Raw genomic sequence first — 144,179 nt, forward strand, 5'->3', positions numbered from 1 at the left:
AAGAGAGAGAGGGGGAAGTAGAGAGAGAGAGAGGGAAGAGGAGAGAGAGAAGGAGAGGGAGAGAGGGAAGAGGAGAAGGAGAGAGAGAGAGAGAGGAAGAGGAGAGGAGAGAGAGAGAGGGAAATTGTTTGAGCTTCAGGCCTGCCTGCAGCGGGCGGAGAGCACCCACGAGTCCCCCCTGCGCAAGGGTGAGGAGGAGGGGGGGGGACGGCGGCAGTTAGGGGATCACTTAATTTCCTACTGTTGCTAAACACAATTTAAAACTCAAATAAATTGTTATTTAATTCCCTAACACATAATTCAAATATTTACTTCAGTTCCCTACACACAGAAAGTATGGGAAAAAATTGTGAAAAATCTAGATGGTTCAGAACGATAAGGCCGCCCACACACGCACCGATTGGTCGACCGTCAGGTCACCGAAGCGTAGGATTGGTCAATCGTCCCGTCACTCGACCGTAGGTAGGCCCGGCCGCATGCACCAGGAACCCGCCGTACGATTGGTCGACCTCGATGTCACTCTATCGCTACGATAATGAGATGCTAATGAGCGGAATGTTGAACGTTTTTGGATACCGCGGGCGCGATTTTTGTCCGGCCGAAACGTAAATACACTTAAGACCATTTTGGAAAGGTAAGCTTTCTTTTGACGTAACGCACGCGTAGGTACGCCCTGTAACTTTCGAGCGCATAGCCGGACAGACGCACACCCGAGGACAGACAGAAGGACAGACAGAAGGACAGACAGAAGGACAGACAGACAGAAAGAAGCATCCGTTTATATATATAGATAAAATATTTCGACAGGGTCCACTGCTGATACTTCCTCCGCAGTAGGCAGTGGCAGGCATGATAGCCCACAGCGTTTCCATGCTGTTTCGTGCCCTTATACTCTATTTCATATTGGTTCGCCCCTAGAAAAAGGGACCATCTTTGCAGCCGTTGCGCAGTCATCACCGGAACGCCCTTCTTTGGATTAAAGATGGAGACAAGTGGTTGGTGGTCAGTCAGCAAGGTGAACTTCTGCCCGTGCAGATAGTTGTTTAACTTTTTCACTCCCCACACTAGGCTGAGGGCCTCCCTGTCAATCTGGGTGTAGTTGCGCTCGGCTGAGGTTAGTGACCGGGACGCAAAGGCTACTGGCCTCTCCAAACCGTCCGGGAATTTGCGCAACAGCACCTCTCCAATACCATAGGGTGATGCATCACACGCCAACCAAATTTGTAGTGCTGGGTTGAAATGAGCCAACACCTCTTTTGATGTGATCAATTCTTTGCACTTCTGGAAAGCTCGTTTACATTCGTCATTCCACTTCCATGGTACCCCCGTTTGCAGTAGGGTGTTCAGTGGGTGTAATACTGTAGTCAAATTTGGCAAGAACTTATGGTAGTAGTTTACCAGCCCGAGGAACGACCTCAATTGTGACACATTTTCCGGTGCTGGAGCCTTGACTGCAGCCTCAATTTTTTCAGGGGACTTATGTGACCCCTCTTCATCAATAACGCGGCCACAATACAAGATCTGCTTCTGGAAAAACTCGCATTTGTGGCGATTAACTCGGAGCCCATATTCCTTCAATCTAGTGAGCACCTGCTCCAGGTTGGCGAGGTGATCACTGTCATTTTCGCCCGTGACCAGGATTTCGTCCAAATAACACTGGGTCCCTGGAATCCCGTGCAGAACTTGATCCATTGCCCTTTGCCAAATAGCCGGAGCTGATGCTACCCCCGAACACCAGCCGGTTGTATTGGTAGAGACCTTTTTGAGTGTTGATCATGAGGTATTGTTTCGAGGCTTCTTCTACCTCCATTTGCAGGTACGCCTGGGCCAGATCAATCTTAGTGAAGCGTCTTCCTCCAGATAGCGAGGCGAAAATATCTTCAATCGCGGAAGCGGATATTGTACTGTGTGAAGGACTGGGTTCACTTTTACCTTAAAGTCCCCACAGATGCGAACCTTCTTTGGATCCCCAGGCGTATTACTCAACGACCTCTTCATTACAGGAACGATGGGTGTAGCCCACTCGCTCCAGTCCACTTTGGACAGTACTCCTGAACATTCCAAACCTTCCAGCTCTGCTTCGAACGGCTGGGCGGATCGCATAAGGCACCGGTCTGGCCTTAAAAAACTTTGGGCTTGCATTTTCCTCCTATTTTGATCATTGCTGTTATGCCTTTTAGTGTTCCGAGTCCCTCCTGGAACACTTCTTGTGCGTCAGTTAGCATTTTTGACAGTCGTCCAGGTGTGACATCATCATCCTTTTTGGCCTCTACCGTCAGTGCTTGTATGGAATGCCAATCTAACTGTATCTTCCGGATCCATTCACGTCCTAGCAGTGGTGGTCCTCCATCTGGCAATACATATAGGTCCATTTTTGGTGTTTCCTTGCCGTTGTATATCACGTTCACCCTTATTTTTCCTTTGGGGTAGACTTTTTGCCCCGTGTACGTCTTCAAGACAATCTCTGTATCTCTCAAGGTTATATGTGAGAATAGCCGCTTGTAGTCCCTTCGGTTTATGACTGTTAGGGCTGATCCTGTGTCCAATTCCATTTTCACTTGGACTCCGGCTATCTTGAGCATGACCCAGATAGTTTGGTGATCCTCCATTTTGATCACATTATGTAGTTTCAGACAACCCAGCTCCTTGCTTCCGGAGTCTGTATCACTTTTCTGTTCGTCTGAACTACTCTCCGTCACCTTATGTACCTTTTTGTACTTCTCCTGTGGAGATTTCTTGCTGCTGGTTTTCTTTCCCGACCTGCAGACTCTTGCTATGTGTCCTGCTTTTCCACACTGTCTGCACACTTGGTCCTTGAACCAACAATCCTTCTGGTCGTGTTTTGTTCTGCCGCAGCGATAACACTTCACTGCTCCATATGACATTTCATTGGTGCCATATTCTTGCGGTCTTCGCTGTACCTCTGCAGTGCCCTGTGCGGCTGCTTCGTGTGATACTGCCATGCTGAAAGCCTTGTCCAGCGTTAGATCCTTTTCTGATAGAAGCCATTTCTGGGTTCCTTCACTTTGAAGCCCACACACAAACTTGTCCCTTAACGTATCTGCTAGTCCCATTCCAAACTGGCAGTGTTTCGATAGCTTGCGCAGTTCCGTTAAATACTCAGCATTACTTTCGTCTTTATGCTGGTTCCTTTTGTGAAACTTAAATCTTTCTGCTATCAGCAGCGGTGTGGGGTTTAAGTGGTCCTGTTGGATTGCCACTATGCTTTCAAAAGCCTTATCCACTGGCTTCTCTGGAGTTACTAGGTTTCGCAGTAAGACATACGTTTTTGCACCCATGGAATTCAACAATACCAGTGCTTTCCTGGCATCTGGCACTTCATTCGCTTTGCAGTACACTTCAATGCGTTCTACATATGTCGCCCAATCTTCGACTTCATTGTCGAACGCTGTGACACTGCCACTCTTCGGCATCCCTGGGTGTGGTTAGACTGGCTAAAAATGGCGTCTCCCGCGCTCTCCCTTCTTCGCCACTGGCTCAAAATGGTGTCTCCCGCGCTTCCCTTTCATCCCGCGCTCGCCCTTCTTCTCCGCTGTGGCTTCAAAAATGGCATCTCCCGCGCTCTCCCATCTTCTCTGCTGTGGCTCAAATGGCGTCTCCCCCGCTTCCTTTCTTCCCCGCAGACGCTGCTCCCGTTGAGCACTGGCTGCGCTCTGCACGTTTTCCTGCGCGCCTCTCTCGTTGACGCCGCTCGGTCTTGAACCCCAGCTGTGCTTTACCCTCTCTCTCTTTTTGTTTTCCATCGACGCCGCTCGGTCTTCAACCCCCGGCTGTGCCCTGTGCGCTTTACCCTCTCTCTTACCCCGTCGATGCTGCTCGGCCTTTTCTGTGCCGTCGGTCGACTCCAGCCGCCACTGTCCGGGAAGGGTCTGCGCCGTACCTGTTGCCAGCCTGTTGTGCTGGATCGTCGTGACTGGAGAACCAAGCCCAGCTCTCAACAGCCTCCCCTGCGATGCTCAATCTCTGCTGGATGGCTGGGCGGTTGCTCGTGGTCGACGCCCGTGCTTCTGGCCTCGACTTTCTTCCACTGTCACAGAATCACAGAATCACAGAAACCCCACAGTGCAGATAGAGGCCATTTCAGCCCATCGAGCCTGCACCGACACATATCCCACCCAATCCCCGTAACCCCTACACCAACACATATCCCACCCTATCCCTGTAACCCCACGTATTTAATCCCCCTAACACTAAGGGTCAATTTATCATAGCCAATCAACCTAACCCACACATCTTTGGACTGTGGGAGGAAACCGGAGCACCCGGAGAAAACCCACGCAAACACGAGGAGAATGTGCAAACTCCACACAGACAGTCGCCCGAGGCCGGATTCGAACCCGGGTCTCTGGTGCTGTGAGGCAACAGTGCTAACCACTATGCCACCAGCGAAACCCTGGGAGGAAATGCAGAGTTGCAGGTAGGTTTGAATCTGCTTCGTCGCCACTGTTAAATCCGTGAATCTTGAGGTATGGTGTTCTTCAATAAATAGACGGAGACTGCAGATGAACAATCAACAGGTGTTTACTGGATGAGGGTATTCTAAAACTAACAGTACAGATCCCTACTCAGGGTTTATATACAGGTGTGGTCACTGCCGGTACTACAGCATACAGGAGCTGTAAAAGTAGTTCTCCTTTTAAAGGTACATACACTACAGAGGCCACAAGAGATGGCAAGGTTAAGGGATTGGCCGTGAATACGGATTGGGGAGTTCACATGGAGGGAGAGATTAAGGGAGGATAGGAGGGTAGTGAACTCAGAGGAGAGAGAGCATGATGAATTGAGATAGAGTTTGAAATCACCAAGGATGAGAAGTCGGTCAGTGCAGACGCTGAGGGAGGAAAGCAGTGAAGATATCTTGGTGATAAAATTTTTATCGTACAAGCCCATGGTTACCCTTGTTGAGATTTAGCCAATTTGTTGATATTAGCTTATCTCTGGTCTTTCAGATAATTAGGATCGACTGCAAACCAATATGGTGGGAATATTGTGTTTAATCAGAGTTTAAGACGGAATATAACACACTAGTTATACAGCAAAAACATATGACTGTGACAAGCAGCTGGTACCGGACCCGATCGGACAGGCGGCTGGCGTGCACGAACAGTTCTCTGGCTTATGGCCTTTCTCCCTCTCATCTAGAACCTCCAAGAATGGGTTGAGTCCACTCCCAGAAGAGTGTTAGAGCAGCCCCACTCTTGTATGGCTCTCCCCTCCACCATCTTTGCTAAGGGCTTTTCTTATACCCTTTTTTAGGGGTGGGCCTGATGTAAAATATGTACAGGACCATTTAACCTGTAAGGGCTCTTTCTAAACCAAGGAGCCCAATGGCACGTCGAGTTCTTTGCCTCAACTTCGAGATGAAGATCCTCCCTCCAGGAGGGGTCTTCACAATCATTACACATGCTTTATCGTTTATACGTTTTGAAGGCCTACCCATCGGAATTTCTCTTAACTCCCTTGTCCCTATCCTCCCTAGTTTGGAGTCAGACATGCCATTCTCGGTCACCAGATGTTTGTAACTGCTTGTTATCACTTATTTATGTTCATGTTGTTAATGCAGCTTTAGCTATGCAAAACTAACTACTTCATTGTCAGACTATTGTACCATGGAATGAATTATTAAATTCCCAAAGATATCTTCTAATCTATTCTCATACACTGGTTAACTTAAGCAATTTAAAGCAGTTTTGGAAAACAAAGTCAAAATCCTAACTTAGCATCATAATATGGTTATTAGCAGTAAGGGAAGGAACATAAGCGTTGGGCCTTGGTTGGTCAAATTAAAGATACATAAAACAACCTTCCTAGCACACAAACAGCAAACAGCTAGCCTGGAAACAGGGTCACATGTGACCATCACAGTGCAAAATGTTATAACATCGACACGGAACCAAAACATAAGCAAATTCTAAGCATTTATCTAGTTATTCTAATATACTAGTCTGAAGAGACTTCTTGTCTCAAGTTCTAATACAGTCGTGTAAACACAGTCTTATTCGCGTCACAGTTTCATTCGCATAACCCCGTATATTTTGGATACCCTAATTTCTAGCACCCTCTGTGCTTCTCTCAACATTTTCCAGCTGGCGCATCAAGACATCTGTTGCACTGTTAAGAGCACTAAACCCAACTGCCTCAACCTCTTCTCTCATCAACCTCTTTGCCTAACGTGTCTCCTAGGGGCTGCCATCACCACCCTTCTTCCTGTTCTGCTCATTCTACTCACCATTGCTCCACCACACACTGCCAGCCGATCTATAATCACCAGCCATTTCTGCATTTCATTACACAATGTGAGAAAGGCCCTTGCCATCCAGAACCTTATTGTGGATGATTGTATTGACATCCTGGCTTTGACTGAAACTTGGCTCACAGGTGGAAACACCTTGTCCCAGACAGAAGTCTCTCTGCCTAGTTATACTTTCCACCACTTGATCTGTCCATTGTGGTGGTGTGACACTTATTAGCAAGTCACAGGTTGGCATCTTCCCTCCTCCTCTTGCATCTGCTCTTATTTCAAGGACCTCACCCTATTCCACCACTCTTGCCTTTCTTTTGGAATTCTCATTATCTACTGTCCTCCCAAGTCCAACACTGAGTTTCTCCTTGATTCTCCTTCATTACCTCCCTGAGTTCCTGCACTGAGCGACTCCTCATCCTTAAGTCCAAGGTTCACAAACTTGAACGTATCTGGTGCGCAACTGGCTTAGTCACCCATTGCCAGATCTGAATGGATCACAACAAGCTCTATTAGGTCTTGGTCTCCTTCTTGTCCAGCACCCCATGTCCTCCCTGACTTACATTGGCTCCCAGTCCTCCAACATTAACATCTAAAATTCTCATTCATATTTTTAAATCCTCACCTCCCCCTTCCTACCTCTGTGTCCTCCTCCAGCCCTATAAGTGCCTTGCTCCACTCTCCGTCAAACTTGTTCCTCTCATTCCGGCCTCTTGTGCATCCCTCCTCCCTTCACGCCATACCTTCAGTCACCTAGGCCCTATACTCTGGAATTCCCTCTGAAGCCGCTCCACCTCCCACACCTCCTTTAAGACCATTCTTATAATCAACCTCTTTGACCAAGTTTTTGTTCAGTTCCTCTAATCTTTAGCTCGCCATCCATTTTTCTTTAAGTCTCTGTAAAGCCATTGGGGTGTTTTACTCTACATTAAAGATGCCATATAAATGCGAGTTGTTGTTCTTGTTTTAGTTATTTAAAATGCTTTAAATAGCTACGACCCAGCTCCCAGCTCAGTTATGGGCAAGCTGTTCCTGGAAACTCACCCCATGAATAAAGTTTAATCGCTGCATTCTGCAATAAGTGCTTTAAGGAATTTAATGGCAGGTCCAGTGGTCATAGAATCATAGAATGGTTACAGCACAGAAGGAGGTCATTCGGCCCATCGAACCCATGCTGGCTCTCTGCAAAAGCACCTCAGGTAGTAGCCCCGCAAATTTCTTTCCTTCAGGTACTTATCCAATTCACTTTTGAAAGCCACAATTCAGTCTGCCTCCACCATCCTTTCAGGCAGTCCATTCCAGATCCTAACCACTCGCTGCATAAAAAAGTTTTTCCTCATGTCACCTTTGGTTCCTTTGCCAATCACTTAAACATGTGTCCTCTGGTTCTCGACCTTTCCGCCAATGGGAACAGTTTCTTTCTCTCTACTCTGTCTAGACCCCTCATGATTTTGAACACCTCCATCAAATCTCCTCTCTAGTCCTTCTATAGTCTAGCCACGTAACTGAAGTCCTTCATCCCTGGAATCAGTCGCGTAAATCTTTTCTGCACCCTCTCTAAGGCATTCATATCCTTTTTAAAGTGCGGTGCCCAGCATTGGACACAATACTCCAGTTGAGGCCGAACCAGTGTTTTATAAAAGGTTCATCATAACTTCCTTGCTTTTGTACTCTATGCCTCTATTTATGAAGCCCAGTATCCCATATGCTTTTTTAACCGCTTTCTCAACCTGCCCTGCCACCTTCAACGATTTGTGCACATATACCCCCAGGTCTCCCTGTTCATGCAGCCCCTTTAGGATTGTACCCTTTAGTTTATATTGCCTCTCCTCATTCTTCCGACCAAAATGTATCACTTAAACTTCATCTGTCACGCGTCCGCCCATTTCACCAGCCTGTCTATGTCCGTTTGAATTCTATCACTATCCTCCTCACTGTTCACTATACTTCCAAGTTTTGTGTCATCTGCAAATTTTGAAATTGTGCCCTGTACACCCAAGTCCAAGTCATTAACATATATCAAGAAAAGCAGTGGTCCTAGTACCGACCCCTGGGGAACACCACTGTATACCTTCCTCCAGTCCAATAAACAACCGTTCACCACTACTCTCTGTTTCCTGTCACTTAGCCAATTTCATATCCATGCTGCCACTGTCCCTTTTATTACATGGGCTTCAACTTTGCTGGCAAGCCTATTACGTGGCACTTTATCAAATGCCATTTGGAAGTCCATGTACACCATATCAACCGCATTGCCCTCATCAACCCTCTCTGTTACCTCATTAAAAAACTTGATCAAGTTAGCTAAACATGATTGCCTTTAACAAATCTGTGTTGGCTTCCCTTAATTAATCCATACTTGTTCAAGTGACTGTTAACTCTGTCCCTGATTATCATCTCTAAAAGCTTCCCCACTACTGAAGTTAAACAGACTGGTCTGTAGTTGTTGGGATTATCCTTACACCCTTTTTTGAACAAGGATGTAACATTTGCAATTCTCCAGTCCTCTGGCACCACCGCCGTATGTAAGGAGGATTCGAAGATTATGACCAGTACCTCCGCAATTTCCTTCTTAACTTCCCTCAGCATCCCATCCGGTCCTGGTGACTTATCAACTTTAAGAGCAGACAGCCTTTCTAGCTTCTTTTTATCAATTTTGATCTCATCCGGTATCTCCACTACCTCCTCTATCACTATGACTTTGGCAGCATCTTCTTCCTTGGTGAAGACAGATGCAGAATGCTCATTTAGTACGTCAGCCATGCCCTCTGTGTCCATGCGTAGGTCTCCTTTTTGATCTCTAATCGGCCTCACCCCTCCTCTTACTACCCGTTTACTATTTATATGCCAATAGAAGTCTTTTGAATTCCCTTTTATTTTAGCTGCCAATCTATTCTCATACTCTCTCTTTGCCCTTCTTATCTTCTTTTTCACTTCCCCTCTGAACTTTTTATATTCAGCCTGATTCTCACTTGTATTCTCAACCTGACATCTGACATACATGTTCTTTTTCTGCTTCATCTTACTCTCTATCTCTTTTGTCATGTGGCTTTTGTTGCCCTACCTTTCCCCCTCATGGGAATGTACCTCGACTGTACTCGAATCATCTCCTCTTTAAAGGCAGCCTATTGTTCGATTACAGTTTTGCCTGCCAATCTTCAATTCCAATTTACCCGGGCCAGATCCATTCTCAACCCACTGAAATTGGCCTTCCTCCAATTAAGTATTTTTACTCTAGATTGCTCCCTGTCCTTTTCCATAGCTAATCTAAGCCTTATGATACTGTGATCACTGTTTCCTAAATTTTCCCCTATTGCTCCACTTGACCCACCTCATTCCCCAGAACCAGATCCAGCAATGCCTCCTTCCTCGTTGGGTCAGAAACGTACTGATCAAGAAAGTTCTCCTGAACACACTTCAGAAATTCTTCCCCCTCTCTGCTCTTTACACTATTACAATCCATGATGGTCAAGAATGTAGCAATTAGGCTTTACTTGTGGGAGAGAGAGGAAAGGGGTGGCTGCTCAGGACATCGGGACAAAGTGATGAGGCAGCAGATGGGAGTAGGGAGTGGTGAGCATGGAAGAGGAATGTCTTTCGGCACGGTGGTGGGAATGTGGTTCGGGAGTAGGAGGGAGAGTTGGATAAGAGACTAGGACCGTGAAATTCGGCTCCATTGCGTCTGGTTTTTCGGTGCTACATGTGCCGTTTTGAGTCAAAATGGCATCCGGGCTGCGTGCCAAACACCATTTTGGTGAGGTCGTTAGCACAGGCACTAGGAGCTTACGCCCAAAGTATGCAGAGTGGGCAGATCATGACATCAGTCAGCGTGTAATGCTGATTCGATGCCAGCGCTCCATTTTTAACCTCAATGTTCCAGCTAATGCTCTCTCTTAAACACGCACATTTGAACATGCATTCAGCAGCAGGAAGGACCCCCCACCAGCGCTATTTAAAGGGATCATCAACTGCTTTCATGTTAGCTGCTGATTGATGTTTACTGGCTCTTGGTGAGTTTGTAGAAGTGTTTGGTGGTTAGGTGTATTATTTGAAGTTGCTGAAGTCTCAAGGGAGTGGTGTGGCAGGTTATTGCCCCCTTGGCCTGCAGCATGACAGGGAGAATGAGCAGAGGCGACACAGAGGAGGACAAGCTGCTCAAAGAGGAGGAGGAGGAGGGGGAGAAGGGCTCTCAGCACGAGGTCATATCCACATAGGGACTTCAGGGAGCAATTCTCCTCCCTCAGCCTCTGTGAGGAACAGTGTAAGCGATGACTCTGCTTCACTAAGGAGGCGCTCACTGAAGCCTGCCACCTGTTGCACGCAGAACTGCAGCCTTAGAGCAGGATACCGAGCATTGACCTACATGATGCGCTGAGTATGGTCGCACACCCTCTGGACATTGAGGGAGAGGACGGCATTGCCAGTGGCTGTAAAGGTAAGCAGGCCATGAATTTTTATGAACCGGGCTCCTCCCAGGCTGGAGCAGTTTTTGTTCAGTGGAGCAGGCGATATTTCCAACACTCGCAGTTTTCTCTGCACTGTTGCATAAGGGAGGTCACTGAGGCGCTATATGCAAAGAGAGGTGAATACATTTCATTCTCTCTTGCCAGAGAGAAGCAGTTGGAGCGAGCTCACAGCTTCACCAGGGTAGTAGGCTTCCCCATGGTGCAGGTTGCCATTGACTGCACATACGTCGCTTTGTGGGCATCGTATGCAAATTCGGAAATGTACCACAACCGGAAGGGATTCCACTCCCTCAACGTGCAGTTGGTGTGCGACCATACTTAATGCATCTTGTAGGTCAATGCTCGGTATCCTGGTTTCATTCTGCGGCAGTCCCCTGTACTATCTGCATTTGAGCCACTGCGACAAATCAGAGGGTAGCTACGGGGCAACAATGGCCATTTTCTAGCCGCCTGGCTCATGACTGGCACAACCCAAGCACATGTGGGCAGCATGCATATAACAAAAGCCATGCTGCCACATGGAATGTGATCTAGCTGACCATTGGGGTGCTTAAACAATGCTTCCACTGCCTGGACCACTCTGGAGGAGCCCTGCAGTACTCGCCAGAGTGTGTCTCAAGATTCGTCATGGTCTGCTGCATGCTGCACAACCTTGCCATCATGAGGGCACAGCCCTTGTCACCAGATATATGGTGAAGAGCTAAGGAAGAGGAGGAGGATGAAGAGGAGGTGGGAGGAAGAGGAGGAGGCAGAAGGGAGGAGTCAACCAACACAGTCCCTTTCTGGCCGGGCTGTCCGTGATCGACTCATCAGATTACAGAACCAGTGAATGCAACCAATGTCCCCGCTAAGGTCCACACGTGCATGGATGCACAGTAATCTGAAAGATCCCGCACAGGCCGCTCACTGGCTTTCACATATTAAATACCGGGCAAGTGCAGAAATTTAAAGGGATCGCTCAGTAAAAGAAACAATCCACGCAGAACAAAGCACAACTTATAGGGAATATTGAACACAACGCCAATTCCACATTCACCAAGAGTCCCATACCTTACCTTCTCTCTGTTACTGACCATCACTCTCCTCTTGACCACAATGCTGCTATAAATCCACCACAAAACAACATTCCAAACCAAATTTATTCAACAAACCATCCAATATTACATACCAAAGTCAACTAATCACCCTTATGCATTCCCTTAGTGCTTGTCATCCGTGTGCCTTTGTCTCTCCCAGTGCTCCTATACAGTGCTACCCCAGTGGCTGCAGCATGGCTGGTGGAAGGTGACTGACTTTCAGTGGAAGAGACTGCAGATGTCTTGCAGGACGATCTCGGGCACCTCTGGGCCCAGCTGCGGACTGCACCATCTTGGCATGGGCGGCAGCAGTCCAGGCTGGCTGGCTGACAGGCAACGGCAAGGGCACTGGTGGAGTGGCGGTGGTGGGAGGACGAATGCTGTCATCCTGAGAGAGGGCAGCAGGTTCGTGCTCCACGGAGCCACTGCCACTCCTCTGGGGTGGTGCCTCAGCAATCCTAGTAATTTGTTGGAGGATAGATTGCTGGACTGCTGTGAGACCCTGCAAGCCCCTTTCAATACTTGTAACCGCAGCCACGATGGCAGAAGTCTAAGCTTCCACTGCAGCACTTCCTCTTACAGTTTTTGCTCCTCCACCAGTGCCTGGCCATGTTGCAGATCTTGGCTATCTGAAAAGAGAAAGGCACAAGGGTAGGGTTGCGGTGAGGGGAGGGAAGGAAAGAAAGAGGTTCAGCTTACACCATTTGCAGCTTGTCAATCTGAAGAGATTGTGGGGTGAGGGGGATGTGAGAAGAAGGATTAGGTATGATGATACTGTCATCTTGGATTGTTTCAGTCCCGCCGCTAGCCACGGGCTCAGCAGATGGCCGCTCCAATAGTCTCCAGCACTGTCTCCTCCATGGGGATTAGATCATGCATGCACACCTGTCTCCTCCAAGTAGCCTCTAGGCATGAGCTACCTTGTCCTGCAAGAGACTGGGAAGTGTGTCAGTGAGTGTGGTTCAATGTATTTGGGTGATGTGCCTGTCATGGTTGAATAGCTGGAAGTGTGTGCAAAGTTTGAGATGTGGGTGTGAGTCTTGCAGCAGTGGTAAGTGTGTGAGGGTGAGGTGAAGCTATGAATGTGAGATATGAGTCGTGATTGATGGAGATTTTTGGTAGGTGAGTGAAGGGGGAGGTGGTGAATTGAGCGGTGTCTGAGTCTAGAGGTTCAGTTGTAAAGATATGGCATTTGAAGATGAATTCACTGACCTTGACCACTCGTATGAGGTCATTAAACTTCTTACGGCACAGCATCCAGGTCCTTGGGGCTATACTGCTAGCATTGACTACGATGACTATCTGCTCCCATTGCCTTTTCAGAGTTTGCCTGGAGGGCCCCTGGCTGCCTGTGGATACCGGGCCTCTCTCCTCCTGTCCATCTCCTACACCAAGGCCCCCAGTGCTGTGTCAGAGAACCATGGACCACACTCTCTGTCCTGTTGCACCATTACTCAGTGTTGTTCCTGCTCAGAATATCTTCCCCAGCCACTTTCAGCACCTACTGTAGCCAAAATACACCTCCCCTTTAAGAGGTGCAGGCTGCCTTTACGTAGGGCAGGCTAGTTTTAAGTAGTGCTAGCCTCACATGAATTTGGACCCTCTGCTAAGGTGCTCAGCCACTCAGAAGTGCCTTCAGTGCTGAGCTGCACGCTACTATTATTTAAATTAGCAGGGAGCACAAAATTTGCGAGCTGCCTGTATCGGAAGGAACGGGCGTGGGTTAATCGCGCATCACAACCTCTGCGCCCATTTTCAGGCCTTGTCCAATAGGGCATAGGTATTTACAAGCCTTAGGCAGGTGACACTTAGTAGAACAGCTCCACCTAACTTGAAAGCTGGAGGATGCAATCAGAGGTAATTATAACAAAGAGTTAAGCTTAAGTGTGACAGACAGGTGATGTAGATAGATGTGGCCGACAGGTTACGGTGGAAATAATGTGACTGAAAATATCTGACAGGAAGTTACTACAGGAAGTAAGTGTTACATTTACAGGAAGTGAGTGCTATACACAAGGGGGGAAAAATTCAGTTGCTTTGTGCCTCCCGTTAAGAGGGCACAAACGGGGCGCAAACAAACTAGTGCCCGGGCGCGGCGCCGCCAACGCCTCCCACGAAATTCAGCAGGAGGTTAGTGGTGGCGCTAACCGTTAGTGCCCTGTGGCGCTGTGCTGCCGGCGATGACATCATCGCCGTGCACAGCGCCCTGTTCGCGCCCCAGCCACGATTTTTGGTAGCACCCCCTGACTTACCGCCGGACGCTATGTCCGACGGGGTCAGGGTGGCCTACCTGCGGCCGGGGCAGCGCTATTTAAAAGCGAGGTGCCAGGCGGCCATTTTTGTTGCTGGCTGCCTGCCAGCACCGGCCACCGCTGCCGTCCCCGGCCTCTTGAGTGCCGGGCTCTTTTGCTGGCATTCCGATCCCCGGTGGCCCAGCTGAGCCCCGGGTTGCGCTGCACAAGGCCCCTCCCCTTTAAGAAGGGGAGGAAGGCCTGCAATACCGCAGCACGTAGCGCCGCGATATTCTCTTGCAGCACCCCAAGAGGGAGCCGGGGCACTAAAAGTAGCACCCCGGCGAAGTTAACACCCAAAAGGGGCGCGACTCAATTTTTCCCCCAAGGCTTTTAATATATGATAGTTAGCTAGATAGCTAGAAGGATAGATGTGAAGTGTTTTGTACTCTGAGCTGCCTCTCCCCCTTTATCTGATGTACTGTAAATGAGCCAGATTCCCCTTCCTTTGCTTAAAGCAAGCTATTGTAAATTTGCTGCAGAAGCTGTGTTGTTAATCTGTGGGGCTTGACTGTGAAATTTGCAGTTTGTTGCACAGAAGATTTTCCCATAATCTGAAACAACCCTGCTTCGTCTTATTGGTTACAATGTAGAGTTTTGCTGTGTTTTGTACTTGCACACGTGTCTTCTGATAGAAATCTTCTGATTCATTTTGACAAAGGCTGGCTTGACCAAATATGATCTATAACACCCTCAGTAAGTGCAAGGCAGCGACTGGACTGTTTTGCTCATGGCAGTTTCAAATTATTGCATCACCAAATTAATAGTTCATCGCTAAATCTAACTAATACAAACCAAGGTCACAGCATTCTGTTAGTCCATGATGCAAACAAGTGTTGAGAAAAAATGAAAACAGTAGACAATTTCTCATGCTATTGTTTAAAAAAGACAACTAGCACAATGTAATACTTTCTCTAACATCCTTGTAACCCCAGTGATGTTCCCTCTGAGGCTGCACCAGTGGTATAATTTGTTAGTAATAAGCAGTTGTTTTGTTGCAGTGGTTTGGTTATTCCTACATGCCAATTCTACAGACACCGAACCACACTGTTACAGATGCACTGGGATGGAATGAAAGAGAAAACTACAGATCACTCCTTCCCTTTAAGAAAATTCCAACCTCTCCAATTTCCTCTCTTCCTCTCTTCAAGACATAGATCCATGTCAGGATATAACCACCCTTTGTCATCTCACCTAAGTGGCATTCTTCATGTGTGAATCTGAACAGATTGTCTGCTGGTCAATCAGTCATGGGTTGCATCACAGCTAAAGCCGATCCTGTCCTCACCTAATGTCCACACATACACTTTCCAACATGTATCACTGAATACTGTTGAGGATCGGGAACTCTAGCTGAATTTCTCCCTCCCTTACTCTGGGATACTAAATCCAATTGTGGTACCCCTATTACCACCCCTAGCTGATCACAGAGCGGGTATCGACCCAGGAACCTTCCTGTTCTGCACTTTAAGTTCCACACTGGGTAGTGTATGTACCAACTGAACTATCATTTGGTTGTCATCTTCCAAAATTGGTTGTCATCTTCCAAAATTGGTTGTCATCTTCCAAAATTCTATAGATTATGGAACAGTTCCTGCAGATTGGAGGGTGGTAAATGTAACCCCACTATTTAAAAAAGGAGAGAGAGAGAAAATAGGGAACTACAGACCGGTTAGCCTAACATCAATAGCAGGGAAAATGCTAGAGTCTCTTATAAAGGATGCGATAACAGGACACTTAGAAAATATCAACAGGATTAGACAAAGTCAACATGGATTTATGAAAGGGAAACTGTGTTTGACAAACCTAATGGAGTTTTTTGAGGATGTAACTGGTAGAATAGATAAGGGAGAACCAGTGGATGTGGTGTATTTGGATTTGAAAAAGTCCCACATAAGAGGTTAATGTGCAAAATTAAAGCACATGGGATTGGGGGAAATATACTGGCATGGATTGAAAATTAGTTAACAGACAGGAAACAGAGAGTAGGAATAAATGGTTCTTTTTCAGGGTGGCAGGTGGTGACTGGTGGGTTACCACAGGGATCAGTGCTTGGGCCCCAGCTATTCACAATATATTAGTTAGGAAGGCAAATGCTATGTTGGCCTTCATTGCAAGAGGATTTGAGTACAGGAACAAGAATGTCTTACTACAGTTATACAGGGCCTTGGTGAGACCACACCTGGAGTACTGTGTGCAGTTTTGGTCTCCTTACCTAAGAAAGGATATACTTGCCATAGAGGGAGTGCAGCGAAGGTTCACCAGACTGATTCCAGGGATGGCAGGACTGTTGTATGAGGAGAGATTGGGTCGACTAGGCCTGTATTCACTAGAGTTTAGAGGAATGAGAGGGGATCTCATTGAAACGTATAAAATCTGACAGGGCTAGACAGACTGGATGCAGGGAGGATGTTTCCCCTGGCTGGGGGGCCTAGAACGAGGGGTCACAGTCTCAGGATACGGGGTAGGACATTTAGGACTGAGATGAGGAGAAATTTCTTCACTCAGAGGGTGGTGAACCTATGGAATTCTCTACCACAGAAGGCTGTGGACGCCAAGTCACTGAATATATTTAAGAAGGAGATAGATAGATTTCTAGACACAAAAGGCATCAAGGGGTATGGGGAGAAAGCAGGAATATGGTATTGAGATAGAGGATCAGCCATGATCATATTGAATGGTGGAGCAGGCTCGAAGGGCCAAATCGCCTACACCTGCTCCTATTTTTCTATGTTTCTATGTTCTATCATAGGAATGTGGCTTTGTTGTTCAATTAAAACATAGAGGAGTAGAAATTAGTTTGGGCAACTTTCTGGGCCCAGACTCGCCCGAACAAAGTGGCCCAAAGATCAATAGAAATTGGTCTCAGGGTAAGCTGCTGGCAAGGGTCGTGCCACCACTGACAGCTTGTCCTATGAGAATAAACAATTTAGAGTTGCCTGCCTCGCCAGAAAGCTTCTTGTTAAGCATGACTCAGTATTACGCCGGGTGATACTTCAACACTCAACTGGGGAGGTGTTTTTATTTATAGATGTTTTCTCTCTTTTTGGGAGATTCTAAAGTTCTATTCCAAAGTTAACCTGATAAAAAGTATGGGGAGCAATCAGGATGACGTTTCTCTGTGTCAGGTAGGGAATTCCAGAATTTTGACTCAGCAGTTCGGAATAGAATGGCTTCTGCTCGGCACAATGAGGCTATTTTTGCCGAATATTTTCTAGAAAACACAATTACAGCCTGCAGCCAAATTCCACTGATCAATCTGTGTTAAAAGGCCTGTAACCTTAGAACCCATTTGCAGATTGAAAGCAATATGCCGTGTGAGTTTACAGTGACCCCCCATTTTGAAAACTGCAACTGCTGGGAACCTAACTTGCTGAGCACAGCAAACGTTCTGGGCTCAGGGGAAGTTCCCTCATTTCCATCCCAATGACAGGTACCCATACCACGAGGGGCACATCTGTGGCACTCGCTCACCTAAGGAGGCCGCAAACTATGGTGCTGATTGCTGGTTCCAGGGGGATGCCGGGTTTGCTGGAGGTACAGCGGGGTTGCGCGGAGGAGTTCACACTTAATTTGAGATTTGGGGTTGAATTTTAACCCACAAGGATGGGTGGGAAGGTAAAACATTTTAAATTCTCAAACCACTTTCGGTTTTAACGGAGGCGGGTTGAGGGGCGGACAAGTAATCTGCTCTCAGGAGGTGGGTCAGTCACTAAAATCTTTTAACGAGGCTGCGTGCCTCCATTTTAACTGCACTTTTTTTTTTAACTCACGGAGGCTGGGATTCCTGGGCCTCGGGAAACCCCCACCCCACTGCATAACTTGGCTCTATTTTGTATTTTAATCAGCTCTGTCCTCTTTTCCAGCATTGAACACACCAGGACATTAATTGTTAGGGCAGTAATGCATTATTACCCATGATTGTGGATATCTAGGATGTGGGATTATGTCCACAATTCGGCATATGCCAAGTTCTGATTTTAGTCTTGCTGTCAGAGGGTAAACAAAGGAGAAATCGAGCACTTTACCACAGAGAAAAATGGCAAAAGAAAGAATTAGAGGGTGATACACCCTACAGCCATTCTGGAGGACATTCTAGCACCTGGTGTAGTTAGAGCAAAGGCCTGAGACCTGAGAGACAACAATCCTCTGCAGTCTCTGGGGAGGTTCCCAGCAGTTGCATCCCAACACCCATGTCGGGTTGCGGCTGCTATGCAAACCTTTGGCTCCCTAGTCCCTCTCTCACTCTGCTGGTTAGGATATAGTGAATAACATTGTGAGACTCAAAGAGGGAGAGGAAATAAAATTTATATCAGATGGGGAGGATTAAAAAAAATACTGAATGGAGAAATCAGGTAAACGTTTTGAACCTTCCAAACACTTTTCAAAACATCCTTTTTATGGTAGACACTGTAGTTACCTCTAACTGAGGTCTATTGAAGCATTTATATTTGTGTGACTCACAGCAGGAAACACGCTGAGGCTTGTTATCACACTCTGAGGTTTGGCTTTCCAATATAATGTAAAACTGACATGCTCAGAAAATCCTATTTGTTTAAGTGGATGCACATTCACAACATCAAAGCATCTCAAAGGCAAACCACTGATCACATTTCCTCCTCAGGTTGATAAAGCTTTTATTGTTTCTTTAAATCACATTATCTTTTAGGGCAAGTAATAGTATCATTACTAAAAGAGTTTCTGCTAAGTCCTGCTACACTTGACATCTCTTCTGCCCTTCTCAACCTTGGTAATGGCTCTTGACTTAATTTCTTAATAAAGAAAATACCTGGTGGAAGATTTCATTGTCACAGACATTACACCAGGTAAACAGGTAGACAGTCTGAAAGTTGTTGAAATGCAGATAGATGGTTGTGGCAGGCAGATTGAAATGACAGGTAAAGCTGCAGAAATCTGATTGTGAACTGAACACTGCTATCATTAGGCACCATGGGCAACCAGCTTGGGATTGTTCTGCACAGAACGCATTGCCATCTGTTACTTTGTGTTCAGTTCAAATCTCTACAGAAAACTAAACACGTTCTAATCACAAGGTTACATATTTTCCTGTTCAATAGTCCAGCTTCATCCCAGATCTCTTTTTTAAACTTAACAATTAGAGAAATGTTCCTTAATTATTAACCGATAGTGATAATAAATGACAATTTTGAACTCAATGAAGTCGATTTTAACTTGCCTAAGTTAGCGTTAATAGGGAGGTAACAGCCTCAAAATGGGGCCGGTAGACTTTCCACCCCATTAACGCCAATGCTCTGCCCACTGCCACTTTTACAGGGGCCTAACACTGGGTGGCCAAAGCGCATGCCTGTTTCAGGTGATAAGCCTCTTTTACAATGCAAATCTGGGTCCGATGACACACAGTTTAGGACAGAACTAGTCAGAACATGGATCACACATTCTCCAGCCAGATCTACTAGTGATACAGCCTGCAACCCCAAAAATGTATGCTTTAAATTATTTTTCTGGGAGTACTCCTCCGAGCCCCACAAAAATAATCTGGGCCACTGCTGCCCAAGGCTCCACCTCCTCCTTGTGACCGTCTCCAGACTTAATTTGGTGGCAAGATGGCCTCCTAACCAGGATGCCCATTTGGGGTGGGCTGTTCACCGATTATATTTAAATGAGGCCCAGAACAGATTAGGTTGTGAAGGAATAAGCAATATACCTATTCAGAAAAATACACCATTCTATAAAGGAATTCTGACTTTATTAAAACATGACATACTGGGCTTGAAAATCTAAAAGCCTTAACAATGGAGAAGCTGTAAACAGTATACAGGCTATTGAGATAAGTTGTTGACACTGAATCAATAGCCTTATTGAAACAGGAGGTTGGAGGTTCCTGAAAGTCTGAAGCCTTGGAAAGAACACAATGGTATACCCTGTTAAGGTGTTATAATTACACTTTGGAAAGAAACACATAAAAATTAAGAAACATATGCCTTCATGGGAATGGCATCAAGTGGGGGAGGCACCAGCTGTCACATTGTTTTTGTGTTGAACTTGGAGCACCTAGGAGACACAATTCTGGGTTGCAACCAGCTGAGGTGACTTAAGGATTGCATAGAAGACCTTGGTAAGAATGACATCAAATAAATGCACCTGCTGTTACATTCAAACACCTAAAGGAGAGACACGAGTCTGCATTGCTACCAGCTGAACTGACTGTAAAAATAGCAGGGGTCAGCAGAAAAATGACTAGAGATAATTAGCTTACATCAGCAGAAAACTTCAATGGAAATACAACTGAGAAAGGGTATAAATATTGAACTTTCAAATGGGATGATAGATTTGCTGTAAAGGGGCAAAGTGATTCTGGGCTTCAGAGGCAAGCTCTGTCTACAACTCTTTGAATCTCAGGGATCAACGGTATTGTATTTGATTTTGGTGGATATCCAGGAATAAACTAAGAACTGTAAAACTAGAGAAGTTAAGATTTGAGAATAAGGATCCCTGCTAATAGAATTGTAAGATTCCTATTTTTGGAACTGTTAATGTTGTGAATGAATCACCAACTGTAAATTAGATGTCGGTTCTTTAATAAATCTATATATTTTTAGAATTGGCTCACATAGTACTTCTGCATCAAACTGACAAACTCAATCTCTGTACACTCTTTGGTGAGGAGTTGCAGAATTCTGGGGGGCTTTTGCGGACCCTCATAATATCCAGAATGTTACAGTCTAGCTAAACTGATTAAAAGTGCTATCTGGAGGGCAGTAACATCTTCAGGTTGTTCCTTTCCTTTAGGGAGAGATAGTCTGGACCTTTAGACCCAATTAAGCGTCTTTAGGATTCGGCTACCTCTAACTTTAGTTGAAAGTGAACGTCTGGGGAATACGCCTGATCCGGGGTAGCCCTAAAGGGGCTAGGACTAGTAATTATCCCTTCCAGGTGTCGGTGCACTCCGCTGGTCAGCTGCTCAGTAAATGCCCCAAGCATTAGTGATTGTGGTCAGTTTGTTCCTGCCAAACCTACCCTCCTGTGTTGCCTCTTCTTTCTTTCCAGGAGCCTCAGAGCCATGCATTATTGATGCCCTTAATGAGCCCGTATTGTTGCTCTTTAGAGGCAGTTGGTTCCATTCATATAATGGCAAAGGGGCTAAGGCTCTTTTAAATGAAAACCCCCACCCCCACACACACAAACACATGCAAAGATATGATGATATTCATGTACATTAGATAACTATTGTTTGCATGAAAACCAACTTACTCAACATTTTGTGATATGATCCCTTAAACAGTGGAAAATGCCACCCTATTAATGTATTCCACAGCTTCTGCCAAGTATTAGTATCTATACTCAGCTTAGATAAGCTGATACACAATTTAAAAACTGAATGTGTAATGCATATATATATTTTGACATGTATGATGTATAATCCTTTTATTATTTGTCAGTTAAGCAAAGGGAACAATAAGAATTTCTATAGTATGTCTACCCATCAAAACTTCTTAATGGTAACTTGATGCTTTACACCTTGTTGTGCTTAAAAGGTTGGGCTTCGAAAATTCTGTATTTCTGTTAGTCATATGCAATGTATCATCTTTATCCTGTGTGTGACTAATGGTACTCATTAAAGTCAGAACAACAGTAGTACAGTTACATCTCACAGAGGCCTAATGTACTATACAACAAAGCCATTTATTCTTTCTCCCTTGAGCAATCTCTTGGTAGTTATATAAATATGTGAATTATGTTTCACTGCAGTGCTGAAAGGTAGACCGCCTTATCTTAAAAAAAAATCTTTTAAAGTGGCAAATGGCAAACTTCACAACAAATCAGACAGGACAAAACCTTGCCTGAAGCTTCTGTGAAAGGGCTTCAGACATCAGACATATCAAATAACTTCAGAATTATTTTAAGTTTGCAAATCGCGTGGAATCTTCTGTTTCAAATCACTTATGCTGGGGTCCTTTTCATCTGTAGTGACTTTACCCCATTGGAAAGCTTTAGCTTTAGTGGTGGGAGTGACAATCCATCATTAAAGCCAGCAGGGAAAACGGCCCACCATGGCTCAGAATCTCATCCATGCTTTGCTGGTTCGTGACCTAATATACTGCAGACACTAATTACACTTGTGACCTGAAAGTGCTTTATATAAGTTTAACCACTCCTTTAAAATGAACATCCCTGTGATGGGCATCCAACCTTGAGAGATCAAAGTGTTCAACCCCTCCACCTGAGAGCACAGCAAATGAACTCAATGAACATGGTGCATTGTTTCATTTAAAAAAAGATTACTGACTGCACCAGGTCAGTTTGCACAAGGTAATAACTTGACCTGAGTTGGGATATTTTACTTTGTTTTCTTTTTTTGATACTTTATGGCACAAATTTCCAAAAATACGGTTTGCATTTAATAAACAGGATTCTGAGAATTGGATCTGCAAATGGTAGGGAATTGGAAGGACATGGGTTTAGGCTCGATGGAAAAAAATATGGAAAATTATCTGATTGGGATCTGGAAACAGGTTCTAGATGAAGTAAAGAACTGGGCCAAATGAATAGTCTTTTCACCTCCTGTTATGATTAACTGAGCAGAATGTCCTGCGATACAGCAGTTCTCTATAATGCAGCTACAAAAAGGGAATGAAAACACTCAGTGATTTAGTTCTTTGGAATCTACATTCCAAGAATACAATATATAGATTTGAAGGTTATAGGATTAAAAAGATAGTTTTTCACTCATTTTTATTTTAAAACTTACAAAGAAAGAAAAAAGAATGTGGATGATTATGTGTTCCCCCGTTCCCCAGGAGAGCTGATATCTGGGTGCTGCATGCTCATTTAAATAAATTGCCAGAGTTCTCAGCACATGAAGCAATGCAAGAACGCAGGGGACAGAGAATGGTTTCAAGAGCTGCTGTTTTCCTGAAAGGTATTCTCCTATTGAAAAGGGCGAGACATAGCTGTAGCCAGGGCACACAGCTACTGGTTTTGGGTGGCAAAAATATTCTCTTGTATTCCTCATTACAGCCTATAGGGGGAGAAATTCGGTATCGCCCCATTTGGGGCGCGATTATCAGCCGGGCGCAAAGTTCAGCGCCTGGCGCTAATCATCGCCTCCGACTGCAAACTTGGCTTTTATCGCCCCTGGAGGCGATTGGAGTGCTAAATCAGGTGCTGCACAACTGTCTTAAGGCGCAAAGGCCGAGGAACGAGGCGCTAACTCAGAGCGTGGGCGCAGCGCAGGTGATGTCAGTTAGCCATTGAACACAGACACACTGGCGCTGGACAGTTCTTAAAGGGGAGGGTCGATCTTGCTCTCCAGCCACACCCTGCTCATTGGAGCCTAGAATCTCGGCCTGGAGAGACCTGGGACTACATTTTCCAGCCAAGGACTATGGAGAGGGTGAGAAACCGAGCTCAGCGCTTCAGCGAGTGGGCCTTGGAGGCTCTGGTTGGCACGGTGGAGTGCAGAAGATCTATACTCTACCCTGAGAGTGGCAGGAGGCTTTGCCGTGCGAGTACAGAAGAGTGTGGAGGGACGTGGCTCAGCATGTCTCCTCCAGGAGCATGGTGACCAGGACCCATATACAATGTCCCAAAAAGTTCAACGACCTCACTTGGGTCAACAGGGTGAGTGGCTTTTTTTCAATACCTCTCCATCCCTCCATCTCAATCTCACTCTATGGCCAGAGGGTCTTAAAACCCCAATGCCCAACACTCATCCAACACCTATGGCCCTCTCATGAAACACAGACACACATTCCACACTTTGCATACAGTGAGGGCTATTCAACTATGGGAGGCACAGGCAAGACCATGGCTGCTTACATTAAGGGCTATTCAACTATGGGAGGCACATCAGGCAAGACCACGGCTGCTTACATTAAGGGCTATTCAACTATGGGAGGCACATCATGTTGTGTCCGTGTATAATAAGACACAGACTGCAGGAGAACGGTACAACAGGTGTTTACTCAACGTGGCTCACACGGGAACTGATCTGTACAGATTACTACTCAGTGCTATGTACAGGTGTGGTCACTGCCGGTACTGCAGTATACATGAGCTGTAAAAGATAGTTCCCCCCTTATAAAGGTATATACATTACAATTCCTCCCCTTTTAGATTAACAGTACCATAACACTCATTTAACAATTAACTATCAAACTAATTACAATTAACACTTTTATCATGCAACATTAGCTGAAAATAGTCTATTTATATATTCAGTCTTTGGGGAGGCTTCCTGATCCTTTCTGGATAGCGCCTTTCCTGAGTGTTTTGCTCTTGGTGCGGAGGTGATTCTGGCCCCCTGTCGTTGGTTGGTTCATCAGCTTCCGATGCTACTGTTTCTGGGGTAGATGCGACCTGTACGTCGGGTTCATCACCAGGTATGTATGGGCGAGGTATGGGGTTGACTTGTTCCCGTGACTCTAGGATCTGGTCAGCATGGCGTCTCACGATGCCCCAATGTCCACTGTGTACATTAGTGGGCCCTGCCGTGTGCATATCATTCCTGGCTGCCATTTTTCTGTTTGGTAGTCGCGGGCCAAGACTGGTTGCCCTACATTGAAGCTTCTTGTTGGCTTCTCATGGATGTGCTGGAATTGCTTACTCTCAACATCTCTTCGTACGTTTAGTCTGAGCAAATCCAGGCGAGATCTTAAACTTCGGTTAAAGAACATCATGGCTGGGGCCTGGTTGGTGACTGCATGTGTCGCATTCCGGTAGGCGAACAGGAAATTGTCCACCTTGTGCTGCAGCGGAATGTTGTCATTGTACATAGCCTTTATTGCCTTCTTAAAGGTTTGTACGAACCTCTCAGCCAATCCATTTGTGGCTGGATGATAAGGGGCAGATGTGTAATGCCTTACCCCATTCTTTTTCAAGAACCTCCGGAACTCTTCGGACACAAACTGTGGTCCGTTGTCGGAGCAAATCTGTTCTGGCAAGCCATTCCTGGCAAAAATGGTCCGTAGGACTGCAATAGTTTTCTCCGTGGTGGTGGAGGACATTTTGATGACCTCAGACCATTTCGAGTGCGCATCCACGGCTATTAAAAACATTGAGTCCATGAATGGACCAGCAAAATCAATATGCACCCGTTGCCATGGAGATGAGGGCCACTTCCATGGGTGTAGAGGGGCCTGTGGTGGTGCATTTTGGACTTTCTGGCATCCTGAGCAGCTCTTGGTCAGGTCCTCGATTTGTTTATCGATTCCCGGCCACCACACATAAGCCCTGGCTAGGCTTTTCATTTTTACCCCTCCCAGATGACCCTCATGAAGCTCATTGAGCACTCTATCCCTTAACTTGGGTGCAATTACCACTCGGGATCCACACATCAAGGTCCCCCGGCACTGTTCTCTCCTTGTCGAGAATTCTGGCAACAGTGAGTCGCCATGTGCTGACCATCCCTTCACCATCAAATCATATACCCGAGACAGTGTCGGGTCATTTTGGGTTTCCTTTTCGATACAAGCATTAGTTACCGGTAGGTATTCAACTATAGTCGAATGGAATATTTCGACAGGATCCACTGCTGGTGCTTCCTCCGCAGTAGGCAGTGGCAGGTGTGATAGCCCATCAGCATTTCCATGCTGTTTCGTGCCCTTATATTCAATCTCATAGTGGTGCGCCCCTAGAAAAAGTGACCATCTTTGTAGTCGTTGCGCAGTCATCACCGGAGCGCCCTTCTTCGGATTAAAAATGGAGACAAGAGGCTGGTGATCAGTCAGCAAGGTGAATTTCTGCCCGTGCAGATAGTGATTGAACTTTTTCACTCCCCACACTAGGCTGAGGGCCTCCCTGTCAATCTGGGTGTAGTTATGCTCGGCTGAGGTTAGTGATCGTGACGCAAAGGCTATTGGCCTCTCTGAGCCGCCCGAGAATTTGTGCGACAGCACCGCTCCAATGCCGTAGGGTGACACATCACATGCCAACCGAATTGGTAATGCTGGGTTGTAATGGGCCAATACCTCTTTCGATGTGATTAGTGTTTTGCTCTTCTGGAAAGCTCGTCTACATTCGTCACTCCACTTCCATGGCACCCCAGTTTGCAGTAGGGTGTTCAGTGGGTGTAGTATTGTAGACAAATTTGGCAAGAACTTATGGTAGTAGTTTACCAGCCCGAGGAACGACCTCAGTTGTGACACATTTTCCGGTGCTGGAGCCTTGACTACTGCCTCAATCTTCTCTGGGGACTTATGTAACCCCTCTTTATCGATAACGTGGCCACAATACGAGATCTGTTTTCTAAAAAACTTGCATTTGGGCGCTTAGCTCGGAGCCCATATTCCTGCAATCTAGTGAGCACCTGCTCCAGGTTGGCAAGGTGATCACTATCATTTTCGCCCATGACCAGGATGTCGTCCAAATAACACTGGGTCCCTGGGATCCCTTGCAGGACTTGTTCCATTGCCCTCTGCCAAATAGCCGGAGCTGATGCTACCCCGAATACCAGCCAGTTGTATTGGTAGAGATCTTTATGGGTGTTGATTGTGAGGTATATTTTTGATGCTTCTTCTACCTCCATTTGCAGATACGCCTGGGCCAGATCAATCTTAGTGAAGCGTTTCCCTCCAGATAGCGAGGCGAAAATATCTTCAATCCGCGGAAGTGGATATTGTACGGTGTGAAGGACCGGGTTCACTGTTACCTTAAAGTCCCCACAGATGCGAACCTTCCTTGGTTCCCCAGGCGTGCTGCTCAACGACTTTTTCATCACAGGGATGATGGGTGTAGCCCACTCGCTCCAGTCTACCTTGGACAGTACACCTGAACATTCCAGACTCTCCAGCTCTGCTTCGACAGCTGGGCGGATCGCATCTGGCCTTAAAAAATTTGGGGCTTGCGTTTTCTTCAATTTTAATCGTCGCTGTCATGCCTTTTAGTGTTCCGAGTCCTTGCTGGAACACTTCTTTCGCATCAGTTAGGATCTTTGACAGTCGCCCAGGTGTGACGTCGTCATCCTTTGTGTCAGCCACAGTCAGTGCCTGTATGTAATGCCAATCCAGTTGTATTTTCCGGATCCATTCACGTCCCAGTAATGGTGGTCCTCCATCTTGCAATACATACAGGTCTAGTTTTGGTGTTTCCATACCGTTATATATAACGGTCACCCTTATTTTTCCTTTGGGGTAGACTTTCTGCCCCGTGTACGTCTTCAAAATAATTTTTGTGTCTCTCAAAGATATGTGTGAGAATAGCCACTCGTAGTCCCATCAGATTATAACTGTTAGGGCTGATCCTGTGTCCAATTCCATCTTTACCTGGACTCCTGCTATCTTGAGAGTGACCCAAATGGTTCGGTGATCCTCCGTTGTGATCACATTATGTAGTTTCAGACAACTCAGTTCCCTGCTTTCGGAGTCGTTATCACTCTTTTGTTCATCTGAACTATTCTCCGTCATCTTATGTACCTTCTTGTACTTTCCTTTGGTAGGTTTCTTATTGCTGGTTTTCTTTTCCAACCTGCAGACTCGTGCTATGTGTCCTACTTTTCCACACTGTCTGCCCACTTTGTCTTTGAACCAGCAATCATTCTGGTCGTGTGTTGTTCTGCCACAGCGATAGCACTTCTCTGTTCCATATGACATTTCGTTTGTGCCATATTCTTGCGGTCTCTGTTGTAGCTCTGCAGCGCCCCGTGCTGCTGCTTCATATGATACCGCAATGCTGAAAGCCTTTTCCAGCGTAAGGTCCTTTTCAGATAAAAGCCGTTTCTGGGTTCCTTCACTTTGAAGCCCACACACAAACTTGTCCCTTAAGGTATCTGCCAGTCCCGCTCCAAACTGGCAGTGTTTCGATAGTTTGTGCAGTTCTGTTAAATAATCAGCATTGCTTTCATCGTTATGCTGGTTCCGTTTCTGAAACTTGAATCTTTCTGCTATCAGCAGCGGTGTGGGGTTTAAATGTTCCTGTAGTATCGTTACTATGTCTTCAAAGCTCTTTTCCATTGGCTTCCTTGGGGTTACTAGATTTTGTAATAAACCATACATCTTTGCACCCATTAAATTTAACAATACCGACGCTTTCTTGTCATCCGACACCTAATTTGCCTTGCAGTATACCTCTATTCGTTCGACATATGCAGTCCAATCTTCGACTTCATTGTCAAATGCGGTGATGCTGCCACTCTTTGGCATTTTGGGTGTGGTTTAAAATGGCATCTCCCAATGGCTTAAAATGGCGTCTCCCGCGCTTTCCTTCCTCCCCCGCTGCTGCCAACGCTGCTCCCGGCGGTTCTCGTGGCAATGGGTCGGCCTGTAGGTTTCGCGCGCTTCTCCTGCGCTGCTGCCAACGCCGTTCTCAGCGGTCCTCGTGGCAATGGCGGCGCCTCACGGGTTTCTGTGCGTCTCTCCCTCTCTTCGACGCTGCTCGGCCCCTGAACACTGGCTGCACCCTGTGTGCTCTGCCCTCTCTCTCTCTCCCCCGTCGATGCTGCTCGGCCCTTTGCTGTGCCGCTCGGTCGGGCTCTAGCCCGCCGCTGTCCGGGAAGGGTCTGCGCACTACCTTTTGCCAGCCCGTTTCGCTGGACCACCTCGACTGGAAAGCCAAGCCTGGCTCTCGACAGCCTCCCCCGCAATTCTCGAGTCTCTGCTGGATGACTGGGCGGTTGCCCGTGGTCGACGCCCGAGTCTCTGGCCTTGACCTCCAATCCACTGATCTCCAGGAACGAATCCCCGGGAGGTGATGCAGAGTTGCAGGTAGGTTCGAACTTGCCTTGTCGCCAATGTTGTGTCCGTGCATAATAAGACACAGACTGCAGGAGAACGGTACAACAGGTGTTTACTCAACCTGGCTCACACGGGAACTGATCTGTACAGATTACTACTCAGTGTTATATACAGGTGTGGTCACTGCCGGTACTGCAGTATACATGAGCTGTAAAAGATAGTTCCCCCCTTAAAGGTATATACATTACACATCAGGCAAGACCATGGCTGCTTACATTAAGGGCTATTCAACTATGGGGGCGTACATCAGGCAAGACCATGGCTGCTTACATTAAGGGCTATTCAATTATGGGAGGCACATCAGGCAAGACCATGGCTGCTTACATTAAGGGCTATTCAACTATGAGAGGCACATCAGGCAAGACCATGGCTGCTTACATTAAGTACTATTCAATTATGGGAGGCACATCAGGCAAGACCATGGCTGTATATCTACTCAGGCGCCGTCCTTTTTCTTGCAGGCGAATCTATCTCATAATAGGAGACAGCAGCAATGGATGGAGGGAGGGCGGCCTCAGTTGCAACCCCTCAGCGATATTGAGGCACGCGTCCACAGGATTGTGGCAAGCCAGGTGATCAGTCCCGTCGCCCCTGGAAAGGCCGACCCCATTCTGGACAGCAATGGAAAGGTCATCACTTTTTCTCCTCTCTCATTCCACTTGTCCCTCACAACACCAGCCTTTGACACTTTCAATCCAACTTACTAAATAACTGTACTCCTTCCTCCTTTACTGCCTCCCTGTCCTCACGCTAAAGCCACGCTTGTACCTCCCTGCTTTCAGATGGTGATTCACCAGCTGAGGAGACGGGCCCTCAAGCTGCCAGTGGGAGTGAAGCTGCAGGCGAGGAGGAACAGGAGGCCGGAGCATCAGCGCCACCCTCTCCCGAGGAAGCCCATGCCCACACTGGGAACACGTCTTCCCTGGAGGGGAGCAGCGGGGAAGGGTCTGCTGAGGGTGAAGCTCCAGGACCCAGTGGGCTGCAGCAATGCGATGTGGCTAGGGAAGCTCGGGGGCCGTCTGCCCAGAGGGAGAGTCGGCCAGCGAGTCCTGCTGCACTGGATGCAGAGGAGGAGCGGCTCATCACTGAAATGAACACCCAGGTGGTGCATATGCATACTCAGCTCATGGGTGCAGTGAGAAGGGTGCCCGAATGAATTGAAGCACTGGCAAGGAGTGTGGAGCACTTCGCTGTGGCACAGGCGGATGCCACGCTGAAGCTTAGTGCTGCAATTCAGTCACTGGCTGCCGTGATCCTATCTCAGACTGCTCTCATGCAGACTCAGATTGAGGCCACGCAAGCACTGACTGCTGCCATTCTCGCTGGTTCAGACCTCCAATAGATTGCTCCGGATGTTGAAGTGCTGCCCCGTGGGAGTGCCAGTGTGTCGGTCAAGCAGGGAGTTGCTGTCCTCTCTCAAGATGACAGCATTCCTGCTGCCACCACTGTCACTTCACCATTGCACTTGCCACCGCCTGTAGCCCAGACTGCTGCCGCCCATGCAGAGTTGGTGCAGTCTGCAGTCAGGCCCTCCAGGCCCAGAGCTGGTCGAGGCCGTCCTTCAAGGGCATCTGTAGTCTCAGGTTCTGACAATCAACAGCATTCCACCAGCCTTGCTGCAGCCACTGGGGCCCCATTACAGAGGAGCAGTAGGGTGGGAAGGGGGGAAGTGCACAAGGGAAGATGATCACCCTCAAAGGGCAAAAAGTAGGAGGTGTGATGAAAAGTTGGTCAATTTTTTATTAAAGGCCGAGGTTCGCATTCAAACTTTTGTTTAGTGTTTTGGACGTTATCTCCAGGTTGTGAGAACCAGTTATGTTAATGAATGATTTTTTGTGTTTGTTTCTATTAGTTTGCCATGAAGAAATGACACACACAGAGTTTGTAAAATAAATAAGTTTTTGTATTCAAAATGTACATGTTTGGTCTTTGGAATCATTGCTGCATTGGCCGGCTTAGGGGTTGCAGGTTGATTCCATTCATGTTGTTCTCCATGGCAGAAGCCATTTCCTCAGCAGGGGCCTATAAGCGGCTTGCTATCAGCTGTTGACAGACGGCCCTTGCAGTTTCAACATTGTGGACGGCCCTCCCGCCTTGGTGCTGCTGATGATCATCCTCCTCCTCTTCCTCCTCCTCCTCCGGTGGTGCTCCAAGGCCTGGTGGCATTGGCTGGGTCCTGAGGATTGCCAGGTTATGCAGCATGCAGCACACAACTATGAAGAGGGAGACTCGCTCAGGCGAGTACTGCAGGGCTCCTCCTGAGTGGTTCAGACAGCGGAACCATTGCTTGAGCACGCCGATCGTCTGCTCAACCATGTTCCTGGTGGTGAGATGGCTCTCATTGTACCATAGCTCAGCAGGGGTGTTGGGGTTACGGAGCGGTGTCATCAGCCAGGTGCAGAGGATAACCCTTGTCCCCGAGGAGCCAACCAATTGGCTGATGTGGTGCCTGGAAAAGTTCGGGCACAGCAGTCTGGTGCAGGATGAATGCATCGTGGCTGCTGCCAGGATGGCGGGCGTTGACAGCGAGTATTGTAGTGTCCGCGTATCAATAATACACGGACTGCAGGAGAACAATAATAACAGGTAATTACTGAACAGAGGGTAAGCTTAAACTGAAAGTACAGAAGCCTGCTATGGCTTTATATACAGGTGTGATCACTGCCGGTACTACAGTATAAATTCAGTTCTCTCTTAAAGGTACATACACAACAATCCCTCCCCTTTTAGATAAACAGTACATAACATTCATTTAACAATTAAATAATAACTAATTACAATTACAATTTTCTCTGTACTGTATACATCAACTGAAATAATCATTTATAAGTTCAGTCTTTGAGGAGGCTTCCTGATCCTGACTGGATAGCGCCTTTCTCGAGTATCCTGTTCTTGCGGCGGAGTCGATTCTGGCTCATTCTCATTGGTTGGTTCGTCAGCTTCCAATACCACTGATTCTGAGGTAGATGCAATCTGTACTTTGGGTTCATTACAAGGTGCACATGCTCGTGGTATGGGTTTGGCTTGTTCCTGTGACTCTAGAATCTGGTCAGCATGGCATCTCACGATGCTCTCTCCAACGTCCACTGTGTACATTAGTGGTCCCTGCTGTGTGCATATCGTTCCTGGCTGCCATTTTTCTGTTCGGTAGTCGCGGGCCAAGACTGGTTGCCCTATCTTGAAGCTCCTGGTTGGCTTCTCATTTATGTGCTGGAATTGCTTATCCTCAACATCTCGTCTTATGTTTGGTTTGAGCAAATCCAGGTGACATCTTAGCCTTCGGTTGAAGAACATTATGGCTGGAGCTTGGTTGGTGACTGCATGTGTCGCATTCCGGTAAGCAAACAAGAAATTATCCACCTTGAGTTGTAGTGGTATGTCGTCGTTATACATCGCTTTTATTGCCTTTTTAAAGGTCTGAACAAACCTCTCAGCCAATCCATTTGTGGCTGGATGATATGGGGCAGATGTGTAATGTTTCAGCCCATTATTCCTCAGAAACCTCCGGAAATCCTCTGACACAAACTGTGGTCCATTGTCGGAGCAAATCTGTTCTGGCAAGCCATTCCTGGTGAAGATGGTCTGTAGGACTGCAATAGTTTTCTCCATGGTGGTGGATGACATTTTGATGACCTCTGGCTATTTCGAATGGGCATCCACGGTGATTAGAAACATTGAGTCCATAAATGGACCAGCAAAATCAATGTGTACCCGTTGCCATGGAGATGAGGGCCACTCCCATGGGTGTAGCGGGGCCTGTGGTGGAGCGTTTTGGACCTTCTGGCATCCTGTGCATCTCTTGGTCATATCCTCGATTTCTTTATCGATTCCCGGTCACCACACAAACGCCCTGGCTAGGCTCTTCATTTTTACCCCTCCCAGATGACCCTCATGAAGCTCATTGAGCACTCTATCTCTCAACTTGGGTGGAATTACCACTCGGGATCCACACATCAATGTCCCCCGGCACACTGACAGCTGTTCTCTCCTTGGCGAGAATGCTGGCAACAGTGAGTCGCCATGTGCTGGCCATCCCTTCACCGTCAAATCATAGACCCGAGAGAGTGTCGGGTCATTTCGGGTTTCCTTCTCTATACTTGAGTTTGTAACAGGTAGACATTCGATTATGGTCGAATGGAATATCTCAACAGGGTCCACTGCAGGTGCTTCCTCCACCGTAGGCAATGGTAGGCGCGACAGCCCATCAGCGTTTCCATGCTGTTTCGTACCCTTGTACTCTATGTCGTACTGATGTGCCCCTAGAAAAAGTGACCATCTTTGCAGCCGTTGCACCATCATCACCGGAACGCCCTTCTTTGGGTTAAAAATGGAGACCAGAGGCTGATGATCAGTCAGTAGGGTGAATTTCTGCCTGTGCAGATAGTGATTAAACTTCTTCACCCCCCACACCCGGCGGAGGGCCTCCCTGTCAATCTGGGCATAGTTACGCTCGGCTGAGGTTAACGAGCGCGACGCAAAGGCTATTGGCCTCTCTGAACTGTCAAGGAATTGGTGTGACAGCACCGCTCCAATGCCGTAGGGAGACGCATCACATGCCAACCAAATCGGTAGTGTTGGATTGTAGTGGGCCAATACTTCTTTTGAAGTGATTAGGCATTTACATTTCTGAAAGGCACGCTTACACTCATCACTCCATTTCCATGTTACTCCAGTTTGCAGCAGGGTGTTCAGTGGGTGCAGAATTGTAGATAAATTCGGCAAGAACTTATGGTAGTAGTTCACCAACCCGAGGAACAACCTCAGTTGCGACACATTTTCCGGTGCTGGAGCCTTGACTACTGCCTCAATCTTGTCTGGGGACTTATGCAACCCTTCCTCATCAATCATGTGGCCACAATACGAGATTTGTCTCCTGAAGAACTCGCATTTGGGGTGGTTGGCACGTAGCCCATATTCTTTTAATCTAGTGAGCACCTGCTCCAGGTTGGCAAGGTGTTCACTGTCATTTTCGCCCGTAACCAGGATGTCGTCCAAATAACACTGGGTCCCCGGGATCCCTTGCAGGACTTGTTCCATCGCCCTCTGCCAAATAGCCGGGCTGATGCTACCCCGAATACCAGTCGGTTGTACTGGTAAAGACCTTTGTGAGTGTTTATCGTGAGGTATTTCCTAGATGCTTCTTCCACCTCCATTTGTAGATACGCTTGGGCCAGATCAATCTTCGTAAAGCGTTTCCCTCCAGATAGTGAGGTGAAAATATCTTCTATCCGTGGAAGTGGATATTGTACTGTGTGCAGGACTGGGTTCACAGTTACCTTGAAGTCCCCACAGATGCGAACCTTCTTCGGCTCCCCAGGCGTGCTGCTCAATGATTTCTTCATTACAGGAACAATGGGTGTGGCCCACTCGCTCCAGTCCACCTTGGACAGCACACCCGAACACTCCAGACTCTCCAGCTCTGCTTCAACGGCTGGGCGGATCGCATACGGTACCGGTCAGGCCTTAAAAAATTTTGGGTTTGCGTTATATTCGATTTTTATCGTTGCCATTACTCCTTTTAGAGTCCCAAGTCCTTGTTGGAACACCTCTTTCGCGTCAGTTAGAATTTTTGACAGTCGTCCAGGTATGACGTCGTCATCCTTTTTGTCAGTCACAGTTAGCGCCTGAATGGAATGCCAATCCAATTGTATTTTTCGGATCCATTCACATCCCAATAATGGTGGTCCTCCATCTTGTAGTATATATAGATACAGTTTCTGTGTTTCCTTGCCGTTGTATTTAACTGGCACCCTTATTTTTCCTCTGGGGTAGACTTTTTGCCCCGTGTATGTCTTCAATACAATGGACGTGTCCTTCAAGGGTATGTGTGAGAATAGCCGCTCATAGTCTCGTCGATTCATGACAGTTAGGGCTGATCCTGTGTCCAATTCCATCTTTACTTGGGACCCTGCTATCATGACGGTGACCCAAATGGTTCGGTGATCCTCCTTTGCAATCACGTTGTGTAACTTTAGACAACTTAGTCTCCTGCTCCCGGAGTCATTATCACTCTCCTGATATTCTGAACTACCGTCTGTCATTTTTTTTACTTTCTTGTACTTTTCCTTAGTAGTTCTTTTAGTGTTGGTTTTCTTTCCCGACCTGCAGACTCTTGCTATGTGTCCCATTTTCCCACATTGCCTGCATACTTTGTCCTTAAACCAGCAGTCCTTCTGATCATGGGTTGTTCTGCCGCAGCGATAGCACTTTTCTGCTCCATATGCCATTTCATTAGCGCTGTATTTTTGTGGTTTCTTTTGTATTTCCGCAGTCCCCCCGTGCTGCTGCTTTGTAGGATACTGCCACGCTGAAAGCCTGTTCTAGCGTCAGGTCCTTTTCCGAAAGTAGTCGTTTCTGGGTTCCTTCACTCTGGAGCCCGCAGACAAACTTATCCCTTAAGGTGTCTGCCAGTCCTGCTTTGAACTGGCAGTGCTTCGATAACTTGCGTAGTTCCGTCAGATAGTCAGCATTGCTCTCATCTTTGTGCTGGTTTCTTTTATGGAACTTGACTCTTTCTGCTATCAGCAGCGGTGTAGGGTTTAGGTGTTCCTGTAAGATATTAACAATCTTTTCAAAACTTTTCTCCATTGGTTTAGCTGGGGTAATTAAATTCTGCAATAGGCCGTACGTTCTCGCGCCCATCAAATCCATCGGCCACCTCATTTGCCTTGCAGTACACTTCAATTCTTTCCACATACGTGGTCCAGTCTTCTACCTCGTTGTCAAAAGCAGTGATACTGCCACTCTTCGGCATCTTGGGTGGTTTAAAATGGCGCCTCCCGCGCTTTTTCTTCTTCCCCCAATGGATTAAAATGGTGCCTCCCGCGCTTTTCCTTCTTCCCCAATGGAATAAAATGGCGCTTCCCGCACTTTTCCTTCTTCCCCTTGCTGCCAACACTGCTCCTAGTGTTCTACAGGGTAATGGCGGCGACCCGCGGCTTCGGCGCGTCTCACTTTTCCTTCCCCTCGTTTTATTTTCTCTACGCTGCCCGGTTCTTGAGCACCGACCGCGCCCTGTGCACTCCACCCTCTCTCTCTCTCTTTTCCTCCCGACGACGCTGCACGGCTCCTTTTGCAGAGCCGCTCGATCGAGCTGAAGCCCGCCACAGTCCGGAAGGGTCAGCGCACCACCTGCTACCAGCACGATTTGCTGGAACACCTTGACTGGGGAGCCAAGCCCAGCTCTCCACAGCCTCCCCTGCAATTCTCCGAACTCCGATGGATCACTGGGTGGTTGCCCGCGGTCGACGCCCATTGCTCTGACTTCGACCTCCAAGAAGCTTCTTTTCAGGGAAAGATCCCCGTGAGGTGATGCAGTCCTGCAGGTGAGTTCGAACCTGCTCGTCACCAGTGTAGTGTCCGCGTATCAATAATACACGGACTGCAGGAGAACAATAATAACAGGTATTTACTGAACAGAGGGTAAGTTTAAACTGAAAGTACAGAAGCCTGCTATGACTTTATATACAGGTGTGGTCACTGCCAGTACTACAGTATAAAATCAGTTCTCTCTTAAAGGTACATACACAACAAGTATCAGCTGTCTGTGGTCACAGACCAACTGGACGTTTAAGGAGTGGAACCCCTTGTGGTTGCGGAAATCCTCTGCATTCTCATGCAGTGCACGCAATGCCACATGCATGCAGTCAATGGCGCCCTGCACCATGGGGAAGCCCGCTATCCTCGCAAAGCCCAATGCGCGTTCATGCTGTTTGGCCCGGGTCATCAGGAAAGAGATGTACTGGCGTCTCCTTTTATAGAGGGCATTAGTCACCTCCCAGATGCAGCAATGGACCGTGAACTAGGAGATATTGGTGATGTCCCCAGTAGCTGCTTGAAAGGAGCCGGTGGCATAAAAGTTCAGAGTCACTGTGACCTTCACTGCCACCAACAGAGACATCCTGGTCCTCAGTAAAGGCTGCAGATCTGGCTGCAGCAGGTGGCAGGGTTCAGTGACCACCTCCTTGCTGAAGCGCAACCTGCGCAAACATTGCTCCTCAGACAAATTAATGTATGAGAATTGTTGGCGAAATCTTCCGTCTGGCCATGATTGCCACCCTCTCTCTGCGTCTATGTTGCTTCCAAATCTGCAGGCGCAGGAAGACGCCCCGAATCAGTGCAGCCCCCATAGTCTCTTGGTAATCAAAGTAATGAATGCCATAATCCAAAAGTACCTGCAAAGTGATGCTCAGTAGCCAAAACTACTCCACACAGCGTTGACTCTATGCAGAAGTCTCTCCTCTCTCTCAGAATCTCTCTCTCTGTCAGAATGAGTGGTGCAAAAATGTCTACCACAGAAAAAGCCAGGAAGAGGCCACCTTTAAATAGCACCCCACCCCCAGCCCCACACTGACTGGGAAATGTTCCAGTCTACCTGTTGTTTTTTGTGCCAGGCAGAAAGGAGTGGGGCCCCACTCAATATCCGGTCAGGGATGCCACAAGGGCGTTGCATGCTCGACTGACGTCAAGGTCTGCAGGCGCGGGAGATCGGGGCGGTATTGTTTATTGCAGTGGCGGAGGGTTTAAACTAAAATGGCAGGGGGTTGGCAACCTATGCAGGGAGACAGAGGAAAGGGAAACAAGGGTAGAAGCAAAAGACAGGAAGGAGAAAAGCAAAAGTGGCATTCAGAGTAATCAAGGGTTTAAATCTAACATGGCCACAGTAAATAATAATTCTAAAAGGTCTAAGAGTGTTAATAAAACAAGCCTGAAGGCTTTGTGTCTTAATGCGAGGAGCGTTCGTAATAAGGTGGATGAATTAGCTGCGCAAATAGATGTAAACGGATATGATATGATTGGAATTACGGAAACATGGCTCCAGGGTGACCAGGGCTGGGAACTCAACATCCAGGGGTATTCAATATTCAGGAAAGACAGGCAAAAAGGAAAATGAAGTGGGGTAGCATTGCTGGTTAAAGAGGAGATTAACACAATTGTAAGGAAGGATATTAGCTCTGATGATATACAATCTGTATGGGTAGAGCTGAGAAATACCAAAGGACAGAAAACTTTAGTGGGAGTTGAATACAGACCCCCAAACAGTAATGCGGAGGTTGGGGATGGCATTAAATGGGAAATTAGAGATTCATAGAAACATAGAAGATAGGAGCAGGAGTAGGCCATTCGGCCCCTTGAGCCTGCTCCGCCATTCAATGCGATCATGGCTGATTATCATGCAAAATTAAGGCTCATGGGATTGGGGGCAAAGCATTAACGTGGATAGAGAACTGGCTGGCGGATAGAAAACAGAGAGTTGGAATAAACGGCTCGTTTTCGGAGTGGCAGGCAGTGACCAGCGGGGTGCCGCAAGGATCTGTCCTGGGACCCCAGCTGTTCACAATATATATAAATGATCTGGATCAGGGAATTGGATGCAATATTTCCAAATTCGCTGACGACACTAAACTAGGAGGAGGGGTGGGCTCTGATGAGGATGTCAGGAGGCTACAGTGTGATTTGGACAGGTTGGGGGAATGGGCGGATACGTGGCAGATGCACTATAATGTGGATAAATGCGAGGTTATCCACTTTGGGGGTAAAAACAGGAGGGTAGATTATTATCTAAATGGCAATAGATTGGGAGATGGGGAAGTGCAGAGGGACCTGGGTGTTCTTGTGCACCAGTCACTGAAGGAGAGCATGCAGGTGCAACAGGCGATTAAGAAGGCAAATGGTATGTTGGCCTTCATATCAAGGGGGTTCGAGTATAGGAATAGGGATACCTTACTACAGCTGTACAAGGTGCTGGTGAGACCGCATCTGGAGTATTGTGTACAGTTTTGGTCGCCCCATCTGCGGAAGGATGTTCTTGCCATGGAAAGAGTGCAACGACGATTCACCAGGCTGATACCTGGAATGGCGGGAATGACCTACGAAGAGAGATTAAATAGTTTGGGCTTGTACTCACTGGAGTTTAGAAGATTGAGAGGGGATCTCATCGAAACATATAAAATTATGGCAGGCCTGGACAGGCTGAATTCAGAGAGAATGTTTCCAATGGCCGGGGAGCACAGAACCAGGGGCCACAGTCTAAAAATAGCGGGCAAATCATTTAAAACAGAGATGAGGAAGAATTTCTTCACTCAAAGAGTGGTGAGCCTGTGGAATTCCCTGCCACAGAGGGCTGTGAAGGCTAATTCAATAAATATTTTCAAGAGAGAATTGGATATATTTCTGAAGGCTAAGGGGATTAAGGGTTACGGAGAAAAGGTGGGGACGGGGTACTGAACTGGTAAGATCAGCTATGATCTCAGACGAAGATCAGCCATGATCTCATTGAATGGCGGAGCAGGCTCGAAGGGCCGAATGGCCTACTCCTGTTCCTATCTCTATGTATCTATGTATCCAAATTCAGTACTGTGTCCCTGCTTTCTCCCCATATCCCTTGATCCCTTTAGCCTAAAGAAATATATCCAACTCCTTCTTGAATATATTTAATGTATTGGCCTCTACTGCCTTCTGTGGTAGAGAATTCCACAGGTTCACCACTCTCTGGGTGAAGAAATTCCTGCTCATTTCTTTCCAAAATGGCCTACCCCTTATCCTTAGACTGTGACCCCTGGTTCTGGACTCCCCGACCATCGGGAACATCGTTCCTGCATCTAGTCTGTCCAGTCCTGTCAGAATTTTATAAGTTTCAATGAGATCCCCTCTCATTCTTCTAAACTCCAGTGAGTACAAGCCCAATCGACCCAATCTCTCCTCATACGTCATTCCTGCCATCCCAGGTATCAGCCTGGTGAATCTTCGCTGAACTCCTTCCATGGCAAGAACATCCTTCCTCAGATAAGGTGACCAAAACTGCACACAATACTGAAGATGTGGTCTCACCAAGGCCCTGTAAAACTGCAGCAAGACGTCCTTGTTCCTGTACTCAAACCCTCTCGCTAGGAAGGCCAACATACCATTTGCCTTCTTAACCGCCTGCTGCACCTGCATGCTTACCTTCAGCGACTGGTGCACAAGGACACCCAGGTCTCGTTGCACTTCCCCTTCTCCCAATCTATTGCCATTCAGGTAATAATCTGTCTTCCTGTTTTTGCCACCAAAGTGGATAACCTCACATTTATCCACGTTATATTGCATCTGCCATGCTTCTGCCCAATCACCCAACCTGTCCAAATCATCCTGTAGTTTCTCGGCATCCTCCTCAAAGCACAGACGCCCACCCAGCTTTGTGTCATCTGCAAATTTGGAGATATCACATCTAGTTCCCTTGTCGAGATCATTAATATATATTGTGAATAGCTGGGGTCCAAGGACCGACCCCTGCGGTACCCCACTAGTCACTGCCTGCCACTCGGAAAAAGACCCGTTTATTCCAACTCTTTGCTTTCTGTCTGCCAATCAGTTCTCTATCCAAGTCAATACCTTACCCCCAATCCCATGTGCCTTAACTTTACATGCTAATCTCTTATGTGGGACCTTATCGAACGCCTTCTGAAAGCCCAAATACACCACATCCACTGGTTCTCCCTCATCTATTTTACCAGTTACAACCTCAAAAAATTCCAGTAGATTAGTCAAGCATGATTTACCTTTTGTAAATCCATGTTGACTTTGTCCGATCCTGTCACTGTTTTCCAAGTGCTCTGCTATTACATCTTTTATAATGAACTCTAGCATTTTCCCCACTACCGATGTCAGGCTTACCAGTCTATGATTCCCCATTTTCTCTCTACTACCTTTTTTGAATAGTGGGGTAAAATTAGCTACCGTCCAATCCATGGGTACTCTTCCGGATTCCATTGAATATTGGAAGATGATCAGCAATGCATCTACTATTTCTAGGGCCAGTTCCTTAAGTACCCTAGGCTGTAGATTATCAGGCCCTGGGGATTTATCGGCCTTCAATCCCATCAATTTCCCTAACACCATTTCCCTACAAATACTGATTTCTTTCAGTTCCTCCCTTTCATCAGACCCTATGTTCCCCGACATCTCTGGGAGGTTATTTGTGTCCTCCTTTGTGAAGACAGAACCAAAATATGTATTTAATTGGTATGCCATTTCTTTGTTCCCCATTATAAATTCCCCTGATTCTGACTGCAAGGGACCTACGCTTGACTTCACCAATCTTTTTCTCTTCACATATCTATAAAAGCTTTTACAGTCAGTTTTTATGTTCCGTGCAAGCTTACTCTCATAATCTATTTTCCCTTTCTTAATAAATCCCTTTGTCCTCCTTTGTTGAATCCTAAACTGCTCCCAATCCTCAGGTTTACTGCTTTTTCTGGCCAATGTATATGCCCTCTCCTTGGATCTTATGCTATCCCTAATTTCCCTTGTTGGCCACGGTTGAGTCACCTTTTTTGTCTTATTTTTATGCCAAACTGGGATGAACAAATTCTGTAGTTCATCCATGCTGTCTTTGAATGTTTGCCATTGCCTATCCACCGTCAACCCTTTGAGTGACATTCCCCAATCAATCCTACCCAACTCGCACCTCAGACCATTGTAGTTTCTTTTATTTAAATTCAGGACCCTAGTCTCTGAGACAACTACTTCATTCTCCATCTTAATGAAGAATTTGATTATATTATGATCGCTCCGACCCAAGGGGCCTCGAACAACCAGATTGCTAATTAATCCTTCCTTGTTACATAATACCCAGTCTAAGATGGCCTGATCTCTAGTTGGTTCCTCGACATATTGGTCCAGGAAACCATCCCTTAAAGACGCCAGGAATTCCTCCTCCACAGTATTATTACTAATTTAGTGAGCCCAATCTATATGTAGATTAAAGTCACCCGTGATGACTGCAGTGCCCTTATTGCACAAGGTAAATTAAAAAATAGGACCTCAAAGGTAGTAATCTCAGGATTGCTACCAGTGCCACGTGCTAGTCAGAGTAGAAATAGAAGAATATTTTATGGTTGGCAGACAGGAAGCAAAGAGTTGGAAAAAACGGGTCTTTTTCCGAGTGGCAGGCAGTGACTAGTGGGGTACCGCAGGGATTGGTCCTAGGACCCCAGCTATTCACAATATATATTAATGATCTAGATGAGGGAACTAGATGTAATATCTCAAAGTTTGCAGATGACACAAAGTTGGCTGGGCATGTGTGCTGTGAGGAGGATGCCGAGAAACTCCAGTATGATTTGGACAGGTTGGGTGATTGGGCAGATACATGACAGATGCAGTATAATGTGGATAAATGCAAGGTTGTCCACTTTGGTGGCAAAAACAGGAAGGCAGATTATTATCTGAACGGCAATAGATTGGGAGAAGGGGAAGTGCAACGAGACCTGGGTGTCCTTGTGCACCAGTCGCTGAAGTTAAGCATGCAGGTGCAGCAGGCGGTTAAGAAGGCAAATGGTATGTTGGCCTTTGTAGCGAGAGGGTTTGAGTACAGGAACAAGGATGTCTTACTGCAGTTGTACAGGGCCTTGGTGAGATCACATCTTGAGCATTGTTTGCAGTTTTGGTCACCTTATCTGAGGAAGGATGTTCTTGCCATGGAGGGAGTGCAGCGAAGATTCGCCAGACTGATACCTGGGATGGCAGGGATGACGTATGAGGAGAGATTGGGTCGATTGGGCTTATATTCGCTGGCTTTTAGAAGAATGAGAGGGGATCTCATTGAAACTTATAAAATTCTAACAGAACAAGACAGACTAAATGCAGGAAGGATGTTCCCAATGGCAGGGGAGTCCAGAACCAGGGGTATCAATCTAAGGATAAGGGGTAAGCCATTTAGGACAGAGATGAGGAGGAATTTCTTCACCCAGAGAGTGGTGAACCTGTGGAATTCTCTACCACAGAAGGCAGTTGAGGCCAGTTCATTAAATATATTCAAGAAGGAGTTAGATATATTTCTTAAGGCTAAAAGGATCAAGTGATATGGGGAGAAGGCAGGGACAGGGTACTGAATTTGAATGATCTGCCATGATCTCATTGAATGGCGGAGCATGCTCGAGGGGCCGAATGGCCTACTTCTGCTCCTATCTTCTATGTTTCTATGTTTCTATGTTAGCGCCGCCACAAAATGTCTGATCAATTTCGCAAGCAGCACAGACATCGTCGCGCCAGGGCTCTCGTTGCTTTGCATGCCATTAGCGCCCTCTTAAGGTACTAACGGTAGGCGCAAACCAACCAAATTTTTCCCCCATATGCTTTTTCTACCTGCTTACAGTACATTACGAGTGTCAGGAAATGCAGAGGTCAGCTAAGCTGTGACCCTTTATTCCTTATGAGGAGAGGCCTGGGAGATTCTGGGTTCAGAACCGGTACCATCTTTTGTTTGTTATTTTTTCTCCATCTATTCACTCACTCATTTGCTCATGCATTCATTATTTGAAGCAAGCATAAGAAAGACCACAGAACCATAATGCACAGTACCTTGCCATACAAGTTGTGTTTTTCTTATTTATTCTTGGGTTGTGGGCAAGGCTGGCAAGGCTGCATTCATTGCCCATTCCAAGTTGCCCTACGATAGTAATGGTGGGCCTTCTCTTTAAACCACTGAAGCTCTTGTTGTGATGGTGCTCCATGGCGGTGTTAGTTAGGGAACTCCAGGGAGGAAAAATTCAGTTGGTTTGCGCCTTCCGTTAGCGCCTTAAGAGGGCGCTAATGGGATGCAAAGCAACTAGCGCCTGTGCACGGCGATGTTTGCGCTGCTCCCGAAATTAACTAGACATTTTGCGGCGGCACTAAACACTACCACCATGATCTCCTGTACCAGCAGATCATGACGTCAGTCGAGTGTGCAACACCCCGGTAGCACCCCGGACCAGATATTGAGTGGCGCCCCCTGCCGCACCGCCTGCCGCTAGCAACGACAGGTTGCGGCGAGCGTTTTGCAGTCAGGAAGGGACTGGGGGAGCGCTATTTAAAGGCGACCGCTTCCTGCCTTTTTTTGTTGGTGACATTTTTGCACCACGCATTCTGAGAGAGAGAGAGAGAGACTTCTGGAGAGATTCAACGCTGTGTGAAGGAGTTTTTGGGTACTGAGCAGCAGATTTAGAAGAGACTGTGGGGGCTGCACTCTGAGCTCTTTCCCTGGGCCTCTCCATTTTTCTTTCCAGCAGATTTGATGTACAGGTCTCTCCAGGCCAAGATTCAAGGCTGCAATGAGCAGGATGTGGATGGAGAGCAAGATCAACTCTCCCCTTTAAGAACTGGTTGGCGCCATTGTGCCTGTGTTCCATTGCTGACTGACATCACATGAGCTTCGCCAGCACTCTGAGGTAGCGCCTCGCTCCTCGGCCTTTGCGCCTTAAGACAGGTGTGAAGGGCCTGATTTAGTGCTCCAATCACCTCCAGGGGCGATAAAAGCCAAGTTTGCAGTTGGAGGCAATAATTAGCGCCAGGCGCTAATCTTTGCGCCTGGCTGATATTGCGCCCCAAATGGGGCAATACTGAATTTCTCCCCCCAGGTCTTTGACCCAGCGATGATAAAAGAAAAATGGTATATTGTGGCGGAGCCGCCAAAGGACTCAGAGCGGTTGTACATAATTCCTTTAACAGCAATGTAGTTACTGTCTGTGCCTGTACCTTTAATTACACTGTTTGACTGTACAATGTCTAGTTACCTTTACAGCGCGGTTTCAACGTGATGACGTCATGCCGTTAGTCACGTGATGCCCCAATGGCGGGAAGAACATGATGACGTCATGACGTCAGTCTTCTGACCAGAGGATCAGTCCTCGTGGAGCCCTCAAGGGGAGTAGACCTGTTATTGATGTGTTCTAGCAGTTTCCAGTTTAAACCCGTTTCCTTTCATTAAAGTTCATTGTTTTAATTGCCTGAGTCGAACTCAGTCTTTTTGATAGGAACCTCCGTTCCTACATTGGTGACCCCGACTTCTACGAACGATTTTCGTGTAAGATTCGACATGGACACGAACGCCGTCACGCTGAAACTGCCACAGTTCTGGGAGCAACAACCAGACGCCTGGTTCATCCAGGCTGAAGCCCAGTTCGCCATTTGGAACATCATCGCAGATCAGACCCATTATTATTACGTGGTCTCCGCCCTCGACAGCGCAACTGCATCACGGATCATCAGCCTCCTCGGTAGTCGTCCTACTGACAGCAAGTATGATGCAATTAAGGCAAGGTTGCTTCAGGTTTTCGGGCTATCAAAGTCGGAGTGTGCTCGCCGGCTCATCACGCTGCCCGGCCTCGGGGATTCCAAACCGTCCGAGCTCATGAGCCAAATGCTCACGCTCATGGGTGCTGAACCGGAATGTTTCCTCTTCCGGGAGCTTTTCCTCTATCAACTGCCTGAACAGGTTCAGGCTGCCCTAGCCAGATCCGACATTACAGACTGCGCCAAGCTTGCGGCCGAAGCTGTTAAGATTTTCAGGGTTACCCAGCAGTGCTGCGCGGCCACGAGGTGCCCACCCCTCACAGACGCGGTTCCGGCTTCTCCTACAGTGGGCTGGTGCTCCTACCACACCCGTTTTGTCGCAAAAGCACGATGCTGCCGTTCCCCCTGCAGTTTTTCGCCCCCCAAAAAAACAAGAAAGCGCAGGCGGCGTCCCTGGTGACGGATGACCAAGTCCAACGGGCGTTCCGCGGTGGCGATGGCCATCGGTTCTACGGGGAAACTCCTCTACATCACCGATTCCCTCTTGGGTCACCGTTTTCTTTGTGACACCGGGGCACAGTGTAGCATTCTACCTGCGTCGAAGCTCGACATGCAGACTGGGAACCTCGGTTTTTCCCTCGTAGCGGCTAATGGCGCAGCTATTCAAACGTTCTGAAAGCAGCGGGTCGAAGTCTGTTTCGGCGGTCAGCGCTTCTTTTGGGAATTCGTCACGGCCACAGTCTCACAGGCTATCCTAGGGGCGGATTTTCTGTGTGCCAACTGTTGTATCCGTGTGTTAATGGAGACACGGAATGCAAGAGTTGGTTTAACAGGTGTTTACTGAACAAAGTCTGGAGGTGAACTAAAAGATACAAGACGCAATACAGGCTTATATACCCGAGTGGTCACTACCAGTATTACAGTACACAGGGGCTCTTAAATGTACATACACTACAATTCCTCCCCTTTTAGATAATTAGTACATAACATTTTAAGTAATCATTAATTAACATGTTTACAAGAACAATAATCTACACATTTGCTGCAGTTAATCAATTATAAGTCAGTCTCTCTGGAGGCTTCCTGACTTGGTCCGGATAACGCCTCGGTGGTGTAGTAGTTTTCGGTGGTGCAGTAGGTTCTTTTGGCAAGGTCGATTCGGCTTGAATGCCAGTGTCGGGTTCATCTGGTTCCAGTATCACCGGATCGGAGGTAGATACTATGGGTATTTCTGCTTCATCATTAGGCGTATAGAGTTGTAGTGTAGGTTGTCCCTTTTCGGATGACTCTATGATCTGGTCAGCATGGCGCCTTATTATGCTTTCTCCAATGTCCACGGTATACATCAGCGGTCCTAGTCGTGTGCAAATAGTTCCAGGCTGTCATTTCTCGGTACGGTAGTCCCAGGCCAAAACTTGTTGACCTATCTGGAAGGTTCTAGTTGGCCTTTCATTCATGCCTTGAAATTGCCGGTTCTCTACGTCCCTTCTGATGTTTGGCTTGATCAAATCCAGCCGGCATCTTAGTCTTCTATTGAAAAACATCATGGCGGGAGTTTGGTTTGTAACCACATGTGTTGCATTCCTGTACGCAAACAAGAAGTTATCTACCTTATGTTGTAGATTTATGTCTTCATTACCCATGACCTTTATGGCCTTCTTGAAGGTCTGGACAAACCTTTCAGCTAATCCGTTGGTGGCGGGATGGTATGGGGCGGACGTGTAGTGCTTAACCCCATTGTTTTTTAAGAACTTCCTGAATTCTTCGGACACAAATTGCGGTCCATTATCAGAACAGATCTGTTCAGGCAGCCCATTCCTGGCAAATATGGTCCTTAATACTGTGATGGTTTTTTCCGTGGTGGTGGAGGACATCTTTATTACCTCCAGCCACTTGGAGTGTGCATCCACCGCGATTAAGAACATTGAGTCCATAAATGGACCAGCAAAGTCGATATGTACCCTTTGCCATGGAGATGAGGGCCACTCCCATGGATGTAGAGGGGCTTGTGGTGGGGCGTTTTGGACCTTCTGGCATCCTAGACAGCTCTTGGTCATTTCTTCGATGTCTCCATCGATACCTGGCCACCACACAAATGCTCTGGCTAGGTTCTTCATTTTCACTCCACCCAGATGCCCCTCATGAAGCTCCTTTAGCACTTTATCCTGGAGTTTGGGTGGAATCACCACTCTGGATCCACACATCAAGGTTCCTCGGCACACTGACAGCTGTTCTCTTCTTTGCGAGAATGCTGGCAACAGTGGTTCGCCATGTGCTGGCCATCCCTTCACCGTTAAATCGTAGACTCGTGAGAGAGTCGGGTCATTTCTCGTTTCCTTTTCAATGGTAGAATTTGTTACTGGTAGACATTCCACTATGATTGAGTGGAACATCTCCACTGGGTCCACTGTAGGTGCCTCTTCTACCATTGGCAACGGTAGGCGCAATGAACCGTCAGCATTCCCATGCTGTTTTGATCCTTTGTATGCTATGTCATATTGGTGTGCCCCTAGGAAAAGGGACCACCTCTGTAGCCTTTGCGCTGTCATAATGGGAACGCCCTTTTTAGGGTTGAATATGGAGACGAGGGGTTGATGGTCAGTCAACAAGGTAAATTTTTTTCCGTGTAGGTAATGGTTGAATTTCTTCACTCCCCACACCAGGCTGAGTGCTTCCCTGTCGATCTGGGCATAGTTACGTTCAGCTGAGTTCAATGAGCGTGACGCAAAAGCTATCGGCTGCTCCGAGCCATCAGGGAATCTATGCGATAATACCGCTCCTACGCCGTAAGGGGATGCATCGCATGCCAGTCTGATTGGCAGTGATGGGTTGTAATGAGCCAACACTTCCTTGGACGTGATCAAGCCTTTGCATTTATGGAAGGCACGTTTACAGTCTTCGCTCCATTTCCAAATTACTCCCATTTGTAACAGTGCGTTAACAGGGTGCAGAACAGTTGACAAGTTCGGTAAAAATTTATGATAGTAATTTATCAATCCCAGGAACAACCTTAATTGTGAGACATTTTCAGGTGCTGGGGCTTTTATGACCGCTTCAATTTTTTCAGGTGACTTATGCAACCCTTCTTCGTTAATTATATGGCCACAATATGATATTTGTTTCTGGAAAAATTCGCACTTGGGGCAATTTGCTCGTAGGCCCCATTCTCTCAGCCTAGTGAGCACCTGCTCCAAATTGGCAAGGTGCTCGTTGTCGTTTTCTCCTGTTATAAGGATGTCGTCTAGGTAGCATTGAGTCCCCGGAATCCCTTGCAGGACTTGCTCCATAGCTCTTTGCCAGATAGCTGGAGCTGATGCTACTCCGAAAACCAGTCAATTGTACTGGTACAGGCCTTTGTGTGTGTTTATCGTGAGATACTTTTTAGAGGCCTCCTCAACCTCCATCTGTAGATATGCCTGTGCCAAGTCAATTTTGGTGAAACGTTTCCCTCCGGATAGTGAGGCGAAAATATCTTCTATCCTCGGAAGAGGATACTGTACCATGTGAAGGACCGGGTTTACAGTCACCTTGAAGTCCCCACAGATGCAAATTTTTCTCTGTTCTTCAGATTTATCATTATTCAACGTTTTCTTCATGACCGGGACGATGGGTGTTGCCCACTCGCTCCAATCTACCTTGGATAACACACCTGCCTTTTCCAAATTCTCCAGCTCTGCCTCGACTGCTGGATGAATTGCGTATGGCACCGGCCTTGCCTTAAAAAACTTGGGAATTGCCGCATCTTCCACTTTTATTGAGGCGGTGACGCCTTTCAAGGTTCCTAGTTCCTGTTGAAAAACTTCTTTGGCGTTGGCCAAGATGTCTTTTAATCGTTCAGGTATGACGTCATCATCATTTTATTTCTTACTGGTCACCGTCAGTGCCTGAATGGAGTGCCAGTCTAAACGTATCTTCCTGATCCATTCACGTCCCAACAGCGGTGGACCACCATCTTGCAGAACGTATAAATACAACTTCTGTATTTCGTTGCCGTTGTATACAACAGGAACCCTTATTTTCCCTCTGGGGTATACTTTCTGCCCCGTATATATCTTCAAGATAATGGATGTGTCTTTCAAAGGTATATGCGGAAATAGCCGTTCGTAATCCCATCGATTTATGACGGTCAGAGCTGATCCTGTATCTAGCTCCATTTTAACTGGGGACCCCGCTATCGTGAGGGTAACCCAAATGGTCTGGTAATCTTCTTTGGCAATTACATTATGTAATTTGAGACAGCTTAGTCTCTTGTTTCCGGAGTTGCTATCACTCTTCTGGTCTTCGGAGCTACTGTCCGTCATCATTTGTACCTTTCTGTACTTTTCCTTATTGATTTTTTTTCTGTCAGTGGTTTTTTTGTTTCCAGATCGGCATACACGTGCAATGTGTCCCATCTTTCCGCATTGCCTGCATGCTTTGTCCTTGAACCAGCAGTCCCTCTGGTCATTGGTGGATCTGCCGCAGCGATAACATCTCTCGAAACCCCGTGTCATTTCATGGGTGCCGAAGTCCTGTGGTTTTTGCTGTATCTCTGCAGCTCCTCTTGCTGCTGCTTCGTATGATACAGCCACACTGAAAGCCTTGTCCAGTGTCAAATCTTTCTCAGAAAGTAGCCTTTTCTGTTTTCCTTCACTTAGGAGACTGCAGATGAATTTGTCTCGTAGAGAATCTGCCAGTCCTGCCCCGAATTGGCAGTGCTTTGACAGCTTTCTTAATTCGGTGAGGTAATCAGCGTTACTTTCATTCTTGTGCTGATTCCTCCTGAAGAATTTGAATCGTTCTGCTATCAGCAGCGGTGTTGGGTTTAAGTGCTCCTGTAGGGTATCAACAATCTCCTTAAAATTCTTGTCCATCGGTTTGGCTGGAGTGATTAAGTTTCGTAACAGCCCGTATGTCCTTGCGCCCATCAGATTTAGAAGTACCGATGCCTTTTTATCATCCTCTACTTCATTCGCTGTGCAATATACCTCCACTCTTTCCACATATGTGGTCCAATCTTCTATATTACTATCGAAAGCAGTAATATTGCCAGCCTTAGGCATCCTGAAAATCAAAAATGGCGCCTCCCATGCTTTCCTTTCTTCCCTGCCAAGAAAAAATGGCGCCTCCCGCGCTTTCCCCCCACTGCCGCTGCTGACAACGCTGTTCTCCGCGGTTTTTATTTACACAGATATTTTTAATAGTTGGAGACTCGTTCCCGCCGGACTCTCTGGGACTTTTCCCTCCCTCTGCTTGGTCCAAACGCCGACCTGCTTTGCAGCGCCGGCCGTCTCCCGAGTGCTCCACCCTCCATCTCTGTTTGCCTCCGCCTTCTGACTCGCTGCTCGGCCCTGCTGCAGAGCCACCCGATCGAGCCCCAGCCCGCCGCCCAGGAAGGATTAGCGCAGTACGTGCCACCAGCCCGGCTAGCTGGTGAAACCACTGTTTTTTCTTTTATTTTCTATTTTTTCTTCGACCTTCGTCTGAGGAATCGATCTCCTTGAGGTGCTGCCGAATTGCAGGTCAGTCCATTTCCAATTCATCGCCACTGTTGTATCCGTGTGTTAATGGAGACACGGAATGCAGGAGTTGGTTTAACAGGTGTTTACTGAACAAAGTCTAGATACAAGACGCTATACAGGCTTATATACCCGAGTGGTCACTACCGGTATTACAGTACATAGGGGCTCTTAAAGGTACATACACTACACCAACAGCCTACTAGTCGATGTCTGGCACCGCCGGCTGATCAACGCAGCCACCTTCCACTCGATTCCGTGCTTCCACAGTACCTCCGTGGCGCGCTCCATTGCCTGTGCTTTCCCTCCTCCAGATGACTTCACGCGGCTCCTCTGGGAGTTTCCGGAGCTGACAAGGCCCACCTTCTCCTCTTCGGCGATGAAACATGGTGTTGAACATCACATCACCACTACTGGCTCCCCGGTTTATGTGCGGGCTAGAAGGCTCGAACCCGGCAAGCTCGCAGCTGCGAAGGCGGAGTTCGCCACGATGGAGCGGCTCGGAATCATTCGGCGATCCAAGAGTCCCTGGTCCTCGCCTCTCCACATTGTGCCGAAACCAGGCGGTGGCTGGCGGCCATGTGGTGACTACCGACGCCTCAACGACGCCACCATTCCGGATCGGTACCCGATCCCGCATATCCAGGATTTCTCGGCCCACTTGGTGGGAAATTCTATCTTCTCTAAAGTCGACCTCGTCCGTGGATATCACCAGGTTCCAGTGCACCCACAAGACGTCCCGAAAACCGCGGTCATCACCCCTTTTGGCCTCTTTGAGTTCCTGCGGATGCCGTTTGTCTTAAAGAACGCAGCACACGCGTTCCAGCGTTTAATGGACTCCGTTCTTCGAGACCTGCATTTCATTTTCATCTACCTTGACGACATACTCATCGCCAGTGCCAGCAAGGAGGAGCACATCTCCCATTTGCGTTCCCTCTTTACGCACCTCAGCCAACACGGTTTAATCATCAACCCAGCCAAGTGCCAGTTCGGCCTGCAATAAATCGACTTCCTGGGACATCGCATAACATCGGACGGCGCCATCCCTTTGTCGACGAAGGTTGAGGCGGTTACTTCTTTCCCGCGGCCGTCGACAGTCAAGGCCTTGCAGGAGTTCCTGGGGATGGTCAACTTCTACCACCGTTTCATCCCCAAGGCGGCTCAACTCATGCAACCTTTGTTCGGGGCCCTCAAGGGCAAGTCCGGTAAAGATCCAATCAGCTGGACAGCTGAGATGGTCCAGGCGTTTGGTGACACCAAGAATGCTTTGGCCAATGCAACCATGCTGGCGCACCCACTTCCAGGTGCTACTATCGCCCTTACCACCAACGCGTCAGACTACGCCATCGGTGCAGTGCAAGAACAGTGGGTCAATGGCACGTGGCATCCGCTGGCGTTTTTCAGCCGTCAACTACGAAAGAATGAAAAAAAGTACAGCACCTTCGATAGGGAGCTACTGGCCCTTTTCCTCGCCATTCGCCATTTCCGGTTTTTATTGGAGGGGCGTCCCTTCATGGCGTTTGTCGACCACAAACCCCTTACGTTCACCATGGCCAAGACCGCCGAACCGTGGTCTGCTCGTCAACAACGTCACTTGACGTTCATTTCCAAATTTACCACGGACATTCAACATGTGTCTGGTAAGGACGACCTGGTGGCGGATTGCCTCTCCCGTGCGACGGTCCACGCGGTGCACCTGGGAATCGACTACGCCCTCATGGCAGCAGATCAGGCCTCAGACTCGGAGGTCCAATCATATAGAACCGTTCCCTCTAGCTTCCAAACGACCGACGTCATCTTCCACGCCGCAGGTGCCACGCTCCTTTGCGACGTTTCCATGGGAGTTCCTTGACCTATCGTGCCAGTCGCATGGTGCCGGAAGGTTTTTGATGCCATACACGGGTTCGCACGGCTTATGTCAGCCAAGTTCATCTGGAAAGGTATGCACATCGATGTCCGTGACTGGGCTAATACCTGCATCGTATGCCAGAAGGCCAAAGTCCAGCGTCATGTCAAGGCTCCAGTGGCTGCGTTCACTGTTCCGTAGCGTCGTTTCGACCACGTGCATGTGGACCTCGTGGGGCCGCTTCCGCCTTCTCAGGGTTATACTCATCTCCTCACCATAGTGGACCGCACCACTAGGTGGCCAGAGGCAATTCCTTTGGTTTCCACCACTTCGGCAGACGTCGCTAGAGCTTTCATCTCCTGTTGGGTTGCCCGTTTTGGGGTACCGGCGGACATCTCTTCTGACCGCGGGCCACAATTTTCCTCGGATCTTTGGAACGCTGTGGCTCAGGGGCTCGGTACCAAACTTCATCGCACCACTGCCTATCATCCACAGGCAAACGGCCTTTGCGAGCGATTCCACAGGTCGCTTAAAGCCGCTCTTCGGGCCAGTCTTCAAGGCGCAGGATGGGTGGACAGACTCCCATGGGTCCTGTTGGGTCTTCGTACGGCACCCAAAGATGACCTACAATCGTCTTCGGCTGAACTCGTCTATGGCCAGCCGCTCCGTGTACCAGGAGATTTCCTCCCTTCTCCCACAGAGCCGTGGTACGCCTTCCGGCAACTCGTTCGTCACCAAGAAGCAGCCAGATGCTTCGCTCAGATACCTACGTCCAATCACGGTTTGCAGAACTCCTACGTGCCACCGGGACTGAAGAATGCAGAGTATGTCTTCATCCGCCACGACGTTCACCGGGATCTGCTCAAGCCCCCTTACACTGGTCCTTTCCGCGTCATCGAACCAGGAGACAAATCCTTTTTGGTCGACGTCGGAGGGAAGCCGGATCACATCTCGGTGGACCGCTTGAAGCCAGCTCACCTGGACCTGGACCACCCTGTCGTAGTCGCTCAACCACCCAAACGTGGCCGACCGCACGCTGCCACCGCACCAGATCAACCAAAGCCGCCTGCCAACTCGACCGCGCTCGCCGCGCCTGCTCAGCCGCAACCGACTACCAACTCGACCACCGGTCGTCAACTTCCTCTACCAGCGTATCGAAGTCGATCGGACAGGCTCATCAGGCCTCCTCCTCGCCTCACCTTTTCTGTTAAAGACAATTCTGGCGGGGTGCATGTGGCGGAGCCACCAAAGGACTCAGAGCGGTTGTACATAATTCCTTTAACAGCAATGTAGTTACTGTCTGTGCCTGTACCTTTAATTACACTGTACAATGTCTAGTTACCTTTACAGCGCGGTTTCAACGTGATGACATCATGCCGTTAGTCATGTGATGCCCCAATGGCGGGAACAACATGATGACGTCATGACGTCAGTCTTCTGACCGGAGGATCGGTCCTCGTGGAGCCCTCAAGGAGAGCAGACCTGTTATTGATGTGTTCTAGCAGTTTCCAGTTTAAACTCGTTTTGTTTCATTAAAGTTCATTATTTTAATTGCCTGAGTCGAACTCAGTCTTTCTGACAGGAACCTCCGTTCCTACAATATCACCAAGTCAGGATGGTGTGAAACATGGAGAGGAATTTGCAGGAGATGGTGTTCACATGATCTTGTTGCTCTTCTCCTTCTTGGTGGTAGGCATCATAGGGTTAGGAGGCAAGTTTCTGCAGCGCATTCTGTAGATTTTATGTACTGTAGCCACAGTGTTTATTGATGGAAGAGGTGAATATTCAGTGAAGTGGCAGGGGTGCTGATCAAGCACACTGCTCTGTCCTGGATTGTGTTGAACTTCTTGAGTGTTGTTACACCCATCCAGTCAAGTGGTGTGTATTCCATAACACTGTTACTTTGAGCTGTGTGGGTGAGGGACATGCTTTAAAGGCCAGGAGGTGAGGTCTTTCGGCCCCACTAACACATCCTTCTAATAGAAACCTATGGCGCCCCTCATCACAGCATCAAACTGTCTCTTGAATGTTTCTCAAGCTTTTGCCTACCTCTTACTTGCACTACTCTATACGAAGCAGACACAAAGTTGAGCTAGACTTTACTTAAATCCATTATAATATTATAAACAATGGCCTCTTTTAGCTGAGACTAATTTAGGCCTGTCTGAAAGGGCTGCAAGAAAATTGCACTTTGTATTAAAGTAATACAAATTCTGCTTGTAGAATCTGAGCCAGTTTATCTGATCTTTGTGATGGAATAGCTCTCCCTATGTGTGGTACGAAATGCTCTGTCTCCTTTACACTTGTCCTTCCCCTAATCCTCTTCAAGGACCTCTCACCGGGCAGGAGGGCAGTCAAGGCTAATAGGATTCCATCACTAATGTTGATTCTTAATGCTTGTGGTTTTGATGATTATGTCTGTGGTTATTTCCTCCAATAATCTGGATATTTTCAGCCTTGTGAAAGAAATGCCAATCATGAGACAGAGCATAAATTGTTCCTCTGGTATGCATACTGCCATCTCCCCTATGCAAAGTTTCTCTGCATTTGTGGCAGCTGATCAATGCTGCACTTGCAACAAGAATGGTAAGTGCCACTGTAATATTAATATTTGATACTGGTTGACAATTTTGGAAGGCTTTTGTTAGATAAAGAAATATATTTATTGCAGAGCTCCCCGTTACATGTACGAAGATGTTATTAAATGAAAATTCCAGCCTAACACGCCTTGCTTGTGATTATTTCTCTAAAAATTACATTACCCCATGACAATATGTAATTTAGTACCAAGTTCTAGAAATTCCTTCCCCCACACTGCTTATTGTCTTCAGTGAAGCAGGGGTGGATGCTGGGAGTGCAGTTTGAAAATCATGGCAAAGGTGGTAGACACAGTCAAGAGGCCTGACGTAGCATCGTAATAATTCTTTAAAAAAGATCAATCATATTAAAATTAGATGCAGCGTATATTTTGCTAGCAAATGTTCTAGGCTGAGATCTTTGTAAGAACGGCCTCAAATTTAAAACAGCATCCTTTTTTCACAGAGACTTTAATGACATGATTGTTTATTACTAAAGACTGACAATTTTGCAGTTGTTGGTAGTTTGTGGTAGGTACAAAATTTACTTCATTTTAGTGCCACAGCAACCAGCTCTGCTGAATTAAAATTAGATTCCTCATGATATAATGTTCATATTTAATAATGTCAGACCATAGTGCCCCAATCACAGTTACATGTCAGCAGATGGCAAAGAATGATACAGCCAGGACAAAGCAGCTGTTTGCTATTCCATGTTGATGTTTGTTGTTGAGACCCGTTAGGTCAATGTGGTTTGTTACTTTTACAGATAGTTACTATGGAACAAGCTGTTTGAAGGCCTTAGGCACTGGATGGCTGCTCTTATTTGATAAGAACAAATCATTCAGATTAGTGTAAAGATAAACAAGAAAATGGAGCTGGGAATGTGGAGAGAAAACAACTCTGTCACCAGTAAACAAAAGCTATTCTCAGTGTCCTTGGTGTCAGACTTTGTTGAAGCATCAGAGCAGGCAAAACAGCATCAAGGATCTTTCAGTTTTCAATGCCTTCCTAACTAATGAACAGCTTCAAAGGGTTTTAAAATTCATCCATTTTTTCCTTTAACAGTGCAGTGCATCTAATGCAAATTCAAAAGAAATCTCACACACAAATTAACAAATTTAACCCATGGATCATTCTCCTTAAACTTAATTTCAAGTTACAACAATATAGTTTACGAGTCAGCAGACATTTTGGGAATGCAGTCATGTACAGACAAATATGAATAAATGTAAATGTTTCTGTTCTGTGTAATCGTTAGTATACCTAACATTTACACCATCACACTTCAGGTGCCAGACTTCCGTCACCACACTTTAAAGTGCACCTAATGTAAATGTTCATCCGCTACACTCACAGGGAGGTGTGCTGCAAAGCATGCGCAGAGTATTGACTCCTTTTTGCAATACCCCCTGTACTTCTTCATTCAACAGAAGCAACATGACACGTTTGCAATGGGAGACTATAATACGATGCAATAACACTTCATAAATCATGCGCTAAAGAGTACTGGCAGGAAAAACATCATGCCAGCTAATATAAGAAGGCATGGCAGAATATGGGAGATCTTGAGTATCCAATTACAGCAGCTAACACACTGGGAGATTGTTTGGAGAGAACAGCGACGGCAGGTTTTGCTCACACCCAAGATACCCTACAGACTATTTGCATGCAGCCCTGGGAACATGGCAGGAGAAGGATTCAAGAGGTGAATTTCTCACAAGGGGCTTGAGTTTAACTTGGGCGGCAACGTGCCAAAGCGAATGGCTGACCTATCCAGGAATGGCCAGTGTGTCTGTGTGCAGCAGCAGGCAGGCCGGGCCTCATTAGCAGGCCGTTTGCTGACTTTAGACCAAAACAGCAGGGAAGTTGGTGGGAAGTGGCTGCTCAGCCAGGGACCATGGGGAACAGGCCCTCGAACAAGGTAAGTGCTCCGGGAGGGCAACCTCAATCAGGGGAAGCCCAGAGGCAGGGATGGCCCGAGGTTTCTTTGCAGAGCCCGGAGGTGCCTCACAAGAGTTTTGGGAAATCAAGGCTTAGATATCCAGTAATTTTGGCTTATGTGGAGCATACGTATACCTGTTGTATACGTATGCTTTAATACGTTCAATCAAGCATGTAGATACGTCGAATTAAATCAGAGTCAGGCAGACAGGCTTCTAACTGTGATCTTTACTTTATTCCTAAAATGGCTGATTGCAGCTTTCCCAGGTAATTTCCATAATGCATTGCACATTACATTACCATATTAACTGGTGTTAAACTCGCACATTACATTACCGTATTAACTGGTGTCAAACTCGCAATCAATACACGACATCCTCCTTTTCCTTGGAAACAAACTTGCAGTTTACAAACAGTTGCTTACAATAACACTGCATAACTTATTTGATTTATAAACTTTTTACAAACTTGTGTCTTACCACACAACTAAATAATTCCCAGGTTTAAACATTTAACATCACCCATGCAGTTCTCGCACAGTTTATGTTGTGACATAATCAGACAGTCTTTGGGGTTTTCTTTTAACCTTTTGAGGTCTGGCTGTATTGGGTATGTCTGACATGTTGGTGTCAGTGGGTATTGCCTGTGCCACAGTGGTATGTGTGTCAGGGTCTACTATACTGTCCTCAGTCCCTTGTGTTTCCTCCTGCTCATGGAATGTCTCCTTTGGTCCATTGGTTCTGTATTTCTTCACAAACGTAGTGTTTCTTGAGTAGCGTGCTCCTTCTGGAGATTCCACCACTACTTGACTCCCTGTTTTACTCAAAACTTTGTGTGGTGTGGCATTAAAAGGAGTGGTGAACTTGTCCACTTTGTCCTGCCGTACCAGCACCGTGTCTCCAACTTCCACCTCTGAGTATTGTGTTCTCCGCTGTTCATCTGCGTACAGTTTGGACTTGCCTTTTTGTTCTGCGTCCCGGTCACGTACTTCCATGTCTGCGCGCGACTCTGTGATGTCTGGCAGCTTTCCTCTCATTTTCCGTTTAAAGAGCAGCTCTGCCGGGCTCTTTCCCGTCGTGGCATGGTCAATGCTTCTGTACACAGTCACATATTTTCTAAGTTCACGTTTCCAATCTAGACCTTCTGACTGAGCAATTCTGATTCTCTTCATCAGCGATGCATTCTGGCTCTCGACTTCTCCGTTAGCCTGAGCCCATTTTGCTGTCGTTTTCAGGTGTTTGATCCCGTTGTTTTCACAGTATTCTTTGAATAATTCAGATCTGAATTGGGGACCATTATCAGATTTGCAGGTGATTGGCAAACCATGATGGCTGAAGATTGACTCTAAACTATCAATAACCTTCTCTGTTGTTGTGGAGGTCATAATGTCGTATTCATAGTAGCGACTATAATAATCAACTACCACAAGAATGGAGTGGTTGGGTGGCAAGGGTCCCAGTAAGTCTATAGCTACATCCTGCCAGGGGCCCTCCGGTAATGGTGTTGGTCTCAAGGGTTCAGGTGGGTCGGGTCTGGCTGCTATCTGACAGCCGTGGCACGCTTTACAGTGTTTTTCAGCTGCCTTGTCCATGCCAGGCCACCAAACCTTGGTTCTGAGATGTTGCTTTGTTCCAACTATTCCCAAGTGTCCTTCATGTGCTAACACCAGGGCTCGTGCGTGTAACACTGTGGGTAGCATGATGCGTGTTCCCCGAAGAACTAGGAACCCCACTACGCACAGCTCGTTTGCAATTGCTGCATAAGCTTTACAGTTCTCAAAATGTCCATTTGTGATTGCCTTCCGTACCTCAATCAGCTCTGGGTCGGTAGCAGAGGCTTCCTCCAACTCTCTAGTAGTGAGTCCTTTTGGTGTCGCACTCACAGCTACAAATCTCACGTATTCATCTGAGCCGTGAGAATGTCTCTCCTGTTTTGCTGTCTCCCCCAGCAATCGTGACAGTGGGTCTGCAATGTTTTGCTTGCCTGGAATGTGTATCACCTTAAAATCGTACGGCTGTAATCTAAGTACCCACCTCTCTATACGGGCACAGGGTTTAGAGTGTGGGCCGTATATCACTTGTAATGGCTTATGGTCAGTTACCAAGTTAAATTTTCGACCATACACATATGGATGCAGCCTCTCACAAGCCCATACAAGAGCTAAGGCCTCTCTCTCTGTTTGAGAGTATTTCCTCTCACAGTCTGTGAAACTACGACTTACATAACATATTGGCACCTCTTATCCCTGTTGGTTCTGAACTAGTACTGCGCCTGTAAAGTCTGTGGGTTGTGCAGTTAATAAATACACAGACTTCAGAAGTAACAAACAAACAGGTCTTTACTATTCGAAGGTCCGGGCGAATCTGCCCCAGCAATCCTGCCACAACACTTATATACTGGTGTGGTCACTATCGGTATTACAGTATACAGAAGCCAAACAAATAGTGCCACACCGAAAGTAGTCCTCTTAAAGGTGAACGGTTACATTCAATAGTTCCCTTAAAGGTAGACGGGTACATACACTCCAATCCTCCCTTTTTAGCTTATTACTTACTAAGTCCATAGTGAACATACATTCTAACATATATACAGGTTTATGTAAGACAGTTCATAGATTCAGTCTTTCCGGGGGTTTCCGGATTCTGTCCGGATAACGCCGCAGTGGTGTCGTCATTTCAGGCGGGCTAGGAGGTGCTTCTGGCAAGGTCGATTCGGCTTGAAAAGCCGTGTCAGGTTCAGCTGACTCCAGTATCACTAGATCGGAAGTAGGTGTTCTGGGTATCTCAGTTTCAACATTACCCGGATAAGGTGGTGAAGTCGGTTGCCCATTTGTGGCGGACCCTATGATTTGGTCAACATGGCGCCTTATTATATTGTCTCCAATGTCCACGGTGTACATCAATGGCCCCAGCCTTTTCCCAATAGTTCCAGGCTGCCATTTCTCAGTACGGTAGTCCCGGGCCAAAACTCGTTGACCGATCTGGAAAGATCTAGTGACCCTGTCGTTCATGCCCTGGAATTGCCGGTTCTCTACGTCTCTTCTGACGTTTGGTTTTAGTAAATCCAGCCGGCATCTTAGGCGTCTATTACAGAACATCATTGCAGAAGTTTGATTTGTGACCGCATGTGTCGCATTTCGGTATGCCAACAAAAAGCTATCCACCTTATGTTGCAGACTTATATTTTCATTACTCATGGCCTTTACGGCCTTCTTGAAGGTCTGGACAAACCTTTCAGCCAATCCATTGGAGGCGGGATGGTATGGGGCTGACGTGTAATGTTTAACCCCATTGCTCTTTAAGAATTTCTTGAATTCTTCGGACACAAATTGTGGTCCATTATCAGAACAGACCTGTTCCGGCAGGCCATTCCGAGCAAACATAGTCCTTAACACTGCGATGGTTTTTTCCGTCGTGGTGGTGGTCATCTTAATTACTTCCGGCCACTTGGAGTGGGCATCCACCGCTATTAGAAACATCGAGTCCATAAATGGACCAGCAAAGTCGATGTGTACTCTTTGCCAAGGCGATGAGGACCACTCCCATGGATGCAGAGGAGCCTGGGGTGGCGCGTTCTGAACCCTCTGACATCCTAGGCAGTTCTTCGTGATCTCCTCTATGTCTCCATCAATGCCTGGCCACCACACAAACGCTCTTGCTAGATTCTTCATCTTTACTCCCCCCAGATGTCCTTTGTGCAGCTCCTTTAGCACCTTCTTTTGGAGTTTGGGTGGAATCACCACTCTAGATCCACACATCAGGGTTCCTCGACACACTGACAGTTGTTCTTTCCTCTGTGCAAATGCTTGCAGTGTTGGTTCGCTCTGTGCTGGCCATCCCTCCACCGTTACATCATAGACTCGTGAAAGAGTCGGGTCATTCCTTGTCTCATTCTCAATCATTGAGTTTGTTATCGGTAGACACTCCACTATGGATGAGTGGAACAACTCTACTGGGTCCACTATACTCGCTTCTTCTACCATCGGCAATGGCAAGCGTGACAACCCATCAGCATTTCCATGCTGTTTAGACCTTTTGTACTCAATTTCGTATTGGTGTGCCCCAAGTAACATGGACCACCTTTGTAACCTTTGTGCTGTCATGGTGGAAACGGCCTTATTTGGGTTGAATATGGACACCAACGGCTGGTGGTCTGTCAGCAATGTGAACTTTTTACATTGTAGGTAATGGTTGAATTTCTTCACGCCCCACACAAGACTGAGGGCCTCCGTATCAATTTGGGCGTAATTTCGCTCCGCGGGTGTCAATGATCGGGACGCGAAAGCCACTGGCCTTTCCGAGCCATTTGGTAGCCTGTGCGAGAGTACTGCCCCAATTCCGTACGGGGAAGCATCGCAAGCTAGACGAAGGGGTAATGCTGGGTTGAAATGAGCCAACACTACGCAGCACGGTGGCATAGTGGTTAGCACTGTTGCCTCACAGCGCCAGGGACCCGGGTTCGAATCCGGCCTTGGGTGACTGTCTGTGTGGAGTTTGCACATTCTCCCCGTGTTTGCGTGGGTTTCCTCCGGGTGCTCCGGTTTCCTCCCACAGTCCAAAGATGTGCGGGTTAGGATGATTGGCTATGATAAATTGACCCTTAGTGTTAGGGGGATTAAATACGTGGGGTTACGGGGATAGGGTGGGATATGTGTCGGTGCAGGCTCGATGGGCCGAAATGGCCTCTATCTGCACTGTGGGGTTTCTGTGATTCTGTGATCTGTGACTTCTTCAGAGGTAATCAACTCCTTGCTTCTGCGAAAAGCCTCTTTACATTCTTCACTCCACTTCCATGGTGTTTCTTTCCGCAACAAGTCATTCAGCGGATGCAGTACCGTGGATAAATTAGGCAGAAACTTGTGATAGTAATTAATCAACCCCAAGAATGATCTTAACTGTGATACGTTTCCTGGAGCGGGGGCCTTCATGACCGCTTCTATCTTTTCAGGTGACTTATGCAGTCCCTCTCGGTCAATGACATGACCGCAGTATGAGATCCGTTTTTGGAAGAACTCACACTTCTTGCGATTAACCCGAAGGCCATACTCCTTCAACCTGGTGAGCACCAGTTTCAAATTCGTGAGGTGTTCTTCCTCATCTTTTCCAGTGATTAAAATGTCATCTAAGTAGCACTGCGTGCTTGGAATTCCTTGTAACACCTGTTCCATGGCCCTCTGCCAAATTGCTGGCGCCGAAGCTACCCCAAAGACCAGTCTATTGTAGCGATACAAGCCTCTGTGAGTGTTGATGGTGAGGTACTGGCATGACTCTTCCTCGACCTCCATCTGTAGATATGCTTGAGCCAGATCTATTTTCGTGAAATGCTTCCCTCCAGCCAACGAAGCAAAGATATCTTCAATCCGCGGAAGCGGGTATTGTACCGTGTGAAGCACCAGATTCACAGTAATCTTGAAATCTCCACAGATACGGACCTTCCCCGGTCCCCCTGGCTTATTACTCGGTGAGGACTTCATGACGAGAACAATGGGCGTGGCCCACTCACTCCAGTCCACTTTTGACAGAACCCCTGATCGTTCAAGTTCTTCCAGTTCTGCCTCCACAGCTGGTCGTATTGCGTAAGGTACCGATCTGGCCTTAAAAAACTTTGGGCTTGCATTTTCTGCAATCTTAACCTTTGCTTTAATACCTCGCAGTGTTCCCGGTCCTTGCTGGAATACCTCCTTAGCTTCGTCCAATATTCTGGACAACCGTTCAGGTTTGACATCCTCTTTTTCGGAATCCACCGTCATGGTGTTTAGTGACTGCCAGTCCAACTTTATTTTTCGGATCCACTCCCGTCCCAGAAGTGGTGGTCCTCCCTCAGGCAATACATACAGGTCCAACCGGTGATGATCTTTATCCTTGTATCTCACCTTGACTTCTATCATTCCGATGGGGAATACTTTGTGCCCCGTGTATGTCTGTAATACTAGTTCCGTATCCCGTAGTGGAATATGCTTGAAAAATTTCTTATAGTCATGCTTATTCATGACCGTCAACGCCGATCCGGTGTCCACTTCCATTTTTACTTGGACCTTTGCAATCTGTAGCGTTATCCAGATAGTTTGTCGGTCAGCTTCATTGCTCACGTTGTGAATGCTCAGACTGTCCAGTCCTTTGCATTTGGAGTGTGAGACCGACTTCTGTTCCCTCAGACTCTTCTTAGTCACCTCTTGTACCTTTCCGTACCATTTTTGTGGTGACTTCTTATTGTTGTACGTTGCTCCTGACCGGCATACCTTAGCTATGTGCCCGATCTTGCCACATTTCCTGCATTCTTGGTTTTTAACCCAGCATTGATTCTGGTCGTGTGTTGTCTTCCCACAACGGTAGCATTTTGTTGTGCTCGAAGTAATTTGGTCCACCCCTAGTGCCGCCGCCTTTAGCTGCATTTCCGCCATTCCTTTCACTGCGGCTTCGTGCGATGCAGCTATGAGGACAGCCCTGTCCAGTGTGAGGTCATTTTCTTCCAGTAGTTGTTTCTGCGTTCCTTCTTTGGACAATCCGCATACGAACTTGTCACGCAGTGCCTCTGTCAGATTTCCTCCAAACTGGCAGTATTTCGCTATCCTACACAGTTCGACCAAGTATTCCGCATTGCTTTCGTCTTTCTTCTGCGTTCTTGCGTAGAATTTGAATCGTTCAGCCAGCATCAGCGGTGTGGGGTTCAAGTGGTCCTTCAGCACAGCCACAATCTCTTCGAAGGTCTGATCCGCTGGTTTATTTGGTGCTATTAGATTCTTCAAGAGCCTGTATGTTTTTGCCCCCATCGAGTTTAGCAATGTTATCGCCTTGTCGTCTTCCTCTATTTTGTTGGCTTCGCAATAGATCTCTATGCGTTCCATGTACGTGGCCCAGTCTTCTATTTCAGAACTAAAGTCGTTAATATTCCCTCGCTTAGGCATCTTTCTTCCCTTGGGAGCAGCACCAGTATTTCTTTAGTATTCTTATTTATTTGTTTATTTCTAATATGGCGGGTTTCCCGCGAAATCGGCGGTTTCCCGCTCTTCCTTTCTCGCCCCGCCCACTTCAATGGCGGTTTCCCGCTTCTGGCGTCTTCTCCGCCTAATGGCGGCTTCCCGCATTTCTTCCCGGTGGAAGGGGTACGCTTCCCCCACAGCGGACAGGTTCAGCCACTGGCTGGCTTCCGCACATCTCCCCTTACCCGGCTCTGTCTTTTCCTCCCGCCCGCACGGCTCTACCGGCGCTGGGTACACCCCGTTAACGGAGGACAGTTCAGCCACTGGACTGGCTCTCGCGCAGTCTCTCACCCCGTTTTCAGCTGTGTCTCTCTCCCACTCCCGCACGTTCGGTTTTGCCGGCTCTGAGTACCCCGTTGGTGGAGAACAGCTCAGCCGCTGGACTGGCTCCTCGCAGTCTCTCTCTCCGCACCCGGCTCTCACCCGCACGGTTCCCATTCGCCTCCCCAGCCCTCTCGCAGACCGGTGTTTCCCTCCCCGGCTGCGGCTGGGTTCCTCTTCCCACGCCTACTCGCAGGCTCAGCGCTTCATGGCTGCAGTCGCTGCCCGGATTTTTCCCGCCGATCGCGGTCCGGCTGTCACCCGACGCCGTTGGACCCGACTTTTGGCCGGCACAGCTCCCCCTCGACCGAGGTTGAGTGCTCTGCCCTTATCCTCCGGATACTTCTACACCTTCCCCTACTCACAGTCTCTTCAGCCGCCTTGTTTCTTGCTGGTCGGCTCACTCCGCACCGTGGAAGAAGGGTAGTCAGTGCCTGTTGCTGATACAGCTTTTGTTGTTAGTCTTCCTGCTTTCTGTTGTTGCAGCCTCGTGTTTTCTTTTGGTAGCACGACGAGGGCGGTTGTCTCTCTTCGACGCTCTTCGTTGCTTTTGGTAGTCTTGCCGCAGGGTACGATCGGACTCGTCGCCACTGTAAAGTCTGTGGGTTGTGCAGTTAATAAATACACAGACTTCAGAACTAACAAACAAACAGGTCTTTACTATTCGAAGGTCCGGGCGAATCTGCCCCAGCAATCCTGCCACAACACTTATATACTGGTGTGGTCACTATCGGTATTACAGTATACAGAAGCCAAACAAATAGTGCCACACCGAAAGTAGTCCTCTTAAAGGTGAACGGTTACATTCAATAGTTCCCTTAAAGGTAGACGGGTACATACACTACAGCGCCTAAACCTACAGGACTGGCATCTGCTATCACCTTGGTTGGTGCGTCCTTATCAAAATATGCTGAAGTGCCGGCTCTGGCCAACTCTTCCTTGAGTGCACTGAATGACTGTCTCTGTTGTGATCCAAATTTAAATGGTGTGTCTTTTCTCATCAGGCGTCGCAGTGGCTCTGATAGTGTTGCAAACTGTGGGATGAATCTGCTACTGTACCCAACAAGTCCCAAGAAACTCCTCACCTCTGTAGCATTCTCTGGTTCCCGAGCTTCTGCCACCGCTCGCACTCTCTCTACTGTTGGTCCGATGCCCTTTTCAGACAACAAGATTCCCATGAAAATCAATCGGTCCATGTTGAATTGGCACTTCTCTGAGTTTAGTGTCAGTCCACTTTCCATTAGTCTGGTCATGACAGCGTGCAGGCGTCTGTGGTGCGTTTCCTGGTCGTGTGCATGCACGATAATGTTGTCTGAGATGTTTTCAACACCCTCTATCCCAGCTAAGGCATTAGCTATCTCGTGCTGATATTGCTCACTAGCTGAAGATACACCCAATATCAGCCTCTTGTACCTGTATACTCCATTATGTACAGCAAACGTTGTGATTTCTCGTGACTCAGGGGTCAGTTCTGGCTGGTGATAAAACCATTTCAGGTCTAGCTTCCTGTAGTGTATGTACCTTTAAGAGAGAACTACTTTTACAGCTCCTGTATACTGTAGTACCAGCAGTGACCACACCTGTATATAAACCCTGAGTAGGGATTTGTACAGTTAGTTTTTAGACTACCCTCATCCAGTAAACACCTGTTGATTGTTAATCTGCAGTCTCCGTCTATTTATTGAAGAACACCATACCTTAAGATTCACGGATTTAACAGTGGCGACGAGGTCGATTCGAACCTACCTGCAACTCTGCATTTCCTCCCAGGGATTCGCTCCTGGAGGACAGTGGAAGAAAGTCGAGGCCAGAAGCATGGGCGTCGACCACGAGCAACCGCTCAGTCATCCGGCAGAGAGTGAGCATCGCAGGGGAGGCTGTTGAGAGCTGGGCTTGGTTCTCCAGCCACGACGATCCAGCAACAGGCTGGCAACAGGTACAGCGCAGACCCTTCCCGGACAGCGGCGGCTGGAGCCGACCGATGGCACAGAAAAGGCCGAGCAGCGTCGACGGGGTAAGAGAGAGGGTAAAGTGCACAGGGCGCAGCCGGGGGTTGAAGACCGAGCGCGTCGACGGAAAACAAAAAGGGAGAGAGGGGAAAGCACAGCCGGGGTTCAGGACCGAGCGGCGGCAACGAGAGAGGCGCACAGGAGAACGCGCAGAGCGCAGCCAGGGCTCAAGAGCTGAGCAGCGTCCGTGGGGGAAGAAAGGAAGCACGGGAGATGCCATTTGAGCCGTGGAGAAGAAGGGAGAGCGCGGGAGATGCCATTTTTGAAGCCGCAGCGGAGAAGAAGGGCGAGCGTGGGAAGAGAGGGAAGCGCGGGAGACACGATTTTGAGCCAGCGGAGAAGAAGGGAGAGCGTGGGAGACGCCATTTTTGCCAGTCTAACCACACCCAGGGATGCCGAAGAGTGGCAGTGTCACAGCGTTCGACAATGAAGTCGAAGATTGGGCGACATATGTGGAACACATTGAGGTGTACTGCAAGGCGAATGAAGTGCCAGATGCCAGGAAAGCACTGGTATTGTTGAATTCCATGGGTGCAAAAACATATGGCTTACTGCGAAACCTAGTAACCCCAGAGAAGCCTGTGGATAAGGATTTTGAAAGCATAGTGGAAATCCTACAGGACCACTTAAACCCCACACCGCTGCTGATAGCAGAAAGATATAAGTTTCACAAAAGGAACCAGCATAAAGACGAAAGTAATGCTGAGTATTTAACGGAACTGCGCAAGCTATCGAAACACTGCCAGTTTGGAATGGGACTAGCAGATACGTTAAGGGACAAGTTTGTGTGTGGGCTTCAAAGTGAAGGAACCCAGAAACGGCTTCTATCAGAAAAGGATCTTACGCTGGACAAGGCTTTCAGCATGGCAGTATCACACGAAGCAGCCACACGGGGCGCTGCAGAGATACAACGGAGACCGCAAGAATATGGCACCAATGAAATATCATATGGAGCAGGGAAGTGTTATCGCTGCGGCAGGACAACACACAACCAGAAGGATTGTTGGTTCAAGGACCAAGTGTGCAGACAGTGTGGAAAAGCAGGACACATAGCAAGAGTCTGCAGGTCGGGGAAGAAAACCAGCAGCAAGGAATCGCCACAGGAGAAGTACAAAAAGGTACATAAGGTGACGGAGAGTAGCTCAGACGAACAGAAAAGTGATACAGACTCCGGAAGCAAGGAGCTGGGTTGTCTGAAACTACATAATGTAATCAAAATGGAGGATCACCAAACTATCTGGGTCACGTTCAAGATAGACGGAGTCCAAGTGAAAATGGAATTGGACACAGGATCAGCCCTAACAGTCATAAACCGAAGGGACTACAAGCGACTATTCTCACATATACCCTTGAGAGATACAGAGATTGCCTTGAAGACGTACACGGGGCAAAAAGTCTACCCCAAAGGAAAAATAAGGGTGAACATGATATACAACGGCCAGGAAACACCAAAAATGGACCTATATGTATTGCCAGATGGAGGACCACCACTATTAGGACGTGAATGGATCCGGAAGATACAGTTAGACTGGCATTCCATACAGGCACTGATGGTAGAGGCCAAAAAGGATGACGACGTCACACCTGGACGACTGTCAAAAATGCTAACTGACGCACAAGAAGTGTTCCAGGAGGGACTCGGAACACTAAAAGGCATAACAGCGATGATTAAAATAGAGGAAAATGCAAGCCCAAAGTTTTTTAAGGCCAGACCGGTGCCTTATGTGATCCGCCCAGCCGTCGAAGCAGAGCTGGGAGGTTTGGAACATTCAGGAGTACTGTCCAAAGTGGACTGGAGCGAGTGGGCTACACCCATCGTTCCTGTAATGAAGAGGTCGTTGAGTAATACGCCTGGGGAACCAAAGAAGGTTCGCATCTGTGGGGACTTTAAGACGACAGTGAACCCAGTCCTTCACACGGTACAATATCCGCTTCCGTGGATTGAGGATATTTTCGCCTCGCTATCTGGAGGAAAACGCTTCACTAAGATTGATGTGGCCCAGGCGTACCTGCAAATGGAGGTAGAAGAAGCCTCGAAACAATACCTCACGATCAACACTCACAAAGGTCTCTACCAATACAACCGGCTGGTGTTCGGGGTAGCATCAGCTCCGGCTATTTGGCAAAGGGCAATGGATCAAGTCCTGCAAGGGATTCCAGGGACCCAGTGTTATTTGGACGACATCCTGGTCACGGGCGAAAATGACAGTGATCACCTCGCAAACCTGGAGCAGGTGCTCACTAGATTGAAGGAATATGGGCTACGAGCTAATCGCCACAAATGCGAGTTTTTCCAGAAGCAGATCTCGTATTGTGGCCACGTCATCGATGAAGAGGGGTTACATAAGTCCCCTGAAAAGATTGAGGCAGTAGTCAAGGCTCCAGCACCGGAAGATGTGTCACAACTGAGGTCGTTCCTCGGGCTGGTGAACTACTACCATAAGTTCTTATCAAATTTGTCTACAGTATTACACCCACTGAACACCCTACTGCAAATGGGGGTACCATGGAAGTGGAATGACGAATGTAAATGAGCTTTCCAGAAGTGCAAAGAATTGATCACATCAAAAGAGGTGTTGGCTCATTTCAACCCAGCACTACCAATTCGGTTGGTGTTGTAGTGTCTGTGCCTTTAAGAGAGAACTACTTTTACAACTCCTGTATACTGTAGTACCGGCAGTGACCACACCTGTATATAAGCCTTGAGCATGCCTCTGTACCCCAGTCTTGAGACTGCCCTACTCCAGTAAATACCTGTTGATTGTTAAGTTACAGCATGCGTGTGGTTATTGAAAAACATCATACTCTCAGAATCACGGATCTAACAGTGGCGACGAGTGTCGATTCGAATCTACCTGCAACTCTGCATTTCCCTTCGAGGATTCGCTCCGGGAGGGCGGTGGAAGAAAGTCGAGGCCAGAAGCACTGGCGTTGACCACGAGCAACCGCCCAGTCGTCCGGCAGAGAGTGAACATCGCAGGGGAGGCTGTGGAGAGCTGGGCTTGGTTCCCCAGCCACGACGATCAGCAATAGACTGATGATAGGTACAGCGCAGACCCTTCCCGGACAGCGGCGGCTGGAGCCGATCGATGGCGGAGAGAAAGCCGAGCAGCGTCGACGGGGTAAGACAGAGGGTGAAGCGCACAGGGCGCAGCCGGGGGTTGAAAACCAAGCGGCGTCGAGGAAAAACAAAACGAAGAGAGAGAGGGTAAAGCAACAGCCGGGTTCAGGACCGAGTGGCGGAAACGGGAAAGGCGCACAAAAAAAAAAGAACGCGCACAGCACAGCCAGGGCTCAAGGGCTGAACAGTGTCCGTGGGGAGAAGAAGGGAGAGCGCAGGAGATGCCATTGAGCCGCGGAGAAGAAGGAAGAGCGCGGGAGATGCCATTTTTAGAAGCCGCAGCGGAGAAGAAGGGCGAGCGCGGGAAGGAAGGAAAGTGCGGGAGATGCCATTTTGTGCCAGCGGAGAAGAAGGGGAAGCGCGGGAGATGCCATTTTTGACAGTTAAATCACACCCAGGGATGCAGAAGAGTGGCAGTATCTCTACATTCGACAATGAATTCGAAGATTGGGCGACATATGTGGAGCACATTGAGGTGTACTGCAGGGCGAATGAAGTGCCAGATGCTAGGAAAGCACTGGTTTTGTTAAATTCCATGGGTGCAAAAACTTATGGGTTACTGCGAAACCTAATAACCCCAGAGAAGCCTGTGAACAAGAATTTCGAAAGCATAGTAGAAATCCTACAGGACCACTTAAACCCCACACCGCTGCTGATAGCAGAATGATTTAAGTTCCATAAAAGGAACCAACACAAAGACGAAAGCAATGCTGAGCACCTAACGGAACTGCGCAAGCTATCGAAACACTGCCAGTTTGGAGCGGGACTAGCAGATACGTTAAGGGACAAGTTTGTGTGTGGGCTGCAAAGTGAAGGAACCTAGAAACGGCTTCTATCAGAAAAGGATCTTACGCTGGACAAGGCTTTCACTATGGAAGTATCACACGAAGCAGCCGCAAGGGGCGCTGCAGAGATACAATGGAGACCACAAGAATATGGCACCAATGAAATGTCCTATGGAACAGGGAAGTGCTATCACTGCGGCAGAACAACACATGACCAGTAGGATTGTTGGTTCAAGGACCAAGTGTGCAGACAGTGTGGAAAAGCAGGACACATAGCAAGAGTCTGCAGGTCTGGGAAGAAAACCAACAGTAAGAAATCTCCACAGGAGAAGTACAAAAAGGTACACCAGGTGATGGACAGTAGTTCAGACGAACAGAAAAGTGACACAGACTCCGGAAGCAAGGAGCTGGGTTGTTTGAAACTACATAAGGTAACCAAAATGGAGGATCACCAGACTATCTGGGTTACACTCAAGATTGACGGAGTCCAAGTGAAAATGGAATTGGACACAGGATCAGCCCTAAAAGTCATAAACCAAAGGGACTACAAGCGGCTATTTTCACATATACCCTTGAAAGCTACAGAGATTGTCTTGAAGACGTACACGGGGCAAAAATCTACCCCAAAGGAAAAATAAGGGTGAAATTGATATATAAAGGCCAGGAAATACCTAAAATGGATATATATGTATTGCCAGATGGAGGACCACCACTGCTAGGACGTGAATGGATCCGGAAGATACAATTAGATTGGCATTCCATGAAGGTTGAGGCTAAAAAGGATGACGATGTCACACCTGGACGACTGTCAAAAATGCTAACTGACACAAAAGAAGTGTTCCAGGAGGGACTCGGAACACTAAAAGGCATAACAGTAATGATGAAAATAGAGGAAAATGCAAGCCCAAAGTTTCTTAAGGCCAGACCAGTGCCTTACGCGATCAGACCAGCTGTTGAAGCAGAGCTGGAAGAGTTGGAACGTTCAGGAGTACTGTCCAAAGTAGACTGGAGCGAGTGGGCTACACCCATCATTCCTGTAATGAAGATGTCGTTGAGTAATACGCCTGCGGAACCAAAGAAGGTCCGCATCTGTGGGGATTTTAAGGTGACAGTGAACCCAGTCCTTCACACGGTACAATATCCGCTTCCACGAATTGAGGATATTTTCGCCTCGCTATCTGGAGGTAAACGCTTCACCAAAATTGATCTAGCCCAGGCATACTTGCAAATGGAGGTAGAAGAAGCCTCGAAACAATATCTTACGATTAACACTCATAAAGGTCTTTATCAATACAACCGGCTGGTGTTTGGGGTAGCATCGGCTCCGGCTAGTTGGCAAAGGGCAATGGATCAAGTCCTGCAAGGGATTCCAGGGACCCAGTGTTATTTGGACGACATCCTGGTCACGGGCGAAAATGAAAGTGATCACCTCGCCAACTTGGAGAAGGTGCTCACCAGATTAAAGGAATATGGGCTACGAGCTAACCGCCACAATTGCGAGTTCTTCCAGAAGCAGATCTCGTATTGTGGCCACGTCATCGATGAAGAGGGGTTCCATAAGTCCCCTGAAAAGATTGAGGCAGTAGTCAAGGCTCCAGCACCAGAAAATGTGTCACAACTGAGGTCGTTCCTCGGGCTGGTAAACTACTACCATAAGTTCTTACCAAATTTGTCCACGGTATTACACCCACTGAACACCCTACTGCAAACAGGGGTACCATGGAAGTGGAATGACGAATGTAGACGAGCTTTCCAGAAGTGTAAAGAATTGATCACATCAAAAGAGGTGTTGGCCCATTTCAACCCTGCTCTACCAATTCGTTTGGCATGTGAAGCATCACCCTATGGTATTGGAGCGGTGCTGTCGCACAAATTCCCAGACGGGTTCGAGAGGCCAGTTGCCTTTGCGTCTCGGTCACTAACCTCAGCCGAGCGCAACTACGCCCAGATTGACAGGGAGGCCCTCAGCCTAGTATGGGGAGTAAAAAAAATTCAACCACTATCTGCATGGGCAGAAGTTCACCTTGCTGACTGACCACCAACCACTTGCCTCCATCTTTAATCCTAAGAAGGGCGTTCCAGTAATGATGGCACAATGGTTACAAAGATGGTCCCTGTTTCTAGGGGCGAATCAATATGAAATAGAATATAAAGGCACGGAACAGCATGGAAACGCTGATGGGCTATCGCGCCTGCCACTGCCTACTGTGGAGGAAGCACCAGCAGTGGACACTATCGAGATATTTTATTCGTCAATAATTGAACGATTGCCAGTAATGAACGCGGATATAGAGAAGGAGACCTGCAATGATCCGACGCTGTCTCGGGTATATGATTTGACGGTGAGGGGATGGCCAACACATGACGACTCACTCTTACCAGCATTCTCATCCAGAAGAGAACAGCTGTCAGTATGCCAGGGGACAGTGATGTGTGGGTCCAGAGTGGTGATTCTACCTAAGTTAAGGGAGAGAGTGCTAAATGAGCTACATGAAGGTCATCTGGGGGGAGTGAAAATGAAAAGCCTTGCTAGGGCTTATGTGTGGTGGCCGGGAATCGATCAACAAATCGAAGACCTAACCAAGAGCTGCTCAGGATGCCAGAAGGTCCAAAATGCACCACCACATGCCCCTCTACACCCATGGGAGTGGCCCTCCTCTCCATGGCAACGGGTGCATATTGATTTTGCTGGTCCATTCATGGACTCAATGTTCTTAATAGCAATGGATGCTCATTCGAAGTGGCCTGAGGTGATAAAAATGTCCTCAACCACTACAGAGAAAACGATTGCAGTCCTACGGACCATATTTGCCAGAAACGGCTTGATAGAGCAGATTTGCTCTGATAATGGACCACAGTTTGTGTCCGAAGAGTTTTGAAAATTTATGAGAAGGAAAGGCGTAAGGCATTACACATCCGCCCCGTATCATCCAGCCACAAATGGATTGGCTGAGAGGTTCGTACAAACCTTTAAGAAGGCGATAAAGGCCATGTGCGACGATGAAATTCCACTACAGCATAAGATGGACAATTTCTTCTTAGCCTACCGAAACGCGACACATGCAGTGACCATCCAGACCCCGGCCATGATGTTCTTTAACCGAAGGCTGTGATCTCGTCTGAACTTGCTTGGACCAAATGTGCGAAGAAATGTTGAGGATAAACAATTCCAGCACATCGATGAGAAGCCGACAAGGAGCTTCAATGTAGGACAACCAGTCTTAGCCCGTGACTACCGAACAGAGAAATGGCAACCCGGAATGATATGCACACGGCAGGGGCCATTAATGTACACAGTGGATGTCGGGGAGAACATTGTGAGATGCCACGTTGATCAGATCTTAGCGTCACAGGAACGAGTCAACCCCATGTCTTGCGTACCTGGGGATGAACCCGACATACAGGTAGCATCTACCTCCGAACCAGTAGCAGTGGAACCCGATGAACTAACCGATAAAAGGGGCCAGAATCGCCTCCGCACCAAGAATAAGAACCTCAGGAAAGGCGCTATCCCGAAAGGATCAGGAAGCTGCCCCAAAGACTGAATCTATAAATGGACTATTGTTCTTTTATGTACATGTTAAAGTGTTAATTGTTATTTGAATATTATGGGTACTACTAATCTAAAAGGGGAGGAATTGTAGTGTATGTACCTTTAAGAGAGAACTACTTTTACAGCTCCTGTATACTGTAGTACCGGCAGTGACCACACCTGTATATAAGCCTTGAGCATGCCTCTGTACCCCAGTCTTGAGACTACCCTACTCCAGTAAATACCTGTTGATTGTTAAGTTACAGCATCCGTGTGGTTATTGAAAAACATCATACTCTAAGAATCACGGATCTAACAGGCGTGTAATGCATCACCCTATGGTATTGGAGCGGTGCTGTTGCACAAATTCCCAGACGGGTTGGAGAGGCCAGTAGTCTTTGTGTCTCGGTCACTAACCTCAGCCGGGCGCAACTACGCCCTGATTGACAGGGAGGCCCTCAGCCTATTATGGGGAGTGAAAAAGTTCAACCACCATCTGCACGGGCAGAAGTTCACCTTGCTGACTGACCACCAACCACTTGTCTCCATCTTTAATCCTAAGAAGGGCGTTCTGGTGATGACTAAGTAACGGCTACAAAGATGGTCCCTTTTTCTAGGGGCGAACCAATATGAAATAGAGTATAAGGGCACGAAACAGAATGGAAACGCTGATGGGCTATCACGCCTGCCACTGCCTACTGCGGAGGAAGTACCAGCAGTGGACCCAGTCGAAATATTTTATTCAACTATAATTGAACGCTTGCCAGTAACTAATGCGGACATAGAGAAGGAGACCCGAAATGATCCGACACTGTCTCGGGTATATGATTTGATGGTGAAGGGATGGCCAACACATGGCGACTCACTGTTGCCAGCATTCTCATCCAGAAGAGAACAGCTGTCAGTATGCCAGGGGACATTGATGTGTGGATCCCGAGTGGTAATTCCACCCAGGTTAAGGGAGAGAGTGCTCAATGAGCTTCACAAAGGCCATCTGGGAGGGGTGAAAATGAAAAGCCTTGCTAGGGCTTATGTGTGGTGGCCGGGAATCGATAAACAAATCGAGGACCTGACAAAGAGCTGCTCAGGATGTCAGAAGGTCCAAAATGCACCACCACATGCCTCTCTACACCCATGGGAGTGGCCCTCCTCTCCATGGCAATGGGTGCATATTGATTTTGCTGGTCCATTCATGGACTCAATGGCCTAGAAATTAGGTATAGCCCCGCCAGGTCTTTAGCGCCCGAAATTTAGCGCTCGGCCGGATTCCCGTAGCGCCCGCCTGAAATTCAGTTGCGCCGCCCCAACACAGAGGCGGGCGCTATTGGAGGGTTTGGCCGCCTCGTTTGGGGCGAAGAATGTCAGTTTCAGGCGTCCAGCTGCCGCTGCGGCACCCGATGCGGTGCGGCAGGCTGGGGTACTGCAGGCCTCCTCCTTCTCTTAAGGAGGAGCTGCCTGCAGCCGTGAGATCGCCGCTGGATTCCCCCGGCAAATGAGCCCGGCACCACGGAGAAGTGCCGGGCTCACGGGAGTGACACACCAATGCCGCGGGGGGGTGGTGCAGGAGTCCGGGGAGGGAGGTGCGGCCAGGCTGCCGCCGGGAAAGCGGCCGGCCGCCCCTCCACCTTTATGCGCCGGCCTCTCAGAGCTGCAAGGCACCGTTTTGCAAACGCTGTTTGCGGCCGCCACGGGAGAGGCGGCCGCAACTGAATTTGGCAGTCGGACCGGAATTGCATTGGAACCGGGGCGCTGCGCACACCGATGACGTCATTGGTGCTGGCGCAGCGCTACCGGCTAACGTCGATGTTACGGACCAACTGAATTTCGGGCGCGAAACAACTTCCGGCGCAAACCACTCTATAGCCCATAAGTGGGCGCAAACACGACTGAATTTCTAGGCCAATGTTCTTAATAGCAGTGGATGCGCACTCGAAATGGCCTGAGGTGATAAAAATGTCCTCCACCACTACGGAGAAAACGATTGCAGTCCTACGGACCATATTTGCCAGGAACGGCTTGCCAGAGCAGATTTGCTCTGATAACGGACCACAGTTTGTGTCCGAAGAGTTTCGGAAATTTATGAGAAGGAATGGGGTAAGGCATTACACATCCGCCCCGTATCATCCTGCCACAAATGGATTGGCTGAGAGGTTCGTACAAACCTTTAAAAAGGCCGTAAGTGCCATGTGCGATGACGACATTCCACTGCAGCATAAGGTGGACTATTTCCTGTTAGCCTACAGAAATGCGACACATGCCGTTACCAACCAGACCCCGACCATGATGTTCTTTAACCGAAGGTTGAGATCTCGTCTGGATTTGCTCAGACCAAATGTGCAAAGAAATGTTGAGAATAAGCAATTCCAGCACATCAATGAGAAGCCGACAAGGAGCTTCAATGTAGGACAACCAGTCTTGGCCCGCGACTACCGAACAGAGAAATGGCAATCCGGAACGATATGCACACGGCAGGGGCCACTAATGTACATAGTGGATGTTGGGGAGAACATTGTGTGACGCCATGTCGACCAGATCCTAGCGTCACAGGAACGAGTCAACCCCATGTCTCGCGTACCTGGTGATGAACCCGACATACCGGTAGCACCTACCCCAGAAACAGTAGCATCGGAAGCTGATGAACTAACCGACATCAGGGGGCCAGAATCGCCTCCGCACCAAGAACAAGACACTCCAGAAAGGCGCTATCCAGAAAGGATCAGGAAGCCGCCCCAAAGACTGAATCTATAAATGGACTATTTCAGTTAAATGTGCATGTTAAAAGTGTTAACTGTTATTTGATTCTTATGGTACTGTTAATCTAAAAGGGGAGGAATTTTAGTGTATGTACCTTTAAGAAAGAACTGCTTTTACAGCTCCTGTATACTGTAGTACCGGCAGTGACCACACCTGTATATAAACCCTGTGTAGGGATCTATACTTTAGTCTTTAGACTACCCTCATCCCGTAAACACCTGTTGATTGTTAATCTGCAGTCTCCGTCTATTTATTGAAGAACACCATACCTTAAGATTCACGGATTTAACACTTCCTAAACACCATCGAGCCGTTCATACCTTGGAGTATCTCATCAACGGTGAGGATTGGATATCGTTCCCTCACTATTGCCTGGTTTGCTCGTCTCATGTCTAGGCATAACCTTACATCCTTATCCGCTTTTGGTACAATAACCACAGGATTTACCCATGGGGTGGGACCAGTTACAGATTTGATAATGTCCATGTCCCTCAATTGGTTTATTTTGGCCTCTATTGCCCCCCTTAAGTTGAATGGTGTACGCCTGAGTGGCTGGGCCACAGGCTTCACTTGTGGGTCGATATACAAAGTGATCTGTTTTGTGTTCAGCCTTCCTACTCCCTGGAACACCTTTGAATACCGCTGTTCTAGTAGCTGTCTTACATCTACCACAGCTCAGACATCTGCACCTATTTTTAAAACTCCCAGTTTCATGGCTGTCTCCCTTCCTAACAATGGTTCTCCATGGCCTTTAACCACAAAGAACTCCACCTGCTCAGTTCTCTTACCTATTGTAATCCCACATGTGAATACACCTTTAACTGACAGTGGTCGGCTAGAAGCATAAGAGAATAACTTTCTCTCTGTCTTAGGGACATGTGACTGACACTTAATGTGTTCTGACTTTAATCCTTCCCATGTATTCTCATCTATCACATTATTAGTTGCACCCGAATCAATTAACATTCTCAGGTTTACTCCCCCCACACAAAAGGTAAGTCTCTCTGTCACGTTATTTCCAGTGACAGCAAATGCACAGATATTTTGTTCCTCTACATTGTTCACACGGTGTTTCTTTGTTCCCTTTGTACGGCATACTTTGGAGAAATGATCCTTTCCCTTGCACTTATGACACGTTTGTCCGCGTGCTGGGCATTTCGGATCTCTGCCCATGTGGTCTGTGTGTCCACATCGGTAACATTTCCTTTTGTTCCTATCGCCATTTCCCTTTGGTTTCTCTGTCGAGCTTTTTGCATAATACACTCTTTTCTGTGTAACACGATGAACAGTATCTGTCTCCGCCTTCTCTGTACATGACATGGCTGACATCTGCTCCTTGACGTTTTCACATTGTGAGGCCTATTGTAACGTGCGGGCGAGCGTTAGACCATGCCCTTCCTCTAGCAATTTCCTCCGCACATAGGCTGACGTGCACCTACTCAGGATAGCATCTCTTATTTGATTATCCGCAACCCCCCCAAAAGCATAGTCTTTAGCAGCCTGTTGCAAGCGAGTAGCAAATTGTTGCACAGTCTCACCTGCCTTCTGGGACAACTTATGAAAAGTCTGTCTAGCAAATGCTGCGTTGACCTGGGGCACGAAGTAGGGATTCAAAGCACTAACCGCCGCCGTGTAGTCTGCTGGCTCTCCTGTGTCCGGTAGAGTCAAAAAGATATCCTGGACATCTGGTCCTGCTAGGTGTAGAAGTAGAGCTCTTCTCCTCTGCTTCGTGGAAGCTGTAGAGGTATCGTCAATGATGAGTCCTTTGCCATCGGCATAAAGCTCAAAAGACGCTAACCACCTCGTCCATCTTGGACCCAACATGGCTGGCTCGGCGAAACATGCAAAATTTTGAATGCCGGTCTTCTCCATCCTAGCTAACTAAACTTGGGCAACTACCTATTTAAAAAGATTCTGTCCGTTATCCTCGTCGCCAATGTTGTATCTATGCTTTAGTATGTTCAATCAAGCATGTAGATACGTCAAATTAAATCAGCGTCAGGCAGACAGGCTTCTAACTGTGATCTTTACTTTATTCCTAAAATGGCTGACTGCAGCTTTCCCGGGTAATTCCCATAATGCATTGCACATTACATTACCGTATTAACTGGTGTTAAACTCGCACATTACATTACCGTATTAACTGGTGTCAAACTCGCAATCAATACACGACAAGACCTATTGGGCTGAATGGCCCATTTCTGTGCCGTAAAATTCTATGTAATAACTGTGGTTCACCATTATTAGCAATTTGAGTTTGCACGCTGCTTTTTTATAAAAGACTCTGGCCGCAAAATTGGGAGGTTTATCGATGGCCATTAAGGCTGGTTTTGCTGCAAAAATCGTGGCCGCCTTGCTTCCGGTGGTCCACGTACGCGGTGAAGGGGCGGCCTTCCAGGAGGAACCTGAAATGGCGGACCGACAGGTGGAGCGCGAGAAGCTCGCGGTCGAAAGTGGAGTATTTGACCTCCGGGGGGCGCAGTTGGCGGCTGTAGAAGGCAAGTGGCTGCCACGCGCCATTAACCCACTGCTCGAACACGGCCCCGACCGCGTGGTCGGAGGCGTCGGTGGTGAGCGCGACCCGGGCGTCGGCCCTCGGGTGCGCAAGCAGAGTGGCGTCGGCGAGCGCGTTTTTGGTGGCATCGAAGGCGGCTGACGTGTCAGTGGTCCAGGCTACGGCCATCTTGCCGGACTTACCTCAGAGGGAGTCGTATAGGGGCTTCATGAGGGCTGCAGCTCTGGGGATGAACCTGTTGTAGAAGTTCACCATCCCGAGGAACTCCTGGAGGCCCTTGATGGTTGTGGGGCGGGGGAACTGCTGGACGGCCTGCACCTTGTTGGGCAGGGGGACGGCCCCAGCAGGGGTGATGTGGTGACCGAGAAAATCGATCTCGGTTAGGCCGAATTGGCACTTCGCCGGGCTGAGGATGAGCCCGTGTTGGGCTAGGCGCCCGAACAGGACGCGAAGGTGTTCGAGGTGTTCCTGTTTGGAGGAGCTGGCCACGAGAATGTCGTCTAGATAGACGAATAGGAAGTTCAGGTCCCGCAGGACCGAGTCCATAAGGCGCTGGAAAGCCTGGGCTGCATTCTTGAGGCCGAAGGGCATCCTCAGGAACTCGAACAGGCCGAATGGGGTGATGACGGCCGTTTTGGGGATGTCCGCGGGGTGTACGGGGACTTGGTGGTAACCGCGCACCAGGTCGACTTTGGAAAAGACGGTTCGTCCGGCCAGTCGGGCCGAGAAGTCCTGGATGTGAGGCACCGGGTATCGGTCGGGGGTGGTGGCGTCGTTAAGGCGGCGGTAGTCCCCACAAGGGCGCCAGCCTCCGCCGGGCTTAGGGGCGATGTGGAGGGGCGAGGCCCAGGGGCTGCTGGAGCGGCGGATGATGCCGAGTTGTTCCATGGTGGCGAACTCGGCCCGCGCGATTTCCAGCTTGGCCGGGTTGAGCCTGCGGGCGTGGGCAGAAACTGGAGGGCCGGTGGTGGGGATATAGTGCTCCACCCCGTGTTTGGCGGCTTTGGCTGAAAAGGTCGGGTTGGTGAGGGCGGCAAACTCGGCTAGGAGTGCTGAGTAGTCGTCCACGGCCCTGGCGAGGCAGTAGGTCGTCAGGCCGGCCGAACGGTCCGGGGTAACGGCGCCGGGGATGGTGGCCATAGTGTTGGCGTCGACGAGGTGGTGCCTCAGAATGTCGACAAGGAGGCCGTGGGCGCGTAGGAAGTCGGCGCCGATGAGTGGGCAGAGGACCTCGGCGGTGAGGAACTGCCAGCGGTAGCGGCGGCCCGCGAGGTCGAGCGTGACCATGCGGGTGCCATATGTGCGGATGTCCGAGCCATTGGCGGCAGCCAGCGTGATACCTCGTGTGCCGCGTTGGATTTCGAGGGTGGAGGCGGGGGTGATGCTGTGCTGGGCCCCTGTGTCACACAGAAATCGGCGGTTGGTTCTGTCGTCAGTGACGTACAGAAGAGGCCCCTTTCGCCCCACGGCCATCGCGGGGGCCGGTGCGGGGGGGGAATTGAAGGTACACGGTGGCGTGCAGCATTGGGCCTTAGTGCCAAAGCGGGTGTGGTAGTAACAGTGGCCCAGAGTGGTAGGGCGGGCGGGACTGGTGGGCCGGGGAGACCGCGTGGTCGTTGCCGCGAGGTCAGGCGTGACGTCGCGCGTGGACTGTGCAGAGAGCAGCCGGTCGGCCTTTTCTGCTATGTCATTCAGGTCCGTGGAGCCGGACTCCACAATGAGCGGGCGGATGCTGGCGGGAAGCTGCCGAATGAAAAGCGTGCGAAAGAGGGCGCCGGGGGGCTTGTCGTCCGCGAGGGACAGCATGTGGGAAAGCAGATCTGATGGTGAAGCATCACCGAGACCGGGGAGGTCAAGGAGTTGGCAGTGGCGCTGGTAAGAGGACGTTTGAAATTTTTTAAGGAGCGCAGCCTTCAGATGTTCGTACTTGCCAGTCTGTGGTGGGTCCTGCAGCGCTGCCCAAACTTTGGGGACGGTAGCGTACATGAGCGAGGAGACGAGGTAGTCGTACTTCGTGGTGTTGCCTGTGATGCCTTTCAGCCGGAATCTGGACTCGGCTTGAACGAACCAGGCTTCAGCCAAGTTTTCCCAAAAGTCTGGTAATTTAACCGTGACTGCGTTTGTATCCGCCATGCTAGCTTAGGATTCGTCCTGAGCGTCGGGGTCACCAGTGTTGAGATACCGCGGCAAACGTGGGAGTCGAGACCAGAGCTAGTAAATCAGAACAGCTTTTTATTTCAGCCTCATGGCAAAACAGGAACTGGAAGAGCCCGCGCCTGACTTAAATACTCCCCAGACAGGAAGTGCTCCCGGCAGCCTGTCCCTGTGGGAAACAAGTTGCTGGAGGAAAGGGCCCCCGGTTGGGGGCGTCTGCTTAAATTGTCCGTACCGCCATGAGCGGATTGTGTCCAGTGGTGGCGTGTCGCCACACCAGGGTTTTTTAAAGGGACACACACACATCATTCAGGTAAGTTTGGATTTTTTGGGGGACTTTTGTTTTACATTTTATTGGAGTAGTGGCTTGGTGCAATACATTAAAAAAGTTGTTAAATGGGCAGGGGGTGCAGAGAGTGCTATTGGACATTTGCAAGGCTTTGGCTGTGAAAGGAAGGCCTCTGAGAACACCACTTGCTCCTCGTCCTGGGGCGCTGGTTGCAACCCTCCATGGAGATGAAGCAAAGTCAGCAAAGGGGACAAGCTGCTCACAGAGGGAGGAGGAAGAAGCAGAAGAGGAAATAGCAGGAGTAAGCAGAAGAAAGGAGGCAACCCAGACATCCCCTTTCTGGCTGGGATACCCAGGATCGAATCATCTGCCTGCAGTAACAGTGAACACAACCCCAATTCCCCTTTCAACATTTGACATTACAACAATGCTGAAATAAAAGCCACCACAAAGTAAACTTTCCAATCCACCTTTATCCATATATGCATCCAATATTACATCAAAAAATCAGCTAATCACCCTTGTGCATTCCCTTAGTGACTGTCTTGTGTGTGCCTTTGCCTATCCTAGTGCTCCTATGCAGTGCTACCCCAGTGGCTGCAGCATGGCTGGTGGAAGGCTGCTGACTTTCACTGGGGGACACTGCAAATGGCCTTGCAGGACCGCCTCGAGGAGCTGGTGCTTGGGCGTGTGAAATCGAGTGATGATGTTTCTTCTTCTTCTTCACTCTCCCTCCCTCATCTTGGTCAACCACTGGCTGGGCAGGCTGGATCTCTTGGCTGTCTGAAATGAGGAAGGCACAAGAGTGGAGTTGTGGTAAGAGGACAGGGGTAAAGCAAGAGGTGCATGCTTACACCATGTGAAGCTTGTAAATCAGGGGATATTGTGGTATGAGAGGGAAGTGGGATGTGAGAAGGAGGATAACGTACAAGGATACCGGCATCTTGTATTCTTTCAGTTCCGCTGCTGGCCAAGGGCTCAGCCATGCCCCTGCCAAAAATGGCTAGCATCGTCTCCTCCCAGGGGGTGAGGTGAAGCTAGGATTCTGAGGCCTGCCTCGTGTTTGGTACAGATTGCTGGTAGGTGAGTGATGGGGGCAGAGGTCATGCATTGGGCAGTGTGTGAGGCTAGTGGTGCAGTTGGTAGGAGACGGCTTTTGAAGATGCATTCACTGACCTTGACCACTCTTCCGAGATCATGAAACTTCTTTGGGCACTAGAGACAGGTCCTGGGGGTCACACTGCTGGCAGTGATGGCCTTGGCGATCTGGTCCCACATCCTTCTTTCTGGAGGGCCTCCCAGCGGGTAGAGGACCTTTCTTCCAGTATTCACCCCCTGCACAAGCTTGAGTGCTGCGTCCCAGACCCTGGGTGCCCTTTCCCTGGCCTGTTGAATCAATTTTATTAGTGGTAAAGCATTTTTACCGTTTTTTATGTGCAGAAGGCAGTTCAGCTTTCAAAGCTGCAGACTGCCTAGTTCTGAAGGATTTTCTTTTCAGAAGGTGGTTCAACTTTAAGGGCTAGAGATTGCTTTGAAAAGGAATGGGCTAGCTTTAAATAAAGGCAGCTTCGCTCCAGCGACATGAACTTGGGCCCCCTGATGAGCACACAGCCTGTTAGTCGCTAGGCTGTGCGCTGCAATCATTTAAATCAGCAGGCATGGGATGTGGGCGTCATTGGCAAGGCCAGCATTTACTACCCATCCCTAATTGCCTTTGAGTGGCTTGCTCAGCCATTTCAGAGGGTAGTTAAGAGTCAACCACATTGCTGTGGGTCTGGAATCACATATAGGTCAGACCAGGTAAGGACAGCAGATTTTCTTCCCTAAAGGACATTAGTGAACCAGATGGGTTTTTACAATCCAGTAATTTCATGGTCCCTATTAATGATACTAGCTTTTTATTCCAGATTTGTTTAATTAACTGAGTTTAAATTCCCCAGCTGCCGTGGTGGGATTTGAAATCTTGTCACTGGATTATTCATCCAGGCCTCTGGATTACTAGTCCAGTAACATTACCACTATGCTACTGTGCCCTAGTGATATGCTACCTGCACTTTCTGAACAGACGTGGGCATATCTCGTATTGCGGTGTCCGTGCCTGTTTTTGAGCCTCATCGAATTTCATCTCCTATACCTATTTTCAGCATTTTAAACAAGATTTACCATTGTCTCCATTACTCTTCCTGGTATGTGTCATCAGAACATCAGCAATGCCATAGACAGCAGTCATAAACCAACAGCAATATTGTCAGAATTTTATATTATTTGTTCTCGTATCCTATGTTATGGATAACAGGCTACTTTTAAATGTTTCATGATGTTTGGTAGTGCTTGAGTTATTCCGATTACTACAAGAACCAAAAACTATTCTTTACGCTTTTCAATCATTAATGGACAAATCATTAATCCTAAAAAAGGAAAACAAGTGAGATACAGAAATGGCTGACAGAGAGGCACGGTTTTCTTCTGAGTATTGACCGATCTGTCTCTGTCCAACAGCACTCAGTAAGATGGTCCATTTTACACTTCACTGAAGCAAACTTTAATGCACATTCACCACTCTTGAGAGTTTCATGGCACCTCTCTGCAGAAATACTTTGGTTTCCAAAACACACTGTAATGATTTCCAGTTGAAATGATAGGACTGATGAGGTTCAGTTTGTAATCTAGTCCAACAATAAGGACAAAATCTATTTTAGGATTACAGATCACAAGTTCTTTTCTTGTAGTTTCCCAGCTTAGTCTTCAATAGCTATGGGGACACATCACAAAACTGTCCACATTTAATGGCAGGAAGGTTAAGGCTGGAACCTTCTGGTTGCAAACCCACTGTTACTCAATCTAAATTCATTTCTTAAATCACAGAGAATTAATTTGTAAAATTTAATACAAAATATGCATATACTGATGCTGTGCTTTATCTTCTATAATGAAATTATGCTTTGTGTTAATTCCTGAATCCAGAATTTTAACAAAGGCATTAAACTGGATACCATTAACAGTTTGTTTCACATTACTGTATGACCCAAGATATCACTATTCTAAACTGCAGTTTGTTTTTGAGCTATTTATTTCCTTCATATTGCATAAACTGCAGAAAATCCGGCATTCTGTGAAGCAAGCATGTGGAAGTCAGCAGACGACACCAAACACCGAACAACATGAAATACTCATTAAAGGGGCTGCAGCATCTTGTGAAAACAATCTTGTAAGATGTTTCTAAACTAAAATATATCAACACATTAACACTGTGAGCACCAAGGGGAAAATTTTTCTCTGTGTGCAATGCATAAGAAAATCGTTTTAATTAATGCATGGAGAAAATCCAGCTCCCCCCCCCCCACATGTGCTTTATATCTTTTAGATACTTGCATTTTCTATCAAATTTCATAAATGATTTATCTGCAAATTTCTATACTGAAAATACATTTAGTAGATTTTATTTTCTTCCTTCTTTCAAGTAACAGTCGAGCACTGGGCTTCCAGCCAGAGAAATCCAATTTGAATCCCAGTCACACCCTAGCTTCTTTCTCATTAGACGAGCCCCTTCTCACACAGCTAAAACACAAGCTGCATTCGATCTCACGATGAGTGTGTATATGTGTGTTTTTATGGTTGGCAGAGAGGACAAGGACCTGGAAAATAGTGTGCTGCTTCCCAGGGGCCAAGGTTCTGGACTTGACGAAGCTTAGCTATACTGCTGTGGGAGATCATAAAAAGATTAGTGCTAATGCTTCAGTTGCAATCATGGGGGATTTTAATCTTCCTGACTGTTACAAGTTTAGGGGTTTGCCTCAGATATTGTGTTGAGTGCAGCAGTGTTGGTCACTCCTATAAGCATCTTACATTTATATTTTTGCCTGTACTGCCCAATATCTAACTATACAATAACGTAACCCAAGGGTATAACTCTTTGATTTGAATGAGATACCTGTGTCTTTTGCACATGCCCCCATATCTGCTTCTACAATTCTTTCAAAGGCAGACTGAGAAAACATTTGACAAAATGAGGTCGGATATAAATCGATAAGCTGTTAATGATCAGACTCATTTAATTCAACCAGCACAACTTGTTTTCATGTAATAACACAAAATAATGAACATGCTATCTTTCCTCACAACAATCTTGCTTGACTTATAAAAAATAATTTCTAACTGTGCTCTTGAATTCTAACCTGAACCTGGCTAAAACTTGCCCTCACAGCTTTCTGTTTAGGAATCTGATAGTCAGTGAGTATTTATGTTTCTGTTGATATCTCACTGTATTCACAACTCAAGGGATGGCCTTATGCTAGACAATCCCTGCTGAGCACCAGGGATCTCCCAACAACATGGAATAAGGCATTTACCATTACTAAGACAAGCTAATGAATTGCTAATTGTTTAAAGTCTTCAGATAAATAATTTCAGTGCCTAAGCATTTTAACCACCCTTCATCTCAGTGCTTTTTTCTAACTTTGTGTGAATACAATTTGCCTTGAACACTCAACATTTAAATATTATTCTTTTTCAATTCTTTTCTGTAGAAAAAGTCAAAAATCCTGAAATGTGACATTGACATAGAGCATGAAATGATCCGTATGTGCAAGGGACTTTATTGGAATGCTTCAAGGAACTTTCTGAAACAGCAGATGAGGGAATATAAAATAGGGCAGCAATATTGGGTTTGTTCCTAACTAGTGATGAGATAGTAATAACACAAAAGAATGTGAACACTTGGGGTTTAGTGATAATAAAGTTGAAATTTTACGGTTGAATCCAGGACCCAACAGATAATAAAAACTATTAAAAAATTTAGATTTCTGGAGAGCAGCCTGGAGAGGAAATGTTGCATGAAAAGAATAAAATGGGAAAATGATTTAAAGTGAAGAATATGGAAGAAAAATGGGGCACTTTAAGGGGGTATATTTTGCATTGCAGAGAGGCAGTTTGTCCCAGAAACAATCCAAGGGCAAAACAGGAAAGTAAAGTGGATGTGGATGAAAAGGAAAGTCATGGAAGGTATTTGGGAGAAATAAATGGCATATAAAATTCTGAAATTTACAAGGAAGGAACAGGACGGGATGAACTATAAAATCAATCAGGGAACCAGTAAAAGATACAAAGAGAGAACACGAGAAGAAAATAAAAGGGCAACAATAAAGCATTCTTTAAGTATATCATGACCACACCTGGAGTACTGTGCACAGTTTTGGTCTCCTTATCTGAGGAAGGATATACTTGCCTTAGAGGCAGTGCAATGAAGGTTCACTAGATTGATTCCTGGGATGAGAGGGTTGTCCTATGAGGAAAGATTGAGTAGATTGGGCCTATACTCTTTGGAGTTTAGAAGAATGAGAGGTGATCTCTGTTGTGTCGGTACCTTTCTACCTAGACACAATTTAGGACTCAGAACTCAGAGATTCAAACATGAAGTGCTTTATTGGAAGGAAAGGAGGTTCTGGAAAGTTCCGAACAAAGAGAGCTAAACTTAGCCGAGAACACCCAACCATTTATCTCCTGTGACAGCGCCACCACAGGTGGGAGGAGAACACACAATAGAACACACAATACATAACATTTCCTCCCCTCTTAAATGGAAGGTCCACATTATTCCTCAACAGGTAAGTTACTTTCAATGCACTCAACGAACCTAGGGTAGAGGTAGACTGCCTCAAACCCTGACTTTACCCTGGGGTTTATTCTGCCCCAGTCTTGTGGGTAAGTCACTAAGCCTACAGATCCAAGCGTCTTGGAGGCCGCCGCTCTCTGACAGGATACCGGCGGTCATCGCTGGCTTCCACAGCAGTAGGCATTGACACAGGCCTGGATGGAGAAGGTGCCTGTGTCAGTTGAAAGTCAGGAGTTTGCACAGGTGGAACAGTCTCTTTGACTTCCTGTGTTGGAGAAGAGCACTGTGGCAAGGGATGCTGGTTCGCAGTATCATCCGGAAACAGTTCAGGCCAACCAGCCGTTGGAGCCTCTGTGGCTGTCTCTGCTCCTAGCAACAGTTGATCTGTGTGTCTTCTCCAGACGACGTCCTCAGCAGTCTCAACCGTGTAAGACACAGGGCCCGTCTGCGCGATCACCGTAGCAGGAACCCATTTCAGTCCAGTGTTGTAGTTTTGAGCTAGGACGTGCTCTCCCGGATGAAACCGTCTCTCCTTGGCTCTTTTCTCTCTCTTTTCAACTTGAGCTTGTTGTTGATGATGGACAACCTGCTCTGCCCTTGGAGGTTTGAGTAAGTCAAAACTTGTCCGCAACTGCCTCTTCATCATGAGCGAAGCAGGGGAAGTTTTGGTTGTGGCATGCGGCTCGTTCCTGTAGGACAACAGGAAGCTGTTCAGACGTTGGTGGATTGAGCCCTGACCTTGCGATGCCTTCAAGGCGTGCTTCAAAGTTTGCATGAACCTTTCTGCCTGGCCGTTAGTAGAGGAATGATAGGGCGCAGACCTGATGTGTTGGACACCATTCACATGCAGGAAGGTTGCAAACTCCTGTGATACAAATTGTGGACCATTGTCACTTACGAGTTGTTCCAGTGAGCCATAACGGCTGAACATCTCACCAAGTTTCTCAATTGTTTTCTCTGCCGTGGTAGACCTCATCACAGCGACCTCCGGCCACTTGCTACGAGCATCTACAACTAAACATCTTCTCTTCGAAAGGACCGGCGAAGTCCACATGTACTCGCTGCCACACTTCTGCAGGCCAATCCCAGGGGTGTAGGGTTGCCAGCTGTGGAACATTCCAGACCCTTTGACATGGGGAACATGTTTTGGCTTTCTCCTCAATATTCCCATCGAGACCTGGCCACCAGAAGTAGCTTCTTGCCATTTCCTTCATCCGAACCATCCCACTGTGGCCTGTATGAAGTTGTTGCAGTATAGGTTCCCTCAGAGGTGGCGGAATGATGACACGGCGTCCCCAAAGAAGACAACCTGCCTGGACGGAGAGCTCATTTCTTTTTGAAACGTAAGGTTTCAAACTAGGAGAATCTCCTATAGCTCTCCCTCGAATGACATCGTCCAGTACCTCAGACAGGACTGGATCGTTGCGGGTGTACCTTCGCACCTGAACTGCAGTGACAGGTGCTCCCTCCACTTGTCTAAAGTAGAAGATGTCTATTTGACGAGGCTCTGGGGGAGTAACAGGCAAGGGTAGCCTCGAGAGACCGTCTGCGTTGCCGTGCAAGTCAGATTTGCGATATTTGATGTCGTATATGTGTCCTGACAACAGTAAAGCCCACCTTTGCATCCTGCTTGCAGCGAGAGATGGAATTCCGGTGTGGGGCCCGAAGATTGAAGTCAATGGACGGTGGTCCATCAGGAGTGTGAACCTTCTCCCAAACAGGTACTGATGAAATTTTCGAATTCCAAAAACGATTCCCAAGGCCTGGCGCTCGATCTGCGCATAGTTACTCTTGGCCTTGTTCAAGGTGCGTGATGCGAAGGCGATAGGTTTCTCTTCACCCAAAGGCATGATGTGGGATATGACTGCTCCCACACCATATGGTGATGCATCACATGCTAGCTGCACGGGTAGCTTTGGGTCGAAGTGTGTCAGGACCTCCGATTTCAGCAATGCTTTCTTTGCTTGGGCGAAAGCTTCATTGCACAGTTCAGTCCATTTCCATGTTTTGCCTTGACATAGCAACTGATGTAACGGCTTCAGCAATGTTGCTAAGTCTGGAATAAACTTCCCATAGTAGTTAAGTAGCCCCAGAAATGAACATAACTGGCTCACATTCTGGGGTGCTGGGGCCTCCACGATTGCCTTGACCTTTGACGGCGCCTTATGCAGGCCAGTAGCGTCAATCACATGCCCCAGGTACTCAACTGAAGACTGAAAGAATTCACATTTGTCTTTACGAACTCTGAGTCCGTACTCTTTCAGTCGTTGTAGTGTTGCATCCAAGTTCAGAAGATGATCCTCCTCATTTGTCCCGGTGAAAAGGATGTCATCCAGGTAGCACTGGACTCCTGGCAGTCCACTCAAAATCTGATCCATTGCCCTTTGGAATAGAGCAGGGGCCGACGTAATTCCAAACGGAAGGCGGCAGTACCTGTATAGCCCCTTGTGTGTCACAATTGTCAGCAACTCCTTCGATTTGTCATCGACATGCATTTGTAGATAAGCCTGGCATAAGTTTATTTTGCTGAACTTTTGCCCTCCGGCCAGGCCCGTAAAATGATCCTCAATGAGGGGAAGAGGGTACTGTTCCGCAGACAGCACCGGGTTAATCGTCACTTTAAAATCCCCGCAGATTCGAACAGATCCATCCTTTTTCAGGACAGGAACAATGGGTGTGGCCCATTTGCTCACGCTCACAGGCTCCAGGACTCCATTCTCGACTAAGGCCTCCAAGTTAGCCTCAACTTTTGGCCTAATTGCATAGGGTACAGGTCGGGCTTTGTGAAACTTCGGCTTGCTGTCAGGTTTAATGTCCAGTCTCACGCTGATCTTTTTCATGCTCCCAAGTTCCCCATTGAAGAGTTCTGCATGTTTGTTTAACACTGCAGTCAGACCTGGCTCCCCTTTTGACATCATGCGGACTGCAGGCCAGTCCAGCGTGATTTTCTCTAGCCACGCACGTCCCTGTAGCGATGGGTAATTTCCCTTTACCACATATAGTGGCAGTTTTGCAGTCTGTCCGTTCAATTTAACTGTCACCTCAATGACACCTCTCATGGCCACAGGTTCACCGGTATACGTCTTTAGCACATTGTTTGTTGGCTGAAGGGTAAGATGCTTTAGCATTTTGTTGTAGACAGTGTCTGAAACAAGGGACACAGCCGCGCCTGTGTCCACCTCCATCCGCACTGATTGTCCCTCCACCAGTGGTGACACCCAGTAGCCATTTGAATCACCTGCAACCGTCAGTATGTGCACCTCTTCCTCCTCAGAGGTGTCACTCCCCTCTGTTTTGCTTGTTCCATCATACTGCACTGAATGAACACTCTTTTTCCTCTCTTGTCCAAATACAGACATTTTGCTTCCATGCTTCCCAGCTCTGTCTGTTCTTTTTTTACCTCTACAGGTGCGTTCAATGTGACCCTTTTTGCCACAATTTCGGCATTCCAGCTCCGTACACCAGCAGTCATTAGCGTGATGGCCCGTTTTCCCACAACGGTAACATGTGCCGTTCCGCGCACCTTTAGGCTCAGACGACACCTTGTGAACTCTCCCTGTTGAACTCAACTGGTGAGCCTCCTTTTCCGCCATCTCCATGGAGACACTAACTTCAATGGCCTTTTCAAGAGTAAGGTTGTCCTCAGTAAGAAGGCGCTTCTGTGTGGCTGGATTTTGCAGACCACACACAAGTCTGTCTCTAATGGTGTCCTTCAGCACCTCCTTGAACTCACAGTGTTCTGATAACCTTTATAAAGCAGCAAGAAACATCGTCACTGATTCCCCCTCCTCTTGTTTCCGTTTGTGAAATCGAAATCTCTCAGCAATAACCAGAGGTTTTGGTGAAAAATGTGCTCCAAGAATTTCCACTAGTTGCTTATATGTTTTAGTTCCTGGCTTATCTGGCTGCACGAGGCTGCGAAGTAAATTGAATGTCTTCAGCCCGATTACACTCAAAAGGTAGGCACGACCTTTTCATTTGCCACCGCATTCGCCAATACAAAATAGTCAAAACGTTCTGTATAAGCGCTCCGTTGCTCCACATTTTCATCAAAATCACTGATGTTTCCTAATATAGTAGCCATCTCACGTTTCAAATTAAAATTTCTGTTTACTCACTGCACCCGTAACGTACACAGATTCATCTGCTCCTCGTTGCCACTTGTTGTGTCGGTACCTTTCTACCTAGACACAATTTAGGACTCAGAACTCAGAGATTCAAACATGAAGTGCTTTATTGGAAGGAAAGGAAGTTCTGGAAAGTTCCGAACAAAGAGAGCTAAACTTAACCGAGAACACCCAACCATTTATCTCCTGTGACAGCGCCACCACAGGTGGGAGGAGAACACACAATAGAACACACAATACATAACAATCTCATCGAAACATATAAGATTCTGAGGGGGATTGACAGGGTAGATGCTGAGAGGTTGCTTTCCCTGGCTGGAGAATCTAGAAATAGGGGGCGGAGTCTCTGGATAAGGGGTTGACAATATAAGACTGAGATGAGGTGGAACTTTTTCACTCAGAGGGTCATGAATCTTTGGAATTCTCTCCCCCAAAGGGCTGTGGAAGCTGAATCATTGAGTATATTCAAGGCTGAGATGGATAGATTTTTGGACTCTAGGGATTTGGAGACAGGGCGGGAAAGTGGGTTTGAAGTTGAAGATCAGCAATGATCTTATTGAATGACGGAGCAGGCTCGAGGGGTCATATGGCCTACTCCTGCTCTTATTTCTTATGTTCTTATGACCCAGAGAAGGGTGGTAAGGGAGGTTGAGGCAATGGTGAGATGGTGCAGTTCTTTTCAATGAGAATCTTACCCCAGATAAAATATGTTAATTTGTGAAGTAAAATGTTACAAGAGGTCCACAAGAGCAGTAACTGGAATACTCAAATAAAACCAGCTCTGATTGGTTCTGATGAAGTCCAGGCCTGCCCTTCAATTGATCTGATTGGTTCTATCTGCCTCTCAGTCCAGTTTGCCAACTGATCTAATTAATTGATCCTGGTGACCTTCAATTCCAGTAAAAAATGCTGATTTTTCTTGTGAAACCCTAACAAGCTAACTTTTGGGTTGAAATTATAACTATTGACACATATGGGAATTGTAATGCAAGTTCTGCCATCCTGGCTGAGATCAGCTAACTCAGCACAGAACAAGGTTGAATCTGGGACCTTCTTGGGCCATTTGACTCACTTTCAGGGGCTTCTCTGGGCCCCACATAAATACCACAGGCTGCTGTCAGCTGGGACTCGCTGCTGGGTCTCGCCCCCCTCCCCCACCCCCACCCCCATCTCCATGCTGCTGTCTGCAGTGTCCCAGCCAGCCGACATTCCTAGTGACCAAAGTCAGTGAGCTGCCTCGGGATACCTGTTCGGTGTCCGCAGCTCACCAGGCTGATTCAAATGAGGGCTGGGCCTCAATATTGTGGGGGTCTCTTCACCGCGGGTACAGGCAACTGGCCAGCTCTGCTGGTCAACAATCCAAAATGCCAAAACTCAGGACTGTTTTTGAATCATCAGCTTTTTGGGGCTGATTATGCTTTTTTTTTAAACCATTGGTCGGCTTTTGCTAGTTTTCCAGCTTGGTATGTATGTAATTCTGTTTTCACATATGTTGCATCTATTATGTATTGCTTTTTTCCTTTAGCTCTCTAATTTTATTTGAAAGAAAATTGGTATCTTTAACAGATGTCATAATTTGGGGCATTTTTGTGCAACTTGAATTCCTGGAATAGCCATCTCCAGAACACTTCTTCAGAGTTACCGAAAGGACCACCTAGAAATGTCTGTACTGTGGGAGGCAGAGGATCTGCTGCTGCAACATGAACTATTGTGGATGACACTTTCATGTTAACTTCAAAACAAACTTTCCATAAAGTACAGTTGGTGTTTGTTTTTTAAAAGATTGAACCGAACCACTTCTTTTTTCCTGCCAATTTTCTCTGGCAGGCTTCCTAACCACCCCTACCCTCCTGAAGGTATCAACACATCATTGGAGTATGGCTATATGTGCTCCAATTGCAGTCCCCCTGGTACCTTTCTAAGATGGCCATTATTTACATGTGAAATGTAATAGTGAATGTTGGCAGTTTAGTTACCATTGAACATCACTCTCAAACCTGAATCTATACTTACCCAGTATCCACACACATGAACTTCCAGCAGGATAAAGATCAGGAATAGGATCCCTGGTTTGTTTTGCCTGCCCAACCAAGGGGTCTGAGACCAGTTGTAGATTGTCTGGACCAGCCATATCAACACCACTGAGCAGGGGGGTGGGTGGGTGGGGAGGCAACAGCGGCCCGGAAGAAATTTTGGCATGTCAGAATGTCCGATTTCAACATGGATACCTAACTATCATTTTACTTCCAGATTTCATGTCTCCAATGCGTGTCAGCAGGCATGATGTGCACCCACATCTCAACTTGACTATATAAAGGGCCAAATCAAAGATGGAAATTGGAGGAGTTGGGAGGTGTTGGATAGAGACGGCAAACTTACAGGATAGACACAGGACTTGCAAAGCTGCACCCTGGTTTAACGACGCCGCGCTGGATGTACTGCTGGATGCAGGAAAGAGATAATCTTCCCCAGCAACGGGAAGAAGCCTCCTGCTGTCACGAAGAGGGCATGGTTAGAGGTGGCTGGGGAGGTCAGCAGCAAAAGCATTGTGCCCTGATCCTGGATCCAGTGCAGGAATCCGTTTAATGACCTAACCAGGTTAGGAAAGGTGAGAACAGTTGCAGATTCGCCTACATCCTGCAGTGCACAGACCTCCCCCCACTCTGTCTTATCAAGCATACTCCATCACATCACTCCTCACAGCCACTTAATTTTCAAGGGCAGCCTTTGTTCACTTTGTTCACTTGCTACCTCACCTCCACATTTATCCATCCACCACTGCCACTCAGCCCAATCCTTATGCAGTGTGATGCATCTACCAGATAGTCACCCTCACTGAATGCAATAGTCACCCTCACCAAATGCACCGCATTCATCGGATGAACACATGCCTTACATACACTCATGTGCCTGTCATTCCCCTATTGCAGAAGAGAGCACAGAACACAAGAGAGAGGGAGAGGATAGGCGGTGGATCGCCATTGACTCTGCAGCTGACATCATCAGAGGAAGAGGCAATGGAGATCAGTGGCATATCTGCATCACTGACTATCAGAGATCGTGAGACTGGGACCCACTTCTCATACAATACTCAGTCATGTTGACTTGATTTCAACTACAAATGAAATCTGATCTTAATTGTGCTCAGTAGAAACATTTTGACATTGCCAGTACTAATTCATATCCATCTCATCTCTCCTCCGGGGCCTTCATGTGTACAACAGCAGTCTGTGGACTTACCAGATGACAATTCCTCAGAGGAGCTAATCTTTTTGAGGTTGCACCATCATAGGACATATGCTGACCAGGCACCAGCGCAGATATACGCACTTCGGTGGGACCTGTTAGAGAGTTAGGTGGGATCTCACCTGGTGACTCACAGTTCACAAGTGAGCATGAACAGAGAGTGGTGGCAGGGACAGCAGTGGATTAGAGCATTGGAGGGCACAGTCCTCTCCAAGCTCTGCTAAGCTGGACACAGATACTGAACCCCGGGGACCATTGATAAAAAGGATAATAGAGAGACAACAGTAAATCTCTGAGGTATTGGCACTCCTGCCATGTACACTGCCCACAATACCAGAGTGGATGGAGGAGTCCAGCTCAACCATAGTGGATTGATGTTGCAGGCCATTGCGAGAATGTCTTCTTCTATGGATAGACTAGCCCACTCCATTGAACTTCAATTGTGGCAATCAAATGAGACTATGCAGTCCATGACCTCGGTCGCACAGACTTTGGATGCCAACATATTTGCCACCTTAAACTGGATGACAGATACCTTAGCTGTGGCTTTACAAAGCATCACTGTTATGCTCCAAGCTGCTCTCCCAGAGAGAGGTAGGACTGATGGGCCGCAGGCCCAGGAGAGGGATAATGGTGAGTGGGGACATGGAAGAGGGAACTCCACTCAAAGTGCTCACTCGTCTCACATAAAATCACATAAAATTCTTAATTTGCCCCACTTTCCTGTGTTGCCCTTTCTTGTGTGCCGGGTGTCAACTCACATTTTCAGTTGCTTGTTAATGAACGTGGAGACATGAACTGATGGGGACACATTAATGGATGTGCAATGGGTGGCTGGTTGGTTACAGGACTGTTTTATGTCAGTGGGGGTAGTAGGGTTGGCAGGGGGAGGGAGTGGGCTGATGTGAGTGACTAACTGAACCTTCAAGCTATTTGGGAATTCCTGGCATCCCGAGCAGCAATATGAGTGGCTGGTGTGCCGTTGGGTGCTCCATCTTCATCTTCCTCCTTGTCCTCATGCTCTCCAGTTGAATCTTCATCAGCTGATGAGGGATGAGCAGCTTGATCCTCCTCCATCTCTAGTCCTCGCTGCTATGCTATGTTTGCAGCACACAATGATTATCCTAGAGACCCTCACTGGTGAGTAATAAACGGCGTCTCCAGACCTGTCCAGGTACCTGAAGCGCATCTTGAGCATGCCGATGGCTTGCTCGATGACGCATCTGGTTGTCATATAACTGTTATTGTAGCGCTCTTGGGCTTCATTGGTGGGGTTCCTCAGAGGTGTATTCAACCAGGTTTAACGATGGTAACCATTTTTGCCTTGCAGCCACCCCATAAGCCTGGTTCCAGCTAGGAACAGGTCAGGGATATTGTACTGGCACAGTATGAAAGCATCATGACAGCTCCCAGGGAATCTAGTGCAGATCTGCATGAACTTTTTCTTCTGGTTGCACAATAGCTGAAGATTGATGGAATGAAATCCCTTGCAGTTGACGAATAATCCTGGTTTATCTGTAGGTCCTCAGATTGTCATGTGTGTGCAATCAATGGCACCCTGTATCTGTGGGAAGCCAGCCAGAGATGTAAATCCAATTGCTCACTCATTCTGGCTATTGCCATCACAGGGGATGTTTACATAGCTGCCAGCCTAGCAAACAATCCATCTATCACCTGCCTGATGTATTTATGTGCAGCCGACTGGGAGGCCCTCGATATGTCTCCAGTAGCGCCCTGGAAGGAACAAGAGGTAAAGAAGTTGAGGGCGGTGGTGACAAAGCTGGGTGGGCATGTGTGCTGTGAGGAGGATGCCAAGAAACTCCAGTATGATTTGGACAGGTTGGGTGATTGGGCAAATGCATGGCAGATGCAGTATAATGTGGATAAATGCGAGGTTATCCACTTTGGTGGCAAAAACAGGAAGGCAGATTATAATCTGAACGGCAATAGATTGGAAGAAGGGGAAGTGCAACGAGACCTAGGTGTCCTTGTACACCAGTCACTGAAGGTAAGCATGCAGGTGCAGCAGGCGGTTAAGAAGGCAAATGGTATGTTGGCCTTCATAGCGAGAGGGTTCGAGCACAGGAGCAAGGATGACTTGCTGCAGTTGTACAGGGCCTTGGTGAGACCACACCTTGAGTATTGTGTGCAGTTTTGGTCGCCTTATCTGAGGAAGGATGTTCTTGCCATGGAGGGAGTGCAGCGAAGATTCACCAGACTGATACCTGGGATGGCAGGAATGATGTATGAGGAGAGATTGGGTCGATTGGGCTTATATTCACTGGAGTTTAGAAGAATGAGAGGGGATCTCATTGAAACTTATAAAATTCTAACAGGACTAGACAGACTAGATGCAGGAAGGATGTTCCCAATGATGGGGGAGTCCAGAACCAGGGGTCACAGTCTAAAGATAAGGGGTAAGGCATTTAGGACAGAGATGAGGAGGAATTTCTTCACCCAGAGAGTGGTGAACTTGTGGAATTCTATACCACAAAAGGCAGTTGAGGCCAATTCATTAAATATGTTCAAGAAGGAGTTAGATGTATTTCTTAAGGCTAAAGGGATCAAGGGATATGGGGAGAAAGCAGGGACCGGGTACTGAATTTATTTGATCAGCCATGATCTCATGAAATGGCGGAGCAGGCTCGAGAGGCCAAATGGCCTACTCCTGCTCCTATCTTCCATGTTTCCCAATCACTGGTAATGCATGGCCACGAGGTCCATCAGGGAGCAGGCCTTCTTCTAGGAGATTGCAGATGTCTGCGACCACCTGACGTGACAATCTCAGCCTGCAGAAGCACTGCTCTTCTGAGAGATCAAGGAAGTTGAGCCTCTGTCTGTACACCCTGTTAAGTGGGTAGTGCCTCTGGTAAACTCGACCCCACTGTTGCTCCACTCTCTGTTGCTCCCCTCTCGGTTGCTCCCCTCTCTGCTGTCCACTTCTCTATTGTCCACCTGCAGCTTCCTCCACAGCGCGCCCTTGCTGCTGCTGCTGCTGATGTTGATTGCCTTCCTCGTCTGAAGTCCAATCTAAAGCAGCCATGGCGCCACCCATCCTGAGGTTCTCTATGCATGAACACCTCCAAACTGTAGAAATAAGTCTCCCACAACAAGTACTGTCACTAAACAGCTTCTCAGAGGGAACTAAGAAAGCAGCTGTGAGCACCGAGCCTTTATTAATATTGGGACTCTGACCTATAACTAGCCCCATGAAGTGGCGATCAATTTCACCTCTGTTTTAATGGCAACTTTCCCAAACCCCAGGACACCTGTGCTGGAGCCATTAAATTCAAATCATGGTGCGAATATCTTTAAAACTACCTCATTTAATTATTATAATCAATAACTTGCCTCTCCAAAGGGGGTTACTTGCACGCACCCAGACCCACCTCCGTTAAATCTGGAAGTGGGTTTGTTGGAGGCGGGTTGGAGGTAACGTTTCCAATTTCTGCTATTTTAACTTGCTCCCCTGCCCCTCTTCCACCTGTCATATGGAATTAAAATTCCCCCCAATGTTCCTGCTCCTGGTCAGTATCCTATTGGAAAATGTGTTTGTGCTTCTCTGCATGTACGAGCTTGAATGTGTGTATATCAGTGGCTTCAGAAGAAATTGAAAGAAAAATTGTGTCCTGAAACTAAGCAGATTTAAATCAGCAGTATTTTGCTTTCCTATTTGTTGTGGCGGCGGATATCCAGTAATTACAGTTTTTGTACGTTCAATGTTTGTGTTCATTTGAAATATTCCTCTAAACATCGAAACATTGCCTGGTTCCCATTCACTTAAAGTAGCTTTTGCCTCAATTTAATCACAGTGCAAGGATTGATGAGAACATACCTCAGCTGCAGCTGCCATTATGCACTGAACTCAGGCTTTCGTGACATGATTTAATCAGAGCTGTGCATCTTGAAAACAGTCACCACAATTCAAAAATAGTGCATTCATGCAGCTAGTATGATTCATTTTTCAAAGAATGTCAATTTTGAAAGGCAAAGATGTGGCTCAATGGGTAGCACACTTGACTCTGAGTCAGAAGTCTGGGGGTTCAAGGCCCACTCCAGGGACTGGAGCATGTAAATCTAGGCTGACAGTGCAGTGCTGAGGGAGCGCTGCACTGTCGGAGGTGCCGTCTTTTGAATGAGATGTTAAACCGAGGTCCCATCTGCTCTCTCAGGTGGACGTAAAAGATCCCAAGGCACTATTTTGAAGAAGAGTAGGGGAGTTATCCCTGGTGTCCTGGCCAATATTTCTGCCTCAACCAAAATAACAAAAAAAAACAGATTATCTGGTCATTTTCACATTGCTGTTTGTGGGAGCCTGCTGTGCGCAAATTGGCTGCTGCGTTTCCCACATTACAACAGTGACTACACTTCAAAAATACTTCATTGGCTGTAAAAGCGCTTTGAGATGTCCGGTGGTCAAGAAAGGTGCTATATACTGTAAATGCAAGTCTTTCTTTCTTTATTACATTTTCAAAGGATGTCAATTTTGAAAGGCAAAGAAAACAAGCGGCATGAGTTCCTATTTTTTGTTCAGAATTGCATGCAGCAATTGCTTTTTGAAGACACAAAGCAGGGGCATTGCAACTGAATGGCTTGCTTAGTGCACCTATCAGCTGAAATATCACTATTCGGTAACCCTGAAATAGTGTAATTGCTCCACCTGCAACAATACTTTCCCAGCTCTAGTTTTGTAACGTAGAAACATAGAAGATAGGAGCAGGAGTAGGCCATTCGGCCCCTCGAGCCTGCTCCGCCATTCAATGCGATCATGGTTGATCATCCAAATTCAGTACCCGGTCCCTACTTTCTCCCCATACCCCTTGATCCCTTTAGCCTTAAGAAATATATTCAACTCCTTCTTGAAATAGTTTGTAGTTGTTACTAGAACAAACTCATCCATGATCAAAACAAAAAGATAAATGGTAATGTTTTGATCAATCTTCTAGTATACACAATTTAAGAGCATACTAATAAGTTCATTATGTTAAATTAGTTACACCCATCCCTCCCCGCATTGCCCACTGTGGTATTGAGCAATACAGATCAGGAATAACCTAGGTTCCATTGCTAATCTGTGCTGAGTTAATAGATCTCAGCCAGGGTGACAGGACTACAATTATCTCCGTGTCCCTGGCTAGGGAGGGGAAATATCAGTCATGGTACCTGATCCTGATTGGTATCCAGTGATTCTTGCTTAAATATGCATGTGTGGGATGTCAGATGTGGACAGTACTGGGCTCTCCATGGTGGACTATCCTGTCAACACTCCTCATTCAGATTCATGCATAATGAATGGTGACTTTACACAAGGTTTCTCGGAGTTTCCAGTGTCAGTCAAACCATTAGCATGAATGGTTCAGGATTACTTTCAAGACAAGGAGCAATAAGGGAGAAAAACTGGAAATTAAGTCACAGCCCAATACTATTTTATGAATATTATGCTCCATTTATTTTAAATTTTAAATGTGAATTACCTAAAGTGATAGAGTAGGCATCATATAACAGATATTTATACTCTGCTGCTTCCCACTTCATGTGTAGACAATCTATTTAATGTGGGAATCTTGTCTATTCATTCCAATGTTTTGGATTCTGGGAGGTAATAGAGTACCACAAACATTGGAGAAGTGTATCACACTGTAAATCGCTTCTACTGCTGGATAATTACGATTCTAACACAAATGTTAGATTGATAGAACAAGGATGGAACTGTCAGTGCCTGTGCCTCCATTTATTTACTGCTGAAGTATGGCAAGAAGTTAAGCAATAAAGTTCAAAGCTGCCTTTGGCACAAAGAGACCTAATTTAACAGTAGTGTGAATTTAAAGAAAGATTAGATACTGCAGCGGTTCTCAAACTTTTTTGGTTGAAGGACCCCCTTTCAAATGGATTAGTAATCATGGACCCCCCATTTAAATTATAATACTCATAATATGAAAGTGCTGCATCTAAAGAGTGTTTTAATAATGCTTTTAATAAAATATGTATTTACTTACAGATATCAGTGAGATGGGTGTGCCTGCTTCTCACACCAATTCTAGATACTCCACAGCAACAGATGGCCACTATTAGCCACTTACTGCTGGACAATTTTTAAAGCCGTCTGCAGGCTGGCCAAGGTGAGTGAGGGCACGAGCACCCATGCATATACTGTGATGCTGCTGGATGCATGACTCACTGCCATACTGTGGGATTGTACGAGTTTGCGTGAACACGTTCGGGCACATGTTTGAAGGGCCCACACAGGCACTCGAATTATGTGTTGGGAGGATGGCACAGGGTCACGGCGCCAGGGAGAGGAATCGGTTTGACCATCAGGGAACACTCGTTACAAAGTGAGTGAGAGCTGAGGAGCAGGCCCAGCCGTTGAGATGAATTCGCAAGAACTGAATCAGTGTCGGTTTTATAAAGAGGAGCAGGCTTGAAATTACCTCCGGTCACGGACCCCCTGGAAAGTCTCTAAGGACCCCCAGGGGCCTGCGGACCCCAGTTTGAGAAATGCTGAGAGATTGTGCTCAAAATGCTGGGTACACTAGACAGCAACTCCTGAACACTTAATAATTCACACATCATAGAATGAATGTCTAGGTCTACAAATAACAGACATATCAAAAGCAATCAAGTGCATCAGCAAACAGGCCCATTTCACTCAATAAAATAAAACTCCTTTACAGATTCACATCTATCAGCCAAATCTCTAGACATGAACCATCATTCTGCACAGAAGCTGACAACCACTTCTGGGCTGTATTAGGCCTACTAAGCAGGGATAGTGCTGACAGATAAATAATAAAACACTTAGCTACTATTACTGCTTGTAATGTACCAGGTAAGCACAATCAGTTCCTTCTTTGGGTTTTATTTCTTCCCTGAGAACACACTAATAAAATAATAATACACATTGCTTCAAGGGTGTTTTATTTTATTGGTGTTTTATTTTATTTTTAAATAACTAAACCACTACTTACCACTCACAGTATCAAACCTACAGTTTTCCTTTTATTTCAAATAATGTAATAACTCAAGACCAAAATGATGGACATGCTTGATTTTGCTGCCAATAATTATTGCAAACAAATTCTATAGTGGGAATACAAACAAAATGGCCAATTGCAACACACTTGTAATAATGCTCCTTTTGCACTTTTCAATCTGCTAAATTGTCATTTAACTAGCGTAAAGCCTATTTTGCTGATCAGGAGCTGGAGGTCCTAATGGACAACATATTGAGCCTGGGTAGGGCAAATAACATCACACAGATACAAAGCGCAAGGCAGTATATTACAGGCCAGACCACTAGGCCATATACAGAGATGCAGTTAAGTCTGAAGTAGAATAAAGGCAATACCAATGCATGAATGTAATGCCAGGTGGGAAAGCAGCCTGTCTTAATTCACACGGCTCGAATGTTTAATGACCAAACCTACATAGAGTAAAAGGACAAGTTATGGAACAAGTTGTGGGCCCTTACAGGTTAATCCTTTAACAGCACTTAATCAGTGAAGAGTGCAACTAACGGGGAGGGAAACTTCCAAACACATTGGCCTAGAAATTCAGTTGGGCGCGCCAGCCGCTAGCGCCTTAGGAGGAGTAGATCTCGAGCGCTAGGCGCTTATCGCCCGGGCGCAGCGCGATCTGCGCCTCTCCCCAACTTCAGGACACATTTAGCGCCGGCGCAAAGTCTTAGCGCGCGCCCTGCTGCGCGCGCAGATCATGACGTCATTTAATAGTGCAACGCCCTTTGTGCGCCCCAAACCGGAACTTCACTCGCGCCAGCCCATTGTGCGCCGGGCGGCCCGAGCGACTGTGAAGTGGAACGGTACACAGGCCAGCCGGGCCGCGGGGAGCGCTAATTAAAGGGCACTTACCCAGCAGTATAAAGGCCAGCCATTTTGCAGCATTCACTCTTGTGCAACGGTTTTTTGGACAGAGACCAAGGAGGAGAGTTTACTGGTTTGGACCAACACTTGGACAGGTATTTTTGGCTCAAGCCAGAGCTTACCAATTATCTTTGCCTTCATTCAGAGCTCAGTGTTTGCCAGCATATAATGGGGGCTGCATTGGGTGGCAACGCTGAATTTCAGCCTTATGCCAGAAGGGCTTACAGACGCTGTGAGAGAGTGGCAGCCCTGGCTAGACGCAGAGGGGGCAACAGGCGTCACCAACTGAGGCCTTACCCACGCAGGGTATACCGTCAGCAGACCTCCTATCTGACCATGTCTGCCGCGATGTGTGTTAGGAGGCTGCGATTCCGAAGGGAGGTGGTTGCAGACATCTGCCGGCTGCTTCAGAGAGATCTGCAGCCACAGCTGATGCGCAGAACGTCTCTGTCGGTGGCAGTGAAGGTGACGGTGGCTCTCAACTTCTATGCCTCCGGCTCCTTCCAATCCGCTACTGGGGACATCGCTAACATCTCCCAGTTCGCCGTGCATTGCTGCATCTGCCAGGTGACCGAAGCCCTTTTCAGAAGGAGACATCAATTCATCTCCTTCCTCATGACCCTGGACAAGCAGCAGCAGCGTGCAGTGGGGTTTGCAAGAATAGCGGGCTTCCCCATGGTGCAGGGCGCCATTGACTGCACGCATGTGGCTTTGCGGGCACCTCTTGAGCATGCCGAGGAGTACCGCAACCGGAAGGGCTACCATTCCCTCAATGTACAGCTGGTGTGTGACCACAGGCAGCGCATCCTAGCTGTCAATGCCCGCTTTCCAGGCAGCAGCCACGATGCCTTTATCCTGCGACAGACAACTGTGGCTGACATGTTCCAGGCACAGCCTCACCCAAGAGGATGGCTTATCGGGGACAAAGGCTATCCTTTGTGTACCTGGCTCATGACCCCGCTCCGCGCGCCCACGACCCCTGCTGAAGAGGCATACAACGAGAGCCATCAAGCGACGAGGAACCTCATAGAACAAACAATCGGCGTGCTCAAGCAACGGTTCCGCTGTCTTGATCGCTCCGGGGGAGCCCTCCAGTATTCGCAGGATCGAGTCTCCCAATTCGTCGTCGTTTGCTGCATGCTGCACAACCTGGCTATCCGCAGGACTCAGGCACTGCCACCTCACGTTGGACCACCACCTCAGGAGGAGGAGCAGGAGGAGCATGAGGACGACGAGGACGAGGAGTATCAGCACAGGAGGGACGCACAAGGTCCAAGGGCCGCCCGTCGGCAGCTTATTGAACGTCACTTCTAGGCCCCCTGTCAGGGAATGGCTTGTGCCAATGATAGAACATGATTGCAGCCGCTCCGCAAGCCCTCAGCTGGTTAAGGCAACAAACACTTCAAAGATCAAACATGGACAATGTGAATAAATAAAATGCTTTATTGTGCAAACTCTGGGCCCTTCCCACATGAAAACCAAAAACAGACGAAACCCCCAAAAAACACTCAAACACATTACTCGCTACCACAACCTGGAGAGGATTAACAAAATAGGGCAACTAAAATGGCCGTCATTCTCGGCCTTCGTCCAAAACAAACATCACATCATCGGCCTTCAAAAAACAAACATCCAATTCTCGGCCTCAAGAAACAAACACAAATGGCCACTCATTCGACTATTTGGCCCGCTAGGGCGATGCCTTGGCCATCTTTGGGTGGCCCCTGCCCGCCCTGCTGCTCCGCCTCAAAGTAAGGCCATTGGCTGCTGCAAGGCTGGGGGCAGGCTCCTGAGGGGCACATGTCGTGACGGCAGATGCCCTTGGGGGTCGGCCTAGTCGAGGTCTGGCCGTCGAGCGGGTGGCTGTTGATTGCTGCAGCTGTGGCTGGCCAGCATCAGTCGCTGCAGCAGCTCCTGGCAGCTCCACTGGGGGACTGGCAGTGGCGGCTGGAGGAATGGCGGCAAGCTGGCAGATGGCAGGCGCTCACTGGTCGCCTGAGACACTGGCACTCGCCCGGGCCAGCACTGCAGCATGCGCACCAATCTGCCGAGGGACAGACCGCTGTGCTGCTGCAGCGCGCCGGGTGCCCTGGCGATGCCTGGCTGACACAGCGAGTGTGGCAGCAGTGAGTGCCCGTGTTGACCTGTTCACTGACCGCATCAGAGCAGCCAGTGACTGGACGGCACCACTGATCACCTGGCCAGTCGCTGACAGATCTGCCCGGTATTCCGCCTGACTGGTGGCCTCTGAGGGCCCGAACTCGGCCACACTCCGAGAGAGGGAATCGATGGACTCAGGCAACCGTGCCACTGCCGCCATGAGCTCCGTGTGCCGGCGCTCCGAGTCCGCGGACAAGTCTTCGAGGCGTTCCATCTCCTCGGCGAGGAGCATCTCCTGACTGGAGGCCGGACTCTCCCTCTGGGGAGAAGGCCGCCGAGCTGGCCGACCCTTCCTGCATTGCTGGAGGCCGCTGGGCCCAGCAATTGGACTCCCCTCCGACGCATCCCCCCTCTGGGGAGAAGGCCGCCGAGCTTCCACCCCCCTCCCGCCTTTCTGCAGCACGCAGGTCCCAGGAGCTCCCCTCCCCTTCGACACTTCCGCCACGCTGCCCTCCAGGGAAGACGTGTCCCCTACATTGGCCTGGGTGGCCGCGGCTGAGGGTTCCCCTGATGGGCTGCCTTCCTCTTGCTCCTCCTCCTGCTCCTCCTCGGAGGGTCTGTCACTGGCAAGTTGAGGGACCTCCTCTTGACCATCTGAAAGCAGGAAGGCACAAGAGTAGCTTTAGAGTGAGGAGAGGGCGTCAGTGCCAAATGCATGAGTGGTGGCATTCAGCGCATTGGTCGGACAGTGGCAAAGGATGTAGATCTGATGCGCAAGTGGGACGAGAGAGGTGCAAAAGGTGATGTCCTCACCATTGCTGCCCAGAACAGGGTCGGCATCTCCACATGCAACGGGCCCAATCACCCGGCCACCCATGAGGCGCTCCACGCGATGTTGCAGGTCAGTGAGTGGCTGGATATGGGGTCGGCCTCCCCCGGTCGCAGTCCGGCTCTTGCGATTATTCGCCAGCTTGGCCTGCAAGAGAAAGGACGGCCTCTACGTACAGTGTGTCGCCGTGATCTGGTGTGCACTGCCTCCCATGGTGGAATAGCCTGGCCAGTGTGTCGCCATGATCTGGTGTGCACTGCCTCCCATGGTGGAATAGCCTGGCCAGTGTGTCGCCATGATCTGGTGTGCACTGCCTCCCATGGTGGAATAGCCTGGCCAGTGTGTCGCCATGATCTGGTGTGCAATGCCTCCCATGGTGGAATAGCTTGGCCAGTGTGTTAAGTGCAGAATGTGCAATTGATGCTCATGCCTGTCCCATAGCTGCTGGATGAAGGCTGGCCATTAGAGCTTTCAGGTCCCTTTGCCCATAATGTGAGGTGCACATGCAAGGATGAGGAGGTCATTGGAAAGGGTACTCACCCTGACAATGCGTGTGAGGTCATTTAACTTTTTGCGGCATTAGGCACCGGTCCTGGGGACGTCGCTGTTGGCTGACAGCTTGCTGGCGACATTCCTCCAGGCTCTCCTGTAGACGCGGACCGTCGCCTTCTTGCCATTGTCTGGGTACAAAACATGGTGCCTCTTCTCCACAGCAGCAAGCAGCACACTCAGATCACGCTCTGAGAAGCGCTGTGCACGTTCACGGGCCTTCTCCATGTCTTCAGGCGCTATTTGGGTCCAGCAGCAGTGTTCAGGCCTAGCTGGAGGGCTCCACTATCCAGGGCGTGGCAGCAGACACAGTCGACCCTTCCCCCTTAAGAGCTGGCCGGCGCCAGGGTGTCTGCTGTCAATCACGAGATGGCCGCACCTGCGCTGCGCCCGGCCTCGGCGCTATCGATCACCACCTCCGGCTTAGCGCCCAAAGAGAGGCGTCCAGCAGCAGTTTTAGCACTCGCCCAAACTCGTAGGGCGAAGCTAATGAATATCGGAGAAGTGGCATTAATTTGGCGGCGGCCGCAAACTTTAGCGGACGCCCCACTTTAGCGCCCCAAAAGTGGCGTCAATGAATTTCTAGGCCACTGATCGTTAAAAGGACAGAAGGGGTTCGCAGACAAAATAATATGTACCAAATTAATCAAATACTCTGTTTTGTACCATTTTTCAGATCAAGATGTCCATGATGATTGATTCTGATGAATGGTTATCTGCACTGCAGTCTGCCATTGAGCAGGAAGCAGCACCATTGGAAAATGCAGTCATGACCACAGTAACCCAAGCCATAGACACAGCACTGGGATCATCGCTTATGAATGCTCACACAATGGGTGCTTTGAGATACAAGTGTGTTGGATTGGAGATCTGTTTTGTTTCGAATCAAAAAAGACTCTAGATTTTTAATATTTTGTTAATGGGATTTTGGTAGCTGGGCAGCTGCTGAATAAAGCCATTAAATTGCTTGCCGGGATCAATTTGCCTCTTTTTACATGAAATACACAATCCTGGCTTATGTATAGATGCAACTTCAAACCTCTGTCTAGATACACTGTCCAATAAATGTATAAGAGAGTCCACCCAGGTATAGAAACAATGGCCTGAAATTTGCAGCCACCAGCGAAGTGACGGTGCTCGCTGCTGACCTCCAATAAAGTTGCCCAAAGATCTAACAATCTCTGTGGCATGAATTTCAGCTCTCCCGACCTTTATTTGAATCTGGTGCCAAACAAAGCAAATCTCCAGTGTCCAGCAACAGTGATGTCATCAAGCGGGTGAAACAGCCAGTCACATTGAAGAATTCTCACAGACAGCAAACCAGGAAGTAAAATGCACAGATTCAAATTTAATTTTTAGAAATTTTACAGAGAGCAAAATAAAGATTGGGACATACACATAGAATTAAGGTAGAAGCTGAATGATCATTAACAAACTTTTTTTTTTAATTGTATTTTTAAAAACCATGTAATTCTTAATAAAATGAACGGCAAAATTTGACATTCCACAGATATAAAATTAGTTTTTCAGGGCCAGAACGGTTGTTCAGCAGTCAATACACTGTTAAAAATCCAGTTACACCTCTTTCAACGTGGCTTAAATTTTCTTGGGTGGTGTGGGGGGGTCAGGGGAAGGGGCGGGTGTGGTAGCTGCAGTGGTTAACAGCAATATTCCAGCGTAAATGGGGAAGTTTCCATCCTTATATGTTATTTCAATTGATTGCCAGCTCTGGGGAGTTCCACAGTGCAACCTGTGGCAGAGTAGGGAATGACTGACCGCAACTTCAGGATTTTCGCGTTTATCTGGGCATGCGCTAAATCCTGAAGTTGTGGTCAGTCTCAGAGAGGTAATAACGGTGAACACTGACAGTTTCATTATCATTACCACTGCAAAATCCAGGCCAATTAATATTGATTTAAGTGGAATCAACTGTCCATATCGGTTTACGGTCTTTGCAATTGTTCCACGAAGAGGTCCTGCTCTCAAGCTTGGTTTTGACCTGAAAGAGAGTCATAGAGCCATACGGCACAGAAGGAGGCCATTTGGCCCATCGCATCCATGCCGGCTCTCTGAAGAGCAATCCTGTCAGGCCCAGTCTCCCGCTGTATCGCCGTAGCCCTGCAAGTTTATTTCCCTCAAGTGCCTATCCAGTCTCCCCTTGAAAACATGGCAGATGAAGTATAATGTGGATAAATGCGAGGTTATCCACTTTGGTGGCAAAAACAGGATGGCAGATTATTATCTGAACGGCAATAGATTGGGAGAAGGGGAAGTGCAACGAGACCTGGGTGTCCTTGTGCACCAGTCGCTGAAGGTAAGCATGCAGGTGCAGCAGGCGGTTAAGAAGGCAAATGGTATGTTGGCCTTCATAGTGAGAGGATTCGAGTACAGGAGCAAGGATGTCTTGCTGCAGTTGTACAGGGCCTTGGTGAGACCACACCTTGAGTATTGTGTGCAGCTTTGGTCGCCTTACCTGAGGAAGGGTGTTCTTGCCATGGAGGGAGTGCAGCGAAGATTCACCAGACTGATACCTGAGATGGCAGGAATGACATATGAGGAGAGATTGGGTCGATTGGGCTTATATTCGCTGGAGTTTAGAAGAATGAGAGGGGATCTCATTGAAACTTATAAAATTCTAACAGGACTAGACAGACTAGATGTTCCCGATGGCGGGGGAGTCCAGAACCAGGGGTCACAGTCTAAAGATAAGGGGTAAGCCATTTAGGACAGAGATGAGGAGGAATTTCTTCACCCAGAGAGTGGTGAACCTGTGGAATTCTCTACCACAAAAGGCATTTGAGGCCAATTCACTAAATATATTCAAGAAGGTGTTAGATATATTTCTTAAGGCTAAAGGGATCAAGGGATATGGGGAGAAAGCAGGGACAGGGTACTGAATTTGGATGATCAGCCATGATCTCATTAAATGGCGGAGCAGGCTTGAGGGTCCGAATAGCCTACTCCTGCTCCTATCTTCTATATTTCTATGTTTCTATGAGTGTCTCCGCTTCCATCACTTCCAGCAGCAGCGAATTCCAGGTCCTCACCACTCGCTGCGTAAAATGTTTTTTCCTCACGTCCCCCCTGTATCTCTTGACCAAAACCTTAAATTTTCGTCCCCTGGTCCTTGTACCATCAATTAGTGGGAACAGCCTTTCCCCGTCTAGCCTATCCAAATCTACCATAATCTTGTAGACCTCTATCAAATCACCCCTCAATCTCCTTTTCTCTAATGAATACAAATCCAGCTTCTCCAACCTGTTCTTGTAGCTAAGATCCCCGGAACCATTCTGGTAAATCGCCTCTGCACCCTCTCAAGGGCCTTCACATCCTTCCTAAAATGTGGTGACCAGAACTGGATGCAATACTCTAGTTGTGGCCTAACCAGCGCTTTATAAAGGTTCAGCATAACTTCTCTACTTTTGTACTCAATACCTCTATTTACGAAGCCCAAGATCCCATATGCTTTGCTAACCACTCTCTCAATATGCCCTGCCACCTTCAGTGACCTATGCACATTAACTCCCAGGTCCCTCTTTAAAACTGTGCCATTAAGTGTATATTGCCTCTCCCTGTTCCTTCTGCCAAAATGCATCACCTCACACTTCTCTGTATTAAATTCCATCAGCCACTTGTCTGCCCATTCTGCTAGCCTTTCTATGTCCTGTTGCAGTCGATTGGTATCATCCTCACTGTTTGCCACACTCCTAATTATGGTGTCATTGGCAAATTTAGAAATTCTACCCTGTATTCCAATATCCAGGTCATTTATATATATCAACAAAGGCAGTGGCCCTTGGAGTACACCACTGTCTACCATCCTCCAGTCTGGAAAACAGCCATTTACCACAACTCGCTGTTTTCTCTCCTTAAGTCAAGTCCTTATCCAAGCTGCCACTGACCCACCTATTCCATGAGCCTCAATTTTGTTAACCAGTCTTCTATGTGGTACTTTGTCAAACGCCTTCCGAAAATCCATGTCGACAACATCCATCGCATTCCCTTCATCAACCTTCCCTGTTACTTCATCAAAAAATTCAATTAGATTAGTGAAACACGATCTGCCTTTTACAAATCTGTGTTAGCTCTCCTTAATTAGCTTAAACCTCTCCAAGTGCCCATTAATTTTTTCCTTGATTATTGTTTCTAAAACTTTACCCACCTGTAGTTACTAGGATTGTTCTTACACCCTTTCTTGAACAATGGTGTCACATTTGACACTTTCCAATCCTCAGGCACCTCCCCCGCATCTAGGGAAGATTGGAAAATTATGGCAAGACTTTCCGCTATCTCCTCCCCCAATTCCCTTAGCAACCTGGGATGCAAGTCATCTGGAGCAGGCCACGTATCCACTCTAAGCATACCCAGCCTTTCCAGTACATCCTGTCTATCAATTTTCACCCCTTCTATTGCTTCTACCTTTTCCACTTCTACCGATATTTTGTCAGCAGCCACCTCCTTAGTAAACACCGATACAAAGTACTCATTGAGTATTCTAGCCTTTCCTTGCACCTCTAAGCATATATTACCTTCTTTGTCTCTAGTAGGCCCCACCCCGCCTCTCACTACCCGCTTACTGTTTACATGCCGGTAGAAGATTTTTGGGTTCCCTTTTATGTTAACTACCATTCTACTCTGATATTCTCTCTTTGCCAATCTTATTTTCATTTTCACTCCCCCTCTCAACTTATTGTATTTGGTCTGGTTCTCCCTTGAAGAATTCGCCTGAAATGCATCATACACTCTTTTTTTGTTTCATCATCTTCTCTATCTCCCTCGTCATCCAAGGAGCCCTTGCTTTGGTTCCATTACCCTTCCCTCTTGTTGGAATTTACCTAGCCTGTACTTGGAACATCTCCTTAAAGATCACCCATTGTTCTGTTACAGTTTTTCCTGTCAGTCTTTGGTTCCATTTTACCCTGGCTAGATCCTTTCACATCCCATTGAAGTTAGCCCTATTCCAGTTTAGAAGTTCCACTCTAGATTGTTCCTTGCTCTTCTCCATTGCTAATCTAAATCTTATGATAAGATGATCACTCATACCCAAGTGTTCTCACACAGACACTCGGTCGACCTGGCCCATCTCATTCCCCAGCACCAGATCCAGCAATGCCTCCTTCCTAGTTGGGCCAAGAACATACTGGTGAAGGAAATTCTCCTGAACACATTTCAGAAATTCCTCCCCCTCCTTTCCCTTTACCCTAGCATTATCCCAATTGTTATTTGGGTAATTAAAGTTCCCCAATATCACCACTCTATAGCTCTTGCATATGTTTGCTAGTCCCCTGAAAATTTACTCCTCTACCTCCCTCTCACTATTTGGAGGCCCATAGAATACCCCCAATAGTGTGATCATACTCCTTTTGCTCCTCAACTCTACCCAAATGGATTCTGACCTTGTCCCCTCAAGAACATCCTCCCTTTCCAACACTACAATGTCTTCCTTAATCAGCACTGCCACCCCGCCTCCCTTTATTCCTTCCCTATCTTCTCTGAACACCTTGTACATCTTATGTTCATTAATAAATAGACATTCTTATTATGAACACAGCTAGCTTTTGCTAGTTACTTTATTGAGCACATGTGGACTGGTACAGTATCTGTAGAGGCTTCCATCTTGACTGCTGCCTTCTGGGTAGCCTAGTGCCTCATGGGTAATGTAGTCTTAATATATATACAGCTGGGTAGTGTAGTCTTATACATACAGCTTTACAGCTATACACAGCTCTACGGCTCCACCTAGTGTCCACTATAGAATGACATGTTATTGATCATTACATCCCCCTTTCTTTGAGGTTTAACAAAATCAATATCAATCAACTTTCAAGAAAACAATAAAGATAATATCAGTAACACTTTTTCAAAGCTTTACATTGTACTCAAAGATTAAGTCTATCAGGCTCTTTTACTTCACGTGTGGATCTTTTCAACATGGGTAAGTCTGATGTGTCTTCATGAGATTGTTCTGGCAGTGAATGACACGATGCAGTTGCGGCATTGTCATCAATTTGGTCTTGAATAGTCTCATGTGTTTTTAGGAGGGAACGGCGGTTCCTCCTGAGAATCTGTCCTTCCTCAGTTCTAACAGTGTATGACCTTGGTCCTACTTCCTCAAGAACTGTAGCTTTCCTGTTCCATGCATCTGGATCCTCAATCCTGAAAACATCATCCCTTGTCAATGGTTTTAGAGTTTTGGATGACTTGTCATAGTATGATTTCTGTTTCAGCTTTAACAGTTGAAGTCTCTGTCTCAGTTCCTCACTTTGCTGTTCTTTTGCACAGCAGAGTAGCGTGGTGCGCAACTTGCGACCCATTAGTAGTTCAGCAGGTGAAGAACCACAGTCTAAAGGTGAGGCTCAGTAGCTCAGCAGGGCGAGATAAGGATCAGACTTGCTTTCTGTCGCTTTCTTCAGTGGCTGCTTGAGATCTTGAACACCTTTCTCTGCCTTACCATTTGACTGAGCATACAAAGGACTGGATGTGATGTGCTGAAAGTCATAATGTGCTGCAAACTGTTGCCACTCCTTACAGTTGAAGCACGGACCATTGTTGCTAATGGCAATCCTGAGAATTCCATGTCTGGCGAAGATGGATTTCACATGCATTATGACACTGCTTGCTGTGGTGCTTGAGAGCAGCGCCATCTCAGGATAGTTAGAATAGTAGTCAATCACTATTAGATAGTCTTTACCATTTAAATGAAAAAGGTCCATGCTGCTGTTGGTATGTCAGCTACTATCATTGGTTCCTTTGCTTGTTTTTTTTGGTGTTTCTGACATGTCTCACATTTGCCTATCATGTTCTCAATGTCCTTATTTATGCCAGGCCAATAAACAGTGTCTCTTGCTCTCTTTTGCATTTTTCAATTCCGAGGTGTCCCTCATTAATCCTTTTGAGCATGTCTTGACGTAGAGCCTGTGGAATGACTATTCTGTTCTGTTTTAGTAATAGTCCACTTGCGACACTCAATTCTGACCTTGTGAAAATATTTTGGACAGGAACCTTTTGGCCAACCATGATGAATGTTCTCTATTACTGTTTGTAATACTGTATCTTTTACTGTTTCTTCTGCTATTTGCTTTGATTTTGTGTCTGACACGGGCAGTGCAGCAGTGACCATACTCACATGAACATCCACGTCTTCTTCAGTAGAGCTCACATGACTCATTGTGGGTGCTCGGGATAGTGCATCTGATAACACTATGTATTTGCCTGGTGTGTAGATCAGTTCAAAGTCATACCTTTGCAGCTTCATCATGAGTCGTTGAATCCTTGGAGACATCTCATTCAGATTTTTTTTTTATGATGGCAACCAGAGTGCTGTGGTCTGTCTCAACTGTGAAGGTGGGAAGTCCATATATGTAGCCATGAAACTTTTCTAGTCCAACTACCAAGCCTAGACATTCCTTTTCAATCTGGGCATATCGACACTCAGTATCAGTCATAGACCTGGAGGCATAGGCAACAGGCTTCCAATCTTCACCCTCTGCTTGTAGCAAGACCACACCTAGGCCATCTTTTGATGCATCCGTTGACACTTTGATTCTTTTTGTTGGGTCAAAGAAGGTGAGTACAGGTGTGGTTGTCAGCACTGTTTTGAGGTTTATCCACTCTTGTTCATGTCTTTCTGTCCATGCGAACTCATTTGTTTTATGTAGCAGGTCTCGCAGACAGGCTGTCTTGGCTGACAAGTTAGGAATGAACTTTCCAATGAAGTTTATCATCCCCATGAAGCGTAGCACTCCTTTTTTGTCAGTGGGTCGGGGCATTTTGAGTATGGCATTTACTTTTTCCATATCTGGCTCTATTCCTTTACCAGATAGATTATCTCCTAGGAAAGTGACTTCCTGGACGCCAAACTGACACTTGGCTTTGTTGAGCTTCAGTCCATTCCGGCGTATGCTCTGTAGCACTTTAGTCAGTCTCTCATTGTGTTCTTTCAGTGTGGAGCCCCAGATGATGATGTCATCAACATAGACCCGAACTCCTTCCAGACCTTCAATTATGTGTTCCATCGCTCTATGAAAGATTTCAGATGCAGATATTATCCCGAAAGGCATTCCGAGGATACAATACCTGCCAAATGGTGTGTTGAAGGTACAGTATTTGGTGCTCTCTTCATCCAGTTTTAGTTGCCAAAACCCTTGTGAGGCATCGAGCTTCGTGAAGTATCTGGCACCTGACATTTCACTGGTGATTTCTTTTCACTTGGGAATCTGGTAGTGTTCACGTTTTATGTTTGCATTTAAGTCCTTTGCATCCATGCATATTCTTAGATCATTGTTCTTTTTCTTTACACATACCATGGAGTTAACCCAGTCTGTTGGCTCTTCGACTTTCCTGATGACTCCTAGTGTGGTCATTCTGTCCAGTTCATTCTTGAGCCGGTTATGCAGGGGTGCTGGAACTCTTCGTGGAGCATGTACCACTGGCTGAGCATCCTCCTTTAGCTGGATCTTGTAAGTGAATGGTAGAACTCCAAATCCTTTGAACACATCCTGGAAATTATTCACTACAGAATCCACCGAGTCATCTGGTCTGCTTATGGCACAGTTTATATGGTAGACTCTTTTGACCAGTTATAAGTCCTCACAAGCTTTGTCACCCAGTAGTGAATCAAGCCTTTCAGCCACAACAGAAAACATGTGATGATGCACTTTGTCTTTGACTGTCACTTTAAGTCTGCATACACCTAAGCTATCTATTTTCTGTCCATTATAGTCCTTCAGTAGTACTGACTTTTTCTGTATTTTGGGCTTTTCTTTCATATTGTTAATGTCACTCATACTGATTAAGTTTGCTTTTGCCCCAGTGTCTAGTTTCAATGTAACTAATGCTCCATTTACCTGCAGTGGGATCATCCATTTGTCCTCTTTTACTGCATTAACTTTATGTTCAGCATTGTCCATTTCTGAGGGCTGCACATTTTCTGTATCTTTTTTGATATCGTCACATGACACCATTCCTACAAAAAATGTCTCACTTAAATCAGTGTCCTCAATTACATTAACTCGTTGCCCTTTCTTAGTTTTTACTTTTGAAAAGCATTGTTTGGCAAAGTGATTCTTTCCATTACATTTTGTGCACATTTTTCCAAACGCTGGGCATTGTCTTAACTGATGTTTGTAACCACAGCGTTTACAATTAAAAATGTCATCCTCCGATTGCTTTTCATTTCTGTTCTGCCCATGTTTCTTCCCCTTATAGGACACAGCACCGACAGCAGCATTATCACTCGTTACAATCGCATCATTATTGATTTCACTGAAAGTCTTCATGTGCTTTTGAGCTAGCTCACTGGCTTGGCATATTTTCACCACATTTTCCAAATTTAGTTCGGTTTCTCTCAACAGACGTTCCCTGACTTTTTTATCATGAATACCAAACACAATCTGGTCACGAATCATGGATGCTTTGAGCTCAGAGAAATTACATGTCTGTGTTTCAGTTTCAGATCAGTTATAAAGCTATCAAAAGTCTCATTTTGCTGCTGTGTCCGAGAACAGAAGATGTATCTTTCATAGGTCTCATTCTTTTTGGGAGAGCAATGTGCATCAAATTTTTTTAGCACATCTTCTAATTTTTCTCTGTTCTCCACTGGATTAAATACAAATGTATTAAATACCTCTATCGCCTGTGGGCCTGCAATCGTAAGCAGCAACGCTATCTTCCTTGCATCTGGATTCGTACCGAATCCGATGGCTGCAATTTAGAATTCGAATTGTTGTTTAAAAGTCTGCCAGTTGCAGTCGATGTTTCCTGTGAGTTTCAAATGCTCTAGTGGCTTCAAATTCTCCATGTCGCTTTTCACAATTTTCAGCAGATCTTCACCACCCTGGTACCTTCTATGTTCATTAATAAATAGACATTCTTATTATGAACACAGCTAGCTTTTGCAAGTTACTTTATTGAGCACATGTGGACTGGTACAGTATCTGTAGAGGCTTCCATCTTGACTGCTGCCTTCTGGGTAGCCTAGTGCCTCATGGGTAATGTAGTCTTAATATATATACAGCTGGGTAGTGTAGTCTTATACATACAGCTTTACAGCTCTACACAGCTCTACAGCTCCACCTAGTGTCCACTATAGAATCATCACAGAATCACAGAAACCCCACAGTGCAGATAGAGGCCATTTCGGCCCATTGAGCCTGCACCGACACATATCCCACCCGATCCCCGTAACCCCCACACCAACACATATCCCACCCTATCCCCGTAACCCCACATATTTTAATCCCCCTAACACTAATGGTCAATTTATCATGGCCAATCAACCTAACCCACACATCTTTGGACTGTGGGAGGAAACCGGAGCACCCGGAGGAAACCCACGCAAACATGGGGAGAATGTGCAAACTCCACACAGACAGTCACCCGAGGCCGGATTCGAACCCGGGTCCCTGGTGCTGTGAGGCAACAGTGCTAACCACTATGCCACCGTGCTGCCCTGCTGTTATTGATCATTACAGTACCCTTGAATATTAAGTGCCCAGTCCTCACCGTTTTTAAGCCATGTTTCTGTTATTGCCACAACATCATACTGCCATATGACTAATTTTGCTTGTAGCTCACCAACCTTTTTCACCACACTTTGTGCATTTACGTACATGCATTCCAAACCCATTTTTGAATTTTTCGTAGTCTTTCTTAGTCTGCTCCTATCTAATATGGTACTAATACCGCCTCTAGTACTATCCAACACACTCACTCTTTTATGCACATTATTCCTCTTTTCTACTCTTATATGCTGGTGCCCATCCCCCTGCCAAGCTAGTTTAAACCCTCCCCAACAGCACGAACAAACCACCCCATGAGAATATTGGTCCCGGCTCTGTTGAAGTGTAACCCATCTGGCTTGTACATGTCCCACTTTCCCTAGAAATGGTCCCAATGCCGCAGGAATCTAAAGCCCTCCCTCCTGCACCATCTCTCCAGCGATGCATTCATCTCTAATATCCCACTATTCCTGTACTCACTAGCATGTGGCACTGGTAGTAATCCAAAGATTGCTACCTTTGAGGTCCTGCTTTTTAATCTCTCTCCTAGCTCCCTAAACTCTGCCTGCAGGACCTCATCCCTATTTCTGCCTATGTCGTTGGTACCAATATGGACAATGACCTCTGGCTGTTCACCTTCCTCCCTCAGAGTGTCCTGCAGCTGCTCAGTGACACCCTTGACCCTGGCACCAGGGAGGCAAAATACCATCCTGGAGTCACATCTACAGCCACAGAAACGCCTGTTTGCTCCCCTAACTATCGAATCCCCTACCCCTATTGCTCTTCCACTCTTTTTCCTCCCCCTTGTGCAGCTGAGCCACCTGTGGTGCCGTGGGCTTGACTCTGGCTGCACTCGCCAGAGGAACCATCACCCTCACCAGTACTCAGAACAGGATACTGGTTGGAGAGCGCGATGCGCTCCGGGGACTCCTACACTACCTGCTTGGTCCTCCTCTTCTGTCTGGCGGTCACCCATTCCCTCTCTGTCTGCATACTCTTATGCTGCAGGGTGACCACCTCTAGAAACGTGCTATCCACGTAACTCTCAGCCTCGCAGATGCACTGCAGTGACTCCAGCCGCCGCTCAAGCTCTGAAACTCGGAGCTCAAGTTTCCGTAGCTGGTGACACTTCCCGCACATGTGGTCTTCCAGGCTACATGAAGCGTCCAGGACTTCCCACATGGCACAGGATGTACACTCCATGGAACTGAGCTGCCCTGCCATGCCTCTATTTAATAGTGTTATATCCGAGTAGTAAGGTCCAATTAATTGATATAAGTGAGACTTCAGGAACTCAAAACTTTACTTTTAATTTACACAGAATAAGGAGAGAACAGAGCTCTCACAGTTACAGGCATGCACCCTAATTCTACTGCACGATGCATTCAAGATGGATGATCCTATGATGTCATACCCACAATGCAACATTACCTTAAAACACTGGTAAATGAACCCTTAACATTTGTCTCCCTCTGGTAGATAACTTAAGCATTACATCTGAGATTACTATATACCCCCCTCTTAAGTTACAACAATTCTTAACAACATTCTTAAAAAGTCCATAAGGAAACTCCTTTAACGATAGTCCATCCTGAACAATCTAGCAGGTTGTGATCAATCGCTCTGGCGGCTTGTGAGACCTTGTTGAATGTCTTACAGTCAAGTCCCTGCTTGGTTGTGGTAGAGCCACCTGCTGCTCCTGAGCAGTACTCAGAGTATCTGACTCTGCTACGATGGTTTCCTCTTGATTAAGGGGTCCAGGTATAACTGTCTCTGTTCGTGGTGGTTGGACCACCAATGCATTTGGATAACTGGGGACCAACTTGTCCTCCAACCTTTCCTCTGGAACCTCCAGTTTGATCTCCCGTTGTCTGGTCAGTATCTGATCCACATGTCTGCTTACTACCTGACCAGTTCCCAACATCAAAACTCTGTCCTTTGGAGCTGCACGGATAGGTGTACCTGGTAGTGGAAGACGGCTCAAGGCATCTGCGTTCCCATAGTACTTGCCCGCTTTGTAAACGATGACATACTCATATGCCCTCAACATCACTGCCCATCTCTGGATTCGGGGTGACACCATCTGTGGTACTGCTTTTATCTCATTAAAAAGAGATAGAAGAGGTTTATGATTGGTGCATATGGTGAATTTCCTGCCATATATGTACTTATGAAACATCTGTAACCCAAACATTACTGCTAATCCCTCTTTATCTAACTGGGAATAGATTTTTTCCGCTGGGGTCAGAGTTTGAGACATAAACCCTATCGGTCTTTCAGTTCCATCTTCCATACAGTGTGAAAGAACTGCCCCCACCCCGTAAGGTGAAGCATCACAAGAGAGAATGATGTCTTTCTCTGCATTGTAGTGAACCAGCACATCCGAGGACAGCATCAGTTTCTTGGACTGTTCAAATGAAACCCTCTGTTCCTCTTTCCACTGCCACTGTGTCTCCTTGCGCAGTAGTTTGTGAAGAGGTGCTAACACTGTTGACAAGTTTGGCAAAAACCTGTTATAATAGTTTAGTAGTCCCAGGTAAGCTTTTAACTCAGTCACATTTGTAGGATCTGGTGCCTCCTGCAGTGCTTTTACCTTCTCCTTGAGTGGATGGAGCCCTGTGGTGTCCACTCTGTGTCCCAGGAACACGGCCTCATTCCCCATGAAAGTACACTTACTCCTCTTGAGCCATAACCCAGCCTTATCCAATCTTAGTAGTACCTCTCTGAGTGCTCAGATGCTCCTGGTCAGTTCTTCCCGTCACCAGAATATCATCCAGATGGATGGAAACATGTGGAATCCCTTGCAGTACACCCTCGACTGTTCTCTGGAAGATAGCTGGACTAGATGAGACACCAAATGGCAAGCAGTTATAGGTAAACAAACCCTTGTGTGTATTTATGGTTACATACTTCTTGGATTCCTCATCTAGTGTAGTCTGCAAGTATGCATGACTCATATCCAGCTTCATGAATTTCTTCCCTCCAGCCAGGTTTGCAAAAAGATCCTCAGTTTTAGGAATAGGATACTGTTCTAGTTTAGACACCCTATTTACTGTCAATTTATAATCTCCACAGATTCTTACCGAATTGTTCAGTTTTAAAACAGGTACAATTGGAGCTGCCCATTCTGAACATTTCACAGGTTCCAGAATGTTCTCCCTCAAAAGACGGTCAAGTTCAGCCTCTACTTTTGGTTTCATGGCATACGGCACAGGTCGTTGTTTAAAAAATCTTGGCAGTGCCTCCTTGTCGACATAAATCTTAGCTGGGGGGCCATTAAATGTTCCAAGTTCTTCCTTGAACACATTCTCATGTTCAATCAACACGTCTTGCAAAGACAATTGTTTGCCTCTCTCCATTTGATTTATTGCTCCCCAATCTAATTTAAGTTCTCGTATCCAGCCCCGACCTAACAAGTTTGGTCCAGAACCCGATACTACAACTACAGGTAGCTGTTCCACGGTGTCCCTGTGTTTCACAGTTACAATAGCTGTACCCAATGTTGCCACTCGTTCACCGGTATAGGTTTTAAGCTTCATAGAGCAAGACTTTAACTCTGGAACTTTTGCACGGTTCCACAATTTTGAATACTCTTCCCTGTTCATTATGGTAACACCACATCCGGTATCCACCTCAAAGTTTACCTTAGTGTCATTTACTATCAGTTGCAAAGTGATAGGATCCACTTTTGGAATGTCCTCTACCATACTATGCAATATGAACACGTCGTCTTCTTCCTCAGCTTCTCCACTGATGTGATGTGCTCCCTGTTTTTTCACTTCTCTTCCAAGGTTTTTCTTTTCTCCCCCTTTAGGTTTGTATACCTCCAGGGTAGCTTTTGCTCTGCATGCACGTTTTATATGTTCTTTTTTTCCACACTTGTGGCACTTTTCCTCCAGAAACCTGCATTCCCTTGCCAGGTGATCTCCATTGCATCTATAACATGCTTTTACATGCTCATGTTGTGATTTTGGACCCATATTTAACTTGTGCACCAGCGTCTGACCTGCAACGTGCTTTGTAGTAGACCAGTCTGAACCTTGTATTTCTTTTACATCTCGGTTCACTGTCTCTATTAATTGAGCAAGTTCCAATGCTTTTTCATACGTAAGCCCAGTCTCGGACAATAATCTCCTCTGCATTCGAGCATCCATTATTCCGCAAACCAGCCTATCTTTCAGCATGTCTTTCAAGCTGTTCCCGTAATTGCAATCATGTGCCAGTTTTCTCAACACCGCAACACAATCCAACACAGTTTCTCCCGGTATCCTGTTCCGTGAATTAAATTTGAAATGCTGTACAATCTCACTCGGTCTGGGATTGAAATGTTCCTTTAGCAAGTCCACTAATTCAGTAAATGATTTATCTCCAGGCTTTGCAGGACTGCATAAGTTTCTCAATAAACTATACGTCAGACTTCCCACCAAAGTTAGCAAAATAGCTCTCCTTTTTCCAACATTGACAATATCATTTGCTACAAAGAAATGCTCCAATAACTTACAGTACTCTTCCCAAGTTTAATTTTGAACATCAAAAGCAGAAATCTCTCCTACTCGAGTAGCCATGATTCAGATGCAGTGTTCTTGTATTTTCCCTTCTTCAAGTTGAAACAGTTAATTCTCGTCACCAAATGTTATCTCTGAGTAGTAAGGTCCAATTAATTGATATAAGTGAGACTTCAGGAACTCAAAACTTTACTTTTAATTTACACAGAATAAGGAGAGAACAGAGCTCTCACAGCTACAGGCATGCACTCTAATTCTACTGCACGATGCATTCAAGATGGATGATCCAATGATGTCGTACCCACAATGCAACATTACCTTAAAACACTGATAAATGAGCCCGTAACATTTGTCTCCCTCTGGTGGATAACTTAAGCATTACATCCGAGATTACTATAAATAGACTAAGAACTAACGCAGCAGAAATAAACTTAAAAAAATACACTCCCCATCAGCTCTTTCCCTCTATTTAATAGGCTATTAACTAACTTAGCAGAAATAAACTTACAAACATACACTCACGAATCAGTTCCTTCCCTTGTGCCGACATCACTTTTTTTATTCCGACGTCACTTTTTCAAATGCTGCCTCTGTTGAGTTGCTGCGACTCCTTTTAACTGCTTCCACTCTTGCTGTGCTCCCTCCTGATCTTATCTTAACTAACTGAAATTAAATTCCCCAACTGCTATGGTGGGATTTGAATTCATGTCTTGGATCTAGATTAGGCTTCTGGATTACTAGTGCAATAACGTAACCACTATGCTACTTGTTCTGTGCATTTTTCTCCTGCAAGGAGGGAAAGAAGAGACCTATGATTGAGAGTAATGACATGTGTTGAATGGATGGATGGAGAGCATTTGTTGAGGGTGATTATGTGGGAGAGACATGACACGGTGATAGACAGATGGGAATGTGCGGAAGTTCATAGACAGAGAGGGATGGGTGTACCTGCAAGGTAAGTTGGTATGAGAAGCGATGCGCTGGAATAGGTTTGAGAAGGCAGATTGAGAGAGTTGGGGTGATACGCACACCAGGATGTAGCTGAATGTACCATTGCTCCCACCTTTCCTGCCCTGCTTAGGCCATTGAACTGCTTCCTGCATTGTATCCAGCTGCTGACCTCCTCCGCAACCGGCAACCACGTCTTCTTGGTGTCCCCAGTCGGATTCTTCCTCCCGTCGCTCAGGGAAAGTATATCCCTCCAGGTCCTCACAGACCCAGCTGTATCCAGAGAGGCATAGCTGGCTCCCAACTCCAAACTCCTTCAAATTGCATGTTTGATGTGTCCCTTTAAATACTGGAGTTGAAATTGTGTCATGTGGATCGTCATTACGGCCACTGACGCTAATTGGTTGGGAAACCCAGAAATGATATGGTAATACAGTGGCTGGGTTAAAAAGCTACTGACCGACGAGCTGCACGGACTTCTGGGTTTCCCGTGTGCTGCCCCCTTCTACCAGCTTGTCGCAAACTTAAAATCCAGCCCAATATCTAAGTTAATCTGATATTTTTTATTGGTTCATGGGTTGTGGGCATCCCTGACAAGGCCAGCATTTATTGCCCATCCCTAATTGCCCTTGAGAAGGTGGTGGTGAGCCACCTTCTTGAACCGCTGCAGTCCATGAGGTGAAGGTACTTCCACAGTGCTGTCAGGGAGGGATTTCCAGGATTTTGACCCAGCGACGATGAGAGTTATGATTCTGTGAGTATGACTATACCAGGCTGTTGCTTGACTAGTCTGTGGGACAGCTCTCCCAATTTTGGCACATGTCCCAATTTTGGTGAGGAGGACTTTGCAGGGTTGACTAGGCTGGGTGTGCCGTTGCCATTTCCAAATACGAGCGATTTGATACAACTGAGTGGCATGCTAAGCCATTTCACAGGGCAGTTAAGAGTCAACCACATTTCTGTGGGTCTGGAGTCACATATAGGCCAGACAAGGTAAGGATGGCATATTTCCTTCCCTAAAGGACACTAGTGAACCAGATGGGTATTTACAGCAATCCGATAGTTTCATGGTCACCATTACTAATACTAGCTTTTAAAAAAAAATTCCACAGCCTTGGTGTGATTGTGAATTTATATCTCCGGATCATTAGTCCAGGCCTGCTGGATCACTAGTCCAGTAACATAACCACTATGAAAGAAAGAAAGGAAGATTGGATTTATATAGCACCTTCTACGACCACCAGACATCTCAAAGCACTTTACAGCAAATTAAGTACTTTTTTGAAGTGTAGTCACTGTTGTAATGTGGGAAACGCAGCAGTCAATTTGCGCACAGCAAGCTTCCACGAAGAGCAATGTGATAATGACCAGATAATCTGTTTTTGTTATGTTGATTGAGGGATAAATATTGGCCAGGACACCGGGGATAACTCCTCTGCTCTTCTTCGAAATAGTGCCATGGGATCTTTTACGCCCACCTGAGAGAGCAGATAGGGCTTCAGTTTAATGTCTCATCCAAAAGACAGCAATTCCAACAGTGCAGCACACCACTGGAGTATCAGCCTAGCTTTATGTGCTCAAGTTCCTGGAGTGGGACTTGAACCCACAACCTTCTGACTCAGATAAAGCAAGTGTTCTGACCCACTGACCAGCAGCTGACACACAATGCTATCATTATCATTACCATTACCGTTTTGGTGCTAATGGTTAAGGGGTGAATGTTTGCCAGGACTGAGAGAACTATTCTTTGAATAGAGCTATGGGATATTTTATGTTCACTAAAACAGGCAGACAGGCTCTCAGTTTAATGTCTCATTTTACACGCAACAGCTAAAGAAAGAAAGAAAGAATTAACATTTATATAACACCTTTCACGACCTCAGGAACTCCCAAAGCGTTTTACAGTCAATAAAATACTTTTGAAGTGCAGTCACTGTTGTAATGCAGGGAAGCCTGTATCTTACCGTTAAAAGCATGCTATTTGATTTGCACCAGTCTCAAAAGCAAAATGCTGAGTGGGAGAATTCAGTGAAAAGAAAGGGAAGTAAGTTACCGACCTGCAAATCGAGCCTGAGGTGAGGAACGTTTATTTTGTATCTGTCTGTTCAAGCCTAGTTAAATCTGTACATGGTCTTATTGGTGTCTGCTGAACTGGAGAAAATGAACTTGGCAGTTCAATTTAAAATAATGGTGACCTATTTCATAGCCTGGAACCATTATTATTTCAACTCTGTACATATGTCACTCAGGTTTTAATGCCTTATTTTATGGTCTGCTACCTTAATATTGGATTGTGAGACAGTTATCTATATATCATAATAGATACTCATAAACTATTACTTTAATATCAAAAATTGATGTGTAAACACATATGTATATTACATATATATATAATATATAAATATAATATACAAAGTAATGCAGAAATTGGTGGAGTACTGCCAATGAAAGCAGTAGTGTTCTAGTATCACACATGCATCTATCCTTCAGGTCAAATATCATCTCAAAGAGCTTCGCAAACAATGAACTACTTAGAAACGCAGTGGCTATTGCTGGCAAATGTGGTAGCCATTTAACACATAGCAAGAACCCTCATATAGCAATGGGATGAATGACCTGTTAATTTATTTTTGATGGTGTTAGTTGAGTCTATATCAGTGACTTAAATGAGAGGACTGAGTGTAATATATCCAAGTTTGCTGATGATACAAAGCTAGGTGGGAAAGTAAGCAATGAGGAGGATGCAAAGAGGCTGCAAAGGGATAGAAGCAGGTTAAGTGAGTGGGCAAGAACGTGGCAGATGGAATATAATGGGGCAGTAATTCCTCCCCAAACGCGTGAGTACGGGAGGGGTACTCACGCGTCTGGCCGGAGGAAATGCCGGTTTTCAGCATGCACAGCGCATGCGCTGAAAACTGGCATTTCCTCTCCTCTAACCCAAGAGGTGAAGAGGCTAGCGCGTTCGCTGTAGGGGGCAGCGCGTGTGTCTTGGATTTCCTCTGTTTTGGGGGATTTGCGCATGTCTAAAGGCCTCCGGTCTTTACGCTTGTAAAAAGCACACGTAAGTATTTATTTTTACAGGTAAGTGGTGTTTTAGTGTAATTTAGAATTTTTTTCCCACAGGTTTATTATTTTAAAGAATCTACAATAAGGTAAGTTTAGTTTTAGACCCTTTTTATTAAAAATTTATTTTTTTCAAAAAAAATAATTATTGATTAAATTATTTTTTTAAACTTATTTATACTTAATTTAATGATTGGGATGTTTTTTACATTTTTATTTAAAGTTTAAATAGTGTTTTGGGCCCCCATAGTTTTCATGAGTTTGACAGTTCTTACTCTCAAACTCATGAATGAACCTTCCCCTCCCCTGATTGGTTGTACAGTGCTCACCTGATCCCAGCCGGCACATCGCACTAACTACGTCGCTGGATCAGGTAAGCACTGCGCGCTGACATCTGAACCGGGCCTGTGACAGGAAATGCAAGCAGGCCCGGGCTTCAGATGTCAGCGCGCAGGGTGAGTGCAGATCGGGGGCTTGCACGCGCGGCAAGCCCCCGACACCAAGTTCTGGGCCAATGTGGAGAAATGTGAAGTTATCCACTTTGGTAGGAAAAACAGAAAAGCAGAATATTTTTTAAATGGTGAGAGACTGGGAAATGTTCAGAGGGACCTGGGTGTCCTTGTACATGAATCACAGCAAGCAATTAGGAAAGAAAGTGGTGTGTTAGCCTATATTACAAAAGGATTGGAGTATAAGAGTAAAGAAGTCTTGCAATTATATACGGCCTGTGAGACCACACCTGGAGTACTGTGTATAGTTTTGATCTCCTTACCTACTTGCCATAGAGGGAGTGCAACAAAGGTTCACTAGACTGATTCCTAGGATGAGGGGATTGTCCAATGAGGAGAGATTGAGTAGACTAGGCCTATATTCCCTAGAGTTTAGAAGAATGAGAGGTGATCTCATTGAAACATGTAAAATTCATAAGGGACTTGACAGGGTAGATGCAGGGAGGATGTTTCCCCTGGCTAGGAGTCTAGAACCAAGGGTTACAGTCTCAGAATAAAGGGTCGGCCATGTAGGACTGAAGTGAGGAGAAATTTCTTAACTTAAAGGGTGGTGAATCTTTGGAATTATCTACCCCAGACGGCTGTGGATACTCAGTTGTGGAGTATATTCAAGACAGAGATCGATAGATTTTTGGATATTAAGAGCATCAAGGGATATATCAAGAGATAGAGAAACAAAGAAACATAGAAGATAGGAGCAGGAGTAGGCCATTCGACCCCTCGAGCCTGCTCCGCCATTTAATGAGATCATGGCTGATCATCCAAATTCAGTACCCTGTCCCTGCTTTCTCCCAATATCCCTTGATCCCTTTAGCCTTAAGAAATATATCTAACACCTTCTTGAATATATTTAATAAGTTGGCCTCAACTGCCTTCTGTGGTAGAGAATTCCACAGGTTCACCACTCTCTGGGTGAAGAAATTCCTCCTCATCTCTGTCCTAAATGGCTTACCCCTTACCTTTAGACTATGACCCCTGGTTCTGGACTCCCCGCCATTGGGAACATCCTTCCTGCATCTAGTCTGTCTAGTCCTGTTAGTATTTTATAGGTTTCAATGAGATCCCTTCTCATTCTTCTAAACTCCAGCGAATATAAGCCTAATCGACCCAATCTCTCTTCATATGCCATTACTGCCATCCCAGGTATCAGTCTGGTGAATCTTCGCTGCACTCCCTCCATGGCATGAACATACTTCCTCAGATAAGGTGACCAAAACTGCACACAATACTCAAGGTGTGGTCTCACCAAGGCCATGTACAACTGCAGCAAAACATCCTTGCTCCTGTACTCGAATTCTCTCGCTATGAAGGCATACATACCATTTGCCTTCTTAACCGCCTGCTGCACCTGCATGCTTACCTTCAGCGGCTGGTGCACAAAGACACAGGGGTCTCATTGCACTTCCCCTTTTCCCAATCTATTGCCGTTCAGATAATAATCTGTCTTCCTGTTTTTGCCACCAAAGTGGATAACCTTGCATTTATCCACATTATACTGCATCTACCATGCATCTGCCCAATCACTGAACCTGTCCAAATCATACTGGAATTTCTCTGCATCCTCCTCACAGCACACACGCCCACCCAGCTTTGTGGCATCTGCAAACTTGGAGATATTACATCTAGTTCCCTCGTCTAGATCATTAATATATATTGTGAATAGCTGGGGTCCTAGCACCGATCCCTGCAGTACCCCACTAGTCACTGCCTTCCAACTCTTTGCTTCCTGTCTGCCAACCAGTTCTCTATCCAAGTCAGTACCTTACCCCCAATCCCATGTACCTTAACTTTGCACGCCAATCTCTTATGTGGGACTTTATCGAAAGCCTTCTGAAAGTCCAAATACACCACATCCAATGGTTCTCCCTTATCTATTCTACCAGTTACATCCTCAAAAAATTCCAGTAGATTAGTCAAGCATGATTTACCTTTTGTAAATTCATGTTGACTTTGTCCGATCCTGTCACTATTTTCCAAGTGCTCTGCTGTTACATCTTTAATAATGGACTCTAGCATTTTCCCCACTACTGATGTCAGGCTTACCGGTCTATAATTCCCCGTTTTCTCTCTACCACCTTTTTTAAATAGTGGGGTTACATTAGCTACCCTCCAATCCATGGGAACTATTCCAGAGTCTATAGAATTTTGGAAGATGACCAGCAATGCATCTACTATTCTTAGGGCCACTTCCTTAAGTACCCTAGGATGTAGATTATCAGGCCCTGGGGATTTATCAGCCTTCAATCCCATCAATTTCCCGAACACCATTTCCCTACAAATACTGATTTCATTCAATTCCTCCCTCTCATTAGAACCTATGTTCCCGACACCTCTGGAAGGTTATTTGTGTCCTCCTTTGTGAAGACAGAACCAAAGTATGTATTTAATTGGTCTGCCTTTTCTTTGTTCCCCATTATAAATTCCCCTGATTGTGACTGCAAGGGACCTATGCTTGACTTCAATCTTTTTCTCTTCACATATCTATAGAAGCTTTTACAGTCAGTTTTTATGTTCCCTGCAAGCTTAGTTTCATATTCTATTTCCCCCCTCTTAATTAATCCCTTTGTCCTCCTTCGCTGAATCCTAAACTGCTCCCAATCCTCATGTTTGCTGCTTTTTCTGGCCAATTTATATGTCCTCTCCTCGGATCTTATGCTATCCCTAATTTCCCTTGTTAGCCATGGTTGAGTCACCTTTTTTGTTTTATTTTTATGCCAAACAGGGGTGAACAAATTCTGTAGTTCATCCATGCGATCTTTAAATGTTTGCCATTGCCTATCCACCATCAACCCTTTAAGTAATGTTCCCCAATCCATCCTAGCCAACTCGTGCCTCATACCTTCATAGTTTCCTTTATTTAAATTCAGGACCCTAGTCTCTGAGTCAACTACTTCACTCTCCATCTTAATGAAGAATTCCATCATATTATGATCGCTCCTCCCCAAGGGGCCTCACACAACAAGATTGCTAATTAATCCTTTCTCATTACATAATACCCAGTCTAAGATGGCCTGATCTCTAGTTGGTTCCTCGACATATTGGTCCAGGAAACCATCCCATATACCCTCTAGGAATTCCTCCTCCACAGTATTGTTACTAATTTGGTTAGCCCAATCTATATGTAGATTAAAGTCACCCATGATAACTGCTGTGACCTTATTGCACGCATCTCTAATTTCCCATTTAATGCCATCCCCAACCTCAGCGTTACTGTTTGGGGGTCTGTTTACAATTCCCACTAACATTTTCTTCCCCTTGGTATTTCTCAGCTCTACCCATACAGATTCCACATCATCAGAGCTAATATCCTTCCTTACTATTGTGTTAATCTCCTCATAACCAGCAATGCTACCCCACCTCCTTTTCCTTTTTGCCTGTCCTTCCTGAATATTGAATACCCCTGGATGTTGAATTCCCAGCCTTGGTCACCCTGGAGCCATGTCTCCGTAATTCCAATTACATCATATCCGTTAACATCTATTTGCACAGCTAATTCATCCACCTTATTATGAATGCTCCTCGCATTAAGACACAAAGCCTTCAGGCTTGTTTTATAACACTCTTAGTCCTTTTAGAATTATTATTTACTGTGGCCCTGTTTGATTTACACCCTTGATTTTTCTGACTGCCACTTTTGCTTTTCTCCTTCCTGACTTTTGTTTCTATCCTTGCTTCCCTTTACTCTGTCTCCCTGCACAGGTTCCCAAGCCCCTGCCACTTTAGTTTAAACCCTCCCCAACAGCACTAGCAAACACTTTCCCTAGGACATTGATCCCGGTCCCACCCAGGTGCAAACCGTCCAGTTTGTACTGGTCCCACCTCCCCCAGAACCGGTTCCAATGTCCCAGGATTTTGCATCCCTCTGCCTTGCACCATTCCTCTAGCCACGTATTCATCTGAAATATCCTTCTATTTCTACTCTGACTAACATGTGGCACTGGTACCAATCCTGAGATTACTACCTTTGAGGTCCTATTTTTTAATTTACCTCCTAGCTCCTTATATTCAGTTTTTAGGACCTCATCCCATTTTTTTACCTGTATCGTTGGTACCTATATGCACCACAACAACTGTTTGTTCACCCTCCCCCTCCAGAATGCCCTACAGCTGCCCTGAGACATCCTTGACCCTTGCACCAGGGAGGCAACATACCATCTTGGAGTCTCGTTTGCGGCCGTAGAAACGCCTATCTATTCCCCTTACAATAGAATCCCCTATCACTATAGCTCTCCCACTCTTTTTCCTCCTGTCCTGTGCAGCAGAACCACCCATGGTGCCAGGAAGTTGGCTGCTTCTGCCTTCCCCCGATAAGCCATCTCCCTCAACAATATCCAAAGTGGTATATCTTTTTGAGAGGGGGATGGCCACAGGGGACCCCTGCACTACCTGCCTGTGCCTACTAGTCTGCCTGGTGGTCACCCATTCCTTTCCTGCCTGTGCAGCCTTTTCCTGCGGTGTGACCAACTCCCTAAACGTGCTATCCATGATGTCCTCAGCATTGCAAATGCTATGGTATGTATCCATTCGCAGCTCCAGTGCCGCAATGCGGTCTGTCAGTAGCTGCAGCTGGATACACTTCCTGCACACATGGTCGTCAGGGACACAGGAAGTGTCCCTGATTTCCCACATAGCGCAAGAGGAGCATGCCACAGGGCCGAGCTGTCCTGCCATGACTTACCCTTTAATTAATTTAAATTAAATTAAATCAAATCAATACCACTTATTACACTACAATTAAATAATATACTCAAGGGCCCTTAGTTATTAGCACTCCCCGATATACAAAAGAGACCTTAGAAACTATAACCACAAAAGTTAAGACCTTCTAAATTTTATAAACTGTTAATCTTAACTGTCAAACTATAGAGTAGTATAAATACTCACCTGGCCGTACTCACCCAATCAGCTGCTTCCTCTTGCCCACGTCACTTTTTGAATCATGACGTGGCTCCAGAATGCCGCCGCTGGTCTGTGAGATTGGTAAGCCTCTGTAAAAAAGCCCGTGAAAGTGAGTTTAAGTACTCACTGTACCGCCGCTCTCTGCTCCTCCCAACACTGGCCTCTGTAAAAAAAGCCCGCGAAAGCGAGTTTAAGTATATAGGGCGGGAAGGTGGAGTTCAGGTAGAAGATCAGCCATAATCTTATGGAATGGTGGCGCAGGCTCGAGGGCCTACTCCTGCTCCTATTTCTTATGTTTTTATGTTCTTATTGAAGAACATTGGGGAACTCTCTGCTCTTACTTTTGATAGTGCAATGCAATCTTTAATGTCCAGCTGAACCAGCTGAACAGGAAGACAGGGTCTCAGTTCAAGTCTCATCCAAAGGAAATCGCCTATGAAATTGCAGCGCTCCCTCAGTACTGCAGTTGATTTTCAGCCTAAGTTATGTACTCAAGTGTTGGAGTGGAATTTGGACCCACATTTTTCTGATCCTGAGACAAGAGAGTGACCAACTGAGGCAAGATGACACAAAAGCAAAATACTGCGGATGCTGGAAATCTGAAATAAAAACAGAAAATGCTGGAAATTCTCAGCAGGTCAGACAGCATCTGTGGAGAGAGAAACAGAGTTACCGTTTCAGTCAATGACCTTTCATCAGAACTGGCCTACTCCTGCTCCTATTTCTTATGTTCTTATGTTCTTATCCTTTCCTTCCCCTAGTCCACCGGGCCAAACTTCCTCTAAGGATTCCCCCTGCCCTAGCCTTGAACTCGCATCTTTCTCCAGTTGCTTTCTGATCTCCTGTCATGACCTCTCCATGCTTATCTTGTCCATGAGACCCACTTCCTGCTCCCTTGACCCTATTCCCACTAAACTGCTGACCACCCAACTTCCTTTTCTGGCTCCCATGTTAGCTGACATAGTTAATGGTTCTCTCTCCTCAGTTACTGTACCCCTCTCCCTCAAATCTGCCATCATCACCCCCTCCTCAAAAAACCAATCCTTGACCGCTCCATCCTTGCAAACTATAGCCTCCAACCTCCCTTTCCTCTCCAAAGTCCTTGAACATGTTCTCGCCTCCCAAATCTGTGCCCATCTTTCCTGGAACTCCATGGGGGAGAAATTCATGTGGTTTGCGCCACATGTTTAGCACCACAAGATGGCGCTAAAATGCCGTTGACAGCTGTAACAACAGCTGATGCCGGTTACAGCACCGCCACCATATCGGTGTTGCCAGTAGTGCTGCCAGTTAACTCGATCGCCATGGACCTCGCATTCATGGAGATCGTGACATCAGTGAGTGTGCAACACTCACTGAACATCCGATCTCCCAACTTCGTCATAGCCACTTACCTTAATGGCAGCGCAGAACAATGACAAGGAGAGCTGGCATCTACCAGCAGGAAGCAGGCTGCAGCAGTGATATTTAAAGGTACCATCCCCAATCAGTTGCAACTAACATAATTCTGCAGTTTCAGTGGCAGTTTGCTGCTTCTTGCAACTGAAACAGCTTTCTTTAGTTATTTCAAGTTTTTTTGGTGACAGGGAGTGTTCACAGAAATCACAGAAATCACAGAAACCCCACAGTGCAGATAGAGGCCATTTTCGGCCCATCGAGCCTGCACCGACACATATCCCACCCGATCCCCGTAACCCCTACACCAACACATATCCCACCCTATCCCCGTAACCCCACGTATTTAATCCCCCCTAACACTAAGGGTCAATTTATCATAGCCAATCAACCTAACCCGCACATCTTTGGACTGTGGGAGGAAACCGGAGCGCCCGGAGAAAACCCACGCAAACACGGGGAGAATGTGCAAACTCCACACAGACAGTCACCCAAGGCCGGATTCGAACCCGGGTCCCTGGCGCTGTGAGGCAACAGTGCTAACCACTATGCCACCGTGCTGCCATTGTTGATTCAAGTGCAGAAGTCACTCATTATTTGTTAAAGGCTTCTGCTCACAACACTTCTTCACAGTCATGGGGGCTGCGGGAGCATGTCAGGAGGATAAGGAAGAGGACAAGGAGGAAGTGGATGAGGTAGAGGAGGATGAGGAGGAAGAGGACGAGGAGGAGGAGGATGAGGAGCTGGAGGATGATGAGGAGGAGGAGGACGAGGAGGAGGAACAGGAGGGAGGGCGGAGGCAGCAAGACAATCGGCCTTGTGTCCATGACCGGCTTATCAGACTCCGATTCACCTGAATGAAACTGCAGATCCCAGTATCTCATCACATCCCCATCATAAAATCCCTGTCTCATGCCATATCACAGCGTCTTCCTGGGCACAAAGGTGAAATGAGAGACACCACAAAATATTCCAAAAACACTTAATAAGTGTATCTATAAATATATCACACATATCACATGAATTCTAAAAACTAATGACCCTTGTGCCTGCCATAGTTGAATAGCTGTCATTGTGTGCAAGGTGTGAGATGTGGGTGTGAGTGTTGCTAGGTAGAGATTGTTGGTGGGTGAGTGCTGGGGGTATGGTGCATTGAGCAGTGTGTGAAGCTTGTGGTACACATGGTGCTATGTAACATTTGTTGAAGCCTTCACTCACCCTGACCCATGTGAGGTTGTTAATCTTCCTCCTGCACTGGGTGTGGGACCTGAGGAGCACAGTGCTGCCCGTGACGTGATGTGCCACCTCCTCCCACATAGTCTGGCAGACTTGTGGCGAGGGCCTCCTGCCACTTGGGGGGTACAGGACCGCCCACCTTCTCTCCACCGCTAAAATCAATGCCTCCAAAGCTGCCTCGGAAAACCTCCGGGCTCTATCCCTGGGGTGGAGATCTGCCATCAGGGTTTGTAAATAAGTGCTCATTCTCCTTGTCCTTCTTATGGTTGTTGAGGCAGCTGCACACCCAACAATGCTGAAAATGAGTTGCTGCAGCATCAATGAACCTCCCATTTAAGTAATGAATAAAGCCTGTGGCAATCATTACTTGCGTTTAGACTGCCCCCGATATTGGTCCATCTTTTCAGTGTCACGCCAATGAGCTTGAGCTTTTAGACTAGAATCATGACTGCAATCATTATAATGAGGAGGGAGGATGAATTTTGCGTGCAGCCTAGACAATTTTCAATTGGTGCTACTTAACCATTTTTAGCCGAAACACTGCCCATTTCTTGGCGATAACGCATTTCTAGCCCTATGTTTGAATACGTCCAATCAGGTTTCTGCCCCTGCCATAGTACCGAAATGGCTCTCATCAAAGTCACAAATGACATCCTTTGTGGCTGTGACAAAGGTACACTATCCCTCCTCATCCTTCTCGACCTGTCTGCAACCTTTGACACGGTTGACCACTCCATCCTCCTCCAATGCCTTTCCACTGTCAACCAGCTGGGTGGGACTGCACTGACCTGGTTCCATTCTTATCTATCTAATCATAGCCAGAGAATCACCTGTAATGGCTTCTCTCCCGCTCCCGCATCGTTACCTCTGGTGTCCCCCAAGGATTTATCCTTGGCCCCCTTCTATTTCTCAACTATATGCTGCCCCTCGGCAACATCATCTGAAAACACAGCGACAGTTTCCACATGTACACTGATGGCACCCAGTTCTACCTCACCACCACTTTTCTCAACCCCTCCACTGTCTCTAAATTGTCAGACTGCTTGTCCGACATCCAGTACTGGATGAGCAGAAATTTCCTCCAATTAAATATTGGGAAGACTGAAGCCATTATCTTCAGTCCACACCACAAACTCCATTGCCCAGCCACTGACTCCATCTCTTCTCCCTAGCATCTGTCTGAGGCTGAACCAGACTGTTCACAACCTTGGTGTCATATTTGACCCTGAAATAAGCTTCCAACTATATATCCGCACCTTAACTAAGACCACCTATTTCCACCTCCGTAACATCGCCTGTCTCCGCCCTCGCCTCAGGTCACCTGCTGCTGAAACCCTCATCCATGCCTTTGTTGCCTCTAGACGTGACTATTCCAATGCACTCCTGGCTGGCCTTCCACATTCTACCCTACGTAAACTTGAGGTCATCCAAAACTCAGCTTCCCATATCCTAACTCACACCAAGTCCCGTTCATCCATCACCCCTGATCTACATTGGCTACAAGTTAAGCAATGCCTCAATTTTAAAATTCTCGTCCTTGTTTTCAAATCCCTCCATGGCCTCGCCCCTCCCTGTCTCTGTAATCTCTTTCAGCTCCACAACCCCCCAAGATATCTGCGCTCCTTCAATTCTGGCCTCTTGAGCATCCCTGATCATAATTGCACAACCATTGGTGGCCGTGCCTTCAGCTGCCTAGGCCCTAAGCTCTGGAATTCCCTCCTTAAACCTCTCCGCCTCTCTACCTCTCTTTCCTCCTTTAAGACGCACCTTAAAACCTACCTCTTTGACCAAGATTTTGGTCATCTGCCTTAATATCTCCTTAAGTGTCAAATCTTTTGACTTCTAACACTCCTGTGAAGCGCCTTGGGATGTTTTACTATGTTAAAGGCGCTATATAAATACAAGTTGTTGTTGTTGATAGCTAGAGATTGTTGGTTGGTGTGTGATGGGGGTGTGCCGCATTGAGCAGGGTGTGAGGCTTGTGGTATGGATGGTGAGATATGGCATTTGCTGTAGCTTTCACTCAACTTGGCTAACCATGTGAGGCCACTAAACTTTTTGCGGCACTGGATCCAGGTCCTTGGGACAACACTGGCCGTGACGAATTCTGCAATCTCTTCCCATAACCTTCTGCAAATGACCTTGGATGGCCTCTTGCCGCCCTGCGGGTAAAGGACAGCCCACCTTTGTTGGACCCCCAGGACCAAGGCCTCCAATGCTGTGTCTGAAAATCATCTAGCTCGTTCTCTAGGTTGTTGTGCCACAGCTTTCTCCAAACTGACATAAGGTGCTTCTGCAACAAAGCACCTCCCCTTTAAGTAGTCGAGAGAGCCTAGGCCAAGCTTTATCGGTCATTAGACTGCATCCATATTGCAAGCCGCCCCCCCCACATTGAGCGCTAAACCAATCAGCAGCGCATTTAACGCTGAATCAACGCTCTAATCATGTTAATGAGCAGGCAGCACAGATTTTCCGTGCTGCCTGCACCACTTAGAGCAGGCGCAGGAAAACAATGTTGACCAGTGTCACCGCCCGTTTTTGGGCCTTATCCAATTTCTAGGCCATAATCTTGCAAAAACAAAATACCTGTCTCCTGTCACATGTGAATAATCATGGCAGAATTTGCAGTCATAATGGCTGTAAGAGAAGGAATAAGCCCCTGTGACAAATCCTGAAGGACAATCAGAAGCCAGTCTGTGCCATAATGAAGAAAAATGTCTGGAATCAGGAGAATAGAAGTATCTCAGATTTTGGAAGATGGCTACAGACTAAGCTTCACTCTTATAGCCGTGAAGTCATTCAAATCCCTTCAGTATGTTACATCCAGGTAAAACACACGGGGGGTGGGGGGGAAATTCGGTATTGCCCCGTTTGGGTTGCAATTATCGGCCGGGCGCAAAGTTTAGCGCCTGGCGCTAATTATCACCTCCGACTGCAAACTTGGCTTTTATCACCCCTGGAGATGATTGGAGCGCTAAATCAGGTGCTACACACCTGTCTTAAGGCGCAAAGGCCGAAGAGCGAGGCGCTAATTCAGAGCGCGGGCACAGCGCAGGTGATGTCAGTTAGCAATGGAACACAGACACAGTGGCGCCAGCAATTCTTAAAGGGGAGGGTCGACCTTGCTCTCCAGCCACACACTGCTCATTGCAGGCTTGAATCTCGTTGTGGATAGACCTGTGCCTAAATTTTCCAGCCAAGGACTATGGAGAGAGTCAGGAAACGAGCTCAGCGCTTCAGCGACCGGGCCTTGGAGGCTCTGGTTGGCGCGGTGGAGCGCCGAAGAGCTATACTGTACCCTGAGAGTGGCAGGAGGCCATTGGCGTGCGACTACAGAAGAGTGTGGAGGGAGGTGGCTCAGCACGTCTCCTCCAGGAGCATGGTGCCCAGGACCCATACACAATGTTGCAAAAAGCTCAACGACCTCACTCGGGTCGTCAGGGTGAGTGGTTGCTTTTCAATACCTCTCCATCCCTCCATCTCAACCTCACTCTGTGGCCAGAGGGTCTTAAAACCCCAATGCCCAACACTCATCCAAGACCTATGGCCATCTCATAAAACACATAATCGCATTCCACGCCTTGCATACATTAAGGGCTATTCAATTATGGGAGGCACATCAGGCAAGACCATGGCTGCATACATTAAGGGCTATTCAACTATGGGAGGCACATCAGGCAAGACCATGGCTGCATACATTAAGGGCTATTCAAATATGGGAGGCACATCAGGCAAGACCATGGCTGCATATTTACTCAGACGCCGTCCTTTTTCTTGCAGGCCAAGCTATCTCATAACAGGAGACAGCAGCAACAGACGGGTGGAGGGCCGCCTTAGCTGCAACCCCTCAGCGATCTTGAGGCGCATGTCCACAGGATTGTGGCAAGTCAGGTGATCGGTCCCGTCGCCACTGGAGTGGTCGAACCCGTTCGGGACAGCAATGGTAAGGTCATCAGCTTTCTCTCCTCTCTCATTCCACTTCTTCCTCACAACACCAGACTTTGACACTTTCAATCCAACTTATTAAATCGCTGCACTCCGTCCTTCCTTACTGCCCCCTGTCCTCAAGCTAAAGCCACTCTTGTACCTCCCTGCTTTCAGATGGTGATTCACCATCTGAGGAGACGGGCCCTCAAGCTACCAGTGGGAGCGAAGCTGCAGGCGAGGAGGGGAAGAGGAAGCCAGAGCTTCTCTCTGAGGAAGCCCATGCTTAAACTGGGACCACGTCTTCCCTGGAAGGTGTAATGCATATACCTTTAAGGGGGAAACTATCTTTTACAGCTCATGTATACTGCAGTACCAGCAGTGACCACACCTGTATATAGCACTGAGTAGTAATCTGTACAGATCAGTTCCACTGTGAGCCACGTTGAGTAAACACCTGTTGTACCGTTCTCCTGCAGTCTGTGTCTTATTATACACAGACACAACATTGGCGACAAGGCAAGTTCGAACCTACCTGCAACTCTGCATCACCTCCCGGGGATTCGTTCCTGGAGATCAGTGGATTGGAGGTCAAGGCCAGAGACTCGGGCGTCGACCACGGGCAACCGCCCAGTCATCCAGCAGAGACTCGAGAATTGCGGGGGAAGTTGTCGAAAGCCAGGCTTGGCTTTTCAGTCGAGGTGGTCCAGCGAAACGGGCTGGCAACAGGTAGTGCGCAGGCCCTTCCCGGACAGCGGCGGGCTAGAGCCCGACCGAGCGGCACAGCAAAGGGCCGAGCAGCGTCGACGGGGGAGAGAGAGAGAGGGCAGAGCGCACAGGGTGCAGCCGGTGTTCAGGGGCCGAGCAGCGTCGAAGAGAGGGAGAGAGAGACGTGCAGAAACCCGCCAGGCGCCGCCATTGCCACGAGGACCACCGAGAGTGGCGTTGGCAGCAGCGCAGGAGAAGCGCGCGAAACCTACAGGGCGCCGCCATTGCCACGAGAACCGCCGGGAGCAGTGTTGGCAGCAGCGGGGGAGGAAGGAAAGCGCGGGAGATGCCATTTTAAACCACACCCAAAATGCCGAAGAGTGGCAGTTTCACCGCATTTGACAATGAAGTCGAAGATTGGACTACATATGTCGAACGAATAGAGGTATATTGCAAGGCAAATGAGGTGTCAGATGACAAGAAAGCGTCAGTATTGTTAAATTTAATGGGTGCAAAGACATATGCTTTATTACGAAATCTAGTAACCCCAACGAAGCCAATGGAAAAGAGATTTGAAGACATAGTAACGATACTACAGGAACATTTAAACCCCACACCGCTGCTGATAGCAAAAAGATTCAAGTTTCACAAACGGAACCAGCATAAGGATGAAAGCAATGCTGATTAATTAACAGAACTGCGCAAACTATCGAAACACTGCCAGTTTGGAGCGGGACTGGCAGATACCTTAAGGGACAAGTTTGTGTGTGGGCTTCAAAGTGAAGGAACCCAGAAACGGCTTTTCTCTGAAAAGGACCTTACGCTGGAAAAGGCTTTCAGCATTGCGGTATCATATGAAGCAGCAGCACGGGGCGCTGCAGAGCTAAAACAGAGACCGCAAGAATATGGCACAAACGAAATGTCATATAGAACAGAGAAGTGCTATCGCTGCGGCAGAACAACACATGACCAGAATGATTGCTGGTTCAAAGACAAAGTGTGCAGACAGTGTGGAAAAGTAGGACACATAGCACGAGTCTGCAGGTCGGGAAAGAAAACCAGCAATAAGAAACCTACCAAAGGAAAGTACAAGAAGGTACATAAGATGACGGAGAATAGTTCAGACGAACAAAAGAGTGATAATGACTCCGAAAGCAGGGAACTCAGTTGTCTGAAACTACATAATTTGATCACAATGGAGGATCACCGAACCATTTGGGTCACTCTCAAGATAGCAGGAGTCCAGGTAAAGATGGAATTGGACACAGGATCAGCCCTAACAGTCATAAATCGACGGGACTACGAGCGGCTATTCTCACACATACCCTTGAGAGACACAAAAATTATTTTGAAGACATACACGGGGCAAAAAGTCTACCCCAAAGGAAAAATAAGGGTGACCATTATATATAACGGTAAGGCAACATCAAAACTAGACCTGCATGTATTGCAAGATGGAGGACCACCATTACTGGGACGTGAATGGATCCGGAAAATACAACTGGATTGGCATTCCATACAGGCACTGACTGTGGCTGACAAAAAGGATGACGACATCACACTTGGGCGACTGTCAAAGATCCTAACTGACGCGAAAGAAGTGTTCCAGCAAGGACTCGGAACACTAAAAGGCATGACAGCAACGATTAAAATTGAAGAAAACGCAAGCCCAAAATTTTTTAAGGCCAGACCGGTACTTTATGCAATCCGCCCAGCCGTCGAAGCAGAGCTGGAGAGTCTGGAACATTCAGGTGTACTGTCCAAGGTAGACTGGAGCGAGTGGGCTACACCCATCGTCCCTGTGATGAAAAAGTCATTGAGCAGCACGCCTGGGGAACCAAGGAAGGTTCGCATCTGTGGGGACTTTAAGGTAACAGTGAACCCGGTCCTTCACACCGTACATATCCACTTCCGCGGATTGAAGATATTTTCGCCTCGCTATCTGGAGGGAAACGCTTCACTAAGATTGATCTGGCCCAGGCGTATCTGCAAATGGAGGTAGAAGAAGCATCAAAAAATACCTCACAATCAACACCCATAAAGGACTCTACCAAAACAACCGGCTGGTATTCGGGGTAGCATCAGCTCCGGCTATTTGGCAGAGGGCAATGGAACAAGTCCTGCAAGGGATCCCAGGGACCCAGTGTTATTTGGACCACATTCTGTTCACGGGCGAAAATGACAGTGATCACCTTGCCAACCTGGAGCATGTGCTCACTAGATTGCAGGAATATGGGCTCCTAGCTAACCACCACAAATGCGAGTTTTTTAGAAAACAGATCTCGTATTGTGGCCACGTTATCGATAAAGAGGGGTTACAAAGTCCCCAGAGAAGATTGAGGCAGTAGTCAAGGCTCCAGCACCGGAAAATGTGTCACAACTGAGGTCGTTCCTCGGGCTGGTAAACTACTACCATAAGTTCTTGCCAAATTTGTCTACAATACTACACCCACTGAACACCCTACTGCAAACTGGGGTGCCATGGAAGTGGAGTGACGAATGTAGACGAGCTTTCCAGAAGAGCAAAACACTAATCACATCGAAAGAGGTATTGGCCCATTACAACCCGGCATTACCAATTCGGTTGGCATGTGATGCGTCACCCTACGGCATTGGAGCGGTGCTGTCGCACAAATTCTCAGACGGCTCAGAGAGGCCAATAGCCTTTGCGTCACGATCACTAACCTTAGCCGAGCGTAACTACGCCCAGATTGACAGGGCGGCCCTCAGCCTAGTGTGGGGAGTGAAAAAGTTCAATCACTATCTGCATGGGCAGAAATTCACCTTGCTGACTGATCACCAGCCTCTTGTCTCCATTTTTAATCTGAAGAAGGGCGTTCCGGTGATGACTGCGCAACGACTACAAAGATGGTCACTTTTTCTAGGGGCGCACCACTATGAGATTGAATATAAGGGCACGAAACAGCATGGAAATGCTGATGGGCTAGCACGCCTGCCACTGCCTACTGCGGAGGAAGCACCAGCACTGGATCCTGTCGAAATATTCCATTCGACTACAGTTGAATACCTACCGGTAACAAACACTTGTATCGAAAAGGAAACCCGAAATGACCCGACACTGTCTCGGGTATATGATTTGACGGTGAAGGGATAGCCAGCACATGGCGACTCACTGTTGCCGGCATTCTCAACAAGGATAGAACAGCTGTCAGTGTGCCGGGGGACCTTGATGTGTGTATCCCGAGTGGTGATTCCACCCAAGTTAAGGGATAGAGTGCTCGATGAGCTTCATGAGGGTCATCTGGGAGGGGTAAAAATGAAAAGCCTAGCCAGGGCTTATGTGTGGTGGCCGGGAATCGATAAACAAATCGAGGACCTGACCAAGAGCTGCTCAGGATGCCAGAAAATCCAAAATGCATCACGACAGGCCCCTCTACACCCATGCGAGTGGCCCTCATTTCCATGGCAATGGATGAATATTGATTTTGCTGGTCCATTCATGGACTCAATGTTTTTAATAGCCGTGGATGCGCACTCGAAATGGCCTGGGGTCATCAAAATGTCCTCCACCATCACGGAGAAAACTATTGCAGTCCTACAGACCATTTTTGCCAGGAATGGCTTGCCAGAACAGATTTGCTCCGACAACGGACCACAGCTTGTGTCCGAAGATTTCCGGAGGTTCTTGAAAAAGAATGGGGTAAGGCATTACACATCTGCCCCGTATCATCCAGCCACAAATGGATTGGCTGAGAGGTTCGTACAAACCTTTAAGAAGGCAATAAAGGCTATGTACAATGACAACATTCCGCTGCAGCACAAGTTGAACAATTTCCTGTTCACCTACCGGAATGCGACACATGCAGTCACCAACCAGGCCCCAGCCATGGTGTTCTTTAACAGAAGGTTAAGATCTCGCCTGGATTTGCTCAGACCAAACATACGAAGAGATGTTGAGAGTAAGCAATTCCAGCACATCCATGAGAAGCCAACAAGGAGCTTCAATGTAGGGCAACCAGTCTTGGCCCGCGACTACCGAACAGAAAAATGGCAGCCAGGAACGATATCCACACGGCAGGGCCCACTAATGTACACAGTGGACGTTGGGGAGAGCATCGTGAGACGCCATGCTGACCAGTTCCTAGAGTCACAGGAACAAGTCAACCCCATGCCTCGCCCATACGTACCTGGTGATGAACCCGACGTACAGGTCGCATCTACCCCAGAAACAGTAGCATCGGAAGCTGATGAACTAACCGACGACAGGGGGCCAGAATCGCCTCCGCACCAAGACCAAGATACTCGGGAAAGGTGCTATCCAGAATGGATCAGGAAGCCTCCCCAAAGACTGAATATATAAATAGACTATAAGAACATAAGAACATAAGAAATAGGAGCAGGAGTAGGCCAATCGGCCCCTCGAGCCTGCTCCGCCATTCAATAAGATCATGGCTGATCTGATCCTAACCGCCAATCTACTATCACAGAACCATCTCCTGAATCTAACAGAATTAGACACACGAAATAGGAGCAGAATCAGGCTACACGGCCCCTGGGCCCGCTCCGCTACCCACAGGGCCATGACCGATCCGAACCTAGACTCATGTCCAAATTCCTGCCCGCTCCCCGTAACCCTTAATTCCCTTTACTTCTAGGAAACTGTCTATTTCTGTTTTAAATTTATGTAATGATGTAGCTTCTACATCTTTTTGGGGCAGCATATTCCATGGAACTACCACCCTCTGAGTGAAGTAGTTCCTCCTCATCTCAGTTTTGAAAGAGCAGCCCCTTATTCTAAGACTATGCCCCCTAGTTCTAGTTTCACCCATCATCGGGAACATCCTCCCCGCATCCACCCGATCCAACCCCTTCACAATCTTATATGTTTCAATAAGATCGCCTCTCATTCTTCTGAACTCCAATGAGTAGAGTCCCAATCTACTCAACTTCTCCTCATATGTCCATCCCCTCATCCCCGGGATTAATCGAGTGAACCTTCTTTGTACTGACTCGAGAGCAAGTATGTCCTTTCTTAAGTATGGACACCAAAACTGTATGCAGTATTCCAGGTGCGGTCTCACCAATACCTTGTACAACTGAAGCAATACCTCCCTATTTTTTTATTCTATCCCCCTAGCAATGAAAGCCAACATTCCATTGGCCTTCTTAATCACTTGCTGCACCTGCATACTAACCTTTTGAGTTTTGTGCACCAGGACCCCCAGATCCCTTTGTACTTCAGTACTTTCCAGTTTCTTGCCATTAAAATAATAACTTGCTCTACGATTTTTCCTGCCAAAGTGCATAACCTCACATTTTCCAGTATTGTATTCCATCTGCCAAATCTCTGCCCACTTACTTAGCCTGTCTATGTCCCCTTGCAGGTTTTTTATGTCCTCCTCACTCACTACTTTCCCTCCCATCTTAGTATCATCTGCAAACTTTGATATGTTACACTCGGTCCCCTCCTCCAAATCGTTAATATAGATTGTAAAGAGTTGGGGACCCAGCACTGACCCCTGCGGAACACCACTAGTTACTGATTGCCAGTCTGAGAATGAACCATTTATCCCAACTCTCTGCCTTCTGTTAGATAGCCAATCCTCTATCCATGCCAGAATATTACCCCCAATCCCGTGATTTTTTATCTTAAGCAATAATCTTTTGTGAGGCACCTTATCAAATGCCTTTTGGAAGTCTAAATACACTACGTCCACTGGTTCCCCTTTATCCACCCTATATGTTACTTCCTCAAAGAACTCCAGCAAATTTGTCAAACATGACTTCCCCTTCATAAAACCATGCTGACTTTGTCCTATTAAATTATGATTATCCAAATGTCCTGTTACTGTCTCCTTAATAATGGACTCCAAAATTTTACCTACCACAGATGTTAGGCTAACCGGTCTATATTTTCCAGCCTATTTTCAGCTAATGTTGCATGTTAAAAGTGTTAATTGTAATTAGTTTGATAGTTAATTGTTAAATGAGTGTTATGCTACTGTTAATCTAAAAGGGGAGGAATTGTAATGTATATACCTTTAAGGGGGGAACTATCTTTTACAGCTCATGTATACTGCAGTACCGGCAGTGACCACACCTGTATATAGCACTGAGCAGTAATCTGTACAGATCAGTTTCAGTGTGAGCCACGTTTAGTAAACACCTATTGTACCATTCTCCTGCAGTCTGTGTCTTATTATACACAGACACAACAGAAGGGAGCAGGGGGGAAGGGTCTGATGAGGGTGAAGCTCCGGGACCCAGCGGGCTGCAGCAACGCGATGTGGGTAGGGAAGCTCGGATGCCTTCTCCCCAGAGGGAGAGTAGGCCAGTGAGCCCTGCTGCACTGGACGCAGAGGAGGAGCAACTCATCACTGAAATGAACACACAGGCGGTGGACATGCACACTCATGGGTGCAGTGGGAAGGGTGCCTGAAAGCATTATTGGATTGGCAAGGAGTGTGGAGCACTCTGCAGCAGCACAGGCAGACACTACGCAACGGCTTAGTGCTGCAATTCAGTCACTGGCTGCCGTGATCCAATCTCAGATTGCTCTCATGCAGTCTCAGATTGAGGCCACGCAAGCACTGACTGCTGCCATCATCGCTGGTTCAGACACATTTCCCTGGGGCTCTCACTGCGCCGCAGCAGGCCAGCAATCTGTGCTCCAGCAGATTGCTCCGGATGCTGAGGTGCTGCCCCGTGGGAGTGGCAGTGTGTTGATCGAGCAGGGAGGTGCTGTCCTCTCTCCAGATGACCGCATTCCTGCTGCCACCACTGTCACTTCCCCATTGCACTTGCCACCACCTGTAGCCCAGACTGCTGCAGCCCATGCAGAATTGATGCAGTCTGCAGCCGGGCCCTCCAGGCCCAGAGCTGGTCGAGGGTGTCCTTCAAGGGCATCTGTAGTCTCAGGATCTGACATTCAGCAGCCTTCCACCAGTCTTGCTGCAGCCACTGGGGTCCCATTATGGAGAAGCAGTAGAGTGGGAAGGGGGGAAGAGCGCATGGGAAGGAGATCACCCT

At 47.2% G+C, this 144,179-nt stretch overlaps 1 long non-coding RNA gene across 1 annotated transcript; it reads left to right on the forward strand.

Annotated features, from left to right (window-relative positions):
• Nucleotides 1-56,340: 56,340 nt before the first annotated feature.
• LOC147124425 (uncharacterized) lies at nt 56,341-106,890 on the forward strand. The gene is made up of 3 exons (XR_015079897.1): nt 56,341-56,466; nt 100,144-100,264; nt 106,180-106,890. It is a non-coding gene; the product is annotated as an uncharacterized LOC147124425 (long non-coding RNA).
• Nucleotides 106,891-144,179: the final 37,289 nt, after the last annotated feature.

This window comes from Somniosus microcephalus, chromosome 1 (assembly GCF_052327205.1).
Source record: "Somniosus microcephalus isolate GS21.2 chromosome 1, FLI_Smic_1.0, whole genome shotgun sequence".
Taxonomy (NCBI): domain Eukaryota; kingdom Metazoa; phylum Chordata; class Chondrichthyes; order Squaliformes; family Somniosidae; genus Somniosus; species Somniosus microcephalus.